The sequence below is a fragment of the Schistocerca piceifrons genome, unplaced genomic scaffold (assembly GCF_021461385.2).
Source record: "Schistocerca piceifrons isolate TAMUIC-IGC-003096 unplaced genomic scaffold, iqSchPice1.1 HiC_scaffold_1676, whole genome shotgun sequence".
In the NCBI taxonomy this organism is placed as follows: Eukaryota; Metazoa; Arthropoda; class Insecta; order Orthoptera; family Acrididae; genus Schistocerca; species Schistocerca piceifrons.
The window spans coordinates 559,902-704,080 of record NW_025727541.1 but is presented as its reverse complement, the minus strand read 5'-3'; the positions used below and the strand labels follow the sequence as shown (position 1 = coordinate 704,080).

The 144,179-nt window shown below is 41.4% G+C and overlaps 1 protein-coding gene across 1 annotated transcript; it reads left to right on the top strand.

The window, feature by feature from the left end:
- The first annotated feature begins 38,897 nt into the window (after nucleotides 1–38,897).
- LOC124735452 (microfibrillar-associated protein 1-like) lies at nucleotides 38,898–138,570 on the top strand. The gene is made up of 2 exons (XM_047248563.1): nucleotides 38,898–39,746; nucleotides 137,590–138,570. Exons 1-2 carry the CDS (start codon nucleotides 38,898–38,900, stop codon nucleotides 138,568–138,570), a joined length of 1,830 nt encoding a protein of 609 aa, XP_047104519.1.
- Nucleotides 138,571–144,179: the final 5,609 nt, after the last annotated feature.

Below are 144,179 nucleotides of genomic sequence, written 5' to 3'. Positions count from 1 at the left end.
ACTGCAGGTTCAATGTATTCCTTGGACACAAACGTTGACAATGAAACACTGAAATTAGATCGGAATTAAATACAAAAGGCACAATGCAACTTAAGTGCAAGAAGAGTAAGAATTCTTAAAGGCTGTGCTTTGATCCTTTCCTGTGAACCAGTATTAGTTTCCGATAGACCACTGCAGGTTCAATGTATTCCTTGGAGCTTCACATTGACGATGAAACACAGAAATCGCATCGTAATTAAATACAAAAGGCACAATGCCGCCTTAAGTGCAAGAGGAGTGAGACTCCTTAGAGGCTGTGTTTTGATCCTTTCCTGTGAGACCAGTATTAATTTCCGATACACCACTGCAAATTCAATGTACTCCATGGACATTCACATTGACGATGAAACACAGAAACCGCATCGAAATTAAATACAAAAGGCACAATGCCGCCTTAAGTGCAAGAAGAGTGAGACTTCTTAGACTGTGTGCTTTGATCCTTTCCTGTGAGACCGGTATTAGTTTCCCATACACCACTGCAGGTTCAATGTATTCCTTGGACCTTCACAATGACGACGAAACACAGAAATCGCATCGGAATTAAATACAAAAGGCACAATGCCGCCTTAAGTACAAGAAAAGAGACTCATCTTACAGTCGGTGATTTTAGCGTTCCCTGTGAGACCAGTATTAGTTTCCGATACACCACTGCTGGTTCAATGGATTCCTTGGACATACACATTGACGATGAAACACAGAAATTACATCGGAATTGAATACAAAAGCCACAATGCCGCATTAAGTGCTAGAAGAGTGAGTCTTTTTAGAGTCTGTCCTTTGATCCTTTCCTGTGAGACCAGTATTAGTGTCCGATACACCACTGCAGGTTCAATGTATTCCTTGGACCTTCACATTGAAGATGAAACACAGAAATAACATCGGAATTAAATACAAAAGGCTCATTGCAACCTTAAGTTCAAGAAAAGTGAGACGTCTCTGAGTCTTTGCTTTAATCCTTTCCTGTGGACCAGTATTAGTTTCCGATGCACCACTGCAGGTTCAATGTATTCCTTGTACATACACATTGACGATGAAACACAGAAATCGCATCGGAATTAAATACGAAAGGCACAATGCCGCCTTAGGTACATGAATAGAGACACTTCTTACAGTCGGTGTTTTGAGCATTCTCTGTGAGACCAGTATTAGTTTCCGACACACCACTGCAGGTTCAATGTAATCCTTGGACGTACAAGTTGGTGATGAAAAACTGAAATTAGATCGAAATTAAATACAAAAGGCACAATGCCGCCTTAAGTGCAAGAAGAGTGAGACTTCTTAGAGTCTGTGCTTTGATCCTTTCCTGTGAGACCAGTATTAGTTTCCGATACACCACTGCAGGTTCAATGTATTCCTTGGACCTTCACATTGACGATGAAACACAGAAATCGCATCGTAATTAAATACAAAAGGCACAATGCCACCTTAACTGCAAGAAGAGTGAGACTTCTTAGATTCTGTGATTTGATATTTTCCAATGAGACCAGTATTAGTTTCCGATACACCACTGCAGGTTCAATGTATTCCTTGGACACTCACATTGACGATGAACCACAAATATCGCAACGGAATTAAATACAAAAGGCACAATGCCGCCTTAAGTGCAAGAAGGGTGTGACTTCTTAGAGTCTGTGCTTTGATCCTTTCCTGTGAGACCAGTATTAGTTTCCGATACACCACTGCAGGTTCAATGTATTCCTTGGACCTTCACATTGACGATGATACATAGAAATCGCATCGGAATTAAATACAAAGGGCACAATGCCGCCTTAAGTACAAGAATAGAGACTGTTCTTACAGTCGGTGTTTTGAGCATTCCCTGTGAGACCAGTATTAGGTTTCGATGCACCACTGCAGGTCCAATGAAATCCTTGGACATACACATTGACGATGAAACACAGAAATCGCATCGAAATTAAATACAAAAGGCACAATGCCGCCCTAAGTACAAGAATAGAGACTCTTCTTACAGTCGGTGCTTTGAGCATTCCCTGTGAGACCAGTATTAGTTTCCGATACACCACTGCAGGTTCAATGTATTCCTTGGACATACACACTGACGATGAAACACAGAAATCGCATCGGAATTAAACACCAAAGGCACAATGCCGCCTTAAGTACAAGAATAGAGACTCTTCTTACAGTCGGTGCTTTGAGCTTTCCCTGTGAGACCATTATTTGTTTCCGATACACCACTGCAGGTTCAATGTATTCCTTGAACCTTAACATTGACGATGACACATAGAAATCGCATCGGAATTAAATACAAAAGGCACAATGCCGCCTTAAGTACAAGAATAGAGACTCTTCTTACAGTCGGTGTTTTGAGCGTTCCCTGTGAGACCAGTATTAGGTTCTGATGCACCACTGCAGGTTCAATGTATTCTTTGGACATACACGTTGACGAAGAAACACAGAAATCGCATCGGAATTAAATACCAAAGGCACAATGCCGCGCTAAGTACAAGAATAGAGACTATTCTTTCAGTCGGTGGTTTGAGCATTCCCTGTGAGACAAGTATTAGTTTCCGATACGCCACTGCAGGTTCAATGTATTACTTGGACATACACATTGACGATGATACACAGAAATCGCATCGGAATTAAATACAAAAGGCACAATTCCGTCTTAAGTACAAGAATAGAGACTCTTCCTACAGTCGGTGCTTAGAGCATTCCCTGTGAGACCAGTATTAGCATCTGATACACCACTGCAAGGTTCAATGTTTTCCTTGGTCATACACATTGACGATTAAACACAGAAATCGCATCGGAATTAAATAAAAAAGGCACAATGCCGCCTTAAGAGCAAGAAGGTTGAGGCTTCTTAGAGGCTGTGCTTTGATCCTTTCCTGGGAGACCAGTATTAGTTTCCGATACACCACTGCAGGTTCAATGTTTTCGTTGGTCATACACATTGACGATTAAACACAGAAATCGTATCGGAATTAAATACAAAAGGCACAATGCCGCCTTAAGTGCAAGAACAGTGAGACTTCTTAGATTCTGTGCTTTGATCCTTTCCTTTGAGACCGGTATTAGTTTCCGATACACCACTGCACGTTCAATGTATTCCTTGGATCTTCACATTGCTTTAAGCATTCCCTGTGAGACCAGTATTAGTTTCCGATACACCACTAAAGGTTCAATGTATTCCTTGGACATTCACATAGACGATGAAACACAGAAATCACATCGGAATTAAATACAAAAGGATCATTACAACCTTATGTGCAAGAAGAGTGAGACGTCTTAGAGTCTGTGCTTTGATCCTTTCCTGTGAGACCACTATTAGTTTCCGATGCACCACTGCAGGTTCAATGTATTCCTTGGACATACACATTGACGATGAAATACAGAAATCGCATCGGAATTAAATACAAAAGGCACAATGCCGCCTTAAGTACAAGAATAGAGACTCTTCTTACAGTCGGTGATTTGAGCATTCACTGTGAGATTAGTATTAGTCTCCGATACACCACTGCAGGTTCAATGTATTCCTTGGACGTACACGTTGGTGATAAAAAACTGAAATTAGGTCGGAATTAAATACAAAAGGCACAATGCCGCCTTAAGTGCAAGAAGAGTGTGACTTCTTAGAGTCTGAGCTTTGATCCTTTCCTGTGAGACCAGTATTTGTTTCCGATACACCACTGCAGGTTTAATATATTCCATGGACCTTCACATTGACGATGAATCAGAGAAATCGCATCGGAATTAAATACAAAAGCTCAATGCCGCCTTAAGTACAATAATAGAGACTCTTCTTATAGTCGGTGCTTTGAGCATTCCCTGTCAGACCAGTATTAGTGTCCGATACACCTCTGCAGGTTCAATGTATTCCTTGGACATACACATTGACCATGAAACACTGAAATCGCATCGGAATTAAATACAAAAGGCACAATGCCGCCTTAAGTACAAGAATAGAGACTCTTCCTACAGTCGGTGCTTTGAGCATTCCCTGTGGGACCAGTATTAGTTTCCCATACACCTCTGCAGCTTCAATGTATTCCTTGGACATACACATTGACGATGAAACACTGAAATCGCATCGGAATTAAATACAGAAGGCACAATACCGCCTTAAGTACAAGAATAGAGACTCATCTTACAGTCGGTGCTTTGCGCATTCCCTGTGAGACCAGTATAAGTTTCTGATACACCACTGCAGGTACAATGTATTCCATGGACCTTCACATTGACGATGAAACACAGAAATCGCATCGAAATGAAATACAAAATGCTCATAGCAACCTTAAGTGCAAGAAGAGTGAGACGTCTTAGAGTCTGTGTTTTGATCCTTTCCTGTGAGACTAGTATTAGTTTCCGATGCACCACTGAAGGTTCAATGTATTCCTAGGACTTACACATTGACGATGAACCAGTGAAATTACATTGGAATTAAATACAAAAGGCACAATGCCGCCTTAAGTGCAGGAAGATTGACACTTCTTCGAGTCTGTGCTTTGATCCTTTCCTGTGAAACCAGTATTAGTTTCCGATACACCACTGCAGGTTCAATGTATTCCTTGGACGTACACGTTGGTGATGAAAAACTGAAATTAGATCGGAATTAAATACAAAAGGCACAATGCCGCCTTAAGTGCCAGATGAGTGAGACTTCTTAGAGTCTGTGCTTTGATCGTTTCCTGTGAGACCAGTATTAGTTTCCGATACACCACTGCAGGTTCAATGTATTCCTTGGACCTTCACATTGACGATGAAACACAGAAATCGCATCGTAATTAAATACAAAAGGCACAATGCCGCCTTGAGTGCAAGAAGAGTGAGATTTCTTAGAGTCTGTGCTTTGATCCTTTCCTGTGAGACCAGTATTAGTTTCCGATACACCACTGCAGATCCAATGTATTCCTTGGACATTCACATTAACCATGAAGCACAGATATCGCAACGGAATTAAATACAAATGGCACAATGCCGCCTTAAGTGCAAGAAGAGTGTGACTTCTTAGAGTCTGTGCTTTGATCCTTTCCTGTGAGACCAGTATTAGTTTCCGATACGCCACTGCAGGTACAATGTATTCCATGGACCTTGACATTGACGATGAAACACAGAAATTGCATCGGAATTAAATACAAAAGGCACAATGCCGCCTTGAGTGCAAGAAGAGTGAGATTTCTTAGAGTCTGTGATTTGATCCTTTCCTGTGTGACCAGTATTAGTTTCCGATACACCACTGCAGATCCAATGTATTCCTTGGACATTCACATTGACGATGAAGCACAGATATCGCAACGGAATTAAATACAAAAGGCACAATGCCGCCATAAGTGCAAGAACAGTGTGACTTCTTAGAGTCTGTGCTTTGATCCTTTCCTGTGAGACCAGTATTAGTTCCCGATACACCACTGCAGGTACAATGTATTCCATGGACCTTCACATTGACGATGAAACACAGAAATTGCATCGGAATTAAATACAAAAGTCACAATGCCGCCTTAAGTGCAAGAAGAGTGAGACTTCTTAGAGTCTGTGCTTTGATCCTTTCCTGTGAGACCAGTATTAGATTCCGATACACCACTGCAGGTTCAATATATTCCTTGGACCTTCACATTGACGCTGAAACACAGAAATCGCATCGGAATTAAATACCAAAGGCACAATGCCGCCTTAAGTACAAGAATAGAGACTCATCTTACAGCCGGTGTTTTGAGCGTTCCCTGTGAGACCAGCATTAGTTTCCGATACACCACTGCTGGTTCGATGTATTCCTTGGACATACACATTGTTGATAAAACACTGAAATTACATCGGAATTAAATACAAAAGCCACAATGCCGCCTTAAGTGCAAGAAGAGTGAGACTTTTTAGAGTCTGTCCTTTGATCCTTTCCTGTGAGACCAGTATTAGTTTCCGATACACCACTGCAGGTTTAATGTATTCCTTGGACCTTCACATTGACGATGAAACAAAGAAATCGCATCGGAATTAAATAAAAAGGGCTCAATGCCGCATTAAGTGCAAGTAGAGTGAGACTTCTTAGAGTCTGTACTTCGATCCTTTCCTCTGAGACCAGTATTAGTTTCCGATACACCACTGCATCTTCAATGTATTCCTTGCACCTTCACATTGACGATGAAACACAGAAATCGCATCGCAGTTAAATACAAAAGGCACAATGCCGCCTTGAGTGCAAGAAGAATGAGATTTCTTAGAGTCTGTGCTTTGATCCTTTCCTGTGAGACCAGTATTAGTTTCCGATACACCACTGCAGGTTCAATGTATTCCTTGGACATTCACATTGACGATGAAACACAGATATCGCAACGGAATTAAATACAAAAGGCAGTATGCCGCCTTAAGTGCAATAAGAGTGTGACTTCTTAGAGTCTGTGCTTTGATCCTTTCCTGTGAGACCAGTATTAGTTTCCGATACACCACTGCAGGTTCAATGTATTCCATGGACCTTCACATTGACGATGAAATCACAGAAATCGCATCGGAATTAAATACAAAAGGCACAATGCCGCCTTAAGTGCAAGAAGAGTGAGACTTCTTAGAGTCTGTGCTTTGATCCTTTGCTGTGAGACCAGTATTAGTTTCCGATACACCACTGCAGGTTCAATGTATTCCTTGGACCTTCACATTGACGTTGAAACACAAAAATCGCATCGGAATTAAATTCCAAAGGCACAATGCCGCCTTAAGTACAAGAATAGAGACTCATCTTACAGTCGGTGCTTTGAGCGTTCCCTGTGAGACCAGTATTAGTTTCCGATACACCACTGCTGGTTCAATGTATTCCTTGGACACACACATTGTTGATGAAACACTGAAATTACATCGGAAATAAATACAAAAGCCACAATGCCGCCTTAAGTGCAAGAAGATGGAGACTTTTTAGAGTCTGTCCTTTGATCCTTTCCTGTGAGACCAGTATTAGTTTGCGATACACCACTGCAGGTTTAATGTATTCCTTGGACCTTCACATTGACGTTGAAACACAGAAATCGCATCGGAATTAAATACAATAGTCACAATGCCGCATTAAGTACAAGAATAGAGACTCTTCCTACAGGCGGTACTTTGAGCTTTCCCTGTGAGACCAGTATTAGTTTCCGATACACCACTGCAGGTTTAATGTATTCCTTGGACCTTCACAGTGACGATGAAACACAGAAATCGCATCGGAATTAAATACAAAAGGCACAATGCCGCCTTAAGTGCAAGAAGAGTGAGACTTCTTAGACTCTGTGCTTTGATCCTTTCCTTTGAGACCGGTATTAGTTTCCGATACACCACTGCAGGTTCAATGTATTCCTTGGACCTTCACAATGACGATGAAACACAGAAATCGCATCGGAATTAAATACAAAAGGCACAATGCCGCCTTAAGTACAAGAATAGGGACTCTTCTTACAGTCGGTGCTTTGAGTTTTCCCTGTAAGACCAGTATCTGTTTCCGATACACCACTGCAGGTTCAATGTATTCCTTGGACCTTCACATTGACGTTGAAACACAGAAATCGCATCGGAATTAAATACAAAAGACACAATGCCGCCTTAAGTGCGAGACGAGTGAGACTTCTTAGAGTCTGTGCTTTGATCCTTTCCTGTGAGACCAGTATTAGTTTCCGATACACCACTCCAGGTTCAATGTATTCCTTGGACCTTCACATTGACGATGAAACACAGAAATCGCATCGTATTTAAATATAAAAGGCACAATGCCGCCTTTAGTGCAAGAAGAGTGAGACTTCTTAGAGTCTGTGCTTTGTTCCTTTCCTGTGAGACCAGTATTAGTTTCCGATACACCACTGCAGGTTCAATGTATTCCTTGGACATTCACATTGACGATGAAACACAGATATCGCAACGGAATTAAATACAAAAGGCACAATGCCGCCTTAAGTGCAAGAAGAGTGTGACTTCTTCGAGTCTGTGCTTTGATCCTTTCCTGTGAGACCAGTATAAGATTCCGATACACCACTACAGGTTCAATGTATTCCTTGGACCTTCATATTGACGATGAAACACAGAAATCGCATCGTAATTAAATATAAAAGGCACAATGCCGCCTTTAGTGCAAAAAGAGTGAGACTTCTTAGAGTCTGTGCTTTGTTCCTTTCCTGTTAGACCAGTATTAGTTTCCGATACACCACTGCAGGTTCAATGTATTCCTTGGACATTCACATTGACGATGAAACACAGAAATCGCATCGGAATTAAATACAAAATCCACAATGCCGCCTTAAGTGCTAGAAGAGTGAGTCTTCTTAGAGTCTGTGCATTGATCCTTTACTGTGAGACCAGTATTAGATTCCCATACACCACTGCAGGATCAATGTATTCCTTGGACCTTCACATTGACGATGAAACACAGAAATCGCATCGGAATCAAATACCAAAGGCACAATGCCGCTTTAGGTACAAGAATAGAGATTCTTCTTACAGTTGGTGCTTTGAGCTTTCCCCGTGAGACCTGTATTAGTTTCCGATACACCACTGCAGGTTCAATGGATTCCTTGGACATTCACATTGACGATGATACATAGAAATCGCATCGGAATTAAATACAAAAGGCACAATGCCGCCCTAAGTACAACAATAGAAATTCTTCTTACAGTCGGTGCTTTAAGCATTCCCTGTGAGACCAGTATTAGTTTCCGATACACCACTGCAGGTTCAATGTATTCCTTGGTCATACACATTGACGATGAAACACAGAAATTGCATCGGAATTAAATACAAAAGGCACAATACCGTATTAAGTACAAGAATAGAGACTATTCTTACAGTCGTTGATTTGAGAATTCCCTGTGGGACCAGTATTAGTTTCCCATACACCACTGCCGGTTCAATGTATTCCTTGGACCTTCACATTGACGATGAAACACAGAAATCGCATCGGAATTAAATACAAAAGGCTCAATGCAACCTGAAGTGCAAGAAGAGTGAGACGTCTTAGAGTCTGGGCTTCGATCCTTTCCTGTGAGACCACTATTGGTTTCCGATGCACCACTGCAGGTTCAATGTATTCCTTGAACATACACATTGACGATCAAACACAGAAATCGCAACGGAATTAAATACAAAAGGCACAATGCCGCCTTAAGTACAAGAATAGAGACTCTTCCTACAGTCGGTGCTTAGAGCATTCCCTGTGAGACCAGTATTAGCTTCCGATACACCAATGCAGGTTCAAAGTATTCCTTGGACATACACATTGAAGATGAAACACAGAAATCGCATCGGAATTAAATAAAAAAGGCTCAATGCCGCCTTAAATGCAAGTAGAGTGAGACTTTTTAGAGTCTGTGCTTTGATCCTTTCCTGTGAGACCAGTATTAGTTTCCGATACACCACTGCAGTTTCAATGTATTCCTTGGACACTCATATTGACGATGAAACACAGAAATCGCATTGGAATTAAATACAAAAGGCTCATTGCTACCTTAAGTGCAAGAAGAGTGAGATGTCTTAGAGTCTGTGCTTTGATCCTTTCCTGTGAGACCAGTATTAGTTTCCGATGCACCACTGCATGTTCAATGTATTCCTTGGACATACACATCGACGATGAAATACAGAAATCGCATCGGAATTAAATACAAAAGGCACAATGCCGCCTTAAGTACAAGAATAGAGACTCTTCTTACAGTCGGTGTTTTGAGCATTCACTGTGAGACCAGTATTAGTTTCCGATACACCACTGCAGGTTCAATGTATTCCATGGACCTTCACATTGACGATGAAATCACAGAAATCGCATCGGAATTAAATACAAAAGGCACAATGCCGCCTTAAGTGCAAGAAGAGTGAGACTTCTTAGAGTCTGTGCTTTGATCCTTTGCTGTGAGACCAGTATTAATTTCCGATACACCACTGCAGGTTCAATGTATTCCTTGGACCTTCACATTGACGTTGAAACACAAAAATCGCATCGGAATTAAATTCCAAAGGCACAATGCCGCCTTAAGTACAAGAATAGAGACTCATCTTACAGTCGGTGCTTTGAGCGTTCCCTGTGAGACCAGTATTAGTTTCCGATACACCACTGCTGGTTCAATGTATTCCTTGGACACACACATTGTTGATGAAACACTGAAATTACATCGGAATTAAATACAAAAGCCACAATGCCGCCTTAAGTGCAAGAAGATTGAGACTTTTTAGAGTCTGTCCTTTGATCCTTTCCTGTGAGACCAGTATTAGTTTGCGATACACCACTGCAGGTTTAATGTATTCCTTGGACCTTCACATTGACGTTGAAACACAGAAATCGCATCGGAATTAAATACAATAGTCACAATGCCGCATTAAGTACAAGAATAGAGACTCTTCCTACAGGCGGTACTTTGAGCTTTCCCTGTGAGACCAGTATTAGTTTCCGATACACCACTGCAGGTTTAATGTATTCCTTGGACCTTCACAGTGACGATGAAACACAGAAATCGCATCGGAATTAAATACAAAAGGCACAATGCCGCCTTAAGTGCAAGAAGAGTGAGACTTCTTAGAGTCTGTGCTTTGATCCTTTCCTTTGAGACCGGTATTAGTTTCCGATACACCACTGCAGGTTCAATGTATTCCTTGGACCTTCACAATGACGATGAAACACCGAAATCGCATCGGAATTAAATACAAAAGGCACAATGCCGCCTTAAGTACAAGAATAGGGACTCTTCTTACAGTCGGTGCTTTGAGTTTTCCCTGTAAGACCAGTATCTGTTTCCGATACACCACTGCAGGTTCAATGTATTCCTTGGACCTTCACATTGACGTTGAAACACAGAAATCGCATCGGAATTAAATACAAAAGAGACAATGCCGCCTTAAGTGCGAGACGAGTGAGACTTCTTAGAGTCTGTGCTTTGATCCTTTCCTGTGAGACCAGTATTAGTTTCCGATACACCACTCCAGGTTCAATGTATTCCTTGGACCTTCACATTGACGATGAATTACAGAAATCGCATCGTATTTAAATATAAAAGGCACAATTCCGCCTTTAGTGCAAGAAGAGTGAGACTTCTTAGAGTCTGTGCTTTGTTCCTTTCCTGTGAGACCAGTATTAGTTTCCGATACACCACTGCAGGTTCAATGTATTCCTTGGACATTCACATTGACGATGAAACACAGATATCGCAACGGAATTAAATACAAAAGGCACAATGCCGCCTTAAGTGCAAGAAGAGTGTGACTTCTTCGAGTCTGTGCTTTGATCCTTTCCTGTGAGACCAGTATAAGATTCCGATACACCACTACAGGTTCAATGTATTCCTTGGACCTTCATATTGACGATGAAACACAGAAATCGCATCGTAATTAAATATAAAAGGCACAATGCCGCCTTTAGTGCAAAAAGAGTGAGACTTCTTAGAGTCTGTGCTTTGTTCCTTTCCTGTTAGACCAGTATTAGTTTCCGATACACCACTGCAGGTTCAATGTATTCCTTGGACATTCACATTGACGATGAAACACAGAAATCGCATCGGAATTAAATACAAAATCCACAATGCCGCCTTAAGTGCTAGAAGAGTGAGTCTTCTTAGAGTCTGTGCATTGATCCTTTACTGTGAGACCAGTATTAGATTCCCATACACCACTGCAGGATCAATGTATTCCTTGGACCTTCACATTGACGATGAAACACAGAAATCGCATCGGAATCAAATACCAAAGGCACAATGCCGCTTTAGGTACAAGAATAGAGATTCTTCTTACAGTTGGTGCTTTGAGCATTCCCTGTGAGACCTGTATTAGTTTCCGATACACCACTGCAGGTTCAATGGATTCCTTGGACATTCACATTGACGATGATACATAGAAATCGCATCGGAATTAAATAAAAAAGGCACAATACCGCATTAAGTACAAGAATAGAGACTATTCTTACAGTCGTTGATTTGAGAATTCCCTGTGGGACCAGTATTAGTTTCCCATACACCACTGCCGGTTCAATGTATTCCTTGGACCTTCACATTGACGATGAAACACAGAAATCGCATCGGAATTAAATACAAAAGGCTCAATGCAACCTGAAGTGCAAGAAGAGTGAGACGTCTTAGAGTCTGGGCTTCGATCCTTTCCTGTGAGACCACTATTGGTTTCCGATGCACCACTGCAGGTTCAATGTATTCCTTGGACATACACATTGACGATCAAACACAGAAATCGCAACGGAATTAAATACAAAAGGCACAATGCCGCCTTAAGTACAAGAATAGAGACTCTTCCTACAGTCGGTGCTTAGAGCATTCCCTGTGAGACCAGTATTAGCTTCCGATACACCAATGCAGGTTCAAAGTATTCCTTGGACATACACATTGAAGATGAAACACAGAAATCGCATCGGAATTAAATAAAAAAGGCTCAATGCCGCCTTAAATGCAAGTAGAGTGAGACTTTTTACAGTCTGTGCTTTGATCCTTTCCTGTGAGACCAGTATTAGTTTCCGATACACCACTGCAGTTTCAATGTATTCCTTGGACACTCATATTGACGATGAAACACAGAAATCGCATTGGAATTAAATACAAAAGGCTCATTGCTACCTTAAGTGCAAGAAGAGTGAGACGTCTTAGAGTCTGTGCTTTGATCCTTTCCTGTGAGACCAGTATTAGTTTCCGATGCACCACTGCAGGTTCAATGTATTCCTTGGACATACACATCGACGATGAAATACAGAAATCGCATCGGAATTAAATACAAAAGGCACAATGCCGCCTTAAGTACAAGAATAGAGACTCTTCTTACAGTCGGTGTTTTGAGCATTCACTGTGAGACCAGTATTAGTTTCCGATACACCACTGCAAATTCAATGTATTCCTTGGACGTACACGTTGGTGATGAAAAACTGAAATTAGATCGGAATTAAATACAAAAGGCACAATGGCGCCTTAAGTGCAAGAAGAGTGAGGTTTCTTAGAGTCTGGGATTTGATCCTTTCGTGTGAGACCAGTATTACTATGCGATACACCACTGCAGGTTCAATGTATTCCTCGGAACCTCACATTGACGATGAAACACAGAAATCGCATCGTAATTAAATACAAAAGGGACAAAGACGCCTTAAGTGCAAGAAGAGTGAGACTTCTTAGAGTCTGTGCATTGATCCTTTCCTGTAAGACCAGTATTAGTTTCCGATACACCACTGCAGGTTCAATATATTCCTTGGACCTTCACATTGACGATGAAACACAGAAATCGCATCGGAATTATATACAAAATTCACAATGCCGCCTTAAGTACAAGAATAGAGACTCTTCTTACAGTCGATGCTTTGAGCTTTCCCTGTGAGACCAGTATTTGTTTCCGATGCACCACTGCAGTTTCAATGTATTCCTTGGACATACACATCGACGATGAAATACAGAAATCGCATCGGAATTAAATACAAAAGGCACAATGCCGCCTTAAGTGCAAGAAGAGTGAGACTTCTTAGAGTCTGTGCTTTGATCCTTTCCTGTAAGACAAGTATTAGTTTCCGATCCACCACTGCAGATTCAATGTATTCCTTGGACCTTCACATTGACGATGAAACAGATAAATCGCATCGGAAATAAATACAAAAGCTCAATGCCGCCTTAAGTACAAGAATAGAGACTCTTCATACAGTTGGTGCTTTCAGCATTCCCTGTGGGACCAGTATTAGTTTCCGATACACCACTGCAGGTTCGATGTATTCCTTGGACATACACATTGACGATGAAACACAGGATTCGCATCGGAATTAAAAACAAAAGGCACAATGCGGCCTTAAGTACAAGAATAGAGACTCTTCTTACTGTCGGTGATTTGAGCATTCCCTGTGAGACCAGTATTAGTGTCCGATACACCTCTGCAGGTTCAATGTATTCCTTGGACTTACACATTGACGATGAAACACTGAAATCGTATCGGAATTAAATACAGAAGGCACAATACCGCCTTAAGTACAAGAATAGAGTCTCTTCTTACAGTCGGTGCTTTGAGCATTCCCTGTGGGACCAGTATTAGTTTCCCATACACCACTGCAGGTTCAATGTATTCCTTGGACATACACATTGACGATGAAACACAGAAATCGCATCGGAGTTAAATAAAAAAGGCACAATGCCGCCTTAAGTACAAGAATAGAGACCCTTCTTACAGTCGGTGCTTTGAGCATTCCCTGTGAGACCAGTATTAGTTTCCGATACACCACTACAGGTTAAATGTATTCCTTGGACCTTCACATTGACGATGATACATAGAAATCGCATCGCAATTAAATACAAATGGCTCAATGCAACCTGAAGTGCAGGAAGAGTGAGACGTCTTAGATTCTGGGCGTTGATCCTTTCCTGTGAGACCAGTATTAGTTTCCGATGCACCACTGCAGGTTCAATGTATTTCTTGGACATACACATTGACGTTGAAACACAGAAATCGGAACGGAATTAAATACAAAAGGCACAATGCCGCCTTGAGTGCAAGAAGAGTGAGATTTCTTAGAGTCTGTGCTTTGATCCTTTCCTGTGAGACCAGTATTAGTTTCCGATACACCACTGCAGGTTCGATGTATTCCTTGGACGTTCACATTGACGATGAAACACAGATATCGCAACGGAATTAAATACAAAAGGCACAATGCCGCCTTAAGTGCAAGAAGAGTGTGACTTCTTAGAGTCAGTGCTTTGATCCTTTCCTGTGAGACCAGTATTAGTTTCCGATACACCACTGCGGGTACAATGTATTCCATGGACCTTCACATTGACGATGAAACACAGAAATTGCATCGGAATTAAATACAAGAGGCACAATGCCGCCTTAAGTGCAAGAAGAGTGAGACTTTTTAGAGTCTGTGCTTTGATCCTTTCCTGTGAGACCAGTATTAGTTTCCGATACACCACTGCAGGTTCAATGTATTCCTTGGACCTTCACATTGACGCTGAAACACAGAAATCGCATCGGAATTAAATACCAAAGGCACAATGCCGCCATAAGTACAAGAATAGAGACTCATCTTACAGTCGGTGCTTTGATCTTTCCCTGTGAGACCAGTATTAGTTTCCGATACACCACTGCATCTTCAATGTATTCCTTGGACCTTCACATTGACGATGAAACACAGAAATCGCATCGGAATTAAATAAAAAGGGCTCAATGCCGCATTAAGTGCAGGTAGAGTGAGACTTCTTAGAGTCTGTAGTTCGATCCTTTCCTGTGAGACCAGTATTAGTTTCCGATACACCACTGCATCTTCAATGTATTCCTTGGACCTTCACATTGAGGATGAAACACAGAAATAACATCGGAATTAAATACAAAAGGCTCATTGCAACCTTAAGTGTAAGACGAGTGAGACGTCTTTGAGTCTGTGCTTTGATCCTTTCCTGTGAGACCAGTATTAGTTTCCGATGCACCACTGAAGGTTCAATGTATTCCTAGGACTTAAACATTGACGATGAACCACTGAAATTACATTGGAATTAAATACAAAAGGCGCAATGCCGCCTTAAGTGCAGGAAGTGTGACAATTCTTCGAGTCTGTGCTTTGAACTTTCCTGTGAGACCAGTGTTAGTTTCCGATACACCACTGCAGGTTCAATGTGTTCCTTGGACCTCACATTGACGATGAAACACAGATATCACATCCGAATTAAATACAAAAAGCACAATGCCGCTTTAAGTACAAGAATAGAGACTCTTCTTACAGTCGGTGCTTTGAACGTTCCCTGTGAGACCAGTATTAGTTTCCGTTACACCACAGCTCATTCAATGTATTCCTTGGACATACACATGGACGATGAAACACTGAAATTACATCGGAATTAAATACAAAAGCCACAATGCCGCCTTAAGTGCAAGAAGGGTGAGACTTCTTAGAATCTGTCCTATGATCCTTTCCTGTGAGACCAGTATTAGTTTCGGATACACCACTGCAGGTTCAATGTATTCCTTTTACATACACATTGACGATGAAACACTGAAATTACATCGAAATTAAATACAAAAGGCACAATGCCGACTTAAGTGCAAGAAGAGTGAGACTTCTTAGAGTCTGTGTTTTGATCCTTTCCTGTGAGACCAGTATTAGTTTCCGATACACCTCAGCAGGTTAAATGTATTCCTTGGACTGTCACATTGACGATGAAACACAGAAATCGCATCGGAATTATATACAAAAGACATAATGCTGCCTTAAGTGCAAGAAGAGTGAGACTTCTTAGAGTCTGTGCTTTGATCCTTTCCTGTGAGACCAGTATTAGTTTCCGATACACCACTGCAGGTTCAATGTATTCCTTGGACGTACACGTTGGCGATGAAAAACTGAAATTAGATCGGAATTAAATACAAAAGGCACAATGCCGCCTTAAGTGCAAGAAGAGTGAGACTTCCTAGAGTCTGTGCTTTGATCCTTTCCTGTGAGACCAGTATTAGTTTCCGATACACCACTGCACGTTCAATGTATTCCTTGGTCATACACATTGTTGATGAAACACTGAAATTACATCGGAATTAAATACAAAAGCCACAATGCCGTCTTAAGTGCAAGAAGAGTGAGACCTTTTAGAGTCTGTCTTTTGATCCTTTCCTGTGAGACCAGTATTAGTTTCCGATACACCACTGTAGGTTTAATGTATTCCTTGGACCTTCACATTGACGATGAAACCCAGAAATCGCATCAGAAATAAATAAAAAGGGCTCAATGCTGCATTAAGTGCAAGTAGAGTGAGACTTCTTAGAGTCTGTGCTTTGTTCCTTTCCTGTGAGACCAGTATTAGTTTCCGATACAGGACTGCAGGTTCAATGTATTCCTTGGACCTTCACATTGAAGATGAAACACAGAAATAACATCGGAATTAAATACAAAAGGCTCATTGCAACCTTAAGTGCAAGAAGAGTGAGACTTCTTAGAGTCTGCGCTTTGATCCTTTCCTGTGAGACCAGCATTAGTTTCCGATACTCCACTGCAGGTTCAATGTATGCCTTGGACCTTAACATTGACGATGAAACACAGAAATCGCATCGGGATTAAATACAAAAGGCACAATGCCGCGTTAAGTACAAGAATAGAGACTCATCTTACAGTCGGTGCTTTGAGCACTCCCTGTGAGACCAGTATTAGTTTCCGATATACCACTGCAGGTTCAATGTATTCCTTGGACATACGCATTGACGATGAAACACAGAAATCGCATCGGAATTAAATACAAAAATGTACAATGCCGCCTTAAGTACAAGAATAGAGACTCTTCTTACAGTCGGTGTTTTGAGCATTCCCTGTGAGACCAGTATTAGTTTCCGATACACCACTGCAGGTTCAATGTATTCCTTGGACCTTCACATTGACGATGATACATAGAAATCGAATCGGAATTAAATACAAAAGGCACAATGTCGCCTTATGTACAAGAATAGAGACTCTTCTTACAGTCGGTGCTTTGATCCTTTCCTGTGAGACCAGTATTAGTTTCCGATACACCTCTGCAGGTTCAATGTATTCCTTGGACATACACATTGACGACGAAACACTGAAATCGCATCGGAATTAAATACAGAAGGCACAATACCGCCTTAAGTACAAGAATAGATACTCTTCTTACAGTCGGTGCTTTTAGCATTCCCTGTCAGACCAGTATTAGTTTCCGATACACCACTGCAGGTTCAATGTATTCCTTGGACATACACATTGACGATGATACACAGAAACCGCATCGGAATTAAATACAAAAGGCACAATGCGGCCTTATGTACAAGAATAGAGACTCTTCCTACAGTCGGTGCTTTGAGCATTCCCTGTGAGACCAGTATTAGTTTCCGATACACCACTGCAGGTTCAATGTATTCCTTGAACCTTAACATTGACGATGATACATAGAAATCGCATCGGAATTATATACAAAAGGCACAATGCCGCCTTAAGTACAAGAATAGTGACTCTTCTTACAGTCGGTGGTTTGAGCATTCCCTGTGAGACAAGTATTAGTTTCCGATACACCACTGCAGGTTCAATGTATTACTTGGACATACACATTGACGATGATACACAGAAATCGCATCGGAATTAAATACAAAAGGCACAATGCCGCATTTAGTACAAGAATAGGGTCTCTTCCTACAGTCGGTGCTTAGAGCATTCCCTGTGAGATCAGTATTAGCTTCCGATACACCACTGCAAGGTTCAATGTTTTCCTTGGACATACACATTGACGATGAAACAGAGAAATCGCATCGGAATTAACTAAAAAAGGCTCAATGCCGCCATAAGTGCAAGTAGAGTGAGACTTCTTAGAGTCTGTGCTTTGATCCTTTCCTGTGAGACCAGTATTAGTTTCCGATACACCACTGCAGGTTCAGTGTATTCCTTGGATCTTCACATTGACGATGAAACACAGAAATCGCATCGGAATTTAATACAAAAGACTCATTGCATCCTTAAGTGCAAGAAGAGTGAGACAACTTAGAGTCTGTGCTTTGATCCTTTCCTGTGAGACCAGTAATAGTTTCCGATGCACCACGGCAGGTTCAATGTATTCCTTGGACATACACATTGACGATGAAACACAGAAATCACATCGGAATTAAATACAAAAGGCACAATGCCGCCTTAAGTACAAGAATAGAGACTCTTCTAACAGCTGGTGTTTTGAGCATTCTCTATGAGACCAGTATTAGTTTCCGATACACCACTGCAGGTTCAATGTATTCCTTGGACATTCACATTGACGATGAAACACAGATATCGCAACGGAATTAAATACAAAAGGCACAATGCCGCCTTAAGTGCAAGAACAGTGTGACTTCTTAGAGTCTGTGCTTTGATCCTTTCCTGTGACACCAGTATTAGTTTCCGATACACCACTGCAGGTTCAATGTATTCCTTGGACCTTCACATTGACGATGAAACACAGAAATCGCATCGGAATTAAATACAAAAGGCACAATGCCGCCTTAAGTGCAAGAAGAGTGAGACTTCTTAGAGTCTGTGCTTTGATCCTTTCCTTTGAGACCGGTATTAGTTTCCGATACACCACTGCAGGTTCAATGTATTCCTTGGACATTCACATTGACGATGAAACACAGATATCGCAACGGAATTAAATACAAAAGGCACAATGCCGCCTTAAGTGCAAGAAGAGTGTGACTTCTAAGAGTCTGTGCTTTGATCCTATCCTGTGACTCCAGTATTAGTTTCCGATACACCACTGCAGGTTCAATGTATTCCGTGGACCTTCACATTGACGATGAAACACAGAAATCGCATCGGAATTAAATACAAAATTCACAATGCCGCCTTAAGTGCAAGAAGAGTGAGACTTCTTAGAGTCTGTGCATTGATCCTATACTGTGAGACAAGTATTAGTTTCCGATACACCACTGCAGGATCAATGTATACCTTGGACCTTCACATTGACGATGAAACACAGATATCGCTTCGGAATTAAATACCAAAGGCACAATGCCGCCTTAAGTACAAGAATAGAGTTTCTTCTTACAGTTGGTGCTTTCAGCATTCCCTGTGACACCTGTTTTAGTATCCGATACACCACTGCAGGTTCAATGGATTCCTTGGACCTTCACATTAACGATGATACATAGAAATCGCATCGGAATTAAATACAAAAGGCACAATGCCGCCTTAAGTACAAGAATAGAGACCCTTCTTACAGTCGGTGATTTGAGCATTCGCTGCGAGACCAGTATTAGGTTCCGATGCACCACTGCTGGTTCAATGTATTCCTTGGACATACACATTGACGATGAAACACAGAAATCGCATCGGAATTAAATACAAAAGGCACAATGCCGCCTTAAGTACAAGAAGAGTGAGACTTCTTAGAGTCTGTGCTTTGATCCTTTCGTGTGAGACCAGTATTAGTTTCCGGTACACCACTGCACGTTCAATGTATTCCTTGGACCTTCACATTGACAATGAAACACAGAAATCGCATCGGAATTAAATACAAAAGTCACAATGCCGCATTAAGTACAAGAATAGAGACTCTTCTTACAGGCGGTACTTTGAGCTTTCCCTGTGAGACCAGTATTAGTTTCCGATACACCATTGCAGGTTTAATGTATTCCTTGGACCTTCACATTGACGATGAAACACAGAAATCGCATCGGAATTAAATACAAAAGGCACAATGCCGCCTTAAGTGCAAGAAGAGTGAGACTTCTTAGAGTCTGTGCTTTGATCCTTTCCTTTGAGACCGGTATTAGTTTCCGATACACCACTGCAGGTTCAATGTATTCCTTGGACATTCACATTGACGATGAAACACAGATATCGCAACGGAATTAAATACAAAAGGCACAATGCCGCCTTAAGTGCAAGAAGAGTGTGACTTCTAAGAGTCTGTGCTTTGATCCTATCCTGTGACTCCAGTATTAGTTTCCGATACACCACTGCAGGTTCAATGTATTCCTTGGACCTTCACATTAACGATGAAACACAGAAATCGCATCGGAATTAAATACAAAATCCACAATGCCGCCTTAAGTGCAAGAAGAGTGAGACTTCTTAGAGTCTGTGCATTGATCCTTTACTGTGAGACAAGTATTAGTTTCCGATACACCACTGCAGGATCAATGTATACCTTGGACCTTCACATTGACGATGAAACACAGATATCGCTTCGGAATTAAATACCAAAGGCACAATGCCGCCTTAAGTACAAGAATAGAGATTCCTCTTACAGTTGGTGCTTTCAGCATTCCCTGTGAGACCTGTATTAGTATCCGATACACCACTGCAGGTTCAATGGATTCCTTGGACCTTCACATTAACGATGATACATAGAAATCGCATCGGAATTAAATACAAAAGGCACAATGCCGCCTTAAGTACAAGAATAGAGACTCTTCTTACAGTCGGTGATTTGAGCATTCGCTGTGAGACCAGTATTAGGTTCCGATGCACCACTGCTGGTTCATTGTATTCCTTGGACATACACATTGATGATGAAACACAGAAATCGCATCGGAATTAAATACAAAAGGCACAATGCCACCCTAAGTACAAGAATAGAGACTCTTCTTACAGTCGGTGCTTTAAGCATTCCCTGTGAGACCAGTATTAGTTTCCGATACACCACTGCAGGTTCAATGTATTCCTTGGACATACACATTGACGATGATACACAGAAATCGCATCGGAATTAAATACAAAAGGCACAATGCGGCCTTATGTAAAAGAATAGAGACTCTTCCTACAGTCGGTGCTTTGAGCATTCCCTGTGAGACCAGTATTAGTTTCCGATACACCACTGCTGGTTCAATGTATTCCTTGAACCTTAACATTGACGATGATACATTGAAATCGCATCGGAATTATATACAAAAGGCACAATGCCGCCTTAAGTACAAGAATAGAGACTCTTCTTACAGTCGGTGGTTTGAGCATTCCCTGTGAGACAAGTATTAGTTTCCGATAAGCCACTGCAGGTTCAATGTATTACTTGGACATACACATTGACGATGATACACAGAAATCGCATCGGAATTAAATACAAAAGGCACAATGCCGCATTTAGTACAAGAATAGAGACTCTTCCTACAGTCGGTGCTTAGAGCATTCCCTGTGAGACCAGTATTGGCTTCCGATACACCACTGCAAGGTTCAATGTTTTCCTTGGACATACACATTGATGATGAAACAGAGAAATCGCAACGGAATTAACTAAAAAAGGATCAATGCCGCCATAAGTGCAAGTAGAGTGAGACTTCTTAGAGTCTGTGCTTTGATCCTTTCCTGTGAGACCAGTATTAGTTTCCGATGCAACACGGCAGGTTCAATGTATTCCTTGGACATACACATTGACGATGAAACACAGAAATCTCATCGGAATTAAATACAAAAGGCACAATGCCGCCTTAAGTACAAGAATAGAGACTCTTCTAACAGCTGGTGTTTTGAGCATTCTCTGTGAGACCAGTATTAGTTTCCGATACACCACTGCAGGTTCAATGTATTCCTTGGACCTTCACATTGACGATGAAACACAGAAATCGCATCGGAATTAAATACAAAAGGCACAATGCCGCCTTAAGTACAAGGAGAGTGAGACTTCTTAGAGTCTGTGCTTTGATCCTTTCGTGTGAGACCAGTATTAGTTTCCGATACACCACTGCTCGTTCAATGTATTCCTTGGACCTTCACATTGACGATGAAACACAGAAATCGCATCGGAATTAAATACAAAATTCACAATGCCGCATTAAGTACAAGAATAGAGACTCTTCCTACAGGCGGTACTTTGAGCTTTCCCTGTGAGACCAGTATTAGTTTCCGATACACCACTGCAGGTTTAATGTATTCCTTGGACCTTCACATTGACGATGAAACACAGAAATCGCATCGGAATTAAATACAAAAGGCACAATGCCGCCTTAAGTGCAAGAAATGTGAGACTTCTTAGAGTCTGTGTTATGATCCTTTCCTTTGACACCGGTATTAGTTTCCGATACGCCACTGCAGGTTCAATGTATTCCTTGGACATTCACATTGACGATGAAACACAGATATCGCATCGGAATTAAATACAAAAGGCACAATGCCGCCTTAAGTGCAAGAAGAGTGTGACTTCTTAGAGTCTGTGCTTTGATCCTTTCCTGTGACACCAGTATTAGTTTCCGATACACCACTGCAGGTTCAATGTATTCCTTGGACCTTCACATTGACGATGAAACACAGAAATCGCATCGGAATTAAATACAAAATTCACAATGCCGCCTTAAGTGCAAGAAGAGTGAGACTTCTTAGAGTCTGTGCATTGATCCTTTACTATGAGACCAGTATTAGTTTCTGATACACCACTGCAGGACAATGTATTCCTTGGACCTTCACATTGACGATGAAACACAGATATCGCTTCGGAATTAAATACCAAAGGCACAATGCCGCCTTAAGTACAAGAATAGAGATTCTTCTTACAGTTGGTGCTTTGAGCATTCCCTGTGAGACCTGTATTAGTTTCCGATACACCACTGCAGGTTCAATGGATTCCTTGGACCTTCACATTGACGATGATACATAGAAATCGCATCGGAATTAAATACAAAAGGCACAATGCCGCCTTAAGTACAAGAATAGAGACTCTTCTTACAGTCGGTGATTTGAGCATTCGCTGTGAGACCAGTATTAGGTTCCGATGCACCACTGCTGGTTCAATGTATTCCTTGGACATACACATTGACGATGAAACACAGAAATCGCATCGGAATTAAATACAAAAGGCACAATGCCGCCCTAAGTACAAGAATAGAGACTCTTCTTACAGTCGGTGCTTTAAGCATTCCCTGTGAGACCAGTATTAGTTTCCGATACACCACTGCAGGTTCAATGTATTCCTTGGACTTACACATTGACGATGAAACACAGAAATCGCTTCGGAATTAAATACAAAAGGCACAATACCGCCTTAAGTACAAGAATAGAGACTCTTCTTACAGTCGGTGATTTGAGCATTCCCTGTGGGACCAGTATTAGTTTCCGATACACCACTGCCGGTTCAATGTATTCCTTGGACCTTCACATTGACGATGAAACACAGAAATCGCATCGGAATTAAATACAAAAGGCTCAATGCAACCTGAAGTGCAAGAAGAGTGAGACGTCTTAGAGTCTGGGCTTTGACCCTTTCCTGTGAGACCACTATTTGTTTCCGATGCACCACAGCAGGTTCAATGTATTCCTTGGACATACACATTGACGATGAAACACAGAAATCGCAACGGAATTAAATACAAAAGGCACAATGCCGCCTTAAGTACAAGAATAGAGACACTTCCTACAGTCGGTGCTTAGAGCATTCCCTGTGAGACCAGTATTAGCTTCCGATACACCACTGCAGGTTCAATGTATTCCTTGGACATACACATTGAAGATGAAACACAGAAATCGCATCGGAATTAAATAAAAAAGGCTCAATGCCGCCTTAAATGCAAGTAGAGTGAGACTTCTTATAGTCTGTGCTTTGATCCTTTCCTGTGAGACCAGTATTAGTTTCCGATACACCACTGCAGGGTCAATGTATTCCTTGGACATACACATTGACGATGAAATACAGAAATCGCATCGGAATTAAATACAAAAGGCACAATGCCGCCTTAAGTACAAGAATAGAGACTCTTCTTACAGTTGGTGTTTTGAGCATTCACTGTGAGACCAGTATTAGTTTCCGATACACCACTGCAGGTTCAATGTATTCCTTGGACGTACACGTTGGTGATGAAAAACTGAAATTAGATCGGAATTAAATACAAAAGGCACAATGCCGCCTTAAGTGCAAGAAGAGTGAGATTTCTTAGAGTCTGGGCTTTGATCCTTTCGTGTGAGACCAGTATTACTATCCGATACACCACTGCAGGTTCAATGTATTCCTTGGAACTTCACATTGACGATGAAACACAGAAATCGCATCGTAATTAAATACAAAAGGCACAATGCCGCCTTAAGTGCAAGAAGAGTGAGACTTCTTAGAGTCTGTGCTTTGATCCTTTCCTGTGAGACCAGTTTAAGCTTCCGATACACCACTGCAGGTTCAATGCATTCCTTGGACATTCACATTGACGATGAAACACAGACATCGCAACGGAATTAAATACAAAAGGAACAATGCCGCATTACGTGCAAGAAGAGTGAGACTTCTTAGGTTCAGTGCTTTGATCCTTTCCTGTGAGACCAGTATTAATTTCCGATACACCACTGCAGGTTCAATGTATTCCTTGGACCTTCACATTGACGATGAAACACAGAAATCGCATCGGAATTAAATACAAAAGGCACAATGCCGCCTTAAGTGCAAGAAGAGTGAGACTTCTTAGAGTCTGTGCTTTGATCCTTTCCTGTAAGACCAGTATTAGTTTTCGATCCACCACTGCAGGTTCAATGTATTCCTTGGACCTTCACATTGACGATGAAACAGAGAAATCGCATCGGAATTAAATACAAAAGGCTCAATGCCGCCTTAAGTATAAGAATAGAGACTCTTCATACAGTTGGTGCTTTGAACATTCCATGTGGGACCAGTATTAGTTTCCGATACACCACTGCAGGTTCAATGTATTCCTTGGACATACACAGTGACGATGAAACACAGGATTCGCATCGGAATCAAAAACAAAAGGCACAATGCCGCCTTAAGTACAAGAATAGAGACTCTTCTTACAGTCGGTGCTTTGAGCATTCCCTGTGAGACCAGTATTAGTTTCCGATACACCTCTGCAGGTTCAATGTATTCCTTGGACCTTCACATTGACAATGAAACACAGAAATCGCATCGGAATTAAATACAAAGGGCACAATGCCGCCTTAAGTGCAAGAAGAGTGTGACTTCTCAGAGTCTGTGCTTTGATCCTTTCCTGTGAGACCCGTATTAGTTTCCGATACACCACTGCAGGTTCAATGTATTCCTTGGACCTTCACATTGACGAAGAAACACAGAAATCGCATCGGAATTAAATACAAAGGGCACAATGCCGCCTTAAGTGCAAGAAGAGTGTGACTTCTCAGAGTCTGCGCTTTGATCCTTTCCTGTGAGACCAGTATTAGTTTCCGATACACCACTGCAGGTTCAATGTATTCCTTGGACCTTCAGAATGACGATGATACATAGAAATCGCATCGTAATTAAATACAAAAGGCACAATGCCGCCTTAAGTACAAGAATAGAGACCCATCTTACAGTCGGTGCTTTGAGCACTCCCTGTGAGACCAGTATTAGTTTCCGATACACCTCTGCAGGTTCAATGTATTCCTTGGACATACACATTGACGATGAAACACTGAAATCGCATCGGAATTAAATACAGAAGGCACAATACCGCCTTAAGTACAAGAATAGAGACTCTTCTTACAGTCGGTGCTTTGAGCATTTTCTGTGAAACCAGTATTAGTTTCCGATACACCACAACCGGTTCAATGTATTCCTTGGACCTTCACATTGACGATGATACATAGAAATCGCATCGTAATTAAATACAAAAGGCACAATGCCGCCTTAAGTGCGAGAAGAGTGAGACTTCTTAGAGTCTGTGCTTTGATCCCTTCCTTTGAGACCGGTATTAGTTTCCGATACACCACTGCAGGTTCAATGTATTCAATGGAGCTTCACAATGACGATGAAACACAGAAATCGCATCGGAATTAAATACAAATGGCACAATGCCGCCTTAAGTACAAGAATAGAGACTCTTCTTACAGTCGGTGCTTTGAGCTTTCCCTGTGAGACCAGTATCAGTTTCCGATACCCCACTGCAGGTTCAATGTATTCCTTGGACCTTCACATTGACGATGAAACACAGAAATCGCATCGGAATTAAATACAAAGGGCACAATGCCGCCTTAAGTGCAAGAAGAGTGTGACTTCTCAGAGTCTGTGCTTTGATCCTTTCCTGTGAGACCAGTATTAGTTTCCGATACACCACTGCAGGTTCAATGTATTCCTTGGACCTTCACATTGACGAAGAAACACAGAAATCGCATCGGAAATAAATACAAAATCCACAATGCCGCCTTAAGTGCAAGAAGAGTGAGACTTCTTAGAGTCTGTGCATTGACCCTTTACTGTGAGACCAGTATTAGTTTCCGATACACCACTGCAGGATCAATGTATTCCTTGGACCTTCACATTGACGATGAAACACAGATATCGCATCGGAATTAAATACCAAACGCACAATGCCGCCTTAAGTACAAGAATAGAGATTCTTCTTACAGTCGGTATTTGAGCATTCCCTGTTGGACCAGTATTAGTTTCCGATACACCACTGCCGGTTCAATGTATTCCTTGGACCTTCACATTGACGATGAAACACAGAAATCGCATCGCAATTAAATACAAAAGGCTCAATGCAACCTGAAGTGCAAGAAGAGTGAGACGTCTTAGAGTCTGGGCTTTGATCCTTTCCTGTAAGACCACTATTAGTTTCCGATGCACCACTGCAGGTTCAATGTATTCCTTGCACATACACATTGACGATGAAACACAGAAATCGCAACGGAATTAAATACAAAAGGCACAATGCCGCCTTAAGTACAAGAATAGAGACTCTTCCTACAGTCGGTGCTTAGAGCATTCCCTGTGAGACCAGTATTAGCTTCCGATACACCACTGCTTGTTCAATGTATTCCATGGACATACACATTGAAGATGAAACACAGAAATCGCATCGGAATTAAATAAAAAAGGCTCAATGCCGCCTTAAATGCAAGTAGAGTGAGACTTCTTAGAGTCTGTGCTTTGATCCTTTCCTGTGAGACCAGTATTAGTTTCCGATACACCACTGCAGTTTCAATGTATTCCTTGGACATTCACATTGACGATGGAACACAGAAATCGCATTGGAATTAAATACAAAAGCCTCATTGCAACCTTAAGTGCAAGAAAAGTGAGACGTCTTAGAGTCTGTGCTTTAATCGTTTCCTGTGAGACCAGTATTAGTTTCTGATGCACCACTGCAGGTTCAATGTATTCCTTGGACATACACATTGACGATGAAATTCAGAAATCGCATCGGAATTAAATACAAAAGGCACAATGCCGCCTTAAGTACAAGAATAGAGACTCTTCTTACCGTCGGTGTTTTGAGCATTCACTGTGAGACCAGTATTAGTTTCCGATACACCACTGCAGGTTCAATGTATTCCTTGGACGTACACGTTGGTGATGAAAAACTGAAATTAGATCGGAATTAAATACAAAAGGCACAATGCCGCCTTAAGTGCAAGAAGAGTGAGATTTCTTAGAGTCTGGGCTTTGATCCTTTCGTGTGAGACCAGTATTACTATCCGATACACCACTGCAGGTTCAATGTATTCCATGGAACTTCAGATTGACGATGAAACACAGAAATCGCATCGTAATTAAATACAAAAGGCACAATGCCGCCTTAAGTGCAAGAAGAGTGAGACTTCTTAGAGTCTGTGCTATGATCCTTTCCTGTGAGACCAGTATTAGCTTCCGATACACCACTGCAGGTTCAATGCATTCCTTGGACATTCACATTGACGATGAAACACAGATATCGCAACGGAATTAAATACAAAAGGAACAATGCCGCATTACGTGCAAGAAGAGTAAGACTTCTTAGAGTCTGTGCTTTGATCCCTTCCTGTGAGACCAGTATTAGTTTCCGATACACCACTGCAGGTTCAATGTATTCCTTGGACCTTCACATTGACGCTGAAACACAGAATACGCATCGGAATTAAATACAAAAGGCACAATGCCGCCTTAAGTACAAGAATAGAGACTCTTCTTACAGTCGATGCTTTGATCCTTTCCTGTGAGTCCAGTATTAGTTTCCGATACACCACTGCTGGTTCAATGTATTCCTTGGACATTCACATTGACGATGAAACACAGATATCGCAACGGAATTAAATACAAAAGGCACAATGCGCCTTAAGTACAAGAATAGAGACTCTTCTGACAGTCGGTGCTTTAAGCATTCCCTGTGAGACCAGTATTAGTTTCCGATACACCACTGCAGGTTCAATGTATTCCTTGGACGTACACGTTGGTGATGAAAAACTGAAATTAGATCGGAATTAAATACAAAAGGCACAATGCCGCCTTAAGTGCAAGAAGAGTGAGATTTCTTAGAGTCTGGGCTTTGATCCTTTCGTGTGAGACCAGTATTACTATCCGATACACCACTGCAGGTTCAATGTATTCCATGGAACTTCAGATTGACGATGAAACACAGAAATCGCATCGTAATTAAATACAAAAGGCACAATGCCGCCTTAAGTGCAAGAAGAGTGAGACTTCTTAGAGTCTGTGCTATGATCCTTTCCTGTGAGACCAGTATTAGCTTCCGATACACCACTGCAGGTTCAATGCATTCCTTGGACATTCACATTGACGATGAAACACAGATATCGCAACGGAATTAAATACAAAAGGAACAATGCCGCATTACGTGCAAGAAGAGTAAGACTTCTTAGAGTCTGTGCTTTGATCCCTTCCTGTGAGACCAGTATTAGTTTCCGATACACCACTGCAGGTTCAATGTATTCCTTGGACCTTCACATTGACGCTGAAACACAGAATACGCATCGGAATTAAATACAAAAGGCACAATGCCGCCTTAAGTACAAGAATAGAGACTCTTCTTACAGTCGATGCTTTGATCCTTTCCTGTGAGTCCAGTATTAGTTTCCGATACACCACTGCTGGTTCAATGTATTCCTTGGACATTCACATTGACGATGAAACACAGATATCGCAACGGAATTAAATACAAAAGGCACAATGCGCCTTAAGTACAAGAATAGAGACTCTTCTTACAGTCGGTGCTTTAAGCATTCCCTGTGAGACCAGTATTAGTTTCCGATACACCACTGCAGGTTCAATGTATTCCTTGGACTTACACATTGACGATGAAACACAGAAATCGCTTCGGAATTAAATACAAAAGGCACAATACCGCCTTAAGTACAAGAATAGAGACTCTTCTTACAGTCGGTGATTTGAGCATTCCCTGTGGGACCAGTATTAGTTTCCGATACACCACTGCCGGTTCAATGTATTCCTTGGACCTTCACATTGACGATGAAACACAGAAATCGCATCGGAATTAAATACAAAAGGCTCAATGCAACCTGAAGTGCAAGAAGAGTGAGACGTCTTAGAGTCTGGGCTTTGATCCTTTCCTGTGAGACCACTATTTGTTTCCGATGCACCACAGCAGGTTCAATGTATTCCTTGGACATACACATTGACGATGAAACACAGAAATCGCAACGGAATTAAATACAAAAGGCACAATGCCGCCTTAAGTACAAGAATAGAGACACTTCCTACAGTCGGTGCTTAGAGCATTCCCTGTGAGACCAGTATTAGCTTCCGATACACCACTGCAGGTTCAATGTATTCCTTGGACATACACATTGAAGATGAAACACAGAAATCGCATCGGAATTAAATAAAAAAGGCTCAATGCCGCCTTAAATGCAAGTAGAGTGAGACTTCTTATAGTCTGTGCTTTGATCCTTTCCTGTGAGACCAGTATTAGTTTCCGATACACCACTGCAGTTTCAATGTATTCCTTGGACATTCACATTGACGATGAAACACAGAAATCGCATTGGAACTAAATACAAAAGGCTCATTGCAACCTTAAGTGCAAGAAGAGTGAGTCGTCTTAGAGTCTGTGCTTTGATCCTTTCCTGTGAGACCAGTATTAGTTTCCGATGCACCACTGCAGGGTCAATGTATTCCTTGGACATACACATTGACGATGAAATACAGAACTCGCATCGGAATTAAATACAAAAGGCACAATGCCGCCTTAAGTGCAAGAAGAGTGAGATTTCTTAGAGTCTGGGCTTTGATCCTTTCGTGTGAGACCAGTATTACTATCCGATACACCACTGCTGGTTCAATGTATTCCTTGGAACTTCACATTGACGATGAAACACAGAAATCGCATCGTAATTAAATACAAAAGGCACAATGCCGCCTTAAGTGCAAGAAGAGTGAGACTTCTTAGAGTCTGTGCTTTGATCCCTTCCTGTGAGACCAGTTTAAGCTTCCGATACACCACTGCAGGTTCAATGCATTCCTTGGACATTCACATTGACGATGAAACACAGACATCGCAACGGAATTAAATACAAAAGGAACAATGCCGCATTACGTGCAAGAAGAGTGAGACTTCTTAGGGTCAGTGCTTTGATCCTTTCCTGTGAAACCAGTATTAATTTCCGATACACCACTGCAGGTTCAATGTATTCCTTGGACCTTCACATTGACGATGAAACACAGAAATCGCATCGGAATTAAATACAAAAGGCACAATGCCGCCTTAAGTGCAAGAAGAGTGAGACATCTTAGAGTCTGTGCTTTGATCCTTTCCTGTAAGACCAGTATTAGTTTTCGATCCACCACTGCAGGTTCAATGTATTCCTTGGACCTTCACATTGACGATGAAACAGAGAAATCGCATCGGAATTAAATACAAAAGGCTCAATGCCGCCTTAAGTTTAAGAATAGAGACTCTTCATACAGTTGGTGCTTTGAACATTCCATGTGGGACCAGTATTAGTTTCCGATACACCACTGCAGGTTCAATGTATTCCTTGGACCTTCACATTGACGAAGAAACACAGAAATCGCATCGGAATTAAATACAAAGGGCACAATGCCGCCTTAAGTGCAAGAAGAGTGTGACTTCTCAGAGTCTGTGCTTTGATCCTTTCCTGTGAGACCAGTATTAGTTTCCGATACACCACTGCAGGTTCAATGTATTCCTTGGACCTTCAGAATGACGATGATACATAGAAATCGCATCGTAATTAAATACAAAAGGCACAATGCCGCCTTAAGTACAAGAATAGAGACCCATCTTACAGTCGGTGCTTTGAGCACTCCCTGTGAGACCAGTATTAGTTTCCGATACACCTCTGCAGGTTCAATGTATTCCTTGGACATACACATTGAGGATGAAACACTGAAATCGCATCGGAATTAAATACAGAAGGCAGAATACCGCCTTAAGTACAAGAATAGAGACTCTTCTTACAGTCGGTGCTTTGAGCATTTTCTGTGAGACCAGTATTAGTTTCCGATACACCACAACAGGTTCAATGTATTCCTTGGACCTTCACATTGACGATGATACATAGAAATCGCATCGTAATTAAATACAAAAGGCACAATGCCGCCTTAAGTGCGAGAAGAGTGAGACTTCTTAGAGTCTGTGCATTGACCCTTTACTGTGAGACCAGTATTAGTTTCCGATACACCACTGCAGGATCAATGTATTCCTTGGACCTTCACATTGACGATGAAACACAGATATCGCATCGGAATTAAATACCAAAGGCACAATGCCGCCTTAAGTACAAGAATAGAGATTCTTCTTACAGTCGGTATTTGAGCATTCCCTGTGGGACCAGTATTAGTTTCCGATACACCACTGCCGGTTCAATGTATTCCTTGGACCTTCACATTGACGATGAAACACAGAAATCGCATCGGAATTAAATACAAAAGGCTCAATGCAACCTGAAGTGCAAGAAGAGTGAGACGTCTTAGAGTCTGGGCTTTGATCCTTTCCTGTAAGACCACTATTAGTTTCCGATGCACCACTGCAGGTTCAATGTATTCCTTGCACATACACATTGACGATGAAACACAGAAATCGCAACGGAATTAAATACAAAAGGCAGAATGCCGCCTTAAGTACAAGAATAGAGACTCTTCCTACAGTCGGTGCTTAGAGCATTCCCTGTGAGACCAGTATTAGCTTCCGATACACCACTGCTGGTTCAATGTATTCCATGGACATACACATTGAAGATGAAACACAGAAATCGCATCGGAATTAAATAAAAAAGGCTCAATGCCGCCTTAAATGCAAGTAGAGTGAGACTTCTTAGAGTCTGTGCTTTGATCCTTTCCTGTGAGACCAGTATTAGTTTCCGATACACCACTGCAGTTTCAATGTATTCCTTGGACATTCACATTGACGATGGAACACAGAAATCGCATTGGAATTAAATACAAAAGGCTCATTGCAACCTTAAGTGCAAGAAAAGTGAGACGTCTTAGAGTCTGTGCTTTAATCGTTTCCTGTGAGACCAGTATTAGTTTCTGATGCACCACTGCAGGTTCAATGTATTCCTTGGACATACACATTGACGATGAAATTCAGAAATCGCATCGGAATTAAATACAAAAGGCACAATGCCGCCTTAAGTGCAAGAAGAGTGAGATTTCTTAGAGTCTGGGCTTTGATCCTTTCGTGTGAGACCAGTATTACTATCCGATACACCACTGCAGGTTCAATGTATTCCATGGAACTTCAGATTGACGATGAAACACAGAAATCGCATCGTAATTAAATACAAAAGGCACAATGCCGCCTTAAGTGCAAGAAGAGTGAGACGTCTTAGAGTCTGTGCTTTGATCCTTTCCTGTGAGACCAGTATTAGCTTCCGATACACCACTGCAGGTTCAATGCATTCCTTGGACTTTCACATTGACGATGAAACACAGATATCGCAACGGAATTAAATACAAATGGAACAATGCCGCATTACGTGCAAGAAGAGTAAGACTTCTTAGAGTCTGTGCTTTGATCCTTTCCTGTGAGACCAGTATTAGTTTCCGATACACCACTGCAGGTTCAATGTATTCCTTGGACCTTCACATTGACGCTGAAACACAGAATACGCATCGGAATTAAATACAAAAGGCACAATGCCGCCTTAAGTACAAGAATAGAGACTCTTCTTACAGTCGATGCTTTGATCCTTTCCTGTGAGTCCAGTATTAGTTTCCGATACACAACTGCTGGTTCAATGTATTCCTTGGACATTCACATTGACGATGAAACACAGATATCGCAACGGAATTAAATACAAAAGGCACAATGCCGCTTTAAGTGCAAGAAGAGTGTGTCTCCTTAGAGTCTGAGCTTTGATCCTTTCCTGTGAGACCAGTATTTGTTTCCGATACACCACTACAGGTTTAATGTATTCCTTGCACCTTCACATTGACGATGACACACAGAAATCGCATCGGAATTAAATTCCAAAGGCACAATGCCGCCTTAAGTACAAGAATAGAGACACTTCTTACAGTCGGTGTTTTGAGCATTCTCTGTGAGACCAGTATTAGGTTCCGATGCACCACTGCAGGTTCAATGTATTCCTTGGACATACACATTGACGATGAAACACAGAAATCGCATCGGAATTTAATACAAAAGGCACAATGATGCCCTAAGTACAAGAATAGAAACTCATCTTACAGTCGGTGATTTGCGCATTCCCTGTGAGACCAGTATTAGTTTCCGATACACCACTGCAGGTTCAATGTATTCCTTGGACCTTCACCTTGACGATGAAACACAGAAATCGCATCGGAATTAAATACAAATGGCTCAATGCAACTTGAAGTGCAGGAAGAGTAAGACGTCTTAGAGTCTGGGCGTTGATATTTCCTGTGAGACCAGTATTAGTTTCCGATGCACCACTGCAGGTTCAATGTATTCCTTGGACATACACATTGACGATGAAACACAGAAATCGCAACGCAATTAAATACAAAAGGCACAATGCCGCCTTAAGTACAAGAATAGAGACTCTTCCTACAGTCGGTGCTTAGAGCATTCCCTGTGAGACCTGTATTAGCTTCCGATACACCACTGCAGGTTCAATGTATTCCTTGGACATACACATTGACGATGAAACACAGATATCGCATCGGAATTAAATAAAAAAGTCTGAATGCCGCCTTAAGTGAAAGTAGAGTGAGACTTCTTAGAGTCTGTGCTTTGATCCTTTCCTGTGAGACTGGTATTATTTTCCGATACACCACTGCAGGTTCAATGTATTCCTTGGACCTTCACATTGACGATGAAACACAGAAATCGCATCGGAATTAAATACAAAATGCTCATAGCAACCTTAAGTGCAAGAAGAGTGAGACGTCTTAGAGTCTGCGCTTTGATCCTTTCCTGTGAGACCAGTATTAGTTTCCGATGCACCACTGCAGGTTCAATGTATTCCTAGGACTTACACATTGACGATGAACCACTGAAATTACATAGGAATTAAATACAAAAGGCACAATGCCGACTTAAGTGCAAGAAGAGTGAGACTTCTTAGAGTCTGTGTTTTGATCCTTTCCTGTGAGACCAGTATTAGTTTCCGATACAACACAGCTGGTTCAATGTATTCCTTGGACCTTCACATTGACGATGAAACACAGAAATCGCATCGGAATTAAATACAAAAGACACAATGCCGCCTTAAGTGCAAGAAGGGTGAGACTTCTTAGAGTCTGTGCTTTGATCCTTTCCTGTGAGACCAGTATTAGTTTCCGATACACCACTGTAGGTTCAATGTATTCCTTGGACGTACACGTTGGTGATGAAAAAGTGAAATGAGATCGGAATTATATACAAAAGGCACAATACCGCCTTAAGTGCAAGAAGAGTGAGACTACTTAGAGTCTGTGCTTTGATCCTTTCCTGTGAGACCAGTATTAGTTTCCGATACACCACTGCAGGTTCAATGTATTCCTTGGACATTCACATTGACGATGAAACTCAGATATCGCAACGGAATTAAATACAAAAGGCACAATGCCGCCTTAAGTGAAAGAAGAGTGTGACTTCTTAGAGTCTGTGCTTTGATCCTTTCCTGTGAGACCAGTATTAGTTTCCGATACACCACTGCAAGTTCAATATATTCCTTTGACCTTCACATTGACCTTGAAACACAGAAATCGCATCGGAATTAAATACCAAAGGCACAATGCCGCCTTAAGTACAAGAATAGAGACTCTTCTTACAGTCGGTGCTTTGAGCATTCCCTGTGAGACCAGTATTAGTTTCCGATACACCACTGCAAGTTCAATGTATTCCATGGACCTTCACAATGGCGATGATGCATAGAAATCGCATCGGAATTAAATACAAAAGGCACAATGCCGCCTTAAGTACAAGAATGGAGACTCTTCTTACAGTCGGTGCTTTGAGCATTCCCTGTGAGACCAGTATTAGTTTCCGATACACCACTGCAGGTTCAATGTATTCCTTGGACCTTGACATTGACGATGAAACACAGAAATCGCATCGGAATTAAATACAAAAGCCTCAATGCAACCTGAAGTGCAAGAAGAGTGAGACGTCTTAGAGTCTGGGCTATGATCCTCTCCTGTGAGACCAGTATTAGTTTCCGATGCACCACTGCAAGTTCAATGTATTCCTAGGACATACGCATTGACGATGAAACACAGAAATCGCATCGGAATTAAATACAAAAGGCACATTGCCGCCTTAAGTACAAGAATAGAGACTCTTCCTACAGTCGGTGCTTAGAGCATTCCCTGTGAGACCAGTATTAGCTTCCGATACACCACTGCAGGTTCAATATTTTCCTTGGACATACACATTGACGATGAAACACAGAAATCGAATCGGAATTAAATACAAAAGGCTCAATGCCGCCTTAAGTGCAAGTAGAGTGAGACTTCTTAGAGTCTGTGCTTGGATCCTTTCCTGTGAGACCAGTATTAGTTTCCGATACACCACTGCAGGTTCAATGTATTCCTTTGACCTTCACATTGACGATGAAACACAGAAATCGCATCGGAATTAAATACAAAAGGCTCATTGCAACCTTAATTGCTAGAAGAGTGAGACGTCTTAGAGTCTGGTCTTAGATCCTTTCCTGTGAGACCAGTATTAGTTTCCGATGCACCACTGCATGTTCAATGTATTCCTTGGACATACACATTGACGATGAAACACAGAAATCGCATCGGAATTAAATACAAAAGGCACAATGCCGCCTTAAGTTCATGAATAGAGACTCTTCTTACAGTCGGTGCTTTGAGCATTCCCTGTGAGACCAGTATTAGTTTCCGAAACACCACTACAGGTTCAATGTATTCCTTGGACCTTCACATTGACGATGATACATAGAAATCGCATCGGAATTAAATACAAAAGGCACAATGCCGCCTTAAGTACAAGAATAGAGACTCTTCCTACAGTCGGTGTTTTGAGCATTCTCTGTGAGATCAGTATTAGGTTCCGATGCACCACTGCAGGTTCAATGTATTCCTTGTACATACACATTGACGATAAAACACAGAAATCGCATCGGAATTTAATACAAAATGCACAATGATGCCCAAAGTACAAGAATAGAAACTCATCTTACAGTCGGTGATTTGCGCATTCCCTGTGAGACCAGTATTAGTTTCCGATACACAACTGCAGGTTCTATGTATTCCTTGGACATACACATTGACGATGAAACACAGAAGTCGCATCGGAATTAAATACAATAGGCACAATGCCGCCTTAAGTACAAGATTAGAGACCCTTCTTACAGTCTGTGCTTTGAGCATTCCCTGTGAGACCAGTATTAGTTTCCGATACACCACTGGAGGCTCAATGTATTCCTTGGACATACACATTGACGATGAAACACAGAAATCGCAACGCAATTAAGTACAAAAAGCACAATGCCGCCTTAAGTACAAGAATAGAGACCCTTCCTACAGTCGGTGCTGAGAGCATTCCCAGTGAGACCTGTAATAGCTTCCGATACACCACTGCAGGTTCAATGTATTCCTTGGACATACACATTGACGATGAAACACAGAAATCGCATCGGAATTAAATAAAAAAGGCTCAATGCCGCCTTAAGTGCAAGTGGAGTGAGACTTCTTAGAGTCTGTGCTTTGATCCTTTCCTGTGAGACCAGTATTATTTTCCGATACACCACTGCAGGTTCAAAGTATTCCTTGGACCTTCACATTGACGATGAAACACAGAAATCGCATCGGAATTAAATACAAAATGCTCATAGCAATCTTAAGTGCAAGAAGAGTCAGACGTCTTAGAGTCTGTGCATTGATCCTTTCCTGTGTGACCAGTATTAGTTTCCGATACACCACTGCAGGTTCAATGTATTCCTTGGACGTACACGTTGGTGATGAAAAACAGAAATTAGTTCGGAATTAAATACAAAAGGCACAATGCCGCCTTAAGTGCAAGAAGAGTTAGACATCATAGAGTCTGTGCTTTGATCCTTTCCTGTGAGACCAGTATTAGTTTCCGATACACCACTGCAGGTTCATTGTATTTCTTGGACCTTCACATTGACGATGAATCACAGAAATCGAATCGTAATTAAATACAAAAGGCACAATGCCGCCTTGAGTGCAAGAAGAGTGAGATTTCTTAGAGTCTGTGCTTTGATCCTTTCCTGTGAGACCAGTATTAGTTTCCGATACACCACTGCAGGTTCAATGTATTCCTTGGACATTCACATTGACGATGAAACACAGATATCACAACGGATTTAAATACAAACGGCACAATGCAGCCTTAAGTGCAAGAAGAGTGTGATTTTTTAGAGTCTGTGCTTTGATCCTGTCCTGTGAGACCAGTTTTAGTTTCCGATACACCATTGCAGATTCAATGTATTGTATGGACCTTCACATTGACGATGAAACACAGAAATCGCATCGGAATTAAATACAAAATGCACAATGCCGCCTTAAGTGTAAGAAAAGTGAGACTTCTTAGTGTCTGTGCTTTGATCCTTTCCTGTGAGACCAGTATTAGTTTCCGATACACCACTGCACGTTCTATGTATTCCTTGGACCTTCACATTGACGATGAAACACAGAAATCGCATCGGAATTAAATACCAAAGGCACAATGCCGCCTTAAGTACAAGAATAGAGACACTTCTTACAGTCGGTGCTTTGAGCATTCCCTGTGAGAGCAGTATTAGTTTCCGATACACCACTGCAAGTTCAATGTATTCCTTGGACCTTCACAATGACGATGATGCATAGAAATCGTATCGGAATTAAATACAAAAGGCACAATGCCCCCTTAACTCTTTGGAGCACGGTGGTATACATAGTATACCACCTTTTGAAAATTTTCTTGGCTCTTTGCACAGTGGTTTAACTGCACGACCACCACTCTAATATGCTCACCTAGTTCTCTACTTATCAGACAGATGGCACTCACTGCCTATAAGGAATCAGTTCCCGCCAAGAATTGCATAGATTACAACTGTGAAAGCTGCGTGCTGAGTTGTGCATGGTTTTTGCGTGTGAATAGTGGTTTATAACGAATTTCTTGTTGCGCCTGTGTTTTTTCCATATCTTGGACGTCACAGCTACGGTATGAACCCATGTATACATTCATATGCACAATCTTCCGTTATTTATATACAATTTATTTTGGTGGTATATTATTTGTACCACCGTGCATGTAGCAGTATTCTATTGCATTTCGTTTCCTAGTATAAAATTCGAAATCCTCCGCTACAAAGTTTAGTTTTTAATTGTGTTGTGACTTATTTTAGCTCTTTCTCCATTTTGTTTTGCTTACGTATTCTTTACTTGGATTCAGGCTGTTGTTTGAAAATGAAAATGTCAAGAAGAGGCTTACGAGATGAAGAAATCGAACGATTATTGTGTGAAATTCCATCAGACGAGGATTCCACTGTTGACACCACAGATGACGAATCTGATTATGAAGCAAGCATTGTTGCGGAGGCTATTGTGTCGTCTGAAGGCGAAGTTTCAGAGAGCGAGGAAGAAAGTGAGTCCACTCCGCCAAAACGCGCTGCTGACACAGCGCCAACTTGGGGACAACAATTCAATGCTACCTCAGGAATGCAGTTCGACAGTGAATCAGGACCAAGTGCTTTTATTAGGGACATTGATGATCCAGAACCTATCGATATATTCGAAAAAATATTTCCAAAAGAGCTAGTTCAGCTAATCGTTTTCCAAACAAATTTATATGCGACGCAATCTGGCAAGTCTTTCACTCCAACAACTGACAATGAAATACGAACTTTCCTGGGAATCAACATTTTGATGGGTATAAAGCGTATGCCAGCATACAGAGACTACTGGTCTAGTGCCCCAGAACTTCATGATCGTTATATTGCATCTCTGATGGCAGTAAATCGGTTTGGATGGTTACTGAGGAACATTCATCTGAATGATAACACATTGCATCCAGAAAAAGGACACCCAGGTTATGACAAACTGTACAAGCTGCGACCAGTGATCAAGATACTATCTGAATCTTTTTCCAAGTGTTACCAACCCAGCAAACACCTAGCAATTGATGAGTCAATGATCAAATTCAAAGGCCGCAACAGTATGAAACAATACATGAGAGATAAACCCATAAAGCGTGGTTACAAAGTGTGGATGCTGTGTGACAAGACCTCTTACAACTTGAAATTTGATATTTACACCGGAAAAGTAGGTGACACAGTGCAAACAGGCCTTGGGGAGCATGTAGTGCTGAGTTTGTCCTCTGAACTCGTAAATAAAGGCCATTATCTTTATTTCGACAACTATTTCAATAGCTATAACTTGTTGGCTGGTTTACAGCAGAGAAACATATATGCCTGTGGGACAGTTCAACCAACAAGGAAACATTTACCCAAATTAAAAACAGACAAAGAATTAAGCAGAGGTGAATTTGACTGGAGGGTCAGCAACTGTGGCATCCTCTACTTGAAGTGGAAAGATAAGAGAGCTGTTCATCTCCTTTCAAATTTTCACAGTCCTGAAGTTACTACAGTGACTCGCCGTGAAAGAGATGGTTCACGCATAGAGCTACCTTGTCCTCAAGCAGTGATGGATTACAATGCACACATGAACAATGTCGACAAGTTCGACCAACTGAAAAAATCATATGAAATAAGCCGGAGAAGTAAAAAGTGGTGGCACCGAATATTCTTTCACCTGCTTGATGTCAGTATCGTCAACAGCTATATAATTTGGAAGGAACTAGGCGATAGAGAAAAAATGACTGCCAAAGTCTTCAGGATGAGTATCCTGCAAAGCTTAGTAACCCAGAAAACACCATTGAGGCCATCTAGACTTCATGAGAGTCAAGTCCACGTAAAGAAAAACAAGCCATATGTTTCCTCACGCCAGCGTCTCGACAATTCATCCCACCAGCCAGAGCGTACTACCGCCAGACGTTGTGCGAAATGCAGTACAAAAAAGAAGCAAGTGCGCACTTTCTGGATGTGCGCTGAATGCAAAGTGCCTTTGTGCCTTAGCAAAACAAAAAGGTGCTTTCAAGATTTTCACAAAAAGGAATAAGAAACATATTTTATTTGTAAGGTTTGTAATTTGATTTTGTATTGTAAATGACCAATTGCCAGAAATAAAATTATTTTACATTAATTATACTAATTATTACTGCTTAGAGTAGAATTTAAAGGTGAGTTACAAGCACAAACCAAGATATCTCAAAAACTTTAGGTACGGCCCTAAGTGGCATGGTGGTATATTATATATACCACCATCTAAAACCAAAATCAATACAATAAAAAATTTTAATTCATGTTTTCCTTTATTAGCAACCCCACCAGACATAGAAAATGCATGTTTTATTAAAAAATTAATTAAACATAAAATCTGTGCATCAAAGAGTTAAGTACAAGAATGGAGACTCTTCTTACAGTCGGTGCTTTGAGCATTCCCTGTGAGACCAGTATTAGTTTCAGATACACCACTGCAGGTTCAATGTATTCCTTATACCTTGACATTGACGATGAAACACAGAAATCGCATCGGAATTAAATACAAAAGTCTCAATGCAACCTGAAGTGCAAGAAGAGTGAGACGTCTTATAGTCTGGGCTATGATCCTCTCCTGTGAGACCAGTATTAGTTTCCGATGCACCACTGCAGGTTCAATGTATTCCTAGGACATAAGAATTGACGATGAAACACAGAAATCGCAACGGAATTAAATACAAAAGGCACAATGCCGCCTTAAGTACAAGAATAGAGACTCTTCCTACAGTCGGTGCTTAGAGCATTCCCTGTGAGACCAGTATTTGCTTCCGATACACCACTGCAGATTCAATGTTTTCCTTGGACATACACATTGACGATGAAACACAGAAATCGCATCGGAATTAAATACAAAAAGCTCAATGCCGCCTTAAGTGCAAGTAGAGTGAGACTTCATAGAGTCTGTGCTTTGATCCTTTCCTGTGAGACCAGTATTAGTTTCCGATACACCACTGCAGGTTCAATGTATTCCTTTGACCTTCACATTGACGATGAAACACAGAAATCGCATCGGAATTAAATACAAAAGGCTCATTGAAACCTTAATTGCAAGAAGAGTGAGACGTCTTAGAGTCTGGTCTTAGATCCTTTCCTGTGAGACCAGTATTAGTTGCCGATGCCCCACTGCATGTTCAATGTATTCCTTGGACTTACACATTGACGATGAAACACAGAAATCGCATCGGAATTAAATACAAAAGGCACAATGCCGCCTTAAGTACAAGAATAGAGACTCTTCTTACAGTCGGTGTTTTGAGCATTCTCTGTGAGACCAGTATTAGTTTCCGATACACCACTGCAGGTTCAATGTATTCCTTGGACATTCACATTGACGATGAAACACAGATATCGCAACGGAATTAAATACAAAAGGCACAATGTAACCTTAAGTGCAAGAAGAGTGTGACTTCTTAGTGTCTGTGCTTTGATCCTTTCCTGTGAGACCAGTATTAGATTCCGATACACCACTGCAGGTTGAATGTATTCCTTTGACCTTCACATTGACGATGAAACACAGAAATCGCATCGGAATAAAATACAAAAGGCACAATTCTGCCTTAAGTTCAAGACGGGTGAGACTTCATATAGTCTCTGCTTTGACCCTTTCCTGTGAGACCAGTATTAGTTTCCTATGCACCACTGCAGGTTCAATGTATTCCTTGGACCTTCACACTGACGATGAAACACAGAAATCGCATCGGAATTAAATACAAAAGGCACAATGCCGCCCTAAGTACAACAATAGAGACTCATCTTACAGTCGGTGCTTTGAGCATTCCCTGTGAGACCAGTATTAGTTTCCGATACATCACTGCAGGTTCAATGTATTCCTTGGACATACACATTGACGATGTAACACAGAAGTCGCATCGGAATTAAATACAAAAGGCACAATGCCGCCTTAAGTACAAGAATAGAGACTCTTCTTACAGTCGGTGCTTTGAGCACTCCCTGTGAGACCAGTATTAGTTTCCGATACACCACTGCAGGTTCAATGTATACCTTGGACCTTCACATTGACGATGAAAAACAGAAATCGCATCGGAATTAAATACCAAAGGCACAATGCCGCCTTAAGTACAAGGATAGAGACTCTTCTTACAGTCGGTGCCTTGAGCATTCCCTGTGAGACCAGTATTAGTTTCCGATACACCACTGCAGGTTCAATGTATTCCTTGGATATACACATTGGCGATGAAACACAGAAATCGCATCGGAATTAAATACAAAAGGCTCAATGCAACCTGAAGTGCCAGAAGAGTGAGACGTCTTAGAGTCTGGGCTTTGATCCTTTCCTGTGAGACCAGTATTAGCCTCCGATGCACCACTGCAGGTTCAGTGTATTCCTAGGACATACGCATTGTCGATGAAACACAGAAATCGCAACGGAATTAAGTACAAAAGGCACAATGTCGCCTTATGTACAAGAATAGAGACTCTTCCTACAGTCGGTGGTTAGGGCATTTCCTGTGAGACCAGTATTAGCTTCCGATACACCACTGCAGGCTCAATGTTTTCCTTGGACATACACATTGACGATGAAACACAGAAAACGCATCGGAATTAAATACAAAAGGCAGAATGCAGCCTTAAGTGCAAGTAGAGTCAGACTTCTTAGTGTCTGTGTTTGAACCTTTCCTGTGAGATCAGTATTAGTTTCCGTTACACCACTGCAGGTTCAATGTATTCCATGGACCTTCACATTGACGATGAAACACAGAAATCGCATCGGAATTAAATACAAAAGGCACAATGCCGCCTTAAGTACAAGAATAGAGACTCTTCTTACAGTCGGTGTTTTGAGCATTCTCTGTGAGACCAGTATTAGTTTCCGATACACCACTGCAGATTCAATGTATTCCTTGGACATACACATTGACGATGTAACACAGAAGTCGCATCGGAATTAAATACAAAAGGCACAATGCCGCCTTAAGTGCAAGAATGGAGACTCTTCCTACAGTCGGTGCTTAGAGCATTCCCTGTGAGACCAGTATTAGCTTCCGATACACCACTGCAGATTCAATGTTTTCCTTGGACATACACATTGACGATGAAACACAGAAATCGCGTCGTAATTAAATACAAATGCACAATGCCGCCTTAAGTGCAAGAAGAGTGAGACTTCTTAGAGTCTGTGCTTTGATCCTTTCCTGTGAGACCAGTATTAGTTTCCGATACACCACTGCAGGTTCAATGTATTCCTTGGACATTCACATTGACGATGAAACACAGATATCGCAACGGAATTAAATACAAAAGGCACAATGCCGCCTTAAGTGCAAGAATAGAGACTCTTCCTACAGTCGGTGCTTAGAGCATTCCCTGCGAGACCAGTATTAGCTTCCGATACACCACTGCAGATTCAATGTTTTCCTTGGACATACACATTGACGATGAAACACAGAAATCGCATCGGAATTAAGTACAAAAAGCTCAATGCCGCCTTAAGTGCAAGTAGAGTGAGACTTCTTAGTGTCTGTGCTTTGAACCTTTCCTGTGAGATCAGTATTAGTTTCCGTTACACCACTGCAGGTTCAATGTATTCCATGGACATTCACATTGACGATGAAACACAGAAATCGCATCGGAATTAAATACAAAAGGCACAATGCCGCCTTAAGTACAAGAATAGAGACTCTTCTTACAGTCGGTGTTTTGAGCATTCTCTGTGAGACCAGTATTAGTTTCCGATTTACCACTGCAGGTTCAATGTATTCCTTGGACCTTCACACTGACGATGAAACACAGAAATCGCATCGGAATTAAATACAAAAGGCACAATGCCGCCTTAAGTTCCAGAAGAGTGAGATTTCTTAGAGTCTGTGCTTTGACCCTTTCCTGTGAGACCAGTATTAGTTTCCGATGCACCACTGCAGGTTCAATGTATTCCTTGGACCTTCACATTGACGATGAAACACAGAATTCGCATCGGAATTAAATACAAAAGGCACAATGCCGCCCTAAGTACAAGAATAGAGACTCATCTTACAGTCGGTGCTTTGAGCATTCCCTGTGAGACCAGTATTAGTTTCCGATACACCACTGCAGGTTCAATGTATTCCTTGGACATACACATTGACGATGTAACACAGAAGTCGCATCGGAATTAAATACAAAAGGCACAATGCCGCCTTAAGTACAAGAATAGAGACTCTTCTTACAGTCGGTGCTTTGAGCACTCCCTGTGAGACCAGTATTAGTTTCCGATACACCACTGCAGGTTCAATGTATTCCTTGGACCTTCACATTGACGATGAAACACAGAAATCGCATCGGAATTAAATACAAAAGCCACACTGCCGCCTTGAGTGCAAGAAGAGTGAGATTTCTTAGAGTCTGTGCTTTGATCCTTTCCTTAGGAGACCAGTATTAGTTTCCGATACACCACTGCAGGTTCAATGTATTCCATGGACCTTCACATTGACGATGAAACACAGAAATCGCATCGGAATTGAATACAAAAGGCACAATGCCGCTTTAAGTGCAAGAAGAGTGAGACTTCTTAGAGTCTGTGCTTTGATCCTTTCCTGTGAGACCGGAATTAGTTTCCGATACACCACTGCAGGTTCAATGTAATCCTTGGACCATCACGTTGACGATGAAACACAGAAATCGCATCGGAATTAAATACAAAAGGCTCAATGCAACCTGAAGTGCCAGAAGAGTGAGACGTCTTAGAGTCTGGGCTTTGATCCTTTCCTGTGAGACCAGTATTAGCCTCCGATGCACCACTGCAGGTACAATGTATTCCTAGGACATACGCATTGTCGATGAAACACAGAAATCGCAACGGAATTAAATAGAAAAGGCACAATGCCGCCTTATGTACAAGAATAGAGACTCTTCCTACAGTCGGTGGTTAGAGCATTTCCTGTGAGACCAGTATTAGCTTCCGATACACCACTGCAGGCTCAATTTTGTCCTTGGACATACACATTGACGATGAAACACAGAAATCGCATCGGAATTAAATACAAAAGGCAGAATGCAGCCTTAAGTGCAAGTAGAGTGAGACTTCTTTGTGTCTGTGCTTTGAACCTTTCCTGTGAGATCTGTATTAGTTTCCGTTACACCACTGCAGGTTCAATGTATTTCATGGACCTTCACATTGACGATGAAACACAGAAATCGCATCGGAATTAAATGCAAAAGGCTCATTGCAACCTTAATTGCAAGAAGTGTGAGACGTCTTAGAGTCTGGTCTTTGATCCTTTCCAGTGAGACCAGTATTAGTTTCCGATGCACAACTGCAGGTTCAATGTATTCCTTGGATATACACATTGACGATGAAACACAGAAATCGCATCGGAATTAAATACAAAAGGCACAATGCTGCCTTAAGTACAATAATAGAGACTCTTCTCACAGTCGGTGTTTTGAGCATTCTCTGTGAGACCAGTGTTAGTTTCCGATACACCACTGCAGGTTCAATGTATTCCTTGGACGTACACGTTGGTGATGAAAAACTGAAATTAGATCGGAATTAAATACAATAGGCACAATGCCGCCTTAAGTGCAAGAAGAGTGAGACTTCTCTGAGTCTGTGCTTTGATCCTTTCCTGTGAGACCAGTATTAGTTTCCGATACACCACTGCAGGTTCAATGTATTCCTTTGAGATTCACGTTCACGATGAAACACAGATAACGCAACGGAATTTAATACAAAAGGCACAATGCCGCCTTAAGTGCAAGAATAGAGACTCTTCCTACAGTCGGTGCTTAGAGCATTCCCTGTGAGAATAGTATTAGCTTCCGATACACCACTGCAGATTCAATGTTTTCCTTGGACATACACATTGACGATGAAACACAGAAATCCCATCGGAATTAAATTCAAAAAGCTCAAAGCCGCCTTAAGTGCAAGTAGAGTGAGACTTCTTAGAGTCTGTGCTTTGATCCTTTCCTGTGAGACCAGTATTAGTTTCCGATACACCACTGCAGGTTCAATGTATTCCTTTGACCTTCACATTGACGATGAAACACAGAAATCGCATCGGAATTAAATAAAAAGGCTCATTGCAACCTTAATTGCAAGAAGAGTGAGACGTCTTAGAGTCTGGTCTTAAATCCTTTCCTGTGAGACCAGTATTAGTTGCCGATGCACCACTGCATGTTCAATGTATTCCTTGGACTTACACATTGACGATGAAACACAGAAATCGCGTCGGAATTAAATACAAAAGGCACAATGCCGCCTTAAGTACAAGAATAGAGACTCTTCTTACAGTCGGTGATTTGAGCATTCTCTGTGAGACCTGTATTAGTTTCCGATCCACCACTGCAGGTTCAATGTATTCCTTGGACGTACACGTTGGTGATGAAAAACTGAAATTGGATCGGAATTAAATACAAAAGGCACAATGCCGCCTTAAGTGCAAGAAAAGTGAGACTTCTTAGGGTCTGTGCTTTGATCCTTTCCTGTGAGACCAGTATTAGTTTCCGATTTACCACTGCAGGTTCAATGTATTCCTTGGACCTTCACATTGACGATGAAACACAGAAATCGCAACGTAATTAAATACAAAAGGCACAATGCTGCCTTAAGTGCAAGAAGAGTGAGACTTCTTAGAGTCTGTTCTTTGATCCTTTCCTGTGACACCAGTATTAGTTTCGGATACACCACTGCAGGTTCAATGTATTGCTTGGACATTCACATTGACGATGAAACACAGATATCCCAACGGAATTAAATACAAAAGGCACAATGCAGCCTTAAGTGCAAGAAGAGTGTGACTTCTTAGTGTCTGTGCTTTGATCCTTTCCTGTGAGACCAGTATTAGTTTCCGATACACCACTGCAGGTTGAATGTATTCCTTGGACCTGCACATTGACGATGAAACACAGAAATCGCATCGGAATTAAATACAAAAGGCACAATGCCGCCTTAAGTTCAAGAAGAGTGAGACTTCTTAGAGTCTGTGCTTTGACCCTTTCCTGTGAGACCAGTATTAGTTTCCGATGCACCACTGCAGGTTCAATGTATTCCTTGGACCTTCACATTGACGATGAAACACAGAAATCGCATCGGAATTAAATAGAAAAGGCACAATGCCGCCCTAAGTACAAGAATAGAGACTCTTCTTACAGTCGGTGCTTTGAGCACTCCCTGTGAGACCAGTATTAGTTTCCGATACACCACTGCAGGTTCAATTTATTCCTTGGACCTTCACATTGACGATGAAACACAGAAATCGCATCGGAATAAAATACAAAAGCCACACTGCCGCATTGAGTGCAAGAAGAGTGAGATTTCTTAGAGTCTGTGCTTTGATCCTTTCCTGTGAGGCCAGTATTAGTTTCCGATACACCACTGCAGGTTCAATGTATTCCTTGGACATACACATTGAAGATGAAACACAGAAATCGCATCGGAATTAAGTACAAAAGGCACAATGCCACATTAAGTACGAGAATAGAGACTCTTATTACAGTCGGTGCTTTGAGCATTCCCTGTGAGACCAGTATTAGTTTCCGATACACCTCTGCTGGTTCAATGTATTCCTTGGACGTACACATTGACGATGAAACACTGAAATCGCATGGGAATTAAATACAGAAGGCACAATACCGCCTAAAGTACAAGAATAGAGACTCTTCTTACACTCGGTGCTTTGAGCATTCCCTGTGAGACGAGTATTAGTTTCCGATACACCACTGCAGGTTCAATGTATTCCTTGGTCATACACATTGACGATGATACACAGAAATCGCATCGGAATAAAATACAAAAGGCACAATGCCGCCTTTAGTACAACAATAGGACCCTCTTCTTACAGTCGGTGCTTTGAGCATTCCCTGTGAGACCAGTATTTGTTTCCGAGACACCACTGCAGGTTCAATGTGTTCCTTGGACCTCACATTGACGATGAAACACATATATCACATTGCAATTAAATACAAAAGGCACAATGCCGCTTTAAGTACAACAATAGAGACTCTTCTTACAGTCGGTGCTTTGAGCGTTCCCTGTGAGACCATTATTAGTTTCCGATACGCCACTGCAGGTTCAATGTATTCCTTGGACATACACATTGACGATGAAACACAGAAGTCGCATCGGAATTAAATACAAAAGGCACAATGCTGCCTTAAGTACAAGAATAGAGACTCTTCTTAGAGCATGCTATGACCATTCCCTGTGAGACCAGTATTAGTTTCCGATACACCACTGCAGGTTCAATGTATTCCTTGGACCTTCAAATTGACGATGAAACACAGAAATCGCATCGGAATTAAATACAAATGGCTCAATGCAACCTGAAGTGCAAGAAGAGTGAGACGTCTTAGAGTCTGGGCGTTGACCCTTTCCTGTGAGACCAGTATTAGTTTCCGATGCACCACTGCAGGTGCATTGTATTCCTTGGACATACACATTGACGATGAAACACAGAAATCGCAACGGAATTAAATACAAAAGGCACAATGCCGCCTTAAGTGCAAGAAGAGTGTGACTTCTTAGTGTCTGTGTTATGATCGTTTCCTGTGAGACCAGTATTAGTTTCCGATACACCACTGCAGGTTTAATGTATTCCTTGGTCCTTCACAATGACGGTGAAACACAGAAATCGCATCGGAATTAAATACATAAGGCACAATGCCGCCTTAAGTGCAAGAAGAGTGAGACTTCTTAGAGTCTGTGCTTTGATCCTTTCCTGTGAGACCGGTATTAGTTTCCGATACACCACTGCAGGTTTAATGTATTCCTTGGTCCTTCACATTGACGGTGAAACACAGAAATCGCAACGGAATTAAATACAAAAGGCGCAATGCCGCCTTAAGTACAAGAATAGAGACTCTTCTTAGAGTCGGTGCTTTGAGCTTTCCCTGTGAGACCAGTATTAGTTTCCGATACACCACTGCTGGTTAAATGTATTCCTTGGACATACACATTGATATTGAAACACTGAAATTACATCGGAATTGAATACAAAAGCCACAATGCCGCCTTAAGTGCAAGAAGAGTGAGACTGTTTATAGTCTGTCTTTTGATCCTTTCCTGTGAGACCAGTATTAGTTTCCGATACACCACTGCAGGTTCAATGTATTCCTTGGACATACACGTTGACGATGAAACACTGAAATTACATCGAAATTAAATACAAAAGGCACATTGCCACCTTAAGTGCAAGAAGAGTGAGACTTCTTAGAGTCTGTGCTTTGATCCTTTCCTGTGAGACCAGTATTAGTTTCCGATCCACCACTGCCGGATCAATGTATTCCTTGGCCTTCACATTGACGATGATACACAGAAATCGCATCGGAATGAAATACAAAAGACACAATGCCACCTTAAGTACAAGAATAGGGACTCTTCTTACAGTCGGTGATTTTAGCATTCCCTGTGAGACCAGTAATAGTTCCTGATAGTCCACTGCAGGTTCAATGTATTCCTTGGACATACACATTGACGATGAAACACAGAAATCGCATCGGAATTAAATACAAGAGGCACAAAGCCGCCTTAAGTACAAGAATAGAGACTCTTCTTACGGTCGGTGCTTTGAGCATTCCCTGTGAGACGAGTATTATATTCCGATACACCACTGCAGGTTCATGTATTGCTTTGACACACACATTGACGATGAAACACAGAAATCGCATCGGAATTAAATACAAAAGGCACAATGCCGCCTTAAGTACAAGAATAGAGACTCTTCTTACAGTCGGTGCTTTGAGCATTCCCTGCGAGACCAGTATTTGTTTCCGATACACCACTGCAGTTTCAATGTATTCCTTGGACCTTCAGATTGACGATGATACACAGAAATCGCATCGGAATTAAATACAAAAGGCACAATACCGCCTTAAGTACAAGAATAGAGACTCTTCTTACAGTCGGTGCTTTGAGCATTCCCTGTGAGACCAGTATTAGTTTCCGATACACCACTGCAGGTTCAATGTATTCCTTGGTCATACACATTGACGATGATACACAGAAATCGCATCGGAATAAAATACAAAAGGCACAATGCCGCCTTTAGTACAAGAATAGGTACTCTTCTTACAGTCGGTGCTTTGAGCATTCCCTGTGAGACCAGTATTAGTTTCCGATACATCACTGCAGGTTCAATGTATTCCTTGGACATCCACATTGACGATGAAACACAGAAATCGCATCGGAATTAAGTACCAAAGGCACAATGCCGCCTTAAGTACAAGAATAGAGAAACTTCTTACAGTCGGTGCTTTGAGCATTCCCTGTGAGACCTGTATTAGTTTCCGATACACCTCTGCAGGTTCAAAGTATTCCTTGGACATACACATTGACGATGAAACACTGAAGACGCATCGGAATTAAATACAGAAGGCACAATACCGCCTTACGTACAAGAATAGAGACTCTTCTTACAGTCGGTGCTTTAAGGATTCCCTGTGAGACCAGTATTCGTTTCCGATACACCACTGCAGGTTCAATGTGTTCCTTGGGCCTCACATTGACGATGAAACACATATATCACATTGGAATTAAATACAAAAGGCACAATGCCGCTTTAAGTACAACAATAGAGACTCTTCCTACAGTCGGTGCTTTGAGCGTTCCCTGTAAGACCATTATCAGTTTCCGATACACCAGTGCTGGTTCAATGTATTCCTTAGACATACACATTGACGATGAAACACTCAAATTACATCGGAATTAAATACAAAAGCCACAATGAAGCCTTAAGTGCAAGAAGAGAGAGACTTCTTAGAGGCTGTCTTTTGATCCTTTCCTGTGAGACCAGTATTAGTTTCCGATACACCACTGCAGGTTCAATGTATTCCTTGGGCATACACATTGACGATGAAACACTGAAATTACATCGAAATTAAATACAAAAGGCACAATGCCGACTTAAGTGCAAGAAGAGTGAGACCTCTTAGAATCTGTGTTTTGATCCTTTCCTGTGAGACCAGTATCAGTTTCCGATACACCACAGCGGGTTCAATGTATTCCTTGGACCTTCACATTGACGATGAAACACAGAAATCGCATGGGAATTAAATACAAAAGACACAATGCCTCCTTAAGTGCAAGAAGAGTGAGACTTCTGAGAGTCTGTGCTTTGATCCTTTCCTGTGAGACCAGTACTAGTTTCCGATACACCACTGCAAGTTCAATGTATTCCTTGGACATTCACATTTGACGATGAAACACAGATGTCGCAATGGAAATCAATACAAAAGGCACAATGCCGCCTTAAGTGCAAGAAGAGTGTGACTTCTTAGAGTCTGTGCTTTGATCCTTTATTGTGAGAGCAGTATTAGTTTCCGATACACCACTGCAGGTTCAATGTAATCCTTGGACCTTCACATTGACGATGAAACACAGAAATCGCATCGGAATTAAATACAAAAGGCACAATGCCGCCTTAAGTGCAAGAAGAGTGAGGCTTCTTAAAGTCTGTGCTGTGATCCTTTCCTGAGAGACCAGTATTAGTTTCGATACACCACTGCAGGTTCAATGTATTCCATGGACCTTCACATTGACGAAGAAACTCAGAAATGGCATCGGAATTAAATACAAAAGTCACAATGCCGCATTAAGTACAAGATTAGAGACTCTTCTTAGAGTCGGTGCTTTGAACATTCCCTGTGAGACCAGAAATAGTTTCCGATACACCACTGCAGGTTCAGTGTATTCCTTGGACATACACATTGACGATGAAACATTGAAATTACATCGAAATTAAATACAAAAGGCACAATGCCACCTTAAGTGCAAGAAGAGTGAGACTTCTTAGAGTCTGTGCTTTGATCCTTTCCTGTGAGACCAGTATTAGTTTCCGATCCACCACTGCAGGTTCAATGTATTCCTTGGACCTTCACATTGACGATGAAACACAGAAATCGCATCGGAATTAAATACAAAAGACACAATGCCGCCTTAAGTACAAGGATAGTGACTATTCTTACAGTCGGTGCTTTTAGAATTCCCTGTGAGGCCGGTAATAGTTTCCGATAGCCCACTGCAGGTTCAATGTATTCCTTGGACATACACATTGACGATGAAACACAGAAATCGCATCGGAATTAAATACAAGAGGCACAATGCCTCCTTAAGTACAAGAATAGAGACTCTTCTAACGGTCGGTGCTTTGAGCATTCCCTGTGAGACCAGTATTATATTCCGATACACCACTGCAGGTTCAATGTATTCCTTTGACTTACACATTGACGATGAAACACAGAAATCGCATCGGAATTAAATACAAAAGGCATAATGCCGCCTTAAGTACAAGAATAGAGACTCTTCTTACAGTCGGTGCTTTGAGCATTCCCTGCGAGACCAGTATTTGGTTCCGATACACCACTGCAGGTTCAATGTATTCCTTGGACCTTCACATTGACGATGAAAAACAGAAATCGCATCGGAATTAAATACCAAAGTCACAATGCCGCCTTAAGTACAAGGATAGAGACTCTTCTTACAGTCGGTGCTTTGAGCATTCCCTGTGAGACCAGTATTAGTTTCCGATACACCACTGCAGGTTCAATGTATTCCTTGGATATACACATTGGCGATGAAACACAGATATCGCATCGGAATGAAATACAAAAGGCTCTATGCAACCTGAAGTGCCAGAAGATGGAGACGTCTTAGAGTCTGGGCTTTGATCCTTTCCTGTGAGACCAGTATTAGCCTCCGATGCACCACTGCAGGTTCAGTGTATTCCTTGGACATACGCATTGTCGATGAAACACAGAAATCGCAACGGAATTAAGTACAAAAGGCACAATGTCGCCGTATGTACAAGAATAGAGACTCTTCCTACAGTCGGTGGTTAGGGCATTTCCTGTGAGACCAGTATTAGCTTCCGATACACCACTGCAGGCTCAATGTTTTCCTTGGACATACACATTGACGATGAAACACAGAAAACGCATCGGAATTAAATACAAAAGGCAGAATGCAGCCTTAAGTGCAAGTAGAGTGAGACTTCTTAGTGTCTGTGCTTTGAACCTTTCCTGTGAGATCAGTATTAGTTTCCGTTACACCACTGCAGGTTCAATGTATTCCATGGACCTTCACATTGACGATGAAACACAGAAATCGCATCGGAATCAAATACAAAAGGCACAATGCCGCCTTAAGTACAAGAATAGAGACTCTTCTTACAGTCGGTGTTTTGAGCATTCTCTGTGAGACCAGTATTAGTTTCCGATACACCACTGCAGGTTCAATGTATTCCTTGGACGTACACGTTATTGATGAAAAACTGAAATTAGATCGGAATTAAATACAATAGGCACAATGCCGCCTTAAGTGCAAGAAGAGTGAGACTTCTCTGAGTCTGTGCTTTGATCCTTTCCTGTGAGACCAGTATTAGTTTCCGATACACCATTGCAGGTTCAATGTATTCCTTGGACCTTCACATTGACGATGAAACACAGAAATCGCATCGTAATTAAATCCAAAGGCACAATGCCGCCTTAAGTGCAAGAAGAGTGAGACTTCTTAGAGTCTGTGCTTTGATCCTTTCCTGTGAGACCAGTATTAGTTTCCGATACACCACTGCAGGTTCAATGTATTCCTTGGACATTCACATTGACGATGAAACACCGATATCGCAACGGAATTAAATACAAAAGGCACAATGCCGCCTTAAGTGCAAGAATAGAGACTCTTCCTACAGTCGGTGCTTAGAGCATTCCCTGTGAGACCAGTATTAGCTTCCGATACACCACTGCAGATTCAATGTTTTCCTTGGACATACACATTGACGATGAAACACAGAAATCGCATCGGAATTAAATACAAAAAGCTCAATGCCGCCTTAAGTGCAAGTAAAGTGAGACTTCTTAGTGTCTGTGCTTTGAACCATTCCTGTGAGATCAGTATTAGTTTCCGTTTCACCACTGCAGGTTCAATGTATTCCATGGACATTCACATTGACGATGAAACACAGAAATCGCATCGGAATTAAATACAAAAGGCACAATGCCGCCTTAAGTACAAGAATAGAGACTCTTCTTACAGTCGGTGTTTCGAGCATTCTCTGTGAGACCAGTATTAGTTTCCGATTTACCACTGCAGGTTCAATGTATTCCTTGGACTTTCACATTGACGATGAAACACAGAAATCGCAACGTAATTAAATACAAAAGGCACAATGGCGCCTTACGTGCAAGAAGAGTGAGACTTCTTAGAGTCTGTGCTTTGATCCTTTCCTGTGAGACCAGTATTAGTTTCCGATACACCACTGCAGGTTGAATGTATTCCTTGGACCTTCACAGTGACGATGAAACACAGAAATCGCATCGGAAATTAATACAAAAGGCACAATGCCGCCTTAAGTTCAAGAAGAGTGAGACTTCTTAGAGTCTGTGCTTTGACCCTTTCCTGTGAGACCAGTATTAGTTTCCGATGCACCACTGCAGGTTCAATGTATTCCTTGGACCTTCACATTGACGATGAAACACAGAAATCGCATCTGAATTAAATACAAAAGGCACAGTGCCGCCCTAAGTACAAGAATAGAGACTCATCTTACAGTCGGTGCTTTGAGCATTCCCTGTGAGACCAGTATTAGTTTCCGATACACCACTGCAGGTTCAATGTATTCCTTGGACATTCACATTGACGATGTAACACAGAAGTCGCATCGGAATTAAATACAAAAGGCACAATGCCGCCTTAAGTACAAGAATAGAGACTCTTCTTACAGTCGGTGTTTTGAGCACTCCCTGTGAGACAGGTATTAGTTTCCGATACACCACTGCAGGTTCAATGGATTCCTTGGACCTTCACATTGACGATGAAACACAGAAATCGCATCGGAATTAAATACAAAAGCCACACTGCCGCCTTGAGTGCAAGAAGAATGAGATTTCTTAGAGTCTGTGCTTTGATCCTTTCCTTAGGAGACCAGTATTAGTTTCCGATACACCACTGCAGGTTCAATGTATTCCATGGACCTTCACATTGACGATGAAAAACAGAAATCGCATCGGAATTAAATACAAAAGTCACAATGCCGCTTTAAGTGCAAGAAGAGTGAGACTTCTTAGAGTCTGTGCTTTGATCCTTTCCTGTGAGACCGGAATTAGTTTCCGATACACCACTGCAGGTTCAATGTATACCTTGGACCTTCACATTGACGATGAAAAACAGAAATCACATCGGAATTAAGTACCAAAGGCACAATGCCGCCTTAAGTACAACGATAGAGACTCTTCTTACAGTCGGTGCTTTGAGCATTCCCTGTGAGACCAGTATTAGTTTCCGATACACCACTGCAGGTTCAATGTATTCCTTGGATATACACATTGACGATGAAACACAGAAATCGCATCGGAATTAAATACAAAAGGCACAATGCCGCCTTAAGTACAAGAATAGGGACCTTTCTTGCAGTCGGTGCATTGAGCATTCCCTGTGAGACAAGTATTAGTTTCCGATACACCACTGCAGGTTCAATGTATTCCTTGGACCATCACGTTGACGATGAAACACAGAAATCGCAACGGAATTAAATAGAAAACTCACAATGCCGCCTTATGTACAAGAATAGAGACTCTTCCTACAGTCGGTGGTTAGAGCATTTTCTGTGAGACCAGTATTAGCTTCCGATACACCACTGCAGGCTCAATGTTTTCCTTGGACATACACATTGACGATGAAACACAGAAATCGCATCGGAATTAAATACAAAAGGCAGAATGCAGCCTTAAGTGCAAGTAGAGTGAGACTTCTTTGTGTCTGTGCTTTGAACCTTTCCTATGAGATCAGTATTAGTTTCCGTTACACCACTGCAGGTTCAATGTATTCCATGGACCTTCACATTGACGATGAAACACAGAAATCGCATCGGAATTAAATACAAAAGGCTCATTGCAACCTTAATTGCAAGAAGTGTGAGACGTCTTAGAGTCTGGTCTTTGATCCTTTCCAGTGAGACCAGTATTAGTTTCCGATGCACAACTGCAGGTTCAATGTATTCCTTGGATATACACATTGACGATGAAACACAGAAATCGCATCGGAATTAAATACAAAAGGCTCATTGCAACCTTAATTGCAAGAAGAGTGAGACGTCTTAGAGTCTGGTCTTAGATCCTTTCCTGTGAGACCAGTATTAGTTGCCGATGCACCAGTGCATGTCCAATGTATTCCTTGGACTTACACATTGACGATGAAACACAGAAATCGCGTCGGAATTAAATACAAAAGGCACAATGCCGCCTTAAGTACAAGAATAGAGTCTCTTCTTACAGTCGGTGTTTTGAGCATTCTCTGTGAGACCTGTATTAGTTTCCGATCCACCACTGCAAGTTCAATGTATTCCTTGGACGTACACGTTGGTGATGAAAAACTGAAATTGGATCGGAATTAAATACAAAAGGCACAATGCCGCCTTAAGTGCAAGAAGAGTGAGACTTCTTAGGGTCTGTGCTTTGATCCTTTCCTGTGAGACCAGTATTAGTTTCCGATTTACCACTGCAGGTTCAATGTATTCCTTGGACCTTCACATTGACGATGAAACACAGAAATCGCAACGTAATTAAATACAAAAGGCACAATGCCGCCTTAAGTGCAAGAAGAGTGAGACTTCTTAGAGTCTGTTCTTTGATCCTTTCCTGTGACACCAGTATTAGTTTCCGATACACCACTGCAGGTTCAATGTATTGGTTGGACATTCACATTGACGATGAAACACAGATATCGCAACGGAATTAAATACAAAAGGCACAATGCAGCCTTAAGTGCAAGAAGAGTGTGACTTCTTAGTGTCTGTGCTTTGATCCTTTCCTGTGAGACCAGTATTAGTTTCCGATACACCACTGCAGGTTGAATGTATTCCTTGGACCTTCACATTGACGATGAAACACAGAAATCGCATCGGAATTAAATACAAAAGGCACCATGCCGCCTTAAGTTCAAGAAGAGTGAGACTTCTTAGAGTCTGTGCTTTGACCCTTTCCTGTGAGACCAGTATTAGTTTCCGATGCACCACTGCAGGTTCAATGTATTCCTTGGACCTTCACATTGACGATGAAACACAGAAATCGCATCGGAATTAAATACAAAAGGCACAATGCCGCCCTAAGTACAAGAATAGAGACTCTTCTTACAGTCGGTGCTTTGAGCACTCCCTGTAAGACCAGTATTAGTTTCCGATACACCACTGCAGGTTCAATGTATTCCTTGGACCTTCACATTGACGATGGAACACAGAAATCGCATCGGAATTAAATACAAAAGCCACACTGCCGCCTTGAGTGCAAGAAGAGTGAGATTTCTTAGAGTCTGTGCTTTGATCCTTTCCTGTGAGAAAAGTATTAGTTTCCGATACACCACTGCAGGTTCAATGTATTCCATGGACCTTCACAATGACGATGAAACCAGAAATCGCATCGGAATTAAATACAAAAGGCACAATGCCGCTTTAAGTGCAAGAAGAGTGAGACTTCTTAGAGTCTGTGCTTTGATCCTTTCCTGTGAGACCAGTATTAGTTTCCGATACACCACTGCAGGTTCAATGTATACCTTTGACCTTCACATTGACGATGAAAAACAGAAATCGCATCGCAATTAAATACCAAAGGCACAATGCCGCCTTAAGTACAAGGATAGAGACTCATCTTACAGTCGGTGCTTTGAGCATTCCCTGTGAGACCAGTATTAGTTTCCGATACACCACTGCAGGTTCAATGTATTCCTTGGATATACACATTGAAGATGAAACACAGAAATCGCATCGGAATTAAATACAAAAGGCACAATGCCGCCTTAAGTACAAGAATAGGGACTCTTCTTACAGTCGGTGCTTTGAGCATTCCCTGTGAGACAAGTATTAGTTTCCGATACACCACTGCAGGTTCAATGTATTCCTTGGACCTTCACGTTGACGATGAAACACAGAAATCGCATCGGAATTAAATACAAAACCCTCAATGCAACCTGAAGTGCCAGAAGAGTGAGACGTGTTAGAGTCTGGGCTTTGATCCTTTCCTGTGAGACCAGTATTAGCCTCCGATGCACCACTGCAGGTTCAATGTATTCCTAGGACATACGCATTGTCGATGAAACACAGAAATCGCAACGGAATTAAATACAAAAGGCACAATGCCGCCTTATGTACAAGAATAGAGACTCTTCCTACAGTCGGTGGTTAGAGCATTTCCTCTGAGACCAGTATTAGCTTCCGATACACCACTGCAGGCTCAATGTTTTCCTTGGACATACACATTGACGATGAAACACAGAAATCGCATCGGAATTAAATACAAAAGGCTCAATGCAGCCTTAAGTGCAAGTAGAGTGAGACTTCTTAGTGTCTGTGCTTTGAACCTTTCCTGTGAGATCAGTACTAGTTTCCGTTACACCACTGTGGGTTCAATGTATTCCATGGACCTTCACATTGACAATGAAACACAGAAATCGCATCGGAATTAAATACAAAAGGCTCATTGCAACCTTAATTGCAAGAAGTGTGAGACGTCTTAGAGTCTGGTCTTTGATCCTTTCCAGTGAGACCAGTATTAGTTTCCGATGCACAACTGCAGGTTCAATGTATTCCTTGGACATACACATTGACGATGAAACACAGAAATCGCATCGGAATTAAATACAAAAGGCACAATGCCACCTTAAGTGCAAGAAGAGTGAGACTTCTTAGAGTCTGTGCTTTGATCCTTTCCTGTGAGACCAGTATTACTTTCCGATACACCACTGCAGGTTCAATGTATTCCTTGGACATACACATTGACGATGAAACACAGAAGTCGCATTGGAATTAAATACAAAAGGCACAATGCCGCCTTAAGTCCAAGAATAGAGACTCTTCTTACAGTCGGTACTTTGAGCATTCCCAGTGAGACCAGTATTAGTTTCCGATACACCACTGCAGGTTCAATGTATTCCTTGGACCTTCAAATTGACGATGAAACACAGAAATCGCATCGGAATTAAATACTAATGGCTCAATGCAACCTGAAGTGCTAGAAGAGTGAGACGTCTTAGAGTCTGTGCTTTGATCCTTTCCTGTGAGACCGGTATTAGTTTCCGATACACCACTGCAGGTTTAATGTATCTTTTGGTCCTTCACATTGACGGTGAAACACAGAAATCGCATCGGAATTAAATACAAAAGGCACAATGCCGCCTTAAGTACAAGAATAGAGACTCTTCTTACAGTCGGTGCTTTGAGCATTCCCTGCGAGACCAGTATTAGTTTCCGATACACCACTGCAGGTTCAATGTATTCCTTGGACATACACATTGAAGATGAAACACAGAAATCGCATCGGAATTAAGTACAAAAGGCACAATGCCACATTAAGTACGAGAATAGAGACTCTTATTACAGTCGGTGCTTTGAGCATTCCCTGTGAGACCAGTATTAGTTTCCGATACACCTCTGCTGGTTCAATGTATTCCTTGGACACACACATTGACGATGAAACACTGAAATCGCATCGGAATTAAATACAGAAGGCACAATACCGCCTTAAGTACAAGAATAGAGACACTTCTTACAGTCGGTGCTTTGAGCATTCCCTGTGAGACGAGTATTAGTTTCCGATACACCACTGCAGGTTCAATGTATTCCTTGGTCATACACATTGACGATGATACACAGAAATCGCATCGGAATAAAATACAAAAGGCACAATGCCGCCTTTAGTACAACAATAGGACCCTCTTCTTACAGTCGGTGCTTTGAGCATTCCCTGTGAGACCAGTATTTGTTTCCGAGACACCACTGCAGGTTCAATGTGTTCCTTGGACCTCACATTGACGATGAAACACATATATCACATTGGAATTAAATACAAAAGGCACAATGCCGCTTTAAGTACAACAATAGAGACTCTTCTTACATTCGGTGCTTTGAGCGTTCCCTGTGAGACCATTATTAGTTTCCGATACGCCACTGCAGGTTCAATGTATTCCTTGGACATACACATTGACGATGAAACACAGAAGTCGCATCGGAATTAAATACAAAAGGCACAATGCTGCCTTAAGTACAAGAATAGAGACTCTTCTTAGAGCAAGCTATGACCATTCCCTGTGAGACCAGTATTAGTTTCCGATACACCACTGCAGGTTCAATGTATTCCTTGGACCTTCAAATTGACGATGAAACACAGAAATCGCATCGGAATTAAATACAAATGGCTCAATGCAACCTGAAGTGCAAGAAGAGTGAGACGTCTTAGAGTCTGGGCGTTGATCCTTTCCTGTGAGACCAGTATTAGTTTCCGATGCACCACTGCAGGTGCATTGTATTCCTTGGACATACACATTGACGATGAAACACAGAAATCGCAACGGAATTAAATACAAAAGGCACAATGCCGCCTTAAGTGCAAGAAGAGTGTGACTTCTTAGAGTCTGTGTTATGATCGTTTCCTGTGAGACCAGTATTAGTTTCCGATACACCACTGCAGGTTTAATGTATTCCTTGGTCCTTCACATTGACGGTGAAACACAGAAATCGCATCGGAATTAAATACAAAAGGCACAATGCCGCCTTAAGTGCAAGAAGAGTGAGACTTCTTAGAGTCTGTGCTTTGATCCTTTCCTGTGAGACCGGTATTAGTTTCCGATACACCACTGCAGGTTTAATGTATTCCTTGGTCCTTCACATTGAAGGTGAAACACAGAAATCGCATCGGAATTAAATAGAAAAGGCACAATGCCGCCTTAAGTACAAGAATAGAGACTCTTCTTAGAGTCGGTGCTTTGAGCTTTCCCTGTGAGACCAGTATTAGTTTCCGATACACCACTGCTGGTTAAATGTATTCCTTGGACATACACATTGATATTGAAACGCTGAAATTACATCGGAATTGAATACAAAAGCCACAATGCCGCCTTAAGTGCAAGAAGAGTGAGACTGTTTATAGTCTGTCTTTTGATCCTTTCCTGTGAGACCAGTATTAGTTTCCGATACACCACTGCAGGTTTAAAGTATTCCTTGGACATACACGTTGACGATGAAACACTGAAATTACATCGAAATTAAATACAAAAGGCACAATGCCACCTTAAGTGCAAGGAGAGTGAGACTTCTTAGAGTCTGTGCTTTGATCCTTTCCTGTGAGACCAGTATTAGTTTCCGATCCACCACTGCCGGATCAATGTATTCCTTGGCCTTCACATTGACGATGAAACACAGAAATCGCATCGGAATTAAATAGAAAAGGCACAATGCCGCCTTAAGTACAAGAATAGAGACTCTTCTTACGGTCGGTGCTTTGAGCATTCCCTGTGAGACGAGTATTATATTCCGATACACCACTGCAGGTTCAATGTATTCCTTTGACACACACATTGACGATGAAACACAGAAATCGCATCGGAATTAAATACAAAAGGCACAATGCCGCCTTAAGTACAAGAATAGAGACTCTTCTTACAGTCGGTGCTTTGAGCATTCCCTGCGAGACCAGTATTTGTTTCCGATACACCACTGCAGTTTCAATGTATTCCTTGGACCTTCAGATTGACGATGATACACAGAAATCGCATCGGAATTAAATACAAAAGGCACAATACCGCCTTAAGTACAAGAATAGAGACTCTTCTTACAGTCGGTGCTTTGAGCATTCCCTGTGAGACCAGTATTAGTTTCCGATACACAACTGCAGGTTCAATGTATTCCTTGGTCATACACATTGACGATGATACACAGAAATCGCATCGGAATAAAATACAAAAAGCACAATGCCGCCTTTAGTACAAGAATAGGTACTCTTCTTACAGTCGGTGCTTTGAGCATTCCCTGTGAGACCAGTATTAGTTTCCGATACACCACTGCAGGTTCAATGTATTCCTTGGACATCCACATTGACGATGAAACACAGAAATCGAATCGGAATTAAGTACCAAAGGCACAATGCCGCCTTAAGTACAAGAATAGAGAAACTTCTTACAGTCGGTGCTTTGAGCATTCCCTGTGAGACCTGTATTAGTTTCCGATACACCTCTGCAGGTTCAAAGTATTCCTTGGACATACACATTGACGATGAAACACTGAAAACGCATCGGAATTAAATACAGAAGGCACAATACCGCCTTACGTACAAGAATAGAGACTCTTCTTACAGTCGGTGCTTTAAGGATTCCCTGTGAGACCAGTATTTGTTTCCGATACACCACTGCAGGTTCAATGTGTTCCTTGGGCCTCACATTGACGATGAAACACATATATCACATTGGAATTAAATACAAAAGGCACAATGCCGCTTTAAGTACAACAATAGAGACTCTTCTTACAGTCGGTGCTTTGAGCGTTCCCTGTAAGACCATTATTAGTTTCCGATACACCAGTGCTGGTTCAATGTATTCCTTAGACATACACATTGACGATGAAACACTCAAATTACATCGGAATTAAATACAAAAGCCACAATGAAGCCTTAAGTGCAAGAAGAGGGAGACTTCTTAGAGTCTGTCTTTTGATCCTTTCCTGTGAGACCAGTATTAGTTTCCGATACACCACTGCAGGTTCAATGTATTCCTTGGGCATACACATTGACGATGAAACACTGAAATTACATCGAAATTAAATACAAAAGGCACAATGCCGACTTAAGTGTAAGAAGAGTGAGACCTCTTAGAATCTGTGTTTTGATCCTTTCCTGTGAGACCAGTATCAGTTTCCGATACACCACAGCGGGTTCAATGTATTCCTTGGACCTTCACATTGACGATGAAACACAGAAATCGCATGGGAATTAAATACAAAAGACACAATGCCTCCATAAGTGCAAGAAGAGTGAGACTTCTGAGAGTCTGTGCTTTGATCCTTTCCTGTGAGACCAGTATTAGTTTCCGATCCACCACTGCAGGTTCAATGTATTCCATGGACCTTCACATTGACGAAGAAACTCAGAAATGGCATCGGAATTAAATACAAAAGTCACAATGCCGCATTAAGTACAAGATTAGAGACTCTTCTTAGAGTCGGTGCTTTGAACATTCCCTGTGAGGCCAGAAATAGTTTCCGATACACCACTGCAGGTTCAGTGTATTCCTTGGACATACACATTGACGATGAAACACTGAAATTACATCGAAATTAAATACAAAAGGCTCAATGCCACCTTAAGTGCAAGAAGAGTGAGACTTCTTAGAGTCTGTGCTTTGATCCTTTCCTGTGAGACCAGTATTAGTTTCCGATCCACCACTGCAGGTTCAATGTATTCCTTGGACCATCACATTGAAGATGAAACACAGAAATCGCATCGGAATTAAATACAAAAGACACAATGCCGCCTTAAGTACAAGAATAGGGACTATTCTTACAGTCGGTGCTTTTAGAATTCCCTGTGAGGCCGGTAATAGTTTCCGATAGCCCACTGCAGGTTCAATGTATTCCTTGGACATACACATTGACGATGAAACACAGAAATCGCATCGGAATTAAATACAAGAGGCACAATGCCTCCTTAAGTACAAGAATAGAACCTCTTCTTACGGTCGGTGCTTTGAGCATTCCCGGTGAGACCAGTATTATATTCCGATACACCACTGCAGGTTCAATGTATTCCTTTGACATACACATTGACGATGAAACACAGAAATCGCATCGGAATTAAATACAAAAGGCATAATGCCGCCTTAAGTACAAGAATAGAGACTCTTCTTACAGTCGGTGCTTTGAGCATTCCCTGCGAGACCAGTATTTGGTTCCGATACACCACTGCAGGTTCAATGTATTCCTTGGACCTTCAGATTGACGATGATACACAGAAATCGCATCAGAATTAAATACAAAAGGCACAATACCGCCTTAAGTACAAGAAAAGAGACTCTTCTTACAGTCGGTGCTTTGAGCATTCCCTGTGAGACAAGTATTAGTTTCCGATACACCACTGCAGGTTCAATGTATTCCTAGGACATACACATTGACGATGAACCACTGAAATTACATTGGAATTAAATACAAAACGCGCAATGCCGCCTTAAGTGCAGAAAGAGTTAGACTTCTTCGAGTCTGTGCTTTGATCTTTTCCTGTGAGACCAGTATTTGTTTCCGATACACCACTCCAGGTTCAATGTGATCCTTGGACCTCACATTGACGATGAAACACATATATCACATCGGAATTAAATACAAAAGGCACAATGCCGCTTTAAGTACAACAATAGAGACTCTTCTTACAGTCGGTGATTTGAGCGTTCCCTGTGAGACCAGTATTAGTTTCCGATACACCACTGCTGGTTCAATGTATTCCTTGGAAATACACACTGACGATGAAACACTCAAATTACATCGGAATTAAATACAAAAGCCACAATGCCGCCTTAAGTGCAAGAAGAGTGAGACTTCTTAGAGTCTGTCTTTGATCCTTTCCTGTGGGACCAGTATTAGTTTCGATACACCACTGCAGGTTCAATGTATTCCATGGACCTTCACATTGACGATGAAACTCAGAAATGGCATCGGAATTAAATACAAAAGTCACAATGCCGCATTAAGTACAAGAATAGAGACTCTTCTTACAGGCGGTGCTTTGAGCTTTCCCTGTGAGGCCAGTATTAGTTTCCGATACACCGCTGCAGGTTCAATGTATTCCTTGGACCTTCACATTGACGATGAAACACAGATATCGCATCGGAATTAAAAACAAAAGGCACAATGCCACCTTAAGTACAAGATTAGAGACTCTTCTTAGAGGCGGTGCTTTGAACATTCCCTGTGAGACCAGAAATAGTTTCCGATACACCACTGCAGGTTCAGTGTATTCCTTGGACATACACATTGACGATTAAACACTGAAATTACATCGAAATTAAATACAAAAGGCACAATGCCACCTTAAGTGCAAGAAGAGTGAGACTTCTTAGAGTCTGTGCTTTGATCCTTTCCTGTGAGACCAGTATTAGTTTCCGATCCACCACTGCAGGTTCAATGTATTCCTTGGACCGTCACATTGACGATGGAACACAGAAATCGCATCGGAATTAAATACAAAAGACACAATGCCGCCTTAAGTACAAGAATAGGGACTATTCTTACAGTCGGTGCTTTTAGAATTTCCTGTGAGACCGGTAATAGTTTCCGATAGCCCACTGCAGGTTCAATGTATTCCATGGACCTTCAGATTGACGATGATACACAGAAATCGCATCGGAATTAAATACAAAAGGCACAATACCGCCTTAAGTACAAGAATAGAGACTCTTCTTACAGTCGGTTCTTTGAGCATTCCCTGTGAGGCCAGTATTAGTTTCCGATACACCGCTGCAGGTTCAATGTATTCCTTGGACCTTCACATTGACGATGAAACACAGATATCGCATCGGAATTAAAAACAAAAGGCACAATGCCACCTTAAGTACAAGATTAGAGACTCTTCTTAGAGGCGGTGCTTTGAACATTCCCTGTGAGACCAGAAATAGTTTCCGATACACCACTGCAGGTTCAGTGTATTCCTAGGACATACACATTGACGATGAACCACTGAAATTACATTGGAATTAAATACAAAACGCGCAATGCCGCCTTAAGTGCAGAAAGAGTTAGACTTCTTCGAGTCTGTGCTTTGATCTTTTCCTGTGAGACCAGTATTTGTTTCCGATACACCACTCCAGGTTCAATGTGATCCTTGGACCTCACATTGACGATGAAACACATATATCACATCGGAATTAAATACAAAAGGCACAATCCCGCTTTAAGTACAACAATAGAGACTCTTCTTACAGTCGGTGATTTGAGCGTTCCCTGTGAGACCAGTATTAGTTTCCGATACACCACTGCTGGTTCAATGTATTCCTTGGAAATACACACTGACGATGAAACACTCAAATTACATCGGAATTAAATACAAAAGCCACAATGCCGCCTTAAGTGCAAGAAGAGTGAGACTTCTTAGAGTCTGTCTTTGATCCTTTCCTGTGGGACCAGTATTAGTTTCGATACACCACTGCAGGTTCAATGTATTCCATGGACCTTCACATTGACGATGAAACTCAGAAATGGCATCGGAATTAAATACAAAAGTCACAATGCCGCATTAAGTACAAGAATAGAGACTCTTCTTACAGGCGGTGCTTTGAGCTTTCCCTGTGAGGCCAGTATTAGTTTCCGATACACCGCTGCAGGTTCAATGTATTCCTTGGACCTTCACATTGACGATGAAACACAGATATCGCATCGGAATTAAAAACAAAAGGCACAATGCCACCTTAAGTACAAGATTAGAGACTCTTCTTAGAGGCGGTGCTTTGAACATTCCCTGTGAGACCAGAAATAGTTTCCGATACACCACTGCAGGTTCAGTGTATTCCTTGGACATACACATTGACGATTAAACACTGAAAATACATCGAAATTAAATACAAAAGGCACAATGCCACCTTAAGTGCAAGAAGAGTGAGACTTCTTAGAGTCTGTGCTTTGATCCTTTCCTGTGAGACCAGTATTAGTTTCCGATCCACCACTGCAGGTTCAATGTATTCCTTGGACCGTCACATTGACGATGGAACACAGAAATCGCATCGGAATTAAATACAAAAGACACAATGCCGCCTTAAGTACAAGAATAGGGACTATTCTTACAGTCGGTGCTTTTAGAATTTCCTGTGAGACCGGTAATAGTTTCCGATAGCCCACTGCAGGTTCAATGTGTTCCATGGACCTTCAGATTGACGATGATACACAGAAATCGCATCGGAATTAAATACAAAAGGCACAATACCGCCTTAAGTACAAGAATAGAGACTCTTCTTACAGTCGGTTCTTTGAGCATTCCCTGTGAGACCAGTATTAGTTTCCGATTCACCACTGCAGGTTCAATGTATTCCTTGGACATACACATTGACGATGAAACACAGAAATCGCATCGGAATTAATTACAGAAGGCACAATGCCACCTTAAGTACAAGAATAGAGTCTCTTCTTACAGTCGGTGCTTTGAGCTTTCCCAGTGAGACCAGTATTAGTTTCCGATACACCTCTGCAGGTTCAATGTATTCCTTGGACATACACATTGACGATGAAACACTGAAATCGCATCGGAATTGAATACAGAAGGCACAACACCGCCTTAAGTACAAGAATAGAGACTCTTCTTACAGTCGGTGCTTTGAGCTTCCCGTGTGAGACCAGTATTAGTTTCCGATACACCACTGCAGGTTCAATGTATTCCTTGGTCATACACATTGACGATGATACTCAGAAATCGCATCTGAATTAAATACAAAAGGCACAAAGCCGCCCTTAGTACAAGAATAGAGACTCTTCTTACAGTCGGTGCTTTGAGCATTCCTTGTGAGACCAGTATTAGTTTCCGATGCACCACTGCAGGTTCAATGTATTCCTAGGACATACACATTGACGATGAACCACTGAAATTACATTGGAATTAAATACAAAAGGCACAATGCCGCCTTAACTGCAGAAAGAGTGAGACTTCTTCGAGTCTGTGCTTTGATCTTTTCCTGTGAGACCAGTATTTGTTTCCGATACACCACTGCAGGTTCAATGTGATCCTTGGACCTCACATTGACGATGAAACACATATATCACATCGGAATTAAATACAAAATGCATAATGCCGCCTTAAGTACAAGAATAGAGACTCTTCTTACAGTCGGTGCTTTGAGCATTCCCTGTGAGACCAGTATTAGTTTCCGATTCACCACTGCAGGTTCAATGTATTCCTTGGACATACACATTGACGATGAAACACAGAAATCGCATCGGAATTAATTACAGAAGGCACAATGCCACCTTAAGTACAAGAATAGAGTCTCTTCTTACAGTCGGTGCTTTGAGCTTTCCCTGTGAGACCAGTATTAGTTTCCGATACACCTCTGCAGGTTCAATGTATTCCTTGGAAATACACACTGACGATGAACCACTGAAACTACATCGAAATTAAATACAAAAGGCACAATGCCGACTAAAGTGCAAGAAGAGTGAAACTTCTTAGAGTCTATGTTTTGATCCTTTCCTGTGACACCAGTATTAGTTTCCGATACACCACAGCGGGTTCAATGTATTCCTTGGACCTTCACATTGACGATGAAACACAGAAATCGCATGGGAATTAAATACAAAAGACACAATGCCTCCTTCAGTGCAAGATGAGTGAGACTTCTTAGAGTCTGTGCTGTGATCCTTTCCTGAGAGACCAGTATTAGTTTCCGATACACCACTGCAAGTTCAATGTATTCCTTGGACATTCACATTTGACGATGAAACACAGATGTCGCAACGGAAATAAATACAAAAGGCACAATGCCGCCTTAAGTGCAAGAAGAGTGAGGCTTCTCAGAGTCTGTGCTGTGATCCTTTCCTGAGAGACCAGTATTAGTTTCGATACACCACTGCAGGTTCAATGTATTCCATGGACCTTCACATTGACGATGAATATCAGAAATGGCATCGGAATTAAATACAAAAGTCACAATGCCGCATTAAGTACAAGAATAGAGACTCTTCTTACAGGCGGTGTTTTGAGCTTTCCCTGTGATGCCAGTATTAGTTTCCGATACACCGCTGCAGGTTCAATGTATTCCTTGGACCTTCACATTGACGATGAAACACAGATATCGGATCGGAATTAAATACAAAAGGCACAATGCCGCCTTAAGTACAAGATTAGAGACTCTTCTTAGAGTCGGTGCTTTGAACATTCCCTGTGAGACCAGAAATAGTTTCCGATACACCACTGCAGGTTCAGTGTATTCCTTGGACATACACATTGACGATGAAACACTGAAATTACATCGAAATTAAATACAAAAGGCACAATGCCACCTTAAGTGCAAGAAGAGTGAGACTTCTTAGAGTCTGTGCTTTGATCCTTTCCTGTGACACCAGTATTAGTTTCCGATCCACCACTGCAGGTTCAATGTATTCCTTGGACCGTCACATTGACGATGAAACACAGAAATCGCATCGGAATTAAATACAAAAGACACAATGCCGCCTTAAGTACAAGAATAGGGACTATTCTTACAGTCGGTGCTTTTAGAATTCCCTGTGAGACCGGTAATAGTTTCCGATAGGCCACTGCAGGTTCAATGAATTCCTTGGACTTACACATTGACGATGAAACACAGAAATCGCATCGGAATTAAATACAAGAGGCACAATGCCTCCTTAAGTACAAGAATAGAGACTCTTCTTACGGTCGGTGCTTTGAGCATTCCCTGTGAGACCAGTATTATATTCCGATACACCACTGCAGGTTCAATGTATTCCTTTGACATACACATTGACGATGAAACACAGAAATCGCATCGGAATTAAATACAAAAGGCATAATGCCGCCTTAAGTACAAGAATAGAGACTCTTCTTACAGTCGGTACTTTGAGCATTCCCTGCGAGACCAGTATTTGGTTCCGATACACCACTGCAGGTTCAATGTATTCCTTGGACCTTCAGATTGACGATGATACACAGAAATCGCATCGGAATTAAATACAAAAGGCACAATACCGCCTTAAGTACAAGAATAGAGACTCTTCTTACAGTCGGTGCTTTGAGCATTCCCTGTGAGACGAGTATTAGTTTCCGATACACCACTGCTGGTTCAATGTATTCCTTGGACATACACATTGACGATGAAACACAGAAATCGCATCGGAATTAAATACAGAAGGCACAATGCCACCTTAAGTACAAGAATAGAGTCTCTTCTTACAGTCGGTGCTTTGAGCTTTCCCTGTGAGACCAGTATTAGTTTCCGATACACCTCTGCAGGTTCAATGTATTCCTTGGACTTACACATTGACGATGAAACACTGAAATCGCATCGGAATTGAATACAGAAGGCACAACACCGCCTTAAGTACAAGAATAGAGACTCTTCTTAGAGTCGGTGTTTTGAGCTTCCCGTGTGAGACCAGTATTAGTTTCCGATACACCACTGCAGGTGCAATGTATTCCTTGGTCATACACATTGACGATGATACTCAGAAATCGCATCTGAATTAAATACAAAAGGCACAAAGCCGCCCTTAGTACAAGAATAGAGACTCTTCTTACAGTCGGTGCTTTGAGCATTCCTTGTGAGACCAGTATTAGTTTCCGATGCACCACTGCAGGTTCAATGTATTCCAAGCCATACACATTAACGATGAACCACTGAAATTACATTGGAATTAAATACAAAAGGCACAATGCCGTCTTAAGTGCAGAAAGAGTGAGACTTCTTCGAGTCTGTGCTTTGATCTTTTCCTGTGAGACCAGTATTTGTTTCCGATACACCACTGCAGGTTCAATGTGATCCTTGTACCTCACATTGACGATGAAACACATATATCACATCGGAATTAAATACAAAAGGCACATTGCCGCTTTAAGTACAACAATAGAGACTCTTCTTACAGTCGGTGATTTGAGCGTTCCCTGTGAGACCAGTATTAGTTTCTGATACACCACTGCTGGTTCAATGTATTCCTTGGAAATACACACTGACGATAAAACACTCAAATTACATCGGAATTAAATACAAAAGCCACAATGCCGCCTTAAGTGCAAGAAGAGTGAGACTTCTTAGAGTCTGTCTTTGATCCTTTCCTGTGGGACCAGTATTAGTTTCCGATACACCACTGCAGTTTCAATGTATTCCTTAGGAATACACATTGACGATGAACCACTGAAACTACATCGAAATTAAATACAAAAGGCACAATGCCGACTTAAGTGCAAGAAGAGTGAAACTTCTTAGAGTCTGTGTTTTGATCCTTTCCTGTGACACCAGTATTAGTTTCCGATACACCACAGCGGGTTCAATGTATTCCTTGGACCTTCACATTGACGATGAAACACAGAAATTGCATGGGAATTAAATACAAAAGACACAATGCCTCCTTCAGTGCAAGATGAGTGAGACTTCTTAGAGTCTGTGCTTTGATCCTTTCCTGTGAGACCAGTATTAGTTTCCGATACACCACTGCAGGTTCAATGTATTACTTGGACATTCACATTGACGATGAAACACAGATATCGCAACGGAAATAAATACAAAAGGCACAATGCCGCCATAAGTGCAAGAAGAGTGTGACTTCTTAGAGTCTGTGCTTTGATCCTTTCCTGTGAGACCAGTATTAGTTTCCGATACACCACTGCAGGTTCAATGTATTCCTTGGACCTTCACATTGACGATGAAACACAGAAAACCCATCAGAATTAAATACAAAAGGCACATTGCTGCCTTAAGAGCAAGAAGAGTGAGGCTTCTTAGAGTCTGTTCTGTGATCCTTTCCTGTGAAATCAGTATTAGTTTCGATACACCACTGCAGGTTCAATGTATTCCATGGACCTTCACATTGACGATGAAACACAGAAATGGCATCGGAATTAAATACAAAATTCACAATGCCGCATTAAGTACAAGAATAGAGACTCTTCTTACAGGCGGTGCTTTGAGCTTTCCCTGTGAGACCAGTATTAGTTTCCGATACACCACTGGAGGTCCAATGTATTCCTTTTACCTTCACATTGACGATGAAACACAGATATCAAATCGGAATTAAATACAAAAGGCACAATGCCGCTTCAAGTACAAGAATAGAGACTCTTCTTACAGTCGGTGCTTTGAGCGCTCCCTGCGAGATCAGTATTAGTTTCCAATACACCACCGCTGGTTCAATGTATTCCTTGGACATACACATCGACGATGAAACACTGAAATTACATCGGAATTAAATACAAAAGCCACAATGCCGCCTTCAGTGCAAGAAGAGTGAGACTTCTTAGAGACTGTCCTTTGATCGTTTACTGTGAGACGAGTATTACATTCCGATACACCACTGCAGGTTCAATGTATTCCTTGGACATACAGATTGTCGATCAAACAATGAAGTTACATCGAAATTAAATACAAAAGGCACAATACCGACTTATGTGCAAGAAGAGTGAGACTTCTTGGAGACTGTGCTTTGATCCTTTCCTGTGAGACCAGTATTAGTTTCAGATAGATTACTACCGGTTCAATATATTCCTTGGACCTTCACATTGACGATGAAACACCGAAATCGCATCGGAAGTAAATACAAAAGACACAAAACCGCCTTAAGTACAAGAATAGAGACTCTTCTTATAGTCGGTGCTTTGAGCATTCCCTGTGAGACCAGTATTAGTTTCCGATTAAACTCTGCAGGTTCAATGTATTCCTCGGACATACACATTGACGATGAAACACTGAAATCGCATCGGAATTAAATACAAAAGGAACGATACCGCCTTAAGTACAAGAATAGTGCCTCTTCTTACAGTCGGTGCTTTGAGCATTCCCTGTGAGACCAGTATTAGTTTCCGATACCCCACTGCAGGTTCAATGTATTCCTTGGACCTTCAGATTGACGATGATACACAGAAATCGCATCGGAATTAAATACAAAATCCACGATGCCGCCTTAAGTACAAGAATAGAGACTTCTCTTACAGTCGGTGTTTCAGCATTCCCTGTGAGACCAGTATTAGTTTCCGATACACCACTGCAGGTTCAATGTATTCCTTGGACATATACATTGACGATGATACACAGAAATCGCATCGCAATTAATTACAAAAGGCGCAATGCCGCCTTAAGTACAAGAATAGAGAGTCTTCTTACAGTCGGTGCTTTGAGCATTCCCTGTGAGACCAGTATTAGGTTCTGATACACCACTGCAGGTTCAATGTATTCCTTGGACCTTCACATTGACGATGAAACACAGAAATCGCATCGGAGTTAAATACAAAAGGCAAAATGCCGCCTTAAGTACAAGAAATGAGGCTCTTCTCACTGTCGGTGCTTTGCGCATTCCCTGTGAGACCAGTATTAGTTTCCGATACACCACTGCACGTTCAATGTATTCCTTGGACCTTCACATTGACGATGAAACACAGAAATCGCATCGGAATTAAATACAGAAGGCGCAATGCCGCCTTAAGTACAAGAATAGAGACTCTTCATACAGTTGGTGGTTTGAGCATTCCCTGTGAGACCAGTATTACTTTCTGATACACCACTGCAGGTTCAATGTATTCCTAGGACCTTCACATTGACGATGAAACACAGAATTCGCATCGGAATTAAATACAAAAGGCACAATGCTGCCTTAAGTACAAGAATAGAGACTCTTTTTCCAGTCGGTGCCATCAGCATTCCCTGTGAGGCTAGTATTAGTTTCCGATACACCACTGCAGGATCAATGTATTCCTTGGACCTTCACATTGACGATGAAACACAGAAATCGTATCGGAATTAAATATAAAAAGCCCAATGCCGCCTTAAGTACAAGAATGGAGACTGTTCTTACAGTCGGTGCTTTGAGCATTCCCTGTGAGACCAGTATTAGTTTCTGATACACCACTGCAGTTTCAGTGTATTCCTTGGACCTTCACATTGACGATGAAACACAGAAATCGCATCGGAGTTAAATACAAAAGGCACAATGCCGCCTTAAGTACAAGAATAGAGACTCTTCTTACTGTCGGTGCTTTGAGCATTCCCTGTGAGACAAGTATTAGTTTCCGATACACCACTGCCGGTTCATTGTATTCCTTGGACCTTCTCATTGACGATGAAACACAGAAATCGCATCGGAATTAAATACAAAAGGCGAAGTGCCGCCATAAGTACAAGAATAGAGACTCTTCTTACAGTCGGTGCTTTGAGCATTCCCTGTGAGACCAGTATTAGTTTCTGATACACCACTGCAGGTTCAATGTATTCCTTGGACCTTCACATTGACGATGAAACACAGAAATCGCATCGGAATTAAATACAAACGGCACAATGCCGCCTTAAGTACAAGAATAGAAAATCATCTTACAGTCGGTGTTTTGAGCAATTTTTGTGAGACCAGTATTAGTTTCCGATACACCACTGCAGGTTCAATGTATTCCATGGACATTCACATTGACGATGAAACACAGAAATCGCATCGGAATTAAATTCAAAAGGCACTATGCCGTCTTAAGTACAAGAATAGAGACTCTTCTTACAGTCGGTGCTTTGAGCATTCCCAGTGAGACCAGTATTAGTTTCCGATACACCACTGCAGGTTCAATATATTCCTTGGACCTTCACATTGACGATGAAACACAGAAATCGCATCGGAATTAAATACAAAGGGCGCAATGCCGCCTTAAGTACAAGAATAGAGACTCTTCTTACAGTCGGCGCTTTGAGCATTCCCTGTGAGACCAGCATTAGTTTCTGATACACCACTGCAGGTTCATTGTATTCCTTGGACCTTCACATTGACGATGAAACACAGAAATCGCATCGGAATTAAATACAAAAGGCACAATGCTGTCATAAGTACAAGAATAGAGACTCTTTTTACAGTCGGTGCCTTGAGCATTCTCTGTGAGACCAGTATTAGTTTCCGATACACCACTGCAGGATCAATGTATTCCTAGGACCTTCACATTGACGATGAAACACAGAAATCGCATCGGAATTAAATATAAAAGGCCCAACGCCGCCTTAAGTACAAGAATAGTGACTCTTCTTACAGTCGGTTCTTTGAGCATTCCCTGTGAGACCAGTATTAGTTTCTGATACACAACTGCAGGTTGAATGTTTTCCTTGGACCTTCACATTGACGATGAAACACAGAAATCCCATCGGAGTTAAATACAAAAGGCACAATGCCGCCTTAAGTACAAGAATTGAGACTCTTCTTACTGTCGGTGCTTTGAGCATTCCCTGTGAGACCAGTATTAGTTTCCGATACACCACTGCAGGTTCAATGTATTCCTTGGACCTTCACATTGACGATGAAACACAGAAATCGCATCGGAATTAAATACAAAAGACGCAATGCCGCCTTAAGTACAAGAATAGAGACTCTTCTTACAGTCGGTGCTTTGAACATTCCCTGTGAGACCAGTATTAGTTTCTGAAACACCACTGCAGGTTCAATGTATTCCTTGGACCTTCACATTGACGATGAAAAACAGAAATCGCATCGGAATTAAATCCAAATAACACAATGCCGTCATAAGTACAAGAATAGAGACTCTTGTTACAGTCGGTGCTTTGAGCATTCCCAGTGAGACCAGTATTAGTTTCCGATACACCACTGCGTGTTCAATTTATTCCTTGGACATTCACATTGACGATGAAACACAGAAATCGCATCTGAATTGAATACAAAAGGCGCAATGCCACCTTAAGTACAATAATAGAGACTCGTCTTACAGTCGGTGCTTTGAGCATTCCCTGTGAGACCTGTATTAGTTTCTGATACACCACTGCAGGTTCAATGTATTCCTTGGACCTTCACATTGACGATGAAACACAGATATCGCATCGGAGTTAAATACAAAAGGCACAATGCCGCCTTAAGTACAAGAATAGAGACTCTTCTTACTGTCGGTGCTTTGAGCATTTCCTGTGAGACCAGTATTAGTTTCCGATACACCCCTGCAGGTTCAATGTATTCGTTGGACCTTCACATTGACGATGAAACACAGAAATCGCATCGGAGTTAAATACAAAAAGCACAATGCCGCCTTAAGTACAAGAATTGAGTCTCTTCTTACTGTCGGTGCTTTGAGCATTCCCTGTGAGTCCAGTATTAGGTTCCGATACATCACTGCAGGTTCAATGTATTCCTTGGACCTTCACATTGACGATGAAACACAGAAATCGCATCGGAATTAAATACAAAAGGCGCAATGCCGCCTTAAGTACAAGAATAAAGACTCTTCTTACAGTCGGTGCTTTGAGCATTCCCTGTGAGACCAGTATTACTTTCTGATACACCACTGCAGGTTCAATGTATTCCTTGGAGCTTCACATTGACGATGAAACACAGAAATCGCATCGGAGTTAAATACAAAAAGCACAATGCCGCCTTAAGTACAAGAATTGAGACTCTTCTTACTGTCGGTGTTTTGAGCATTTCCTGTGAGACCAGTATTAGTTTCTGGTTCACCACTGCAGGTTCATTGTATTCCTTGGACCTTCACATTGACGACGAAACACAGAAATCGCATCGTAATTAAATACAAATGGCACAATGCTGTCTTAAGTACAAGAATAGAGACTCTTTTTACAGTCGGTGCCAAGAGCATTCCCTGTGAGACCAGTTTTAGTTTCCGATACACCACTGCAGGATCAATGTATTCCTTGGACCTTCACATTGACGATGAAACACAGAAATCGCATCGGAATTAAATACAAAAGGCGCAATGCCGCCTTAAGTACAAGAATAGAGACTCTTCATACAGTTGGTGGTTTGAGCATTCCCTGTGAGACCAGTATTACTTTCTGATACACCACTGCAGGTTCAATGTATTCCTAGGACCTTCACATTGACGATGAAACACAGAATTCGCATCGGAATTAAATACAAAAGGCACAATGCTGCCTTAAGTACAAGAATAGAGACTCTTTTTCCAGTCGGTGCCATCAGCATTCCCTGTGAGGCTAGTATTAGTTTCCGATACACCACTGCAGGATCAATGTATTCCTTGGACCTTCACATTGACGATGAAGCACAGAAATCGTATCGGAATTAAATATAAAAAGCCCAATGCCGCCTTAAGTACAAGAATGGAGACTGTTCTTACAGTCGGTGCTTTGAGCATTCCCTGTGAGACCAGTATTAGTTTCTGATACACCACTGCAGTTTCAGTGTATTCCTTGGACCTTCACATTGACGATGAAACACAGAAATCGCATCGGAGTTAAATACAAAAGGCACAATGCCGCCTTAAGTACAAGAATAGAGACTCTTCTTACTGTCGGTGCTTTGAGCATTCCCTGTGAGACAAGTATTAGTTTCCGATACACCACTGCCGGTTCATTGTATTCCTTGGACCTTCTCATTGACGATGAAACACAGAAATCGCATCGGAATTAAATACAAAAGGCGAAGTGCCGCCATAAGTACAAGAATAGAGACTCTTCTTACAGTCGGTGCTTTGAGCATTCCCTGTGAGACCAGTATTAGTTTCTGATACACCACTGCAGGTTCAATGTATTCCTTGGACCTTCACATTGACGATGAAACACAGAAATCGCATCGGAATTAAATACAAACGGCACAATGCCGCCTTAAGTACAAGAATAGAAAATCATCTTACAGTCGGTGTTTTGAGCAATTTTTGTGAGACCAGTATTAGTTTCCGATACACCACTGCAGGTTCAATGTATTCCATGGACATTCACATTGACGATGAAACACAGAAATCGCATCGGAATTAAATTCAAAAGGCACTATGCCGTCTTAAGTACAAGAATAGAGACTCTTCTTACAGTCGGTGCTTTGAGCATTCCCAGTGAGACCAGTATTAGTTTCCGATACACCACTGCAGGTTCAATATATTCCTTGGACCTTCACATTGACGATGAAACACAGAAATCGCATCGGAATTAAATACAAAGGGCGCAATGCCGCCTTAAGTACAAGAATAGAGACTCTTCTTACAGTCGGCGCTTTGAGCATTCCCTGTGAGACCAGCATTAGTTTCTGATACACCACTGCAGGTTCATTGTATTCCTTGGACCTTCACATTGACGATGAAACACAGAAATCGCATCGGAATTAAATACAAAAGGCACAATGCTGTCATAAGTACAAGAATAGAGACTCTTTTTACAGTCGGTGCCTTGAGCATTCTCTGTGAGACCAGTATTAGTTTCCGATACACCACTGCAGGATCAATGTATTCCTAGGACCTTCACATTGACGATGAAACACAGAAATCGCATCGGAATTAAATATAAAAGGCCCAACGCCGCCTTAAGTACAAGAATAGTGACTCTTCTTACAGTCGGTTCTTTGAGCATTCCCTGTGAGACCAGTATTAGTTTCTCATACACAACTGCAGGTTGAATGTTTTCCTTGGACCTTCACATTGACGATGAAACACAGAAATCCCATCGGAGTTAAATACAAAAGGCACAATGCCGCCTTAAGTACAAGAATTGAGACTCTTCTTACTGTCGGTGCTTTGAGCATTCCCTGTGAGACCAGTATTAGTTTCCGATACACCACTGCAGGTTCAATGTATTCCTTGGACCTTCACATTGACGATGAAACACAGAAATCGCATCGGAATTAAATACAAAAGACGCAATGCCGCCTTAAGTACAAGAATAGAGACTCTTCTTACAGTCGGTGCTTTGAACATTCCCTGTGAGACCAGTATTAGTTTCTGAAACACCACTGCAGGTTCAATGTATTCCTTGGACCTTCACATTGACGATGAAAAACAGAAATCGCATCGGAATTAAATCCAAATAACACAATGCCGTCATAAGTACAAGAATAGAGACTCTTGTTACAGTCGGTGCTTTGAGCATTCCCAGTGAGACCAGTATTAGTTTCCGATACACCACTGCGTGTTCAATTTATTCCTTGGACATTCACATTGACGATGAAACACAGAAATCGCATCTGAATTGAATACAAAAGGCGCAATGCCACCTTAAGTACAATAATAGAGACTCGTCTTACAGTCGGTGCTTTGAGCATTCCCTGTGAGACCTGTATTAGTTTCTGATACACCACTGCAGGTTCAATGTATTCCTTGGACCTTCACATTGACGATGAAACACAGATATCGCATCGGAGTTAAATACAAAAGGCACAATGCCGCCTTAAGTACAAGAATAGAGACTCTTCTTACTGTCGGTGCTTTGAGCATTTGCTGTGAGACCAGTATTAGTTTCCGATACACCCCTGCAGGTTCAATGTATTCGTTGGACCTTCACATTGACGATGAAACACAGAAATCGCATCGGAGTTAAATACAAAAAGCACAATGCCGCCTTAAGTACAAGAATTGAGTCTCTTCTTACTGTCGGTGCTTTGAGCATTCCCTGTGAGTCCAGTATTAGGTTCCGATACATCACTGCAGGTTCAATGTATTCCTTGGACCTTCACATTGACGATGAAACACAGAAATCGCATTGGAATTAAATACAAAAGGCGCAATGCCGCCTTAAGTACAAGAATAAAGACTCTTCTTACAGTCGGTGCTTTGAGCATTCCCTGTGAGACCAGTATTACTTTCTGATACACCACTGCAGGTTCAATGTATTCCTTGGAGCTTCACATTGACGATGAAACACAGAAATCGCATCGGAGTTAAATACAAAAAGCACAATGCCGCCTTAAGTACAAGAATTGAGACTCTTCTTACTGTCGGTGTTTTGAGCATTTCCTGTGAGACCAGTATTAGTTTCTGGTTCACCACTGCAGGTTCATTGTATTCCTTGGACCTTCACATTGACGACGAAACACAGAAATCGCATCGTAATTAAATACAAATGGCACAATGCTGTCTTAAGTACAAGAATAGAGACTCTTTTTACAGTCGGTGCCAAGAGCATTCCCTGTGAGACCAGTTTTAGTTTCCGATACACCACTGCAGGATCAATGTATTCCTTGGACCTTCACATTGACGATGAAACACAGAAATCGCATCAGAATTAAATACAAACGGCACAATGCCGCCTTAAGTACAAGAATAGAAAATCTTCTTACAGTCGGTGTTTTGAGCATTCCCTGTGAGACCAGTATTAGTTTCCGATACACCACTGCAGGTTCAATGTATTCCATGGACATTCACATTGACGATGAAACACAGAAATCGCATCGGAATTAAATTCAAAAGGCACTATGCCGTCTTAAGTACAAGAATAGAGACTCTTCTTACAGTCGGTGCTTTGAGCATTCCCTGTGAGTACAGTATTAGTTTCCGATACACCACTGCAGGTTCAATATATTCCTTGGACTTTCACATTGACGATGAAACACAGAAATCGCATTGGAATTAAATACAAAAGGCGCAATGCCGCCTTAAGTACAAGAATAGAGACTCTTCTTACAGTCGGTGCTTTGAGCATTCCCTGTGAGACCAGTATTAGTTTCTGATACACCACTGCAGGTTCATTGTATTCCTTGGACCTTCACATTGACGATGAAACACAGAAATCGCATCGGAATTAAATACAAAAGGCACAATGCTGTCTTAAGTACAAGAATAGAGACTCTTTTTACAGTCGGTGCCTTGAGCATTCCCTGTGAGACCAGTATTAGTTTCCGATACACCACTGCAGGATCAATGTATTCCTTGGACCTTCACATTGACGATGAAACACAGAAATCGCATCGGAATTAAATATAAAAGGCCCAACGCCGCCTTAAGTACAAGAATAGTGATTCTTCTTACAGTCGGTTCTTTGAGCATTCCCTGTGAGACCAGTATTAGTTTCTGATACACCACTGCAGGTTGAATGTTTTCCTTGGACCTTCACATTGACGATGTAACACAGAAATCGCATCGGAGTTAAATACAAAAGGCACAATGCCGCCTTAAGTACAAGAATTGAGACTCTTCTTACTGTCTTTGCTTTGAGCATTCCCTGTGAGACCAGTATTAGTTTCCGATACACCACTGCAGGTTCAACGTATTCCTTGGACCTTCACATTGACGATGAAACTCAGAAATCGGATCGCAATTAAATACAAAAGACGCAATGCCGCCTTAAGTACAAGAATAGAGACTCTTCTTACAGTCGGTGCTTTAAGCATTCCCTGTGAGACCAGTATTAGTTTCTGATACACCACTGCAGGTTCAATGTATTCCTTGGACCTTCACATTGACGATGAAAAACAGAAATCGCATCGGAATTAAATCCAAATAGCACAATGCCGTCATAAGTACAAGAATAGAGACTCTTGTTACAGTCGGTGCTTTGAGCATTCCCAGTGAGACCAATATTAGTTTCCGATACACCACTGCGTGTTCAATTTATTCCTTGGACATTCACATAGACGATGAAACACAAAAATCGCATCTGAATTAAATACAAAAGGCGCAATGCCGCCTTAAGTACAATAATAGAGACTCTTCTTACAGTCGGTGCTTTGAGCATTCCCTGTGAGACCAGTATTAGTTTGTGATACACCACTGCAGGTTCAATGTATTCCTTGGACCTTCACATTGACGATGAAACACAGAAATCGCATCGGAATTTAATACAAACGGCACAATGCCGCCTTAAGTACAAGAATAGAAAATCTTCTTACAGTCGGTGTTTTGAGCATTTTTTGTGAGACCAGTATTAGTTTCCGATACACCACTGCAGGATCAATGTATCCCATGGACATTCACATTGACGATGAAACACAGAAATCGCATCGGAATTAAATTCAAAAGGCACTATGCCGTCTTAAGTACAAGAATAGAGACTCTTCTTACAGTCGGTGCTTTGAGCATTCCCAGTGAGACCAGTATTAGTTTCCGATACACCACTGCAGGTTCAATATATTCCTTGGACCTTCACATTGACGATGAAACACAGAAATCGCATCGGAATTAAATACAAAGAGCGCAATGCCGCCTTAAGTACAAGAATAGAGACTCTTCTTACAGTCGGCGCTTTGAGCATTCCCTGTGAGACCAGTATTAGTTTCTGATACACCACTGCAGGTTCATTGTATTCCTTGGACCTTCACATTGACGATGAAACACAGAAATCGCCTCGGAATTAAATACAAAAGGCACAATGCTGTCTTAAGTACAAGAATAGAGACTCTTTTTACAGTCGGTGACTTGAGCATTCCCTGTGAGACCAGTATTAGTTTCCGATACACCACTGCAGGATCAATGTATTCCTTGGACCTTCACATTGACGATGAAACACAGAAATCGCATCGGAATTAAATATAAAAGGCCCAACGCCGCCTTAAGTACAAGAATAGTGACTCTTCTTACAGTCGGTTCTTTGAGCATTCCCTGTGAGACCAGTATTAGTTTCTGATACACCACTGCAGGTTGAATGTTTTCCTTGGACCTTCACATTGACGATGAAACACAGAAATCGCATCGGAGTTAAATACAAAAGGCACAATGCCGCCTTAAGTACAGGAATTGAGACTCTTCTTACAGTCGGTGCTTTGAGCATTCCCTGTGAGACCAGTATTAGTTTCCGATACACCACTGCAGGTTCAATGTATTCCTTGGACCTTCACATTGACGATGAAACACAGAAATCGAATCGGAATTAAATACAAAAGACGCAATGCCGCCTTAAGTACAAGAATAGAGACTCTTCTTACAGTCGGTGCTTTGAACATTCCCTGTGAGACCAGTATTAGTTTCTGAAACACCACTGCAGGTTCAATGTATTCCTTGGACCTTCACATTGACGATGAAAAACAGAAATCGCATCGGAATTAAATCCAAATAGCACAATGCCGTCATAAGTACTAAAATAGAGACTCTTGTTACAGTCGGTGCTTTGAGCATTCCCAGTGAGACCAGTATTAGTTTCCGATACACCACTGCGTGTTCAATTTACTCCTTGGACATTCACATTGACGATGAAACACAAAAATCGCATCTGAATTAAATACAAAAGGCGCAATGCCGCCTTAAGTACATTAATAGAGACTCTTCTTACAGTCGGTGCTTTGAGCATTCCCTGTGAGACCTGTATTAGTTTCTGATACACCACTGCAGGTTCAATGTATTCCTTGGACCTTCACATTGACGATGAAACACAGATATCGCATCGGAGTTAAATACAAAAGGCACAATGCCGCCTTAAGTACAAGAATAGAGACTCTTCTTACTGTCGGTGCTTTGAGCATTTCCTGTGAGACCAGTATTAGTTTCCGATACACCCCTGCAGGTTCAATGTATTCGTTGGACCTTCACATTGACGATGAAACACAGAAATCGCATCGGAGTTAAATACAAAAAGCACAATTTCGCCTTAAGTACAAGAATTGAGTCTCTCCTTACTGTCGGTGCTTTGAGCATTCAATGTGAGACCAGTATTAGGTTCCGATACATCACTGCAGGTTCAATGTATTCCTTGGACCTTCACATTGACGATGAAACACAGAAATCGCATCGGAATTAAATACAAAAGGCGCAATGCCGCCTTAAGTACAAGAATAAAGACTCTTCTTACTGTCGGTGCTTTGAGCATTCCCTGTGAGACCAGTATTACTTTCTGATACACCACTGCAGGTTCAATGTATTCCTTGGAGCTTCACATTGACGATGAAACACAGAAATCGCATCGGAGTTAAATACAAAAAGCACAATGCCGCCTTAAGTACAAGAATTGAGACTCTTCTTACTGTCGGTGCTTTGAGCATTTCCTGTGAGACCAGTATTAGTTTCTGGTTCACCACTGCAGGTTCATTGTATTGCTTGGACCTTCACATTGACGACGAAACACAGAAATCGCATCGGAATTAAATACAAATGGCACAATGCTGTCTTAAGTACAAGAATAGAGACTCTTTTTACAGTCGGTGCCTTGAGCATTCCCTGTGAGACCAGTATTAGTTTCCGATACACCACTGCAGGATCAATGTATTCCTTGGACCTTCACATTGACGATGAAACACAGAAATCGCATCGGAATTAAATATAAAAGGCCCAACGCCGCCTTAAGTTCAAGAATAGTGACTCTTCTTACAGTCGGTTCTTTGAGCATTCCCTGTGAGACCAGTATTAGTTTCTGATACACCACTGCAGGTTGAATGTTTTCCTTGGACCTTCACATTGACGATGTAGCACAGACATCGCATCGGAGTTAAATACAAAAGGCACAATGCCGCCTTAAGTACAAGAATTGAGACTCTTCTTACTGTCTTTGCTTTGAGCATTCCCTGTGAGACCAGTATTAGTTTCCGATACACCACTGCAGGTTCAATGTATTCCTTGGACCTTCACATTGACGATGAAACACAGAAATCGGATCGGAATTAAATACAAAAGACGCAATGCCGCCTTAAGTACAAGAATAGAGACTCTTCTTACAGTCGGTGCTTTAAGCATTCCCTGTGAGACCAGTATTAGTTTCTGATACACCACTGCAGGTTCAATGTATTCCTTGGACCTTCACATTGACGATGAAAAACAGAAATCGCATCGGAATTAAATCCAAATAGCACAATGCCGTCATAAGTACAAGAATAGAGACTCTTGTTACAGTCGGTGCTTTGAGCATTCCCTGTGAGACCAGTATTAGTTTCCGATACACCACTGCGTGTTCAATTTATTCCTTGGACATTCACATTGACGATGAAACACAAAAATCGCATCTGAATTAAATACAAAAGGCGCAATGCCGCCTTAAGTACAATAATAGAGACTCTTCTTACAGTCGGTGCTTTGAGCATTCCCTGTGAGACCAGTATTAGTTTCCGATACACCACTGCAGGTTCAATGTATTCCTTGGACCTTCACATTGACGATGAAACACAGATATCGCATCGGAGTTAAATACAAAAGGCACAATGCCGCCTTAAGTACAAGAATAGAGACTCTTCTTACTGTCGGTGCTTTGAGCATTCCCTGTGAGACTAGTATTAGTTTCCGATACACCCCTGCAGGTTCAATGTATTCGTTGGACCTTCACATTGACGATGAAACACAGTAATCGCATCGGAGTTAAATACAAAAGGCACAATGCCGCCTTAAGTACAAGAATTGAGACTCTTCTTACTGTCGGTGCTTTGAGCATTCCCTGTGAGACCAGTATTAGGTTCCGATACACCACTGCAGGTTCAATGTATTCCTTGGACCTTCACATTGACGATGAAACACAGAAATCGCATCGGAATTAAAAGGCACAATGCCGCCTTAAGTACAAGAATAGAAACTCTTCTTACAGTCGGTGCTTTGAGCATTTCCTGTGAGACCAGTATTAGTTTCTGGTTCACCACTGCAGGTTCATTGTATTCCTTAGACCTTCACACTGACGATGAAAGACAGAAATCGCAACTGAATTAAATACAAAAGGCGCAATGCGGCTTTAAGTACAATAATAGAGACTCCTCTTACAGTCGATGCTTTGAGCATTCCCTGTGAGACCAGTATTAGTTTACGATACTCCACTGCAGGTTCAATGTATTCCTTGGACCTTCACATTGACGATGAAACACAGAAATCGCATCGGAATTAAATACAAAAGGCACAATGCCGCCTTAAGTGCAAGAAAAGAGACTCTTCTTACAGTCGGTGTTTGAGCATTTCCTGTGAGACCAGTATTAGTTTCTGGTTCACCACTGCAGGTTCATTGTATTCCTTGGACCTTCACATTGACGACGAAACACAGAAATCGCAACGGAATTAAATACAAATGGCAAAATGCTGCCTTAAGTACAGTAATAGAGACTCTTTTTACAGTCGGTGCCATGAGCATTCCCTGTGAGACCAGTATTAGTTTCCGATACACCACTGCAGGATCAATGTATTCCTTGGACCTTCACATTGACGATGAAACACAGAAATCGCATCGCAATTAAATGTAAAAAGCCCAATGCCGCCTTAAGTACAAGAATAGAGACACTTCTTACAGTCGGTGCTTTGAGCATTCCCTGTGAGACCAGTATTAGTTTCTGATACACCACTGCAGGTTCAATGTATTCCTTGGACCTTCCCATTGACGATGAGACACAGAAATCGCATCGGAGTTAAATACAAAGGGCACAATGCCGCCTTATGTACAAGAATAGAGACTCTTCTTACTGTCGGTGCTTTGAGCATTCCCTGTGAGTCCAATATTAGTTTCCGATACACCACTGCCGGTTCATTGTATTCCTTGGACCCTCTCATTGACGACGAAACACAGAAATCGCATCGGAATTAAATACAAAAGGCGAAATGCCGCCTTATGTACAAGAATAGAGGTTCTTCTTACAGTCGGTGCTTTGAGCATTCCCTGTGAGACCAGTATTAGTTTCTGATACTCCACTGCAGGTTCAATGTATTCCTTGGACCTTCACATTGACGATGAAACACAGAAATCGCATCGGAATTAAATATAAAAGGCACAATGCCGCCTTAAGTACAAGAAAAGAGACTCTTCTTACAGTCTGTGCTTTGATCCGTTCCTGTGAGACCAGGATTAGTTTCCGATAGCCCACTGCAGTTTCAATGTATTCCTTGGACCGTCACATTGACGATGAAACAAGAAATCGCATCGGAATTAAATAAAAAAAGCCCAATGCTGCCTTAAGTACAAGAATAGAGACTCTTCTTACAGTCGGTGCTTTGAGCATTCCCTGTGAGACCAGTATTAGTTTCTGATACACCACTGCAGGTTCAATGTATTCCTTGGACCTTCACATTGACGATGAAACACAGAAATCGCATCGGAATTAAATACAAAAGGCACAATGCCGCCTTAAGTACTAGAAATGAGACTCTTCTTACAGTCTGTGCATTGATCCTTTCCTGTGAGACCAGGATTAGTTTCCGATAGCCCACTGTAGTTTCAATGTATTACTTGGACCTTCACATTGACGATGAAACACAGAAATCTAATCGGAATTAAATACAAAAGGCACAATGCAGCCTTAAGTACAAGAATAGAAACTCTTCTTACAGTCGGTGTTTTGAGCATTCCCTGTGAGACCAGTATTAGTTTCCGATACACCACTGCAGGTTCAATGTATTCCTTGGACATTCACATTGACAATGAAACACACAAATCGCATCGAAATTAAATTCAAAAGGCACTATTCCGTCTTAAGTACAGGAATAGAGACTTTTCTTACAGTCGGTGCTTTGAGCAATTCCTGTGAGACTAGTATTAGTTTCCGATACACCACTGCAGGTTCAATGTATTCCTTGGACCTTCACATTGACGATGAAACACAGAAATCGCATCGGAATTAAATACAAACGGCGCAATGCCGCCTTAAGTACAAGAATAGAGACTCTTCTTACAGTCGGTGCTTTGAGCATTCCCTGTGAGACCAGTATTAGTTTCTGATACACCACTGCAGGTTCATTGTATTCCTTGGACCTTCACATTGACGATGAAACACAGAAATCGCATCGGAATTAAATACAAAAGGCACAATGCTGTTTTAAGTACAAGAATAGAGACTCTTTTCACAGTCGGAGCCTTGAGTATTCCCTGTGAGACCAGTATTAGTTTCCGATACACCACTGCAGGATCAATGTATTCCTTGGACCTTCACATTGACGATGAAACACAGAAATCGCATCGGAATTAAATATAAAAGGCCCAACGCCGCCTTAAGTACAAGAATAGTGACTCTTCTTACAGTCGGTTCTTTGAGCATTCACTGTGAGACCAGTATTTGTTTCTGTTACACAACTGCAGGTTGAATGTTTTCCTTGGACCTTCACATTGACGATGAAACACAGAAATCGCATCGGAGTTAAATACAAAAGGCACAATGCCGCTTTAAGTACAAGAATTGAGACTCTTCTTACTGTCGGTGCTTTGAGCATTCCCTGTGAGACCAGTATTAGTTTCCGATACACCACTGCAGGTTCAATGTATTCCTTGGACTTTCACATTGACGATGAAACACAGAAATCGGTTCGGAATTAAATATAAAAGACGCAATGCCGCCTTAAGTACAAGAATAGAGACTCTTCTTACAGTCGGTGCTTTGAGCATTCCCTGTGAGACCAGTATTACTTTCTGATACCCCACTGCAGGTTCAATGTATTCCTTGGACCTTCACATTGACGATGAAAAACAGAAGTCGCATCGGAATTAAATCCAAAAGGCACAATGCCGTCATAAGTACAAGAATAGAGACTCTTGTTACAGTCGGTGCTTTGAGCATTCCCAGTGAGACCAGTATTAGTTTCCGATACACCACTGCGTGTTCAATTTATTCCTTGGACATTCACATTGACGATGAAACACAGAAATCGCATCTGAATTAAATACAAAAGGCGCAATGCCGCCTTATGTACAATAATAGAGACTCTTCTTACAGTCGGTGCTTTGAGAATTCCCTGTGAGACCAGTATTAGTTTCTGATACACCACTGCAGGTTCAATGTATTCCTTGGACCTTCACATTTACGATGAAACACGGAAATCGCATCGGAGTTAAATACAAAAGGCACAATGCCGCCTTAAGTACAAGAATAGAGACTCTTCTTACTGTCGGTGCTTTGAGCATTCCCTGTGAGACCAGTATTAGTTTCCGATACACCCCTGCAGGTTCAATGTATTCGTTGGACCTTCACATTGACGATGAAACACAGAAATCGCATCGGAAATAAATACAAGAGGCGCAATGCCGCCTTAAGTACAAGAGTAGAGACTCTTCTTAAAGTCGGTGCTTTGAGGATTCCCTGTGAGACCAGTATTACTTTCTGATACACCACTGCAGGTTCAATGTATTCCTTGGACCTTCACATTGACGATGAAACACAGAAATCGCATCGGAATTAAATACAAAAGGCACAATACCGTCATAAGTACAAGAATAGAGACTCTTCTCACAGTCGGTGCTTGGAGCGTTCCCTGTGAGACCAGTATTAGTTTCCGATACACCACTGCGTGTTCAGCTTATTCCTTGGACATTCACATTGACGTTGAAACACAGAAATCGCAACTGAATTAAATACAAAAGGCGCAATGCCGCTTTAAGTACAATAATAGAGACTCCTCTTACAGTCGATGCTTTCAGCATTCCCTTTGAGACCAGTATTAGTTTACGATACTCCACTGCAGGTTCAATGTATTCCTTGGACCTTGACATTGACGATGAAACACAGAAATCGCATCGGAATTAAATACAAAAGGCACAATGCCGCCTTAAGTACAAGAATAGAGACTCTTCTTACAGTCGGTGCTTTGAGCATTCCCTGTGAGACCAGTATTAGTTTCTGATTCACCACTGCAGGTTCATTATATTCCTTGGACCTTCACATTGACGACGAAACACAGAAATCGCATTGGAATTAAATACAAAAGGCACAATGCTGTCTTAAGTACAAGAATAGAGACTCTTTTTACAGTCGGTGCCATGAGCATTCCCTGTGAGACCAATATTAGTTTCCGATACACCACTGCAGGATCAATGTATTCCTTGGACCTTCACATTGACGTTGAAACACAGAAATCGCATTGGAAGTAAATATAAAAACCCCAATGCCGTCTTAAGTACAAGAATAGAGACTCTTCTTACAGTCGGTGCTTTGAGCATTCCCTGTGAGACCAGTATTAGCTTCTGATACACCACTGCAGGTTCAATGTATTCCTTGGACCTTCACATTGACGATGAAACACAGAAATCGCATCGGAGTTAAATACAAAGGGCACAATGCCGCCTAAAAAACAAGAATAGAGACTCTTCTTACTTTCGGTGCTTTGAGCATTCCCTGTGAGTCCAGTATTAGTTTCCGATACACCACTGCCGGTTCATTGTATTCCTTGGACCTTCTCATTGACGATGAAACACAGAAATCGCATCGGAATTAAATACAAAAGGCGAAATGCCGCCTTAAGTACAAGAATAGAGACTCTTCTTACAGTCGGTGCTTTGAGCATTCCCTGTGAGACCAGTATTAGTTTCTGATACACCACTGCAGGTTCAATGTATTCCTTGGACCTTCACATTGACGATGAAACACAGAAATCGCATCGGAATTAAATACAAAAGGCGCAATGCCGCCTTAAGTAAAAGAATAGAGACTCTTCTTACAGTCGGTGCTTTGAGCATTCCCTGTGAGACCAGTATTACTTTCTGATACACCACTGCAGGTTCAATGTATTCCTTGGACCTTCACATTGACGATGAAACACAGAAATCGCATCGGAATTAAATCCAAAAGGCACAATGCCGTCATAAGTACAAGAATAGAGACTCTTCTTACAGTCGGTGCTTTGAGCATTCCCAGTGAGACCAGTATTAGTTTCCGATACACCACTGCGTGTTCAATTTATTCCTTGGACATTCACATTGACGATGAAACACAGAATTCGCATCGGAATTAAATACAAAAGGCACAATGCTGTCTTAAGTACAAGAATAGAGACTCTTTTTCGAGTCGGTGCCATCAGCATTCCCTGTGAGACCAGTATTAGTTTCCGATACACCACTGCAGGATCAATGTATTCCTTGGACATTCACATTGACGATGAAACACAGAAATCGCATCGGAATTAAATATAAAAAGCCCAATGCCGCCTTAAGTACAAGAATGGGGACTCTTCTTACAGTCGGTGCTTTGAGCATTCCCTGTGAGACCAGTATTAGTTTCTGATACACCACTGCAGGTTCAGTGTATTCCTTGGACCTTCACATTGACGATGAAACACAGAAATCGAATCGGAGTTAAATACTAAAGGCACAATGCCGCCTTATGTACAAGAATAGAGACTCTTCTTACAGTCGGTGCTTTGAGCATTCCCTGCGAGACCAGTATTAGTTTCTGATACACCACTGCTGGTTCAATGTATTCCTTGGACCTTCACATTGACGATGAAACGCAGAAATCGCATCGGAATTAAATACAAACGGCACAATGCCGCCTTAAGTACAAGAATGGAAAATCTTCATACAGTCGGTGCTTTGAGCATTCCCTGTGAGACCAGTATTAGTTTCCGATACACCACTGCAGGTTCAATGTATTCCTTGGACCTTCACATTGACGATGAACACAGAAATCGCATCGGAATTAAATATAAAAGGCCCAACGCCGCCTTAAGTACAAGAATAGTGACTCTTCTTACAGTCGGTTCTTTGAGCATTCCCTGTGAGACCAGTATTAGTTTCAAATACACCACTGCAGGTTGAATGTTTTCCTTGGACCTTCACATTGACGATGAAACACAGAAATCGCATCGGAGTTAAATACGAAAGGCACAATGCCGCCTTAAGTACAAGAATTGAGACTCTTCTTACTGTCGGTGCTTTGAGCATTCCCTGTGAGACCAGTATTAGTTTCCGATACACCACTGCAGGTTCAATGTATTCCTTGGACCTTCACATTGACGATGAAACACAGAAATCGGATCGGAATTAAATACAAAAGACGCAATGCCGCCTTAAGTACAAGAATAGAGACTCTTCTTACAGTCGGTGATTTGAGCATTCCCTGTGAGACCAGTATTACTTTGTGATACACCGCTGCAGGTTCAATGTATTCCTTGGACCTTCACATTGACGATGAAAAGCAGAAATCGCATCGGAATTAAATCCAAAAGGCACAATGCCGTCATAAGTACAAGAATAGAGACTCTTGTTACAGTCGGTGCTTTGAGCATTCCCAGTGAGACCAGTATTAGTTTCCGATACACCACTGCGTGTTCAATTTATTCCTTGGACATTCACATTGTCGATGAAACACAGAAATCGCATCTGAATTAAATACAAAAGGCGCAATGCCGCCTTAAGTACAATAATAGAGACTCTTCTTACAGTCGGTGCTTTGAGCATTCCCTGTGAGACCAGTATTAGTTTCTGATACACCACTGCTGGTTCAATGTATTCCTTGGACCTTCACATTGACGATGAAACACAGAAATCGCATCGGAATTAAATACAAAAGGCGCAATGCCGCCTTAAGTACAAGAATAGAGACTCTTCTTACAGTCGGTGCTTTGAGCATTCCCTGTGAGACCAGTATTTGTTTCTGATGCACCACTGCAGGTTCATTGTATTCCTTGGACCTTCACATTGACGATGAAACACAGAAATCGCATCGGAATTAAATACAAAAGGCACTATGCCGCCTTAAGTACATGAATAGAGCCTCTTCTTACAGTCGGTGCTTTGAGCATTCCCTGTGAGACAAGTATTAGTTTCCGATACACCACTGCAGGTTCAATGTATTCCTTGGACCTTCACATTGACGATGAAACACAGAAATCGCAACGGAATTAAATATAAAAGGCCCAACGCCGCCTTAAGTACAAGAATAGTGACTCTTCTTACAGTCGGTTCATTGAGCACTCCCTGTGAGACCAGTATTAGTTTCTGATACACCACTGCAGGTTGAATGTTTTCCTTGGACCTTCACATTGACGATGAAACACAGAAATCGCATCGGAGTTAAATACAAAAGGCACAATGCCGCCTTAAGTACAAGAATTGAGACTCTTATTACTGTCGGTGCTTCGAGCATTCCCTATGAGACCAGTATTAGTTTCCGATACACCACTGCAGGTTCAATGTATTCCTTGGACCTTCACATTGACGATGAAATACAGAAATCGGATCGGAATCAAATACAAAAGACGCAATGCCGCCTTAAGTACAAGAATAGAGACTCTTCTTACAGTCGGTGCTTTGAGCATTCCCTGTGAGACCAGTATTACTATCTAATACACCACTGCAGGTTCAATGTATTCCTTGGACCTTCACATTGACGATGAAAAACAGAAATCGCATCGGAATTAGATCCAAAAGGCACAATGCCGTCATAACTACAAGAATAGAGACTCTTGTTACAGTCGGTGCTTTGAGCATTCCCAGTGAGACCAGTATTAGTTTCCGATACACCACTGCGTGTTCAATTTATTCCTTGGACATTCACATTGACGATGAAACACAGAAATCGCATCTGAATTAAATACAAAAGGCGCAATGCCGCCGTAAGTACAATAATAGAGACTCTTCTTACAGTCGGTGCTTTGAGCATTCCCTGTGAGACGAGTATTAGTTTCTGATACACCACTGCAGGTTCAATGTATTCCTTGGACCTTCACATTGACGATGAAACACAGATATCGCATCGGAGTTAAATACAAAAGGCACAATGTCGCCTTCAGTACAAGAAATGGAGAGTCTTCTTACTGTCGGTGCTTTGAGCATTCCCTGTGAGACCAGTATTAGTGTCCGATACACCACTGCAGGTTCAAAGTATTCCTTGGACCTTCACATTGAATATGAAACACAGAAATCGCATCGGAATTAAATACAAAAGTCACAATGCCGCCTTAAGTACAAGAATAGAGACTCTTCTTACAGTCGGTGCTTTGAGCATTCCCTGTGAGACCAGTATTAGTTTCCGTTACACCACTGCAGGTTCAATGAATTCCTTGGACCTTCACTTTGACGATGAAACACAGAAATCGCATCGGAATTATATACAAAAGGCGCAATGCCGCCTTAAGTACAAGAATAGAGACTCTTCTTACAGCCGGTGCTTTGAGCATTCCCTGTGAGACCAGTATTACTTTCTGATACACCACAGCAGGTTCAATGTATTCCTTGGACCTTCACATTGACGATGAAACACAGATATCGCATCGGAATTAAATACAAAAGGCATAATACCGTCATAAGTACAGGAAAAGAGACTCTTCTCACAGTCGGTGCTTTGAGCATTCCCTGTGAGACCAGTATTAGTTTGCGATACACCACTGCGTGTTCAACTTATTCCTTGGTCATTCACATTGACGATGAAACACAGAAATCGCAACTGAATTAAATACAAAAGGCGCAATGCCGCTTTAAGTACAATAATAGAGACTCCTCTTACTGTCGATGATTTGAGCATTCCCTGTGAGACCAGTATTAATTTACGATACTCCACTGCAGGTTCAATGTATTCCTTGGACCTTCACATTGACGATGAAACACAGAAATCGCATCGGAATTAAATACAAAAAACGCAATGCCGCCTTAAGTACAAGAATAGAGACTCATCTTACAGTCGATGCTTTGAGCATTCCCTGTGAGACCAGTATTAGTTTCCGATACACCACTGCAGGTTCAATGTATTCCTTGGACCTTCACATTGACGATGAAACACAGATATCGCATCGGAATTAAATACAAAAGGCACAATACCGTCATAAGTACAAGAATAGAGACTCTTCTTACTGTCGGTGCTTTGATCATTCCCTGTGAGATCAGTATTAGGTTCCGATACACCACTGCAGGTTCAATGTATTCCTTGGACCTTCACATTGACGATGAAACACAGAAATCGCATCGGAATTAAATACAAAAGGCGCAATGCCGCCTTAAGTACAAGAATAGAGACTCTTCTTACAGTCGGTGCTTTGAGCATTCCCTGTGAGACCAGTATTACTTTCTGATACACCACAGCAGTTTCAATGTATTCCTTGGACCTTCACATTGACGATGAAACACAGATATCGCATCGGAATTAAATACAAAAGGCACAATACCGTCATAAGTACAAGAATAGAGACTCATCTCACAGTCGGTGCTTTGAGCATTCCCTGTGAGACCAGTATTAGTTTCCGATACACCACTGCGTGGTCAACTTATTCCTTGGACATTCACATTGACGATGAAACACAGAAATCGCAACAGAATTAAATACAAAAAGGCGCAATGCCGCTTTAAGTACAATAATAGAGACTCCTCTTACAGTCGATACTTTGAGCATTCCCTGTGACACCAGTATTACTATCTAATACACCACTGCAGGTTCAATGTATTCCTTGGACCTTCACATTGACGATGAAAAACAGAAATCGCATCGGAATTAGATCCAAAAGGCACAATGCCGTCATAACTACAAGAATAGAGACTCTTGTTACAGTCGGTGCTCTGAGCATTCCCAGGGAGACCAGTATTAGTTTCCGATACACCCTGCGTGTTCAATTTATTCCTTGGACATTCACATTGACGATGAAACACAGAAATCGCATCTGAATTAAATACAAAAGGCGCAATGCCGCCGTAAGTACAATAATAGAGACTCTTCTTACAGTCGGTGCTTTGAGCATTCCCTGTGAGACGAGTATTAGTTTCTGATACACCACTGCAGGTTCAATGTATTCCTTGGACCTTCACATTGACGATGAAACACAGATATCGCATCGGAGTTAAATACAAAAGGCACAATGCCGCCTTATGTACAAGAATAGAGACTCTTCTTACTGTCGGTGCTTTGAGCATTCCCTGTGAGACCAGTATTAGTGTCCGATACACCACTGCAGGTTCAATGAATTCCTTGGACCTTCACTTTGACGATGAAACACAGAACTCGCATCGGAGTTAAATACAAAAAACACAATGCCGCCTTAAGTACAAGAATTGAGACTCTTCTTACTGTCGGTGCTTTGAGCATTCCCTGTGAGACCAGTATTAGGTTCCGATACACCACTGCAGGTTCAATGTATTCCTTGGACCTTCACATTGACGATGAAACACAGAAATCGCATCGGAATTAAATACAAAAGGCGCAATGCCGCCTTAAGTACAAGAATAGAGACTCTTCTTACAGCCGGTGCTTTGAGCATTCCCTGTGAGACCAGTATTACTTTCTGATACACCACAGCAGGTTCAATGTATTCCTTGGACCTTCACATTGACGATGAAACACAGATATCGCATCGGAATTAAATACAAAAGGCATAATACCGTCATAAGTACAGGAAAAGAGACTCTTCTCACAGTCGGTGCTTTGAGCATTCCCTGTGAGACCAGTATTAGTTTGCGATACACCACTGCGTGTTCAACTTATTCCTTGGACATTCACATTGACGATGAAACACAGAAATCGCAACTGAATTAAATACAAAAGGCGCAATGCCGCTTTAAGTACAATAATAGGGACTCCTCTTACTGTCGATGATTTGAGCATTCCCTGTGAGACCAGTATTAATTTACGATACTCCACTGCAGGTTCAATGTATTCCTTGGACCTTCACATTGACGATGAAACACAGAAATCGCATCGGAATTAAATACAAAAGGCGCAATGCCGCCTTAAGTACAAGAATAGAGACTCATCTTACAGTCGATGCTTTGAGCATTCCCTGTGAGACCAGTATTAGTTTCCGATACACCACTGCAGGTTCAATGTATTCCTTGGACCTTCACATTGACGATGAAACACAGATATCGCATCGGAATTAAATACAAAAGGCACAATACCGTCATAAGTACAAGAATAGAGACTCTTCTTACTGTCGGTTCTTTGAGCATTCCCTGTGAGACCAGTATTAGGTTCCGATACACCACTGCAGGTTCAATGTATTCCTTGGACCTTCACATTGACGATGAAACACAGAAATCGCATCGGAATTAAATACAAAAGGCGCAATGCCGCCTTAAGTACAAGAATAGAGACTCTTCTTACAGTCGGTGCTTTGAGCATTCCCTGTGAGACCAGTATTACTTTCTGATACACCAAAGCAGTTTCAATGTATTCCTTGGACCTTCACTTTGACGATGAAACACAGATATCCCATCGGAATTAAATACAAAAGGCACAATACCGTCATAAGTACAAGAATAGAGACTCTTCTCACAGTAGGTGCTTTGAGCATTCCCTGTGAGACCAGTATTAGTTTCCGATACACCACTGCGTGGTCAACTTATTCCTTGGACATTCACATTGACGATGAAACACAGAAATCGCAACAGAATTAAATACAAAAGGCGCAATGCCGCTTTAAGTACAATAATAGAGACTCCTCTTACAGTCGATGCTTTGAGCATTCCCTGTGAGACCAGTATTAGTTTACGATACTCCACTGCAGGTTCAATGTATTCCTTGGACCTTCACATTGACGATGAAACACAGAAATCGCATCAGAATTAAATACAAAAGGCGCAATGCCGCCTTAAGTACAAGAATAGAGACTCTTCTTACAGTCGGTGTTTTGAGCATTCCCTGTGAGACCAGTATTAGTTTCTGATTCACCACTGCAGGTTCATTGTATTGCTTGGACCTTCACATTGACGATGAAACACAGAAATCGCATCGGAATGAAATACAAAAGGCACAATGCTGTCTTAAGTACAAGAATAGAGACTCTTTTTACAGTCGATGCTTTGAGCATTCCCTGTGAGACCAGTATTAGTTTACGATACTCCACTGCAAGTTCAATGTATTCCTTGGACCTTCACATTGACGATGAAACACAGAAATCGCATCAGAATTAAATACAAAAGGCACAATGCCGCCTTAAGTACAAGAATAGAGACTTTTCTTACAGTCGGTGCTTTGAGCATTCCCTGTGAGACCTGTATTAGTCTCCGATACACCACTGCAGGTTCAATGTATTCCTTGGACCTTCACATTGACGATGAAACACAGAAATCGCATCGGAATTAAATACAAACGGCACAATGCCGCCTTAAGTACAAGAATAGAAAATCTTCTTACAGTCGGTGTTTTGAGCATTCCCTGTGAGACCAGTATTAGTTTCCGATACACCACTGCAGGTTCAATGTATTCCTTGGACCTTCACATTGACGATGAAACACAGAAATCGCATCGGAATTAAATATAAAAAGCCCAATGCCGTCATAAGTACAAGAATAGAGACTCTTGTTACAGTCGGTGCTTTGGGCATTCCCTGTGAGACCAGTATAAGTATCTGATACACCACTGCAGGTTCAATGTATTCCTTGGCCCTTCACATTGACGATGAAAAACAGAAATCGCATCGGAATTAAATCCAAAAGGCACAATGCCGTCATAAGTACAAGAATAGAGACTCTTGTTACAGTCGGTGCTTTGAGCATTCCCAGTGAGACCAGTATTAGTTTCCGATACACCACTGCGTGTTCAATTTATTCCTTGGACATTCACATTGACGATGAAACCCAGAAATCGCATCTGAATTAAATACAAAAGGCGCAATGCCGTCGTAAGTACAATAATAGAGACTCTTCTTACAGTCGGTGCTTTGAGCATTCCCTGTGAGACCAGTATTAGTTTCCGATACACCACTGCGCGTTCAATTTATTCCTTGGACATTCACATTGACGATGAAACCCAGAAATCGCATCTGAATTAAATACAAAAGGCGCAATGCCGCCGTAAGTACAATAATAGAGACTCTTCTTACAGTCGGTGATTTGAGCATTCCCTGTGAGACCAGTATTAGTTTCTGATACACCACTGCAGGTTCAATGAATTCCTTGGACCTTCACATTGACGATGAAACACAGATATTGCATCGGAGTGAAATACAAAAGGCACAATGCCGCCTTAAGTACAAGAATAGAGACTCTTCTTACTGTCGGTGCTTTGAGCATTCCCTGTGAGACCAGTATTAGTTTCCGATACACCACTGCAGGTTCAATGAATTCCTTGGACCATCACATTGGCGATGAAACACAGAAATCGCATCGGAGTTAAATACAAAAGGCACCATGCCGCCTTAAGTACAAGAATTGAGACTCTTCTTACTGTCGGTGCTTTGAGCATTCCCTGTGAGACCAGTATTAGCTTCCGATACACCACTGCAGGTTCAATGTATTCCTTGGACCTTCGCATTGACGATGAAACACAGAAATCGCATCGGAATTAAATACAAAAGGCGCAATGCCGAGTTAAGTACAAGAATAGAGACTCTTCTTACAGTCGGTGCTTTGAGCATTCCCTGTGAGACCAGTATTACTTTCTGATACACCACAGCAGGTTTAGTGTATTCCTTGGACCTTCACATTGACGATGAAACACAGATATCGCATCGGAATTAAATACAAAAGGCACAATACCGTCATAAGTACAAGAATAGAGACTCTTCTCACAGTCGGTGCTTTGAGCATTCCCTGTGAGACCAGTATTAGTTTCCGATACACCACTGCGTGTTCAACTTATTCCTTGGACATTCACATTGACGATGAAACACAGAAATCGCAACTGAATTAAATACAAAAGGCGCAATGCCGCTTTAAGTACAATAATAGAGACTCCTCTTACAGTCGATGCTTTGAGCATTCCCTGTGAGACCAGTATTAGTTTACGATACTCCACTGCAGGTTCAATGTATTCCTTGGACCTTCACATTGACGATGAAACACAGAAATCGCATCGGAATTAAATACAAAAGGCGCAATGCCGCCTTAAGTACAAGAATAGAGACTCTTCTTACAGTCGGTGCTTTGAGCATTCCCTGTGAGACCAGTATTAGTTTCTGATTCACCACTGCAGGTTCATTGTATTCCTTGGACCTTCACATTGACGATGAAACACAGAAATCGTATCGGAATTAAATACAAAAGGCACAATGCTGTCTTAAGTACAAGAATAGAGACTCATTTTACAGTCGATGCTTTGAGCATTCCCTGTGAGACCTGTATTAGTTTACGATACTCCACTGCAGGTTCAATGTATTCCTTGGACCTTCACATTGACGATGAAACACAGAAATCGCATCGGAATTAAATACAAAAGGCACAATGCCGCCTTAAGTACAAGAATAGAGACTCTTCTTACAGTCGGTGCTTTGAGCATTCCCTGTGAGACCAGTATTAGTTTCCGATACACCACTGCGTGTTCAATTTATTCCTTGGACATTCACATTGACAATGAAACACAGAAATCGCATCTGAATTAAATACAAAAGGCGCAATGCCGCCTTAAGTACAATACTAGAGGCTCTTCTTACAGTCGGTACTTTGAGCATTCCCTGTGAGACCAGCATTAGTTTCTGATACACCACTGCAGGTTTAATGTATTCCTTGGACCTTCACATTGACGATGAAACACAGAAATCGCATCGGAGTTAAATACAAAAGGCACAATGGTGCCTGAGGTACAAGAATAGAGACTCTTCTTACAGTCGGTGCTTTGAGCATTCCCTGTGAGACAAGTATTAGTTTCCGATACACCACTGCAGGCACAATGTATTCCTTAGACATTCACACTGAGGATGAGACACAGAAATCGCATCGGAATTGAATTCAAAAGGCACAATGCCGCCTTAAGTACAGGAATAGAGACCCTTCTCACAGTCGGTGCTTTGAGCAATCCCTGTGAGACCAGTATTAGTTTCCGATACACCACTGCAGGTTCAATGTACCCTTGGACCTTCACTTTGACGATAAAAAAACAGAAATCGCATCGGAATTAAATTCAAAAGGCACAATGCCGCCTTAAGTACAAGTATAGAGACCATTTTTACAGTCGGTGTTTTGAGCATTCCCTGTGAGACTTGTATTAGTTTCCGAAACACCACTGCAGATTCAATATATTCCTTGGACCTTCACATTGACGATGAAACACAGATATCGCATCGGAATTAAGTATAAAAGGCACAATGCCGCCTTATGTACAACAATAGAGACTCTTCTTACGGTCGGTGCTTTGAGCATTCCCTGTGAGACCAGTATTAGTTTCCGATACACCACTGCAGGTACAATATATTCCTTGGACCTTCACATTGGCGATGAAACACAGAAATCGCATCGGAATTAAATACAAAAGGCGCAATGCCGCCTTAAGTACAATAATAGAGACTCTTCTTACAGTCGGTGCTTTGAGCATTCCCTGTGAGACCAGTATTAGTTTCTGATACACCACTGCAGGTTCAATGTATTCCTTGGAGCTTCACATTGACGATGAAACAGAGATATCGCATCGGAGTTAAATACAAAAGGCACAATGCCGCCTTAAGTACAAGAATAGAGACTCTTCTTACAGTCGGTGCTTTGAGCATTCCCTGTGAGACCTGTATTACTTTCTGATACACCACAGCAGGTTCAATGTATTCCTTGGACCTTCACTTTGACGATGAAACACAGAAATCGCATCGGAATTAAATGCAAAAGGCACAATACCGCCATAAGTACAAGAATAGAGACTCTTCTCACAGTCGGTGCTTTGAGCATTCCCTGTGAGACCAGTATTAGTTTCCGATACACCACTGCGTGTTCAACTTATTCCTTGGACATTCACATTGACGATGAAACACAGAAATCGAAACTGAATTAAATACAAAAGGCGCAATGCCGCTTTAAGTACAATAATAGAGACTCCTCTTACAGTCGATGCTTTGTGCATTCCCTGTGAGACCAGTATTAGTTTACGATACTCCACTGCAGGTTCAATGTATTCCTTGGACCTTCACATTGACGATGAAACACAGAAATCGCATCGGAATTACATAAAAAAGGCACAATGCCGCCTTAAGTACAAGAATAGAGCCCCTTCTTACAGTCGGTGCTTTGAGCATTCCCTGTAAGACCAGTATTAGTTTCTGATTCACCACTGCAGCTTCATTGTATTCCTTGGACCTTCACATTGACGATGAAACACAGAAATCGCATCGGAATTAAATACAAACGGCACAATGCCGCCTTAAGTACAAGATTAGAAAATCTTCTTACAGTCGGTGTTTTGAGCATTCCCTGTGGGACCAGTAATAGTGTCCGATACACCACTGCAGGTTCAATGTATTCCTTGGACCTTCACATTGACGATGAAACACAGAAATCGCATCGGAATTAAATATAAAAAGCCCAATGCCGTCATAAGCACAAGAATAGAGACTCTTCTTACAGTCGGTGCTTTGGGCATTCCCTGTGAGACCAGTATAAGTTTCTGATACACCACTGCAGGTTCAATGTATTCCTTGGCCCTTCACATTGACGATGAAACACAGAAATCGCATCTTAGTTAAATTCAAAATGCACAATGCCGCCTTAAGTACAAGAATAGGGACTCGTCTTACTGTCGGTGCTTTGAGCATTCCCTGTGAGACAAGTATTAATTTCTGATACACCACTGCAGGTTCAATGTATTCCTCGGACCTTCACATTGACGATGAAACACAGAAATCGCATCGGAATTAAATACAAACGGCACAATGCCGCCTTAAGTAAAAGAATAGAAAATCTTCTTACAGTCGGTGATTTGAGCATTCCCTGTGAGACCAGTATTAGTTTCCGATACACCACTGCAGGTTCTATGTATTCCATGGACCTTCACATTGACGATGAAACACAGAAATCGCATCGGAATTAAATTCAAATGGCACTATGCCGTCTTAAGTACAAGAATAGAGACTCTTCTTACAGTCAGTGCTTTGAGCATTCCCTGTGCGACCAGTATTAGTTTCCGATACACCACTGCAGGTTCAATGTATTCCTTGGACCTTCACATTGACGATGAAACACAGAAATCCCATCGGAATTCAATACAAAAGGCGCAATGCCGCCTTAAGTACAATAATAGAGGCTCTTCTTACAGTCGGTACTTTGAGCATTCCCTGTGAGACCAGTATTAGTTTCTGATACACCACTGCAGGTTTAATGTATTCCTTGGACCTTCACATTGACGATGAAACACAGATATCGCATCGGAGTTAAATACAAAAGGCACAATGCCGCCTTAGGTACAAGAATAGAGACTCATCTTACTGTCGGTGCTTTGAGCATTCCCTGTGAGACCAGTATTAGTTTCCGATACACCACTGCAGGCACAATGTATTCCTTGGACCTTCACATTGAGGATGAGACTCAGAAATCGCATCGGAATTAAATTCAAAAGGCACAATGCCGCCTTAAGTACAAGAATAGAGACCCTTCTCACAGTCGGTGCTTTGAGCAGTCCCTGTGAGACCAGTATTAGTTTCCGATACACCACTGCAGGTTAAATGTATCCCTTGGACCTTCACATTGACGATGAAACACAGAAATCGCATCGGAATTAAATTCAAAAGGCACAATGCCGCCTTAAGTACAAGTATAGAGACCATTTTTACAGTCAATGCTTTGAGCATTCAATGTGAGACTTGTATTAGTTTCCGAAAGACCACTGCAGGTTCAATATATTCCTTGGACCTTCACATTGACGATGAAACACAGAAATCGCATCGGAATTAAGTATAAAAGGCACAATGCCGCCATATGTAACAACAATAGAGACTCTTCTTACGGTCGGTGCTTTGAGCATTCCCGGTGAGACCAGTATTAGTTTCCGATACACCACTGCAGGTACAATATATTCCTTGGACCTTCACATTGGCGATGAAACACAGAAATCGCATCGGAAATAAATACAAAAGGCGCAATGCCGCCTTAAGTACAATAATAGAGACTCTTCTTACAGTCGGTGCTTTGAGCATTCCCTGTGAGACCAGTATTAGTTTCCGATACACCACTGCGTGTTCAACTTATTCCTTGGACATTCACATTGACGATGAAACACAGAAATCGAAACTGAATTAAATACAAAGGGCGCAATGCCGCTTTAAGTACAATAATAGAGACTCCTCTTACAGTCGATGCTTTGAGCATTCCCTGTGAGACCACTATTAGTTTACGATACTCCACTGCAGGTTCAATGTATTCCTTGGACCTTCACATTGACGATGAAACACAGAAATCGCATCGGAATTAAATAAAAAAGGCACAATGCCGCCATAAGTACAAGAATAGAGACTCTTCTTACAGTCGGTGCTTTGAGCATTCCCTGTAAGACCAGTATTAGTTTCTGATTCACCACTGCAGGTTCATTGTATTCCTTGGAACTTCACATTGACGATGAAACACAGAAATCGCATCGGAGTTAAATACAAACGGCACAATGCCGCCTTAAGTACAAGATTAGAAAATCTTCTTACAGTCGGTGTTTTGAGCATTCCCTGTGGGACCAGTAATAGTGTCCGATACACCACTGCAGGTTCAATGTATTCCTTGGACCTTCACATTGACGATGAAACACAGAAATCGCATCGGAATTAAATATAAAAAGCCCAATGCCGTCATAAGTACAAGAATAGAGACTCTTCTTACAGTCGGTGCTTTGGGCATTCCCTGTGAGACCAGTATAAGTTTCTGATACACCACTGCAGGTTCAATGTATTCCTTGGCCCTTCACATTGACGATGAAACACAGAAATCGCATCGGAGTTAAATTCAAAATGCACAATGCCGCCTTAAGTACAAGAATAGGGACTCGTCTTACTGTCGGTGCTTTGAGCATTCCCTGTGAGACAAGTATTAATTTCTGATACACCACTGCAGGTTCAATGTATTCCTTGGACCTTCACATTGACGATGAAACACAGAAATCGCATCGGAATCAAATACAAACGGCACAATGCCGCCTTAAGTACAAGAATAGAAAATCTTCTTACAGTCGGTGATTTGAGCATTCCCTGTGAGACCAGTATTAGTTTCCGATACACCACTGCAGGTTCTATGTATTCCATGGACGTTCACATTGACGATGAAACACAGAAATCGCATCGGAATTAAATTCAAATGGCACTATGCCGTCTTAAGTACAAGAATAGAGACTCTTCTTACAGTCAGTGCTTTGAGCATTCCCTGTGCGACCAGTATTAGTTTCCGATACACCACTGCAGGTTCAATGTATTCCTTGGACCTTCACATTGAAGATGAAACACAGAAATCCCATCGGAATTCAATACAAATGGCGCAATGCCGCCTCAAATACAAGAATAGAGACTCATCTTACAGTCGGTGCTTTGAGCATTCCCTGTGAGACCAGTATTAGTTTCCGATACACCACTGCGAGTTCAATTTATTCCTTGGACATTCTCATTGACAATGAAACACAGAAATCGCATGTGAATTAAATACAAAAGTCGCAATGCCGCCTTAAGTACAATAATAGAGGCTCTTCTTACAGTCGGTGCTTTGAGCATTCCCTGTCAGACAAGTATTATTTTCCGATACACCACTGCAGGCACAATGTATTCCTTGGACCTTCACATTGAGGATGAGACACAGAAATCGCATCGGAATTAAATTCAAAAGGCACAATGCCGCCTTAAGTACAAGAATAGAGACCCTTCTCACAGTCGGTGCTTTGAGCAGTCCCTGTGAGACCAGTATTAGTTTCCGATACACCACTGCAGGTTAAATGTATCCCTTGGACCTTCACATTGACGATGAAACACAGAAATCGCATCGGAATTAAATTCAAAAGGCACAATGCCGCCTTAAGTACAAGTATAGAGACCATTTTTACAGTCAATGCTTTGAGCATTCAATGTGAGACTTGTATTAGTTTCCGAAAGACCACTGCAGGTTCAATATATTCCTTGGACCTTCACATTGACGATGAAACACAGAAATCGCATCGGAATTAAGTATAAAAGGCACAATGCCGCCTTATGTACAACAATAGAGACTCTTCTTACGGTCGGTGCTTTGAGCATTCCCTGTGAGACCAGTATTAGTTTCCGATACACCACTGCAGGTACAATATATTCCTTGGACCTTCACATTGGCGATGAAACACAGAAATCGCATCGGAATTAAATACAAAAGGCACAATGCCGCCTTAAGTACAAGAATAGAGACCCTTCTTACAGTCGGTGCTTTGAACATTCCCTGTGAGACGAGTATTAGTTTCCGATACACCACTGCAGGTTCAATGTATTCCTTGGACATACACATTGACAACGAAACACTGAAATTACATCGGAATTAAATACAAAAGACTCAATGCCGCCTTAAGTACAAGAGGAGTGAGACTTCTTAGAGTCTGTGTTTTTATCCTTCCCTGTGAGACCAGTATTAGTTTCCGATACACCACTGCAAGTTCAATGTATTCCTTGGTCCTTTACATTGACGATAATATACAGAAATCGAATCGGAATTAAATACAAAAGGCATAATGCCGCCTTAGGTACAAGAATATAGACTCTTCTTACAGTCGGTGCTTTGAGCATTCCCTATGAGACCAGTATTAGTTTCCGAAACACCACTGCAGATTCAATATATTCCTAGGACCTTCACATTAACGATGAAACACAGAAATCGCATCGGAATTAAGTATAAAAGGCACAATGCCGCCTTATGTACAACAATAGAGACTCTTCTTACGGTCGGTGCTTTGAGCATTCCCTGTGAGACCAGTATTAGTTTCCGATACACCATTGCAGGTACAATATATTCCTTGGCCCTTCACATTGGCGATGAAACACAGAAATCGCATAGGAATTAAATACAAAAGGCGCAATGCCGCCTTAAGTACAATAATAGAGACTCTTCTTACAGTCGGTGCTTTGAGCATTCCCTGTGAGACCAGTATTAGTTTCTGATACACCACTGCAGGTTCAATGTATTGCTTGGACCTTCACATTGACGATGAAACACAGATATCGCATCGGAGTTAAATACAAAAGGCACAGTGCCGCCTTAAGTACAAGAATAGAGACTCTTCTTACTGTCGGTGCTTTGAGCATTCCCTGTGAGACCAGGATTAGTTTCCGATACACCACTGCAGGTTCAATGTATACCTTGGACCTTCACATTGACGATGAAACACAGAAATCGCATCGGAGTTAAATACAAAAGGCACAATGCCGCCTTAAGTACAAGAATTGAGACTCTTCTTACTGTCGGTGCTTTGAGCATTCCCTGTGAGACCAGTATTAGATTCCGATACACCACTGCAGGTTCAATGTATCCCATGGACCTTCACATTGACGATGAAACACAGAAATCGCATCGGAATTAAATACAAAAGGCGCAATGCCGCCTTAAGTACAAGAATAGAGACTCTTCTTACAGTCGGTGCTTTGAGCATTCCCTGTGAGACCAGTATTACTTTCTGATACACCACAGCAGGTTCAATGTATTCCTTGGACCTTCTCTTTGACGATGAAACACCGAAATCGCATCGGAATTAAATACAAAAGGCACAATACCGTCATAAGTACAAGAATAGAGACTCTTCTCACAGTCGGTGCTTTGAGCATTCCCTGTGACACCCGTATTAGTTTCCGATACACCACTGCGTGTTCAACTTATTCCTTGGACATTCACATTGACGATGAAACACAGAAATCGCAACTGAATTAAATACAAAAGGCGCAATGCTGCATTTTGTACAATAATAGAGACTCCTCTTACAGTCAATGCTTTGAGCATTCCCTGTGAGACCAGTATTAGTTTACGATACTCCACTGCAGGTTCAATGTATTCCTTGGACCTTCACATTGACGATGAAACACAGAAATAGCATCGGAATTAAATACAAAAGGCACAATGCCGCCTTAAGTACAAGAATAGAGACTCTTCTTACAGTCGGTGCTTTGAGCATTCCCTGTGAGAACAGTATTAGTTTCTGATTCACCACTGCAGGTTCATTGTATTCCTTGGACCTTCACATTGACGATGAAACACAGAAATCGCATCGGAGTTAAATACAAAAGGCACAATGGTGCCTGAGGTACAAGAATAGAGACTCTTCTTACTGTCAGTGCTTTGAGCATTCCCTGTGAGACTAGTATTAGTTTCCGATACACCACTGCAGGTTTCATGTATTCCTTGGACCTTACATTGACGATGAAACACAGAAATCGCATCGGAATTAAATACAAAGGGCAAAATGCCGCATTAAGTACAGGAATACAGACTCTTCTTACAGTCGGTGTTTTGCGCATTCCCTGTGAGACCAGTATTAGTTTCCGATACACCACTGCAGGTTTCATGTATTCCTTGGACCTTCACATTGACGATGAAACACAGAAATCGCATCGGAATTAAATACAAAAGGCACAAAGCCGCCTTAAGTACAAGATTAGAAACTTTTCTTACAGTCGGTGCATTGAGCATTCCCTGTGAGACCAGTATTAGTTTCCGATACACCACTGCAGGTTTCATGTATTCCTTGGACCTTCACATTGACGATGAAACACAGAAATCGCATCTGAATTAAATACAAAAGGCGCAATGCCGCCTTAAGTACAATAATAGAGGCTCTTCTTACAGTCGGTACTTTGAGCATTAACTGTGAGACCAGTATTAGTTTCTGATACACCACTGCAGGTTTAATGTATTCCTTGAACCTTCACATTGACGATGAAACACAGATATCACATCGGAGTTAAATACAAAAGGCACAATGCCGCCTTAAGTACAAGAAAAGAGACTCATCTTACTGTCGGTGCTTTGATCATTCCCTGTGAGACCAGTATTAGTTTCCGATACACCACTGCAGGTTCAATGTATTCCTTGGACCTTCACATTGACGATGAAACACAGAAATCGCATCGCAGTTAAATACAAAAGGCACAATGGTGCCTGAGGTACAAGAATAGAGACTCTTCTTACTGTCGGTGTTTTGAGCATTCCCTGTGAGACCAGTATTAGTTTCCGATACACCACTGCAGGTTCAATGTATTCCTTGGACCTTCACATTGACGATGAAACACAGAAATCGCATCGGAATTAAATATAAAAAGCCCAATGCCGTCATAAGTACAAGAATAGAGACTCTTCTTACAGTCGGTGCTTTGGGCATTCCCTGTGAGACCAGTATAAGTTTCTGATACACCACTGCAGGTTCAATGTATTCCTTGGCCCTTCACATTGACGATGAAACACAGAAATCGCATCTTAGTTAAATTCAAAATGCACAATGCCGCCTTAAGTACAAGAATAGGGACTCGTCTTACTGTCGGTGCTTTGAGCATTCCCTGTGAGACAAGTATTAATTTCTGATACACCACTGCAGGGTCAATGTATTCCTTGGACCTTCACATTGACGATGAAACACAGAAATCGCATCGGAATTAAATACAAACGGCACAATGCCGCCTTAAGTACAAGAATAGAAAATCGTCTTACAGTCGGTGATTTGAGCATTCCCTGTGAGACCAGTATTAGTTTCCGATACACCACTGCAGGTTCTATGTATTCCATGGACCTTCACATTGACGATGAAACACAGAAATCGCATCGGAATTAAATTCAAATGGCACTATGCCGTCTTAAGTACAAGAATAGAGACTCTTCTTACAGTCAGTGCTTTGAGCATTCCCTGTGCGACCAGTATTAGTTTCCGATACACCACTGCAGGTTCAATGTATTCCTTGGACCTTCACATTGACGATGAAACACAGAAATCCCATCGGAATTCAATACAAAAGGCGCAATGCCGCCTTAAGTACAATAATAGAGGCTCTTCTTACAGTCGGTACTTTGAGCATTCCCTGTGAGACCAGTATTAGTTTCTGATACACCACTGCAGGTTTAATGTATTCCTTGGACCTTCACATTGACGATGAAACACAGATATCGCATCGGAGTTAAATACAAAAGGCACAATGCCGCCTTAGGTACAAGAATAGAGACTCATCTTACTGTCGGTGCTTTGAGCATTCCCTGTGAGACCAGTATTAGTTTCCGATACACCACTGCAGGCACAATGTATTCCTTGGACCTTCACATTGAGGATGAGACTCAGAAATCGCATCGGAATTAAATTCAAAAGGCACAATGCCGCCTTAAGTACAAGAATAGAGACCCTTCTCACAGTCGGTGCTTTGAGCAGGCCCTGTGAGACCAGTATTAGTTTCCGATACACCACTGCAGGTTAAATGTATCCCTTGGACCTTCACATTGACGATGAAACACAGAAATCGCATCGGAATTAAATTCAAAAGGCACAATGCCGCCTTAAGTACAAGTATAGAGACCATTTTTACAGTCAATGCTTTGAGCATTCAATGTGAGCCTTGTATTAGTTTCCGAAAGACCACTGCAGGTTCAATATATTCCTTGGACTTTCACATTGACGATGAAACACAGAAATCGCATCGGAATTAAGTATAAAAGGCACAATGCCGCCATATGTACAACAATAGAGACTCTTCTTACGGTCGGTGCTTTGAGCATTCCCTGTGAGACCAGTATTAGTTTCCGATACACCACTGCAGGTACAATATATTCCTTGGACCTTCACATTGGCGATGAAACACAGAAATCGCATCGGAAATAAATACAAAAGGCGCAATGCCGCCTTAAGTACAATAATAGAGACTCTTCTTACAGTCGGTGCTTTGAGCATTCCCTGTGAGACCAGTATTAGTTTCCGATACACCACTGCGTGTTCAACTTATTCCTTGGACATTCACATTGACGATGAAACACAGAAATCGAAACTGAATTAAATACAAAAGGCGCAATGCCGCTTTAAGTACAATAATAGAGACTCCTCTTACAGTCGATGCTTTGAGCATTCCCTGTGAGACCAGTATTAGTTTACGATACTCCACTGCAGGTTCAATGTATTCCTTGGACCTTCACATTGACGATGAAACACAGAAATCGCATCGGAATTAAATAAAAAAGGCACAATGCCGCCTTAAGTACAAGAATAGAGACTCTTCTTACAGTCGGTGCTTTGAGCATTCCCTGTAAGACCAGTATTAGTTTCTTATTCACCACTGCAGGTTCATTGTATTCCTTGGAACTTCACATTGACGATGAAACACAGAAATCGCATCGGAATTAAATACAAACGGCACAATGCCGCCTTAAGTACAAGATTAGAAAATCTTCTTACAGTCGGTGTTTTGAGCATTCCCTGTGGGACCAGTAATAGTGTCCGATACACCACTGCAGGTTCAATGTATTCCTTGGACCTTCACATTGACGATGAAACACAGAAATCGCATCGGAATTAAATATAAAAAGCCCAATGCCGTCATAAGTACAAGAATAGAGACTCTTCTTACAGTCGGTGCTTTGGGCATTCCCTGTGAGACCAGTATAAGTTTCTGATACACCACTGCAGGTTCAATGTATTCCTTGGCCCTTCACATTGACGATGAAACACAGAAATCGCATCGGAGTTAAATACAAAAGGCACAATGGTGCCTGAGGTACAAGAATAGAGACTCTTCTTACTGTCGGTGCTTTGAGCATTCCCTGTGAGACCAGTATTAGTTTCCGATACACCACTGCAGGTTCGATGTATTCCTTGGACATACACATTGACGATGAAACACTGAAATTTCATCGGAATTAAATACAAAAAGAACAATGCCGCCTCAAGTACAAGAATAGAGTCTCTTCTTACAGTCGGTGCTTTGAGCATTCCCTGTCAGACAAGTATTATTTTCCGATACACCACTGCAGGCACAATGTATTCCTTGGACCTTCACATTGAGGATGAGACACAGAAATCGCATCGGAATTAAATTCAAAAGGCACAATGCCGCCTTAAGTACAAGAATAGAGACCCTTCTCACAGTCGGTGCTTTGAGCAGTCCCTGTGAGACCAGTATTAGTTTCCGATACACCACTGCAGGTTAAATGTATCCCTTGGACCTTCACATTGACGATGAAACACAGAAATCGCATCGGAATTAAATTCAAAAGGCACAATGCCGCCTTAAGTACAAGTATAGAGACCATTTTTACAGTCAATGCTTTGAGCATTCAATGTGAGACTTGTATTAGTTTCCGAAAGACCACTGCAGGTTCAATATATTCCTTGGACCTTCACATTGACGATGAAACACAGAAATCGCATCGGAATTAAGTATAAAAGGCACAATGCCGCCTTTTGTACAACAATAGAGACTCTTCTTACGGTCGGTGCTTTGAGCATTCCCTGTGAGACCAGTATTAGTTTCCGATACACCACTGCAGGTACAATATATTCCTTGGACCTTCACATTGGCGATGAAACACAGAAATCGCATCGGAATTAAATACAAAAGGCACAATGCCGCCTTAAGTACAAGAATAGAGACCCTTCTTACAGTCGGTGCTTTGAACATTCCCTGTGAGACGAGTATTAGTTTCCGATACACCACTGCAGGTTCAATGTATTCCTTGGACATACACATTGACAACGAAACACTGAAATTACATCGGAATTAAATACAAAAGACTCAATGCCGCCTTAAGTACAAGAGGAGTGAGACTTCTTAGAGTCTGTGTTTTTATCCTTCCCTGTGAGACCAGTATTAGTTTCCGATACACCACTGCAAGTTCAATGTATTCCTTGGTCCTTTACATTGACGATAATATACAGAAATCGAATCGGAATTAAATACAAAAGGCATAATGCCGCCTTAGGTACAAGAATATAGACTCTTCTTACAGTCGGTGCTTTGAGCATTCCCTATGAGACCAGTATTAGTTTCCGAAACACCACTGCAGATTCAATATATTCCTTGGACCTTCACATTGACGATGAAACACAGAAATCGCATCGGAATTAAGTATAAAAGGCACAATGCCGCCTTATGTACAACAATAGAGACTCTTCTTACGGTCGGTGCTTTGAGCATTCCCTGTGAGACCAGTATTAGTTTCCGATACACCACTGCAGGTACAATATATTCCTTGGACCTCCACATTGGCGATGAAACACAGAAATCGCATCGGAATTAAATACAAAAGGCGCAATGCCGCCTTAAGTACAATAATAGAGACTCTTCTTACAGTCGGTGCTTTGAGCATTCCCTGTGAGACCAGTATTAGTTTCTGATACACCACTGCAGGTTCAATGTATTCCTTGGACCTTCACATTGACGATGAAACACAGATATCGCATCGGAGTTAAATACAAAAGGCACAGTGCCGCCTTAAGTACAAGAATAGAGACTCTTCTTACTGTCGGTGCTTTGAGCATTCCCTGTGAGACCAGGATTAGTTTCCGATACACCACTGCAGGTTCAATGTATTCCTTGGACCTTCACATTGACGATGAAACACAGAAATCGCATCGGAGTTAAATACAAAAGGCACAATGCCGCCTTAAGTACAAGAATTGAGTCTCTTCTTACTGTCGGTGCTTTGAGCATTCCCTGTGAGACCAGTATTAGATTCCGATACACCACTGCAGGTTCAATGTATCCCATGGACCTTCACATTGACGATGAAACACAGAAATCGCATCGGAATTAAATACAAAAGGCGCAATGCCGCCTTAAGTACAAGAATAGAGACTCTTCTTACAGTCGGTGCTTTGAGCATTCCCTGTGAGACCAGTATTACTTTCTGATACACCACAGCAGGTTCAATGTATTCCTTGGACCTTCACTTTGACGATGAAACACCGAAATCGCATCGGAATTAAATACAAAAGGCACAATACCGTCATAAGTACAAGAATAGAGACTCTTCTCACAGTCGGTGCTTTGAGCATTCCCTGTGACACCCGTATTAGTTTCCGATACACCACTGCGTGTTCAACTTATTCCTTGGACATTCACATTGACGATGAAACACAGAAATCGCAACTGAATTAAATACAAAAGGCGCAATGCTGCTTTTTGTACAATAATAGAGACTCCTCTTACAGTCGATGCTTTGAGCATTCCCTGTGAGACCAGTATTAGTTTACGATACTCCACTGCAGGTTCAATGTATTCCTTGGACCTTCACATTGACGATGAAACACAGAAATAGCATCGGAATTAAATACAAAAGGCACAATGCCGCCTTAAGTACAAGAATAGAGACTCTTCTTACAGTCGGTGCTTTGAGCATTCCCTGTGAGAACAGTATTAGTTTCTGATTCACCACTGCAGGTTCATTGTATTCCTTGGACCTTCACATTGACGATGAAACACAGAAATCGCATCGGAGTTAAATACAAAAGGCACAATGGTGCCTGAGGTACAAGAATAGAGACTCTTCTTACTGTCAGTGCTTTGAGCATTCCCTGTGAGACTAGTATTAGTTTCCGATACACCACTGCAGGTTTCACGTATTCCTTGGACCTTACATTGACGATGAAACACAGAAATCGCATCGGAATTAAATACAAAGGGCAAAATGCCGCATTAAGTACAGGAATACAGACTCTTCTTACAGTCGGTGTTTTGCGCATTCCCTGTGAGACCAGTATTAGTTTCCGATACACCACTGCAGGTTTCATGTATTCCTTGGACCTTCACATTGACGATGAAACACAGAAATCGCATCGGAATTAAATACAAAAGGCACAAAGCCGCCTTAAGTACAAGATTAGAAACTTTTCTTACAGTCGGTGCATTGAGCATTCCCTGTGAGACCAGTATTAGTTTCCGATACACCACTGCAGGTTTCATGTATTCCTTGGACCTTCACATTGACGATGAAACACAGAAATCGCATCTGAATTAAATACAAAAGGCGCAATGCCGCCTTAAGTACAATAATAGAGGCTCTTCTTACAGTCGGTACTTTGAGCATTAACTGTGAGACCAGTATTAGTTTCTGATACACCACTGCAGGTTTAATGTATTCCTTGAACCTTCACATTGACGATGAAACACCGATATCACATCGGAGTTAAATACAAAAGGCACAATGCCGCCTTAAGTACAAGAATAGAGACTCATCTTACTGTCGGTGCTTTGATCATTCCCTGTGAGACCAGTATTAGTTTCCGATACACCACTGCAGGTTCAATGTATTCCTTGGACCTTCACTTTGACGATGAAACACAGAAATCGCATCGCAGTTAAATACAAAAGGCACAATGGTGCCTGAGGTACAAGAATAGAGACTCTTCTTACTGTCGGTGTTTTGAGCATTCCCTGTGAGACCAGTATTAGTTCCGATACACCACTGCAGGTTCAATGTATTCCTTGGACCTTCACATTGACGATGAAACACAGAAATCGCATCGGAATTAAATATAAAAAGTCCAATGCCGTCATAAGTACAAGAATAGAGACTCTTCTTACAGTCGGTGCTTTGGGCATTCCCTGTGAGACCAGTATAAGTTTCTGATACACCACTGCAGGTTCAATGTATTCCTTGGGCCTTCACATTGACGATGAAACACAGAAATCGCATCTTAGTTAAATTCAAAATGCACAATGCCGCCTTAAGTACAAGAATAGGGACTCGTCTTACTGTCGGTGCTTTGAGCCTTCCCTGTGAGACAAGTATTAATTTCTGATACACCACTGCAGGTTCAATGTATTCCTTGGACCTTCACATTGACGATGAAACACAGAAGTCGCATCGGAATTAAATACAAACGGCACAATGCCGCCTTAAGTACAAGAATAGAAAATCTTCTTACAGTCGGTGATTTGAGCATTCCCTGTGAGACCAGTATTAGTTTCCGATACACCACTGCAGGTTCTATGTATTCCATGGACCTTCACATTGACGATGAAACACAGAAATCGCATCGGAATTAAATTCAAATGGCACTATGCCGTCTTAAGTACAAGAATAGAGACTCTTCTTACAGTCAGTGCTTTGAGCATTCCCTGTGCGACCAGTATTAGTTTCCGATACACCACTGCAGGTTCAATGTATTCCTTGGACCTTCACATTGACGATGAAACACAGAAATCCCATCGGAATTCAATACAAAAGGCGCAATGCCGCCTTAAGTACAATAATAGAGGCTCTTCTTACAGTCGGTACTTTGAGCATTCCCTGTGAGACCAGTATTAGTTTCTGATACACCACTGCAGGTTTAATGTATTCCTTGGACCTTCACATTGACGATGAAACACAGATATCGCATCGGAGTTAAATACAAAAGGCACAATGCCGCCTTAGGTACAAGAATAGAGACTCATCTTACTGTCGGTGCTTTGAGCATTCCCTGTGAGACCAGTATTAGTTTCCGATACACCACTGCAGGCACAATGTATTCCTTGGACCTTCACATTGAGGATGAGACTCAGAAATCGCATCGGAATTAAATTCAAAAGGCACAATGCCGCCTTAAGTACAAGAATAGAGACCCTTCTCACAGTCGGTGCTTTGAGCAGTCCCTGTGAGACCAGTATTAGTTTCCGATACACCACTGCAGGTTAAATGTATCCCTTGGACCTTCACATTGACGATGAAACACAGAAATCGCATCGGAATTAAATTCAAAAGGCACAATGCCGCCTTAAGTACAAGTATAGAGACCATTTTTACAGTCAATGCTTTGAGCATTCAATGTGAGACTTGTATTAGTTTCCGAAAGACCACTGCAGGTTCAATATATTCCTTGGACCTTCACATTGACGATGAAACACAGAAATCGCATCGGAATTAAGTATAAAAGGCACAATGCCGCCATATGTACAACAATAGAGACTCTTCTTACGGTCGGTGCTTTGAGCATTCCCTGTGAGACCAGTATTAGTTTCCGATACACCACTGCAGGTACAATATATTCCTTGGACCTTCTCATTGGCGATGAAACACAGAAATCGCATCGGAAATAAATACAAAAGGCGCAATGCCGCCTTAAGTACAATAATAGAGACTCTTCTTACAGTCGGTGCTTTGAGCATTCCCTGTGAGACCAGTATTAGTTTCCGATACACCACTGCGTGTTCAACTTATTCCTTGGACATTCACATTGACGATGAAACACAGAAATCGAAACTGAATTAAATACAAAAGGCGCAATGCCGCTTTAAGTACAATAATAGAGACTCCTCTTACAGTCGATGCTTTGAGCATTCCCTGTGAGACCAGTATTAGTTTACGATACTCCACTGCAGGTTCAATGTATTCCTTGGACCTTCACATTGACGATGAAACACAGAAATCGCATCGGAATTAAATAAAAATGGCACAATGCCGCCTTAAGTACAAGAATAGAGACTCTTCTTACAGTCGGTGCTTTGAGCATTCCCTGTAAGACCAGTATTAGTTTCTCATTCACCACTGCAGGTTCATTGTATTCCTTGGAACTTCACATTGACGATGAAACACAGAAATCGCATCGGAATTAAATACAAACGGCACAATGCCTCCTTAAGTACAAGATTAGAAAATCTTCTTACAGTCGGTGTTTTGAGCATTCCCTGTGGGACCAGTAATAGTGTCCGATACACCACTGCAGGTTCAATGTATTCCTTGGACCTTCACATTGACGATGAAACACAGAAATCGCATCGGAATTAAATATAAAAAGCCCAATGCCGTCATAAGTACAAGAATAGAGACTCTTCTTACAGTCGGTGCTTTGGGCATTCCCTGTGAGACCAGTATAAGTTTCTGATACACCACTGCAGGTTCAATGTATTCCTTGGCCCTTCACATTGACGATGAAACACAGAAATCGCATCGGAGTTAAATTCAAAATGCACAATGCCGCCTTAAGTACAAGAATAGGGACTCGTCTTACTGTCGGTGCTTTGAGCATTCCCTGTGAGACAAGTTTTAATTTCTGATACACCACTGCAGGTTCAATGTATTCCTTGGACCTTCACATTGACGATGAAACACAGAAATCGCATCGGAATTAAATTCAAATGGCACTATGCCGTCTTAAGTACAAGAATAGAGACTCTTCTTACAGTCAGTGCTTTGAGCATTCCCTGTGCGACCAGTATTAGTTTCCGATACACCACTGCAGGTTCAATGTATTCCTTGGACCTTCACATTGAAGATGAAACACAGAAATCCCATCGGAATTCAATACAAATGGCGCAATGCCGCCTCAAATACAAGAATAGAGACTCATCTTACAGTCGGTGCTTTGAGCATTCCCTGTGAGACCAGTATTAGTTTCCGATACACCACTGCGAGTTCAATTTATTCCTTGGACATTCTCATTGACAATGAAACACAGAAATCGCATGTGAATTAAATACAAAAGTCGCAATGCCGCCTTAAGTACAATAATAGAGGCTCTTCTTACAGTCGGTACTTTGAGCATTCCCTGTGAGACCAGTATTAGTTTCTGATACACCACTGCAGGTTTAATGTATTCCTTGGACCTTCACATTGACGATGAAACACAGATATCGCATCGGAGTTAAATACAAAAGGCACAATGCCGCCTTAAGTACAAGAATAGAGACTCATCTTACTGTCGGTGCTTTGAGCATTCCCTGTGAGACCAGTATTAGTTTCCGATACACCACTGCAGGTTCAATGTATTCCTTGGACCTTCACATTGACGATGAAACACAGAAATCGCATCGGAGTTAAATACAAAAGGCACAATGGTGCCTGAGGTACAAGAATAGAGACTCTTCTTACTGTCGGTGCTTTGAGCATTCCCTGTGAGACCAGTATTAGTTTCCGATACACCACTGCAGGTTCGATGTATTCCTTGGACATACACATTGACGATGAAACACTGAAATTTCATCGGAATTAAATACAAAAAGAACAATGCCGCCTCAAGTACAAGAATAGAGTCTCTTCTTACAGTCGGTGCTTTGAGCATTCCCTGTCAGACAAGTATTATTTTCCGATACACCACTGGAGGCACAATGTATTCCTTGGACCTTCACATTGAGGATGAGACACAGAAATCGCATCGGAATTAAATTCAAAAGGCACAATGCCGCCTTAAGTACAAGAATAGAGACCCTTCTCACAGTCGGTGCTTTGAGCAGTCCCTGTGAGACCAGTATTAGTTTCCGATACACCACTGCAGGTTAAATGTATCCCTTGGACCTTCACATTGACGATGAAACACAGAAATCGCATCGGAATTAAATTCAAAAGGCACAATGCCGCCTTAAGTACAACTATAGAGACCATTTTTACAGTCAATGCTTTGTGCATTCAATGTGAGACTTGTATTAGTTTCCGAAAGACCACTGCAGGTACAATATATTCCTTGGACCTTCACATTGGCGATGAAACACAGAAATCGCATCGGAATTAAATACAAAAGGCACAATGCCGCCTTAAGTACAAGAATAGAGACCCTTCTTACAGTCGGTGCTTTGAGCATTCCCTGTGAGACCAGTATTAGTTTCTGATACACCACTGCAGGTTCAATGTATTCCTTGGACCTTCACATTGACGATGAAACACAGATATCGCATCGGAGTTAAATACAAAAGGCACAGTGCCGCCTTAAGTACAAGAATAGAGACTCTTCTTACTGTCGGTGCTTTGAGCATTCCCTGTGAGACCAGTATTAGTTTCCGATACACCACTGCAGGTTCAATGTATTCCTTGGACCTTCACATTGACGATGAAACACAGAAATCGCATCGGAGTTAAATACAAAAGGCACAATGCCGCCTTAAGTACAAGAATTGAGACTCTTCTTACTGTCGGTGCTTGGAGCATTCCCTGTGAGACCAGTATTAGATTCCGATACACCACTGCAGGTTCAATGTATCCCATGGACCTTCACATTGACGATGAAACACAGAAATCGCATCGGAATTAAATACAAAAGGCGCAATGCCGCCTTAAGTACAAGAATAGTGACTCTTCTCACAGTCGGTGCTTTGAGCATTCCCTGTGAGACCAGTATTACTTTCTGATACACCACAGCAGGTTCAATGTATTCCTTGGACCTTCACTTTGACGATGAAACACCGAAATCGCATCGGAATTAAATACAAAAGGCACAATACCGTCATAAGTACAAGAATAGAGACTCTTCTCACAGTCGGTGCTTTGAGCATTCCCTGTGACACCCGTATTAGTTTCCGATACACCACTGCGTGTTCAACTTATTCCTTGGACATTCACATTGACGATGAAACACAGAAATCGCAACTGAATTAAATACAAAAGGCGCAATGCTGCTTTTTGTACAATAATAGAGACTCCTCTTACAGTCGATGCTTTGAGCATTCCCTGTGAGACCAGTATTAGTTTACGATACTTCACTGCAGGTTCAATGTATTCCTTGGACCTTCACATTGACGATGAAACACAGAAATAGCATCGGAATTAAATACAAAAGGCACAATGCCGCCTTAAGTACAAGAATAGAGACTCTTCTTACAGTCGGTGCTTTGAGCATTCCCTGTGAGAACAGTATTAGTTTCTGATTCACCACTGCAGGATCATTGTATTCCTTGGACCTTCACATTGACGATGAAACACAGAAATCGCATCGGAGTTAAATACAAAAGGCACAATGGTGCCTGGGGTACAAGAATAGAGACTCTTCTTACTGTCAGTGCTTTGAGCATTCCCTGTGAGACTAGTATTAGTTTCCGATACACCACTGCAGGTTTCATGTATTCCTTGGACCTTACATTGACGATGAAACACAGAAATCGCATCGGAATTAAATACAAAGGGCAAAATGCCGCATTAAGTACAGGAATACAGACTCTTCTTACAGTCGGTGTTTTGCGCATTCCCTGTGAGACCAGTATTAGTTTCCGATACACCACTGCAGGTTTCATGTATTCCTTGGACCTTCACATTGACGATGAAACACAGAAATCGCATCGGAATTAAATACAAAAGGCACAAAGCCGCCTTAAGTACAAGATTAGAAACTTTTCTTACAGTCGGTGCATTGAGCATTCCCTGTGAGACCAGTATTAGTTTCCGATACACCACTGCAGGTTTCATGTATTCCTTGGACCTTCACATTGACGATGAAACACAGAAATCGCATCTGAATTAAATACAAAAGGCGCAATGCCGCCTTAAGTACAATAATAGAGGCTCTTCTTACAGTCGGTACTTTGAGCATTCACTGTGAGACCAGTATTAGTTTCTGATACACCACTGCAGGTTTAATGTATTCCTTGAACCTTCACATTGACGATGAAACACAGTTATCACATCGGAGTTAAATACAAAAGGCACAATGCCGCCTTAAGTACAAGAATAGAGACTCATCTTACTGTCGGTGCTTTGATCATTCCCTGTGAGACCAGTATTAGTTTCCGATACACCACTGCAGGTTCAATGTATTCCTTTGACCTTCACATTGACGATGAAACACAGAAATCGCATCGCAGTTAAATACAAAAGGCACAATGGTGCCTGAGGTACAAGAATAGAGACTCTTCTTACTGTCGGTGTTTTGAGCATTCCCTGTGAGACCAGTATTAGTTTCCGATACACCACTGCAGGTTCAATGTATTCCTTGGACCTTCACATTGACGTTGAAACACAGAAATCGCATCAGAATTAAATACAAAAGGCACAATGCCGCCTTAAGTACAAGAATAGAGACTCTTCTTACAGTCTGTGCTTTGAGCATTCCCTGTCAGACAAGTATTATTTTCCGATACACCACTGCACGCACAATGTATTCCTTGGACCTTCACATTGAGGATAAGACACGGAAATCGCATCGGAATTAAATTCAAAAGGCACAATGCCGCCTTAAGTACAAGAATAGAGACCCTTCTCACAGTCGGTGCTTTGAGCAAACCCTGTGAGACCAGTATTAGTTTCCAATACACCACTGCAGGTTAAATGTATCCCTTGGACCTTCACATTGACGTTGAAACACAGAAATCGCATCGGAATTAAATTCAAAAGGCACAATGCCGCCTTAAGTACAAGTATAGAGACCATTTTTACAGCCAATGCTTTGAGCATTCACTGTGAGACTTGTATTAGTTTCCGAAACACCACTGCAGATTCAATATATTCCTTGGACCTTCACATTGACGATGAAACACAGAAATCGCATCGGAAATAAGTATAAAAGGCACAATGCCGCCTTATGTACAACAATAGAGACTCTTCTTACTGTCGGTGCTTTGAGCATTCCCTGTGAGACCAGTATTAGTTTCCGATACACCACTGCAGGTACAATATATTCCTTGGACCTTCACATTGGCGATGAAACACAGAAATCGCATCGGAATTAAATACAAAAGGCGCAATGCCGCCTTAAGTACAATAATAGAGACTCTTCTTACAGTCGGTGCTTTGAGCATTCCCTGTGAGACCAGTATTAGTTTCTGATACACCACTGCATGTTCAATGTATTCCTTGGACCTTCACATTGACGATGAAACACAGATATCGCATCGGAGTTAAATACAAAAGGCACAATGCCGCCTTAGGTACAAGAATATAGACTCTTCTTACAGTCGGTGCTTCGAGCATTCCCTGTGAGACCAGTATTAGTTTCCGAAACACCACTGCAGATTCAATATATTCCTTGGACCTTCACATTGACGATGAAACACAGAAATCGCATCGGAAATAAGTATAAAAGGCACAATGCCGCCTTATGTACAACAATAGAGACTCTTCTTACTGTCGGTGCTTTGAGCATTCCCTGTGAGACCAGTATTAGTTTCCGATACACCACTGCAGGTACAATATATTCCTTGGACCTTCACATTGGCGATGAAACACAGAAATCGCATCGGAATTAAATACAAAAGGCGCAATGCCGCCTTAAGTACAATAATAGAGACTCTTCTTACAGTCGGTGCTTTGAGCATTCCCTGTGAGACCAGTATTAGTTTCTGATACACCACTGCATGTTCAATGTATTCCTTGGACCTTCACATTGACGATGAAACACAGATATCGCATCGGAGTTAAATACAAAAGGCACAATGCCGCCTTAAGTACAAGAATAGAGACTCTTCTTACTGTCGGTGTTTTGAGCATTCCCTGTGAGATCAGTATTAATTTCCGATACACCACTGCAGGTTCAATGTATTCCTTGGACCTTCACATTGACGATGAAACACAGAAATCGCATCGTAGTTAAATACAAAAGGCACAATGCCGCCTTAAGTACAAGAATTGAGACTCTTCTTACTGTCGGTGCTTTGAGCATTCCCTGTGAGACCAGTATTAAATTCCGATACACCACTGCAGGTTCAATGTATTCCTTGGACCTTCACATTGACGATGAAACACAGAAATCGCATCGGAATTAAATACAAAAGGCGCAATGCCGTCTTAAGTACAAGAATAGAGACTCTTCTTACAGTCGGTGCTTTGAGCATTCCCTGTGAGACCAGTATTACTTTCTGATACACCACAGCAGGTTCAAAGTATTCCTTGGACCTTCACTTTGACGATGAAACACAGAAATCGCATCGGAATTAAATACAATAGGCACAATACCGTCATAAGTACAGGAATAGAGACTCTTCTCACCGTCGGTGCTTTGAGGATTCCCTGTGAGACCAGTATTAGTTTCCGATACACCACTGCGTGTTCAACTTATTCCTTGGACATTCACATTGACGATGAAACACAGAAATCGCAACTGAATTAAATACAAACGGCGCAATGCCGCTTTAAGTACAATAATAGAGACTCCTCTTACAGTCGATGCTTTGAGCATTTCCTGTGAGACCAGTATTAGTTTACGATACTCCACTGCAGGTTCAATGTATTCCTTGGACCTTCACATTGACGATGAAACACAGAAATCGCATCGGAATTAAATACAAAAGGCACAACGATGCCTTAAGTACATGAATAGAGACTCTTCTTACAGTCGGTGCCTTGAGCATTCCCTGTGAGACCAGTATTAGTTTCTGATTCACCACTGCAAATTCATTGTATTCCTTGGACCTTCACATTGACGATGAAAGACAGAAATCGCATCGGAATTAAATACAAACGGCACAATCCCGCCTTAAGTACAAGAATAGAAACTCTTCTTGCAGTCGATGTTTTGAGCATTCCCTGTGAGACCAGTATTAGTTTCCGATACACCACTGCAGGTTTCATGTATTCCTTGGACCTTCACATTGACGATGAAACATAGAAATCGCATCGGATTAAATACAAAGGGCAAAATGCCGCATTAAGTACAGGAATACAGACTCTTCTTACAGTCGGTGTTTTGCGCATTCCCTGTGAGACCAGTATTAGTTTCCGATACACCACTGCAGGTTTCATGTATTCCTTGGACCTTCACATTGACGATGAAACACAGAAATCGCATCGGAATTAAATACAAAAGGCACAAAGTCGCCTTAAGTACAAGATTAGAAACTTTTCCTACAGTCGGTGCATTGAGCATTCCCTGTGAGACCAGTATTAGTTTCCGATACACCACTGCAGGTTCAGTGTATTCCTTGGACCTTCACATTGACGATGAAAGACAGAAATCGCTTCGGAATTAAATACAAAAGGCACAATGCCAACATAAGTACAAGAATAGAGACTCTTCTTACAGTCGGTGCTTTGAGCATTCCCTGTGAGACCAGTATTAGTTTCCAATAGACCACTGGAGGTTCAATGTATTCCTTGGACACACACATTTACGATGAACCACTGGAATTACATCGGAATTAAATACAAAAGACTCAATGCCGCCTTAAGTACAAGAAGAGTGAGACATCTTAGAGTCTGTGTTTTTATCCTTTCCTGTGAGACCAGTATTAGTTTCCGATACACCACTGCAGGTTCAATGTATTCCTTGGTCCTTCTCATTGACGATGAAACACAGAAATCGCATCGGAATTAAATACAAAAGGCACAATGCCGTCTTGAGACCAAGAATAGAGACTCTTCTTACAGTCGTTGTTTTGAGCATTCCCTGTGAGACCAGTATTAGTTTCCGATACACCACTGCAGGTTCAATGGATTCCTTGGACATACACATTGAGGATGGAACAGTGAAATTACATCGGAATTAAATACAAAAGGCACAATGCCGCCTTGAGTGCAAGAATAGAGACTCTTCTTACAGTCGGTGCTTTGAGCATTCCCTGTGAGACCAGAATTAGTTTCCGATACACCACTCCAGGATCAATGTATTCCTTGGACCGTCACATTGACGATGAAACACAGAAATTACATCGGAAGAAATACAAAAGGCACAATGCCGCCTCAAGAACAAGAATAGAGACTCTTCTTACAGTTGGTGCTTTGAGCATTCCCTGTGAGACCAGTATTAGTTTCTGATACACCACTGCAGGTTCAATGTATTCCTTGGACCTTCACATTGACGATGAAACATAGAAATAGCATCGGAGTTAAACACAAAAGGCACAATGCCGCCTTAAGTGCAGGTTCAATATATTCCTTGGACCTTCACATTGACGATGATACACAGAAATCGCAACGGAGTTAAATACAAAAGGCAAAATGCCTCCTTAAGTACAAGAATAGAGACTCTTCTTACAGTCGGTGTTTTGCGCATTCCCTGTGAGACCAGTATTAGTTTCCGATACACCACTGCAGGTTTCATGTATTCCTTGGACCTTCACATTGACGATGAAACACAGAAATCGCATCGGAATTAAATACAAAAGGCACAAAGCCGCCTTAAGTACAAGATTAGAAACTTTTCTTACAGTCGGTGCATTGAGCATTCCCTGTGAGACCAGTATTAGTTTCCGATACACCACTGCAGGTTTCATGTATTCCTTGGACCTTCACATTGACGATGAAACACAGAAATCGCATCTGAATTAAATACAAAAGGCGCAATGCCGCCTTAAGTACAATAATAGAGGCTCTTCTTACAGTCGGTACTTTGAGCATTAACTGTGAGACCAGTATTAGTTTCTGATACACCACTGCAGGTTTAATGTATTCCTTGAACCTTCACATTGACGATGAAACACAGTTATCACATCGGAGTTAAATACAAAAGGCACAATGCCGCCTTAAGTACAAGAATAGAGACTCATCTTACTGTCGGTGCTTTGATCATTCCCTGTGAGACCAGTATTAGTTTCCGATACACCACTGCAGGTTCAATGTATTCCTTTGACCTTCACATTGACGATGAAACACAGAAATCGCATCGCAGTTAAATACAAAAGGCACAATGGTGCCTGAGGTACAAGAATAGAGACTCTTCTTACTGTCGGTGTTTTGAGCATTCCCTGTGAGACCAGTATTAGTTTCCGATACACCACTGCAGGTTCAATGTATTCCTTGGACCTTCACATTGACGTTGAAACACAGAAATCGCATCAGAATTAAATACAAAAGGCACAATGCCGCCTTAAGTACAAGAATAGAGACTCTTCTTACAGTCTGTGCTTTGAGCATTCCCTGTCAGACAAGTATTATTTTCCGATACACCACTGCACGCACAATGTATTCCTTGGACCTTCACATTGAGGATAAGACACGGAAATCGCATCGGAATTAAATTCAAAAGGCACAATGCCGCCTTAAGTACAAGAATAGAGACCCTTCTCACAGTCGGTGCTTTGAGCAAACCCTGTGAGACCAGTATTAGTTTCCAATACACCACTGCAGGTTAAATGTATCCCTTGGACCTTCACATTGACGTTGAAACACAGAAATCGCATCGGAATTAAATTCAAAAGGCACAATGCCGCCTTAAGTACAAGTATAGAGACCATTTTTACAGCCAATGCTTTGAGCATTCACTGTGAGACTTGTATTAGTTTCCGAAACACCACTGCAGATTCAATATATTCCTTGGACCTTCACATTGACGATGAAACACAGAAATCGCATCGGAAATAAGTATAAAAGGCACAATGCCGCCTTATGTACAACAATAGAGACTCTTCTTACTGTCGGTGCTTTGAGCATTCCCTGTGAGACCAGTATTAGTTTCCGATACACCACTGCAGGTACAATATATTCCTTGGACCTTCACATTGGCGATGAAACACAGAAATCGCATCGGAATTAAATACAAAAGGCGCAATGCCGCCTTAAGTACAATAATAGAGACTCTTCTTACAGTCGGTGCTTTGAGCATTCCCTGTGAGACCAGTATTAGTTTCTGATACACCACTGCATGTTCAATGTATTCCTTGGACCTTCACATTGACGATGAAACACAGATATCGCATCGGAGTTAAATACAAAAGGCACAATGCCGCCTTAGGTACAAGAATATAGACTCTTCTTACAGTCGGTGCTTCGAGCATTCCCTGTGAGACCAGTATTAGTTTCCGAAACACCACTGCAGATTCAATATATTCCTTGGACCTTCACATTGACGATGAAACACAGAAATCGCATCGGAAATAAGTATAAAAGAAACAATGCCGCCTTATGTACAACAATAGAGACTCTTCTTACTGTCGGTGCTTTGAGCATTCCCTGTGAGACCAGTATTAGTTTCCGATACACCACTGCAGGTACAATATATTCCTTGGACCTTCACATTGGCGATGAAACACAGAAATCGCATCGGAATTAAATACAAAAGGCGCAATGCCGCCTTAAGTACAATAATAGAGACTCTTCTTACAGTCGGTGCTTTGAGCATTCCCTGTGAGACCAGTATTAGTTTCTGATACACCACTGCATGTTCAATGTATTCCTTGGACCTTCACATTGACGATGAAACACAGATATCGCATCGGAGTTAAATACAAAAGGCACAATGCCGCCTTAAGTACAAGAATAGAGACTCTTCTTACTGTCGGTGTTTTGAGCATTCCCTGTGAGATCAGTATTAATTTCCGATACACCACTGCAGGTTCAATGTATTCCTTGGACCTTCACATTGACGATGAAACACAGAAATCGCATCGTAGTTAAATACAAAAGGCACAATGCCGCCTTAAGTACAAGAATTGAGACTCTTCTTACTGTCGGTGCTTTGAGCATTCCCTGTGAGACCAGTATTAAATTCCGATACACCACTGCAGGTTCAATGTATTCCTTGGACCTTCACATTGACGATGAAACACAGAAATCGCATCGGAATTAAATACAAAAGGCGCAATGCCGTCTTAAGTACAAGAATAGAGACTCTTCTTACAGTCGGTGCTTTGAGCATTCCCTGTGAGACCAGTATTACTTTCTGATACACCACAGCAGGTTCAAAGTATTCCTTGGACCTTCACTTTGACGATGAAACACAGAAATCGCATCGGAATTAAATACAATAGGCACAATACCGTCATAAGTACAGGAATAGAGACTCTTCTCACCGTCGGTGCTTTGAGGATTCCCTGTGAGACCAGTATTAGTTTCCGATACACCACTGCGTGTTCAACTTATTCCTTGGACATTCACATTGACGATGAAACACAGAAATCGCAACTGAATTAAATACAAACGGCGCAATGCCGCTTTAAGTACAATAATAGAGACTCCTCTTACAGTCGATGCTTTGAGCATTTCCTGTGAGACCAGTATTAGTTTACGATACTCCACTGCAGGTTCAATGTATTCCTTGGACCTTCACATTGACGATGAAACACAGAAATCGCATCGGAATTAAATACAAAAGGCACAACGATGCCTTAAGTACATGAATAGAGACTCTTCTTACAGTCGGTGCCTTGAGCATTCCCTGTGAGACCAGTATTAGTTTCTGATTCACCACTGCAAATTCATTGTATTCCTTGGACCTTCACATTGACGATGAAAGACAGAAATCGCATCGGAATTAAATACAAACGGCACAATCCCGCCTTAAGTACAAGAATAGAAAATCTTCTTGCAGTCGATGTTTTGAGCATTCCCTGTGAGACCAGTATTAGTTTCCGATACACCACTGCAGGCTTCATGTATTCCTTGGACCTTCACATTGACGATGAAACATAGAAATCGCATCGGATTAAATACAAAGGGCAAAATGCCGCATTAAGTACAGGTATACAGACTCTTCTTACAGTCGGTGTTTTGCGCATTCCCTGTGAGACCAGTATTAGTTTCCGATACACCACTGCAGGTTTCATGTATTCCTTGGACCTTCACATTGACGATGAAACACAGAAATCGCATCGGAATTAAATACAAAAGGCACAAAGTCGCCTTAAGTACAAGATTAGAAACTTTTCCTACAGTCGGTGCATTGAGCATTCCCTGTGAGACCAGTATTAGTTTCCGATACACCACTGCAGGTTCAGTGTATTCCTTGGACCTTCACATTGACGATGAAAGACAGAAATCGCTTCGGAATTAAATACAAAAGGCACAATGCCAACATAAGTACAAGAATAGAGACTCTTCTTACAGTCGGTGCTTTGAGCATTCCCTGTGAGACCAGTATTAGTTTCCAATAGACCACTGGAGGTTCAATGTATTCCTTGGACCTTCACATTGACGTTGAAACACAGAAATCGCATCCGAATTAAATACAAAAGGCGCAATGCCGCCTTAAGTACAAGAATATAGACTCTTCTTACAGTCGGTGCTTTGAGCATTCCCTGTGAGACCAGTATTAGTTTCCGATACAGTACTGCAGGTTCAATGTATTCCTTGGATCTTCACATTGACGATGAAAAAGAGAAATCGCATCGGAATTAAATACAAAAGGCACAATGTCGCCTCAAGTACAAGAAGAGTGAGACATCTTAGAGTCTGTGTTTTTATCCTTTCCTGTGAGACCAGTATTAGTTTCCGATACACCACTGCAGGTTCAATGTATTCCTTGGTCCTTCTCATTGACGATGAAACACAGAAATCGCATCGGAATTAAATACAAAAGGCACAATGCCGTCTTGAGACCAAGAATAGAGACTCTTCTTACAGTCGTTGTTTTGAGCATTCCCTGTGCGACCAGTATTAGTTTCCGATACACCACTGCAGGTTCAATGGATTCCTTGGACATACACATTGAGGATGGAACAGTGAAATTACATCGGAATTAAATACAAAAGGCACAATGCCGCCTTGAGTGCAAGAATAGAGACTCTTCTTACAGTCGGTGCTTTGAGCATTCCCTGTGAGACCAGAATTAGTTTCCGATACACCACTCCAGGATCAATGTATTCCTTGGACCGTCACATTGACGATGAAACACAGAAATTACATCGGAAGAAATACAAAAGGCACAATGCCGCCTCAAGAACAAGAATAGAGACTCTTCTTACAGTTGGTGCTTTGAGCATTCCCTGTGAGACCAGTATTAGTTTCTGATACACCACTGCAGGTTCAATGTATTCCTTGGACCTTCACATTGACGATGAAACATAGAAATAGCATCGGAGTTAAACACAAAAGGCACAATGCCGCCTTAAGTGCAGGTTCAATATATTCCTTGGACCTTCACATTGACGATGATACACAGAAATCGCAACGGAGTTAAATACAAAAGGCAAAATGCCTCCTTAAGTACAAGAATAGAGACTCTTCTTACTGTCGCTGTTTTGAGCATTCCCTGTGAGACCAGTATTAGTTTCCGATACACCACTGCAGGTTCAATGTATTCCTTGGACCTTCACATTGACGATGAAACACAGAAATCGCATCGGAATTAAATACAAAAGGCGCAATGCCGCCTTTAGTACAAGAATACAAACTCTTCTTACAGTCGGTGTTTTGAGCATTCCCTGTGAGACCAGTATTAGTTTCCGATACACCACTGCAGGTTCAATGAATTCCTTGGACCTTCACATTGACGATGAAACACAGAAATCGCATCGGAATTAAATACAAAAGGCGCAATGCGCCTTAAGTACAAGAATAGAGACTCTTCTTACAGTCGGTGCTTTGAGCATTCCCTGCGAGACCAGTATTAGGTTCTGATACACCACTGCAGGTTCAATGTATTCCTTGGACCTTCACATTGGCGATGAAACACAGAAATCGCATCGGAGTTAAATACAAAAGGCACACTGGTGCCTGAGGTACAAGAATAGAGACTCTTCTTACTGTCGGTGCATTGAACATTCCCTGTGAGACCAGTATTAGCTTCCGATACACCACTGCAGGTTCAATGTATTCCTTGGACCTTCACATTGACGTTGAAACACAGAAATCGCATCGGAATTAAATACAAAAGGCACAATGCCGCCTTAAGTACAAGAATAGAGACTCTTCTTACAGTCGGTGCTTTGAGCATTCCCTGTGAGACAAGTATTATTTTCCGATACACCACTGCAGGCACAATGTATTCCTTGGACCCTCACATTGAGGATGAGACACAGAAATCGCATCGGAATTAAATTCAAAAGGCACCATGCCGCCTTAAGAACAAGAATAGAGACCCTTCTCACAGTCGGTGCTTTGAGCAATCCCTGTGAGACCAGTATTAGTTTCCGACACACCACTGCAGGTTAAATGTATCCCTTGGACCTTCACATTGACGATGAAACACAGAAATCGCATCGGAATTAAATTTAAAAGGCACAATGCCGCCTTAGGTACAAGTATAGAGACTATTTTTACAGTCGGTGCTTTGAGCATTCCCTGTGAGACTTGTATTAGTTTCCGAAACACCACTGCAGGTTCAATGTATTCCTTGGACCTTCACATTGACGATGAAACACAGAAATCGCATTGGAATTAAGCACAAAAGCACAATGCCGCCTTATGTACAACGATAGAGACTCTTCTTACGGTCGGTGCTTTGAGCATTCCCTGTGAGACCAGTATTTGTTTCCGATACACCACTGCAGTTACAATATATTCCTTGGACCTTCACATTGGCGATGAAACACAGAAATCGCATCGGAATTAAATACAAAAGGCACAATGCCGCCTTAAGTACAAGAATAGAAACCCTTCTTACAGTCCGTGCTTTGAACATTCCCTGTGAGACCAGTATTAGTTTCCGATACACCACTGCAGGTTCTATGTATTCCTTGGACATACACATTGACGACGAAACACTGAAATTACATCGGAATTAAATACAAAAGACTCAATGCCGCCTTAAGTACAAGAGGAGTGAGACTTCTTAGAGTCTGTGTTTTTATCCTTCCCTGTGAGACCAGTATTAGTTTCCGATACACCACTGCAAGTTCAATGTATTCCTTGGTCCTTCACATTGACGATTAAATACAGAAATCGAATCGGAATTAAATACAAAAGGCATAATGCCGCCTTAGGTACAAGAATATAGACTCTTCTTACAGTCGGTGCTTTGAGCATTCCCTGTGAGACCAGTATTAGTCTCCTATACACCACTGCAGGTTCAATGTATTCCTGGGATCTTCACATTGACAATGTAAAAGAGAAATCGTATCGGAATTAAATACAAAAGGCACAATGTCGCCTCAAGTACAAGAATAGTGACTCTTCGTACAGTCGGTGCTTTGAGCATTCCCTGTGAGGCCTGTATTAGTTTCCGATACACCACTGCAGGTTCAATGTATTGACTGGACATAGACATTGACGATGAAACACTGAAGTTACATCGGAATTAAATACAAAAGGCACATTGCCGCCTTAAGTACAATAATAGAGACTCTTCTTACAGTCGGTGAATTGAGCATTCCCTGTGAGACCAGTATTAATTTTCAATACACCACTGCAGGTTCATTGTATTCCTTGGACATACACATTGCCGATGAAAAACAGAAATTATATCGGAATTAAATACAAAAGACACAATGCCGCCATAAGTGCAAGTATAGAGACTCTTCTTATAGTCGTTGCTTTGAGCATTCCCTGTGAGACCAGTCCTAGTTTCTGATAGACCACTGCAGGTTCAGTGTATTCCTAGGATCTTCACATTGACGAAGAAACACAGAAATCGCATCGGAATTAAATACAAAGGGCAAAATGCCGCATTAAGTACAGGAATACAGACTCCTCTTACAGTCGGTGTTTTGCGCATTCCCTGTGAGACCAGTATTAGTTTCCGGTACACCACTGCCGTTTCATTCTATTCCTTGGACCTTCTCATTGACGATGAAACACAGAAATCGCATCGGAATTAAATACAAAAGGCACAATGCCGCCTTAAGTACAAGAATAGTGACTCTTCTTACAGTCGTTGCTATGAGCATTCCCTGTGAGACCAGTATTACATTCCGATACACCACTGCAGGTTCAATGAATTCCTTGGACCTTCACATTGACGATGACACACAGAAATCGCATCGGAATTAAATACAAAAGGCACAATTTTGCCTGAGGTACAAGAATAGAGAGTCTTCTTACTGTCGGTGCTTTGAGCATTCCCTGTGAGACCAGTATTAGTTTCCGATACACCACTGCAGGTTCAATGTATTCCTTGGACCTTCACATTGACGTTGAAACACAGAAATCGCATCCGAATTAAATACAAAAGGCGCAATGCCGCCTTAAGTACAAGAATATAGACTCTTCTTACAGTCGGTGCTTTGAGCATTCCCTGTGAGACCAGTATTAGTTTCCGATACAGTACTGCAGGTTCAATGTATTCCTTGGATCTTCACATTGACGATGAAAAAGAGAAATCGCATCGGAATTAAATACAAAAGGCACAATGTCGCCTCAAGTACAAGAATAGTGACTCTTCGTACAGTCGGTGCTTTGAGCATTCCCTGTGAGGCCAGTTTTAGTTTCCGATACACCACTGCAGGTTCAATGTATTGACTGGACATACACATGCGGTGTAACGACGTTTTAGGTTTTCGTTTGACATATGTATGACCATGTGCAGACTTCGTCACCTACGTCAGTTACAACCCACTTCAAAAATGATTCATATTCTTTTTAAATTGTCATAGAATGGTTCTTGAACGAAACTGTAAAACATCAGTTGAGTCGTGTACAGAGAATTACGTCACTTGGGCCAATTGGTTTTCGTAACTTTTTTGAATTTTAAGTTCGTTTGTTTCTCCTCAGAAAATTATATCGACACACGTTATCTTGATCTAATCGATATCAGAATCACACATTAAATAAACCTTTTAGATTCAAAGTTTCGCCCAACGCTGTCTGAATCAATAATCTTGTCAAATATATTATTAATCCGTTCACATAACTCTTCATAAATAAATCTTCAAGACACGTGTTTCACCTTTAGTAACATACACTATTTTATTAGCTTCCTACACATACAGATGTGAACTTGAGCGTTGACAGACAGTGACTAACTTTTCAATAAGACTAAGATCTATTTGATGTCATTGTTGTACAAAAAAAGTATAAAAATTCATTTTTAATTTTTTTAGAAACACGACGCAACAACTCGGTTCCAGGATCTTCTGTTGCTCCTTGGCTGTCGACCCGCGACGTATAGCCGCCAGCAATTTCCTCTCTGGTCGCGGCAACGAAGATGCTGTCCCCGTTCGTTGCGCCGATCTCTCCGTACATGAAACACATAAAAAAAATACAAAACTTTTAGATAATTCACATTTATTACAAATAATAAGAAAACACATAAGCAAAACTAAATTAAACTTATAGTCACCTGCAAACTGGGCTGACTTTGGTGGATGGGTGACGCTTAATTTCGTCCCACTACATACCCCACCCACAAGCTCAGTTTGTCAGGTTTTAACCGAAATTAAAACTTTTCAATATACAATATTTAACTGTTAATACATTTTCCTCACATTTTACGTAACCTAGAGTCCTTGCTATTAGATAGATTTAATCCTTTTAATACGATATTGTTGTGACTGTTTATCATTTCCTCTTAATTGTGCTATTATGGTAATTCGTAACCGAATATAGGGAGATTGCTCCTCTTCAGTTAATAGTTGCTAATAAATACTAATTTAGTACGTTCTTTAACGTTGTACATTAGGACAGAGCTTTCAAATTGTGATAGATTAGTTATAGTTTCATTTATTTACTAGAGTTATTCTTTCCAAGAATGTATATTACCAATACGTTTCTCACAATAACTAATAGTACTATTTACTTTACGTCATTCTTTTCCCTAATGCCTTATTTATGCCTGAGGTCAAGAAGAAATCAAGCAAAACTTTCTTTAGAATCTCGGCACGGCTTTCTTTACCTTCGGACACCTTGTTGGGTAATGGCCATTTATTTAGGAGAAACAAGCGAGAGAGCCCCGTTTGGTGTGTTCTATATTAACACTATTGCAAACCTCTATTAAAGGCACTCTGCTATGTTCTCGTGAGCCATATAGCTCTGGACGCCCATGGTCCCTAAAACTATTAACCATCCCCTTTGGTTCCTACTATCCGAGTAAATTTAAAATATGCAAAATTCCTTTTGACCTAAGAGCAAAATTTCTTCCATATAAATCCCCCTTTGGGTTATCTTTCTCTTTTTGAAGTACCAGTAGATTATTGTAGAACACTTGTTTAAGCTTTCTGTTCTATTCTTTAAAATAATACGTAACTATCACGAAAACTTCACATGAATAAACTATGAACGCTCTTCCGTATGTAACATATACTAAATATTAACTTATTTAGAAATGAAGGGTTTCATTTGATCAACACTATATAATCCTTTAATTACACCTGATGAAGGTTCCATAAGAAGCAATGCTTTGGGATGTACAATCTTATGTACAACATATGGACCTTCAAAGATCAAGAAGAATTTTCTACATTCCTTACCATTCTTAGAACTTTTAGGATAAGATCGTACTAACACAAGATCTCCTACCTGAAATGAGGGTTCTATAGCCTGTTGATTATAACTTTTAATTCTCCGTTCGGCATTTTTTACAATCTGTTCGCAAACTTTTTCGTCTGGAATACATTGTTGTATCTCATTTACTGGTGGCCAAGGTAAAGCAGCTAGTAAAGGCTCACCTATAATTCGTTTGCCTAAAATTTCTATAGGTGATAATCCTGTCGTTAGGTGAGGCAATTCATTTAATATCTTTTCAAATTCAGGCATTAGTTTGGCCCACCGAGTATGTTTATGTGCACAATAAGTTCTACATAATCGTCCTAATTCTTTCATGACTCTTTCTACTAAATTACTTTGAGGGTGATATTTCGAAATTAAGATATGTTTGATTCCATATTGTCTTATCATATCTTGAAATCTTTGACTAATAAAGGCACTACCGTTGTCAGACATAAGTCGTTTAGGAATGCCCCAGTTAACAAAGTAATTCCGGGTGAGGCAGCGTATAACGCTTGCTGTATTCGCTCGTTTCAAAGTATACAGTTTCACATGTTTGGACCAACATTCCGTTACAACAAACACATATGTTAATCCTCCTGAACTCCGAGGCAGAGGGCCGAAAAAATCTAATGATAGTAGATCCCACAAACCTCGAGGAATTACAGCATATAATTTATAACGCTTGGATTTGTTATTAACTTTAACCTTTTGACAGGTTTCACAAGCCCTAATAATACTTCTCACTATACGGGACATATTTTTGAAATAATAATACTTCATTAGATGTTTAATACATTTATGAATTCCAAAATGCCCGTAACCTTCATGAATATAAGTAATTAACTCGTCCACAACAGTTTCCGGAATGCAGATTTTCCACCTCTGGTGTTCCCTCTGTGCTTTCCAATACAACAAGTCGTTAAAATATAACCACACACCCCGGGTGTTAACTGTTTCGTCCCCATTATTAAGGTTTTGTATAATTCGTAGAATAACATTTTTCTTTCCTTTATGTAATACGGTAACCTACTACTTAGGACTCGCATTAGATGACTTTCAATTAATTTAGCACGGTTTAAATTCCATTCAAAATAATTCCTATAACCTCTCCACCGTTTAGAATATGGAGGAGGGGCTAACAACTCTAAAGTTAAGTGTTGTGGTTTTCGTCTTGACCAATAATTTTGTTTAAACTGCTTAACAAAATCATCCCAATCCCTGAATTCAGTTCTATGCAGTACTGCCCACTCCGCAGCTTCTGCTTCTAAATGTCCTATTACAGATTGAATGCGTTTTTCATTACTCCATTTAGGAGATAATGATGTTTCAAAAGCTTTTATAAAGATTATAGGGTGCAGTTCGCCTCCTGGTTTGAATACAGGAAATCGACTTGCTACATTTGAATTTGCCGTTATGTCATCCAGACATTCTGCGAGAGAAATAGTCGGATTTTGTTTAGCTTGCAGAGACGGAGTTGCATCGGATTGGCTTGCCGTGATTGCCTTATTCATATTGTTGTCGTCCGTGCTAGCAAATTCGATGCGACTGTTGTCTCTGATTATGTTATTACCTCTGCTACCTGAAATGTTCTCGTTATTATCTAATTCCGATAACCGTTTGGTAATTTCCTGTATCCGCATTTCTGTATTGGATACGCGATTAGCTAATATCGATTCTTCACTGTGTTCACGATGTGAACGCTCTGTACCTTCGTCAATATTATTATCTTTGGCAGTCTCAAGATTACTGCATATCTCAGTAATTAAAAATTTCATGTTTTCGATTTCGGTATGGTCCTTTTCTACTTGATGAGTTAATGTCTCTAATTCTACATTATCTATTGAAGAAATCTCTACAGGTTTGGTAGAGACCTCTTTAATAGATTTCAATAATTCTCTGCGAACAGTTTCTGTTTGCATAGAAAATTCATCTCGTAACATATCGTTATTTTTCTGTATTTCATTTACAACTAAGATATTGACACTATCTAGTCTCTCGGTTAAGTCAGTGATATCGTTTCGCATGCGAGCTTTTTCCTCGCGCGATTCCTGGATATGTTCTTCTAACCTTTTACAATTATCAGCAATCTTATTACTAAGTCCTACTAGTTTTTCCTGCATTTCAACTTTAGAAGCCTCTATTTTATCACTTAATTCTCGACTGGTTTCATTAAGATGTTCCTGTAACCTGTCTGTCGATTTTGTTAGCTCCCCTTTAAGTTCCTCTTTTAATTTAGCCGTCGATTCGTCGTTAGACTGTTTTAATTTAGCCATAGATTCTTCGTTAGACTGTTTTAATTCCTCTTTTAATCTAGCAGTAGATTCTTCGTTAGATTGTTTCAATTTAGCCATAGATTCTTCGTTAGACTGTTTTAATCTAGCAGTAGATTCTTCGTTAGACTGTTTTAATTCAGCTAGGAAATCCCCGTTAGATTGTTTTAATTTAGCGATCGCCCTAAAAAGGGATCTCATGCTCCTATCGGACATGGACTGCTCTTCGTCTGACATTTCACTTCCCGACATTATTGTAAGATATTAACTATCTACACACGCAGACTTGTAATCAACAATCCTGTAAAAGCACACTCCCTATATACAACACTCCACTTCCAACTTGAAACAAACTCACCGGACCCTTAATATTGTAATTTGTAGTTCTCGATGATCAGTGTGCTGCTATGGGCTGCAGATGTAACAGCCGTCGATGCAGCCGCTGAGATGCTGCGACCCCGTTTCCGCAACCGGCAGGACGCTGAGTCGAACACCGGAAACGTCGCTGGCTGCAACCACGCCCGGCACCGCCGTAGACAGGCGAAGCCCTCAGCAACACCTCTAATACCAGCCGGAGGAACACCCCGCAGCTGACATACTGGGCCTATTAGTTTAGGGAGAAAAAAGGTTGTCGGGGTTTGCAGCGTTCAGCTGCTGCCCAACAGATGCGCCTTCTCGTGGAACAACTGCGTGACCGTACTGCTTGGCTGCGGCTCCGTCAGATGCCCACACCCGCGAAGTCGCCGCTGGCTGGTGAAGGCTCCAAGAAACTCGCGTTGACTTCCGACACACACGAAGAAAATAAAACAGACAATACTGACGAACAAAAATCGGAGGAGACTAGAGAAGATAAAGAAAAAGAAGAAGACGGTGATGATGATGATGAAGAAGAAGAAGAACTGAGTGATGCAGAAATAGAGAGAAGACGTGAATTGTTAAGAGAGAAGTTGTTGTATCTGAGAGACGAATTAGATCTAATGGAGACCGAAGATGAAGAAGATGATGAAGAAGGTGGGCGGAATACCAGCGACAGCAGTCATTCTGGTTCGTCGGAGGACGATGATACCAGTGACGCTGAAGACTCACATTGTCCAAGACTGAAACCTGTGTTTATACGTAAGAAAGACCACACCACAATCTTAGACAAAGAACGCACTGAGAAAATGATGAAGCAAGCGGAAATGGAAGCGAAGAAAAACGCTGAAGAGAGACGAAAACAAGCCATTAAACTAGTAGAGATGACAGTGCTAAAGGATAGGACGCTATTAGACGCTAAGGAGGCGTCATTGGAAGATGTTGATACCGATGACGAAAATGACGAGACAGAATACGAAATGTGGAAACTGAGAGAATTAAAACGTATTAAGAGAGACAAAGAAGAAAGAGAACAACGTGAAAACGAGCAGCTTGAAGTGGAGCAAATACGAATTATGACGGAAGAAGAAAGACGTCTCAATTTTCGGGCAAATCCCAAAAGAGTTACCAACAAAGCCATCAAAGGAAAGTACAAGTTTTTGCAAAAGTATTACCACAGAGGGTCATATTACATGGACGAAGAAGAAGATTTGTACAAGCGTGATTTCTCTGCTCCTACTCTAGAAGATCAGTTTGACAAAACTGTTTTACCCAAAGTTATGCAGGTGAAAAACTTTGGCCGAAGTGGTCGGACGAAATACACCCATCTTGTGGATCAAGACACAACGCAGTTTGATTCACCTTGGATCTCAGAAACAGTTTTGAATCTTAAATTTCATGCTGCTTTAGCCCCCGGTATGAAACAAAATTTCGAAAAACCTTCACGACGAAAGCCGAACCACTAACGGAATAGTTGAAATGAACTGTCGCACAATCGAATTCAAATGTTCGCCGGTGTCGATCATTAAATGTGCTGACAGGTGACAACAGTGTCACCCAGAGTTTACGGATGGGGACAGCAATAGGTTACTACATATCTCAAATTGATCAAATAAAAGACTGGACTCAAGGCCTGCAAAGGAGAGGCTTTACTGTGATTAAATTCGGCAAAACGTATAGCATATTCTTCATTCAGGCATGAACACGTCATAAGATATATTTAACACCTGTTTAAAATCAACTAACAAATACTGAAAAATGAATTTACATACATAATTAACAAATAAAAAAAAAATAAAAAAATAAAAAAAAAAAAAAAAAAAACGGTCACGCAGTTGTTCCACGAGAAGGCGCATCTGTTGGGCAGCAGCTGAACGCTGCAAACCCCGACAACCTTTTTTCTCCCTAAACTAATAGGCCCAGTATGTCAGCTGCGGGGCGTTCCTCCGGCTGGTATTAGAGGTGTTGCTGAGGGCTTCGCCTGTCTACGGCGGTGCCGGGCGTGGTTGCAGCCAGCGACGTTTCCGGTGTTCGACTCAGCGTCCTGCCGGTTGCGGAAACGGGGTCGCAGCATCTCAGCGGCTGCATCGACGGCTGTTACATCTGCAGCCCATAGCAGCACACTGATCATCGAGAACTACAAATTACAATATTAAGTGTCCGGTGAGTTTGTTTCAAGTTGGAAGTGGAGTGTTGTATATAGGGAGTGTGCTTTTACAGGATTGTTGATTACAAGTCTGCGTGTGTAGATAGTTAATATCTTACAATAATGTCGGGAAGTGAAATGTCAGACGAAGAGCAGTCCATGTCCGATAGGAGCATGAGATCCCTTTTTAGGGCGATCGCTAAATTAAAACAATCTAACGGGGATTTCCTAGCTGAATTAAAACAGTCTAACGAAGAATCTACTGCTAGATTAAAACAGTCTAACGAAGAATCTATGGCTAAATTGAAACAATCTAACGAAGAATCTACTGCTAGATTAAAAGAGGAATTAAAACAGTCTAACGAAGAATCTATGGCTAAATTAAAACAGTCTAACGACGAATCGACGGCTAAATTAAAAGAGGAACTTAAAGGGGAGCTAACAAAATCGACAGACAGGTTACAGGAACATCTTAATGAAACCAGTCGAGAATTAAGTGATAAAATAGAGGCTTCTAAAGTTGAAATGCAGGAAAAACTAGTAGGACTTAGTAATAAGATTGCTGATAATTGTAAAAGGTTAGAAGAACATATCCAGGAATCGCGCGAGGAAAAAGCTCGCATGCGAAACGATATCACTGACTTAACCGAGAGACTAGATAGTGTCAATATCTTAGTTGTAAATGAAATACAGAAAAATAACGATATGTTACGAGATGAATTTTCTATGCAAACAGAAACTGTTCGCAGAGAATTATTGAAATCTATTAAAGAGGTCTCTACCAAACCTGTAGAGATTTCTTCAATAGATAATGTAGAATTAGAGACATTAACTCATCAAGTAGAAAAGGACCATACCGAAATCGAAAACATGAAATTCTTAATTACTGAGATATGCAGTAATCTTGAGACTGCCAAAGATAATAATATTGACGAAGGTACAGAGCGTTCACATCGTGAACACAGTGAAGAATCGATATTAGCTAATCGCGTATCCAATACAGAAATGCGGATACAGGAAATTACCAAACGGTTATCGGAATTAGATAATAACGAGAACATTTCAGGTAGCAGAGGTAATAACATAATCAGAGACAACAGTCGCATCGAATTTGCTAGCACGGACGACAACAATATGAATAAGGCAATCACGGCAAGCCAATCCGATGCAACTCCGTCTCTGCAAGCTAAACAAAATCCGACTATTTCTCTCGCAGAATGTCTGGATGACATAACGGCAAATTCAAATGTAGCAAGTCGATTTCCTGTATTCAAACCAGGAGGCGAACTGCACCCTATAATCTTTATAAAAGCTTTTGAAACATCATTATCTCCTAAATGGAGTAATGAAAAACGCATTCAATCTGTAATAGGACATTTAGAAGCAGAAGCTGCGGAGTGGGCAGTACTGCATAGAACTGAATTCAGGGATTGGGATGATTTTGTTAAGCAGTTTAAACAAAATTATTGGTCAAGACGAAAACAACAACACTTAACTTTAGAGTTGTTAGCCCCTCCTCCATATTCTAAACGGTGGAGAGGTTATAGGAATTATTTTGAATGGAATTTAAACCGTGCTAAATTAATTGAAAGTCATCCAATGCGAGTCCTAAGTAGTAGGTTACCGTATTACATAAAGGAAAGAAAAATGTTATTCTACGAATTATACAAAACCTTAATAATGGGGACGAAACAGTTAACACCCGGGGTGTGTGGTTATATTTTAACGACTTGTTGTATTCGCTCGTTTCAAAGTATATAGTTTCACATGTTTGGACCAACATTCCGTTACAACAAACACATATGTTAATCCTCCTGAACTCCGAGGCAGAGGGCCGAAAAAATCTAATGATAGTAGATCCCACAAACCTCGAGGAATTACAGCATATAATTTATAACGCTTGGATTTGTTATTAACTTTAACCTTTTGACAGGTTTCACAAGCCCTAATAATACTTCTCACAATACGGGACATATTTTTGAAATAATAATACTTCATTAGATGTTTAATACATTTATGAATTCCAAAATGCCCGTAACCTTCATGAATATAAGTAATTAACTCGTCCACAACAGTTTCCGGAATGCAGATTTTCCACCTCTGGTGTTCCCTCTGTGCTTTCCAATACAACAAGTCGTTAAAATATAACCACACACCCCGGGTGTTAACTGTTTCGTCCCCATTATTAAGGTTTTGTATAATTCGTAGAATAACATTTTTCTTTCCTTTATGTAATACGGTAACCTACTACTTAGGACTCGCATTAGATGACTTTCAATTAATTTAGCACGGTTTAAATTCCATTCAAAATAATTCCTATAACCTCTCCACCGTTTAGAATATGGAGGAGGGGCTAACAACTCTAAAGTTAAGTGTTGTGGTTTTCGTCTTGACCAATAATTTTGTTTAAACTGCTTAACAAAATCATCCCAATCCCTGAATTCAGTTCTATGCAGTACTGCCCACTCCGCAGCTTCTGCTTCTAAATGTCCTATTACAGATTGAATGCGTTTTTCATTACTCCATTTAGGAGATAATGATGTTTCAAAAGCTTTTATAAAGATTATAGGGTGCAGTTCGCCTCCTGGTTTGAATACAGGAAATCGACTTGCTACATTTGAATTTGCCGTTATGTCATCCAGACATTCTGCGAGAGAAATAGTCGGATTTTGTTTAGCTTGCAGAGACGGAGTTGCATCGGATTGGCTTGCCGTGATTGCCTTATTCATATTGTTGTCGTCCGTGCTAGCAAATTCGATGCGACTGTTGTCTCTGATTATGTTATTACCTCTGCTACCTGAAATGTTCTCGTTATTATCTAATTCCGATAACCGTTTGGTAATTTCCTGTATCCGCATTTCTGTATTGGATACACGATTAGCTAATATCGATTCTTCACTGTGTTCACGATGTGAACGCTCTGTACCTTCGTCAATATTATTATCTTTGGCAGTCTCAAGATTACTGCATATCTCAGTAATTAAAAATTTCATGTTTTCGATTTCGGTATGGTCCTTTTCTACTTGATGAGTTAATGTCTCTAATTCTACATTATCTATTGAAGAAATCTCTACAGGTTTGGTAGAGACCTCTTTAATAGATTTCAATAATTCTCTGCGAACAGTTTCTGTTTGCATAGAAAATTCATCTCGTAACATATCGTTATTTTTCTGTATTTCATTTACAACTAAGATATTGACACTATCTAGTCTCTCGGTTAAGTCAGTGATATCGTTTCGCATGCGAGCTTTTTCCTCGCGCGATTCCTGGATATGTTCTTCTAACCTTTTACAATTATCAGCAATCTTATTACTAAGTCCTACTAGTTTTTCCTGCATTTCAACTTTAGAAGCCTCTATTTTATCACTTAATTCTCGACTGGTTTCATTAAGATGTTCCTGTAACCTGTCTGTCGATTTTGTTAGCTCCCCTTTAAGTTCCTCTTTTAATTTAGCCGTCGATTCGTCGTTAGACTGTTTTAATTTAGCCATAGATTCTTCGTTAGACTGTTTTAATTCCTCTTTTAATCTAGCAGTAGATTCTTCGTTAGATTGTTTCAATTTAGCCATAGATTCTTCGTTAGACTGTTTTAATCTAGCAGTAGATTCTTCGTTAGACTGTTTTAATTCAGCTAGGAAATCCCCGTTAGATTGTTTTAATTTAGCGATCGCCCTAAAAAGGGATCTCATGCTCCTATCGGACATGGACTGCTCTTCGTCTGACATTTCACTTCCCGACATTATTGTAAGATATTAACTATCTACACACGCAGACTTGTAATCAACAATCCTGTAAAAGCACACTCCCTATATACAACACTCCACTTCCAACTTGAAACAAACTCACCGGACACTTAATATTGTAATTTGTAGTTCTCGATGATCAGTGTGCTGCTATGGGCTGCAGATGTAACAGCCGTCGATGCAGCCGCTGAGATGCTGCGACCCCGTTTCCGCAACCGGCAGGACGCTGAGTCGAACACCGGAAACGTCGCTGGCTGCAACCACGCCCGGCACCGCCGTAGACAGGCGAAGCCCTCAGCAACACCTCTAATACCAGCCGGAGGAACGCCCCGCAGCTGACATACTGGGCCTATTAGTTTAGGGAGAAAAAAGGTTGTCGGGGTTTGCAGCGTTCAGCTGCTGCCCAACAGATGCGCCTTCTCGTGGAACAACTGCGTGACCGTACTGCTTGGCTGCGGCTCCGTCAGATGCCCACACCCGCGAAGTCGCCGCTGGCTGGTGAAGGCTCCAAGAAACTCGCGTTGACTTCCGAAGGACTCTTGATGCTTTGTTTCGTACCTGTGTGCCTTAGTTGCACACAAGTCCTGTCACGGTCGCCACGGTGCGGTGTAACGACGTTTTAGGTTTTCGTTTGACATATGTATGACCATGTGCAGACTTCGTCACCTACGTCAGTTACAACCCACTTCAAAAATGATTCATATTCTTTTTAAATTGTCATAGAATGGTTCTTGAACGAAACTGTAAAACATCAGTTGAGTCGTGTACAGAGAATTACGTCACTTGGGCCAATTGGTTTTCGTAACTTTTTTGAATTTTAAGTTCGTTTGTTTCTCCTCAGAAAATTATATCGACACACGTTATCTTGATCTAATCGATATCAGAATCACACATTAAATAAACCTTTTAGATTCAAAGTTTCGCCCAACGCTGTCTGAATCAATAATCTTGTCAAATATATTATTAATCCGTTCACATAACTCTTCATAAATAAATCTTCAAGACACGTGTTTCACCTTTAGTAACATACACTATTTTATTAGCTTCCTACACATACAGATGTGAACTTGAGCGTTGACAGACAGTGACTAACTTTTCAATAAGACTAAGATCTATTTGATGTCATTGTTGTACAAAAAGAGTATAAAAATTCATTTTTAATTTTTTTAGAAACACGACGCAACAA

Coding starts and splice junctions, on each gene's coding strand:
- LOC124735452 (XM_047248563.1), top strand. CDS start 38,898: ATGTCAAGAAGAGGCTTACGAGATGAAGAAATCGAACGATTATTGTGT. Junction 39,747..137,589: donor TTGATATTTACACCGGAAAA/GTAGGTGACACA, acceptor AAATCGGAGGAG/ACTAGAGAAGATAAAGAAAA.